The sequence below is a fragment of the Lithobates pipiens genome, unplaced genomic scaffold, assembly GCF_037356315.1.
Source record: "Lithobates pipiens isolate NorthernLeopardFrog02 unplaced genomic scaffold, aLitPip1_a1.2 Scaffold_28, whole genome shotgun sequence".
Lineage (NCBI taxonomy): Eukaryota > Metazoa > Chordata > Amphibia > Anura > Ranidae > Lithobates > Lithobates pipiens.
Genome location: NW_027507789.1, coordinates 80684817 through 80809344, shown reverse-complemented (window position 1 = coordinate 80809344; position 124528 = coordinate 80684817). Strand labels below are relative to the sequence as shown.

At 46.6% G+C, this 124528-nt stretch overlaps 25 pseudogenes; 7 read left to right on the top strand and 18 right to left on the bottom strand.

Annotated features, from left to right (window-relative positions):
• Positions 1-10087: 10087 nt before the first annotated feature.
• Positions 10088-10206, top strand: LOC143937462 (5S ribosomal RNA; annotated as a pseudogene).
• Positions 10207-10529: 323 nt separating this feature from the next.
• LOC143937289 (5S ribosomal RNA) lies at positions 10530-10648 on the top strand (annotated as a pseudogene).
• A 7042-nt stretch (positions 10649-17690) lies between these two features.
• Positions 17691-17809, top strand: LOC143937461 (5S ribosomal RNA; annotated as a pseudogene).
• A 321-nt stretch (positions 17810-18130) lies between these two features.
• LOC143937763 (5S ribosomal RNA) lies at positions 18131-18249 on the top strand (annotated as a pseudogene).
• A 12236-nt stretch (positions 18250-30485) lies between these two features.
• Positions 30486-30604, bottom strand: LOC143937517 (5S ribosomal RNA; annotated as a pseudogene).
• Positions 30605-30928: 324 nt separating this feature from the next.
• Positions 30929-31047, bottom strand: LOC143937708 (5S ribosomal RNA; annotated as a pseudogene).
• An 18385-nt stretch (positions 31048-49432) lies between these two features.
• On the bottom strand, positions 49433-49552 carry LOC143936903 (5S ribosomal RNA; annotated as a pseudogene).
• Positions 49553-49647: 95 nt separating this feature from the next.
• LOC143936465 (5S ribosomal RNA) lies at positions 49648-49766 on the bottom strand (annotated as a pseudogene).
• Positions 49767-53710: 3944 nt separating this feature from the next.
• Positions 53711-53829, bottom strand: LOC143937320 (5S ribosomal RNA; annotated as a pseudogene).
• A 3169-nt stretch (positions 53830-56998) lies between these two features.
• On the bottom strand, positions 56999-57117 carry LOC143937707 (5S ribosomal RNA; annotated as a pseudogene).
• A 3537-nt stretch (positions 57118-60654) lies between these two features.
• On the bottom strand, positions 60655-60773 carry LOC143937206 (5S ribosomal RNA; annotated as a pseudogene).
• Positions 60774-75376: 14603 nt separating this feature from the next.
• Positions 75377-75496, bottom strand: LOC143936736 (5S ribosomal RNA; annotated as a pseudogene).
• A 1443-nt stretch (positions 75497-76939) lies between these two features.
• On the bottom strand, positions 76940-77059 carry LOC143936735 (5S ribosomal RNA; annotated as a pseudogene).
• Positions 77060-77154: 95 nt separating this feature from the next.
• LOC143936463 (5S ribosomal RNA) lies at positions 77155-77273 on the bottom strand (annotated as a pseudogene).
• A 3946-nt stretch (positions 77274-81219) lies between these two features.
• On the bottom strand, positions 81220-81338 carry LOC143937319 (5S ribosomal RNA; annotated as a pseudogene).
• A 2749-nt stretch (positions 81339-84087) lies between these two features.
• LOC143936548 (5S ribosomal RNA) lies at positions 84088-84206 on the bottom strand (annotated as a pseudogene).
• A 101-nt stretch (positions 84207-84307) lies between these two features.
• On the bottom strand, positions 84308-84426 carry LOC143937732 (5S ribosomal RNA; annotated as a pseudogene).
• Positions 84427-84748: 322 nt separating this feature from the next.
• LOC143937460 (5S ribosomal RNA) lies at positions 84749-84867 on the bottom strand (annotated as a pseudogene).
• A 9779-nt stretch (positions 84868-94646) lies between these two features.
• Positions 94647-94765, top strand: LOC143937136 (5S ribosomal RNA; annotated as a pseudogene).
• A 4159-nt stretch (positions 94766-98924) lies between these two features.
• LOC143937516 (5S ribosomal RNA) lies at positions 98925-99043 on the top strand (annotated as a pseudogene).
• A 323-nt stretch (positions 99044-99366) lies between these two features.
• On the top strand, positions 99367-99485 carry LOC143937288 (5S ribosomal RNA; annotated as a pseudogene).
• Positions 99486-113349: 13864 nt separating this feature from the next.
• Positions 113350-113468, bottom strand: LOC143936562 (5S ribosomal RNA; annotated as a pseudogene).
• A 103-nt stretch (positions 113469-113571) lies between these two features.
• On the bottom strand, positions 113572-113690 carry LOC143937515 (5S ribosomal RNA; annotated as a pseudogene).
• A 3397-nt stretch (positions 113691-117087) lies between these two features.
• Positions 117088-117206, bottom strand: LOC143936953 (5S ribosomal RNA; annotated as a pseudogene).
• Positions 117207-117822: 616 nt separating this feature from the next.
• Positions 117823-117941, bottom strand: LOC143936806 (5S ribosomal RNA; annotated as a pseudogene).
• Positions 117942-124528: the final 6587 nt, after the last annotated feature.

Here is a 124528-nt window from a genome sequence, read left to right as displayed (position 1 = left end):
AGGAAGCTAGTATATATAAGGCTAGTGAATACAGGCTAGTGAATGCAGATAGGCTTGAGTATACAGAGATGCTAGAGTAAACAATGAGGCTGGGGTACACAGAGAGGCTAATTTAAAGAGAGGCTAGTATATACAAAGATGTTAGTGTATATAGAGAGGTTAGTGTATAGAGAGAGTCGAGTGTATACAGATAGGACAGTGCATATAGAGAGACTAGTGTATACAGAAGACAGGCTTGGGTATACATCCAAGCTGACAGTGTATACAGAAGACTGGGTAGTGTATACAGAGATTCTAGTGGGTACAGAAGACAGGCTGGTGTATTCTAGCTAGTGTTTACAGTCTAGTGTATACAGAAGACAGGCTGTGGTATACAGAGGGTTTAGTGTATTACAGAGATGCAAGGGTGTACAGAGAAGCTAGTATATATAAAAGACTACAGCATACAGAAGAAAGGCTAGTGAATACAGAATAAAGGCTGGCTTCTACGGAGAGGCTACCACTACGGAGATGCAGAACACTATATATAGAGAGAGGGTATATAGAGAGGCTAGATTATACAGAGAGGCTAGTGCATAGAGTGAAGCTATTGTATATAGAAGCCTGGTTAGTGTATACAGAGAAGCTAGTGTGTACAGAAGAAAGGCTAGACAGGCTATAAAGAGAGACAAGTTTTTACAGAAGACAGTTTGGGGTATACAGAGATGCTAGTTTATACAGAGAGACTAATGTATACAGAAGACAGGCTAGGGCATACAGAAGACAGAAGACGGGCTAGTGTATTCAGAACATAGGCTAGTGTATATCGAAGACAGGCTATTGTATGCAGAAGACCGGCTAGTGTAAACATGCTGGTGTATATAGAGAGGCTAGTGAATTTAGAGGGTAGGCTAAGTGATAACAGAAGACAATCTGGGCTATACAGAGACATTTCATCATTTCATCTAGCTCACATCTCTAATGGAGTTTGTCTCATTGCCATGTTATGCCTTTTCATTCTTATGCTAAATATAGATCACTACACGATTTTAATCATCCACATCAAGCATGCAATAAAACTATCATATATCAAAATAAACCATGTACTCTTTTGCTCTATTTTGCATATTTGTTGTTAAAAAATGTGTTGCAAGTGTTATGTGTTACAAATGGTTATCAGTGTGACAGTTAATGTGGAGAAGAAGTAATACACAAAATAGAGTCAGAAAGAGAATCCTATTGCATAGAGGTAGCGAGATATGGTTGCATTAATCTTAATGTGCAGTGTGTAAAAGGTTTTAAAAAGATGGTTTTGTGTGACTTTTGCTTTAACGTAAAATTAGCTGTAGACATTATAACTTGTTACAATGATTTAGAGATAGTAATCTCTATAAAATAATAATAATAAGTATAGCAAAACAAATTAGGAAAATTCTGAGGCAGTATGTATAGGTCGAGATATAGTGAATACACAAAAGGGATCAAGGGATAGTAGCAAAGTCAAGGAATAAATGCAAAGGTACTCTATTTAACAGTAAATTGACGTAGCTTGCAAATTCCAACGTGTAAATCGTTCCATTCATTTTGCTGCTCAAGAAGACGGCTTACACTGACTGTTTTCCGTTTCCACTGGAAAGAGAATCCTATTGCATAGAGGTAGCGAGAGATGGTTGCATTACTCTTAATGTGTAAAGGTTTTAAAAAGATGGTTTTGTGTGAATTTTGCTTTAACGTAAAATTAGCTGTGGACATTATAACTATGGTTAGGTTTACAATGATTTAGAGTTAGTAATCTCTATGATATAATAATAATAAGTATAGCAAAACAAATTAGGAAAATATTGAGGCAGTATATATAGGTCGAGATAAAGTGAATACACAAAAGGGATCAAGGGATAGTTGCAAAGTCAAGGGATAAATGCAAAGGTACTCTATTTAATAGTAAATTGACGTAGCTTGCAAATTCTAACGTGTAAATCGTTCCATTAATTTTGTTACGCACGAAGACGGCTTACACTGACTGTTTTCCGTTTCCACTGGAAAGAGAATCCTATTGCATAGAGGTAGCGAGAGATGGTTGCATATGGCAGAAAGACGGCTTACACTGCTTTTCTCACATTTTGCTGCGGTAAAAAGAAATGTTTTGTCACTGTGTTTTAACTGTGACAGATAAGGTGGAGAAAAAGAAGTAATACAGAAAATAGAGTCAAAACGTGGAAACGTTTATTTGTCATGACAGCTGATACTGGTTGAGCAATAAAACTGTTTTATTAAGATGTAAGACTAGTTTTATTCTCTACGTGTAGGCTTTTAACCGAGTTGTATAATATAGGCGACCAATAGGACATTTAAATGGCTTAATATTGTAGGGAGGAAGTATCGCTGTTCAAAGGTAAGAGATTGAAAGCTTAGCTTGAAAATGGCCGAGAAATAGTTGCGTTAGTCTAAATTTAAAGGATATGCCGGTACCAATGAGAAAGCTTATTGATTGACTAGTTGATCTTTGCATTACACAATCCTATTATTATTATTATTATTAAGATCATAGTGCAGAGAGATACTCAGTTAATGTCAGAGATACTCGGTCAATGTCAGAAAAGCAATAAAACTGTTTACATCGTTAGAGAGCGATGGTTACATTACTCTTAGTATGTGCAGCATGTCTGGTAGCAAAAAGCGGTAGAAGTGAATAGATTTAAGCGGATTTTGAGATAGTACTCTCCATTTCTAATAAGAAATAAAGAAAAATAAGTCAGGATGGTGTGTCAGGACTGTCACATACTCAAGGTCCCGGTACAAATATGCAAAATAGAGCAAAAGAGTACATGGTTTATTTTGATATATGATAGTTTTATTGCATGCTTGATGTGGATGATTAAAATCGTGTAGTGATCTATATTTAGCATAAGAATGAAAAGGCATAACATGGCAATGAGACAAACTCCATTAGAGATGTGAGCTAGATGAAATGATGAAATGTCTCTGTATAGCCCAGATTGTCTTCTGTTATCACTTAGCCTACCCTCTAAATTCACTAGCCTCTCTATATACACCAGCATGTTTACACTAGCCGGTCTTCTGCATACAATAGCCTGTCTTCGATATACACTAGCCTATGTTCTGAATACACTAGCCCGTCTTCTGTCTTCTGTATGCCCTAGCCTGTCTTCTGTATACATTAGTCTCTCTGTATAAACTAGCATCTCTGTATACCCCAAACTGTCTTCTGTAAAAACTTGTCTCTCTTTATAGCCTGTCTAGCCTTTCTTCTGTACACACTAGCTTCTCTGTATACACTAACCAGGCTTCTATATACAATAGCTTCACTCTATGCACTAGCCTCTCTGTATAATCTAGCCTCTCTATATACCCTCTCTCTATATATAGTGTTCTGCATCTCCGTAGTGGTAGCCTCTCCGTAGAAGCCAGCCTTTATTCTGTATTCACTAGCCTTTCTTCTGTATGCTGTAGTCTTTTATATATACTAGCTTCTCTGTACACCCTTGCATCTCTGTAATACACTAAACCCTCTGTATACCACAGCCTGTCTTCTGTATACACTAGACTGTAAACACTAGCTAGAATACACCAGCCTGTCTTCTGTACCCACTAGAATCTCTGTATACACTACCCAGTCTTCTGTATACACTGTCAGCTTGGATGTATACCCAAGCCTGTCTTCTGTATACACTAGTCTCTCTATATGCACTGTCCTATCTGTATACACTCGACTCTCTCTATACACTAACCTCTCTATATACACTAACATCTTTGTATATACTAGCCTCTCTTTAAATTAGTCTCTCTGTGTACCCCAGCCTCATTGTTTACTCTAGCATCTCTGTATACTCAAGCCTATCTGCATTCACTAGCCTGTATTCACTAGCCTTATATATACTAGCTTCCTGCTTCTCTGTACACCCTTGCATCTCTGTACACTAGACTCTCTGAATACACTAAACCCTCAGTATACCACAGCCTGTCTTCTGTATACATTAGACTGTAAAAACTAGCTAGAATACACCAGCCTGTCTTCTTTACCCAATAGACTCTCTGTATGCACTACCCAGTCTTCTGTATACACTGTCAGTTTTGATGTATACCCAAGCCTGTCTTCTGTATACACTAGTTTCTCTATATGCACTGTCCTTTCTGTATACTCTCGACCCTCTCCTTTATACCCTCTCCTTTATACACTCTATATACACTAACATCTTTGTATATACTAGCCTCTCTTTAAATTAGCCTCACTGTTTACTCTAGCATCTCTGTATACTCAAGCCTATCTACATACACGAGTCTTCTGTATTGTGTATTAACTAGCCTTTCTTCTGTATGCTGTAGTCTTCTATATATACCAGCTTCTCTGTACACCCTTGCATCTCTGTAAACACTGTGTAAACTAGCCAGTCTTATGTATACACTCGCCGACTGTATACACTAGACTCTCTGAATACACTAAACTCTCTGTATACCACAGCCTGTCTTCTGTATACACTAGACTGTAAAAACTAGCTAGAATACACCAGCCTGTCTTCTGTACCCACTAGACTCTCTGTATACACTACCCAGTCTTCTGTATAGAATGTCAGCTTTCATGTATACCCTTTCTGTATACACTAGCTTCTCTATATGCACTGTCCTTTCTGTATACACTCGACTCTCTCTATACACTAACCTCTCTATATACACTAACATCTTTGTATTTGTCTTTAAACTAGCCTCTCTGTGTACCCCAGCCTCACTGTTTACTCTAGCATCTCTGTATACTCAAGCCTATCTACATACACGAAACCTGTATTCTGTATTCACTAGCCTTTCTTCTGTATGCTGTAGTCTTCTATATATACCAGCTTCTCTGTACACCCTAGCACTGTAACAGTACTAGGTTCCTGTATTACAGAAACAGAACACCAGCAATAAGGTGTATACTGTGCAGGAGGCACACAACACCGACTCTAACTTCTGCACTGCAGATGCATGTATTGCAGAAATTGAACACCAGTAATAAAGGGTAGCTTCAGGTGTGTACTGTGCAGGAGGCACATAACACCCATTGTAACAGTGCTAGGTTCCCAAGCAGTAAAGACACTGTCCCTGCCTATCGTCCTCTTTCCCTGACCACCGCAACACACTATACAAGGCCGCCATGCTGGCGGCCTTATATAGTGTGGGGTGTGTACTAAACCCCCCTGAGCTATAATTGGCCGCAGGAATCCTGCCTGTGGTGAATTGTGGCTCTCCTCACACAGGATGTCACATCTGTTCTTATTATATAGAACCTATTATGCTCCTCGTAAACTTTTTCAGTTTGGCCAAACGGCCGGACGCAAGTTGCCCCCGGTGCGGGAACATGGGGGGAGACATGATGCACATGTTTTGGAGATGCCCGAAGTTGATCCGCTACTGGACAGAGGTGACAGGAACCATTGATCGGGTGGTTGGAACCTCCACCATGATGGAGGCAAAGTATTGTCTCCTGGGATTAGTTGAAGGAGTTGGAAACCCGGGAAGTAGCCAGATGGCAGTTCTGAGATGCCTATTTCAGGCAAGGAAACTGATTGCCCAACCCTGCTTAGCCTCCAATGTTGGCAATGACTTGGTTTTTTTCGCTTGTTTCCCAAGATGACCATGTTGGCGTTTGTCAAGATGGTTGAGAGTGCCCGAAGAGATCGCCTATGGCCCCATCACCTTGAAAGTGCCTGATCTTGTCTGATCTCGGAGGCTAAGCATTGTCGGGCCTGATTAGTAACTGGATGGGAGACCAACTGGGAATACCAGGTGCCGTAGCATTCTTTTTATGTTGTTGGCGTTGACATGCTTTTTTTTTTCCGCTTGTTTCCCAAGGTGATCATCTTGGCATTTGTCAAGAGGGCTGAGAGAGCCCAAAGAAATCTCCTACGGCCACATCCCCCTGAAAGCGCCCGATCTCATCTGATCTCAGAGGCTAAGCAGGGTCCGGCCTGGATAGTACTTTGACCTGTTTTTCTTTCGCTTGTTTCCCAAGGTGACCATTTTAGCATCAGTCAAGAGTTTTGAGTATGTCCTAAAGCGTTCGCCTGAGGTCACATCACCCTGAAAGCGCCCGATCTCAGAGGCTAAGCAGGGTCTGGGTCAGATGGGAGACCGCTAGGGTCTATGTTGTTGGCGTTGACCTTTTTTTTTTCACTTGTTTCCCAAGATAACCATCTTGGTATTTGTCAAGAGGGTTGAGAGTGCCCAAAGAGATCACCTACGGCCCCATCACCCTGAAAGCGCCCAATCTCATCTGATCTCAGAGGCTAAACAGTGTCTAGCAGTGTACGGCCTGGTTAATACCTGTATGGGAGACCATCTGTGAATACCAGGTGCCGTAGGCTTCTTTTTATGTTGTTGGCATTTACCTGTTTATTTTCGCTTGTTTCCCAAGGTGACCATCTTGGTGTTTAACAAGAGGGTTGAGAGTGCCCAAAGAGATCACCTACGGCCCCATCACCCTGAAAGCGTCCAATCTCATCTGATCTCAGAGGCTAAACAGTGTCGGGCCTGGTTAGTACCTGAATGGGAGACCGCCTGGAAATACCAGGTGCCATAGACTTCTTTTTTTGTTGTTGGCTTTGAACTGTTTTTTTCGCTTGTTTCTCAAGGCGACCATCTTGGCGTTTGTCAAGAGGGTTGGCCGTGTCTTGAAGAGAACGCTTACGGCCACATCACACTGAAAGCACCCGATCTCGTCTGATTTCAGAGGCTTAGCAGCATCAGGCCTGGTTAGTACCTGGATGGGAGACTGCCTGGGAAGACCAGGTTACATAGAAGGATCTGGTCTGGTAGTGTCTTGATTGGGAGATCGCCTGGGAATACCGGATGCCGTAGGATTCTTTTTATGTTGTTGGCTTTGACCTGTTTTTTTTCCCTTTTTTCCCAAGGTGACCATCTTGGCATTTGTCAAGAGGGTTAAGAGTGCACAAAGAAATTGCCTACGGGCACAACACCCTGAAAGCGCCCAATCTCGTTTGGTCTCAGAGGCTAAGCAGGGTTGGGCCTGGTTTGTACCTGGATGGGAGACCGCCTGGGTTTTCCAAATGCTGCAGGCTTCTTTTTATGTTGTTGGCATTGACTTGTTTTTTTTTGTTTGTTTCCCAAGGTGACCATCTTGGCGTTTGTCAAGAGGGTTGAGCGTGCATTTGATCTCAGAGGCTAAGCAGGGTTGGGACCTGGTTAGTACCGGGATGGGAGACCGCCTGGGATTTCTCGATGCCATAGGCTTTTTTTTTAAGTTGTTGGCATTGACTTATTTATTTTTTTTGTTTTATTCTTTTATTAAGTATAAGTAGAACAATATAAATATAACAGTCAACCATACAGCATGACCCAGGGTCACAATTACATGCTAACAAAAAATAGGCAGCCAAATAACTCTGGGTTCTCAGAGGGGAGTCCTACAGTTTCATGCAGAAAATAGAGAAACCCCACCTCCGACATGTAGTACAGTATAACTAGTGCAGCTCCGTTCGGACAAATGTAATCATGGAGAACAACTGGGACCACAGCGAGCCAGCTTATCATGACCTACGTGAACCAGAGCAAAATATGAGCCGGTCATGTCCAGAACCCTGGGGTTCTTCTGGGTCCCGAAGGCTAGTAAGGAGACAAGGCATAGTCAAAAGGGAGGACGGGGGAAGAAGAGAGTGCAAAGACGGAGAGAGAGGAGGTGGGGGGATGGCGACGGGGAAAAAAAGAAAAATAAAGACAAAAAGGAGGGGGGGAATGCCACCCAGGGCAGACATGGCCTACGTAGGTAAACGTTAGATGTTCAGTCGTTTTCTGGGACGGAGGCACTGCTCACCTCCCGAATGTAGTCTCGAGTACCAGTAAAATACGTCCAGGGCCTCCATGTAACACTAAATGCCTCTTCAGTGTTGTGAAGGGTGGCGGTCAATTCTTCCATCCGGAGAATATGATTGACTTTGGAATACCACAGCACCTTGGATGGGGGCTGAGGCTGCCTCCACAGTGCGGGAATGCAGGCCCGGGCGGCATTCAGGAGTTGCATCGTGAGGGTTTTTTTGTATTTTCGAACAGGCTGTTCGGTCAAGTGTAGAAGGCACGCTACTGGGAACCCAAAAGTTCCTCAAGGTCGGGCATGACCAGAAAAGGTGTCCCATGGTCCCCATATCTGAATTTCACCTCCAACAAACATCCGGGATCGATCTATCCATTTTATTCAGAAGGTATGGGACTCTATACCAGCGTAAGACTATCTTGTATCTTGATATTGGTTTGCGATGGAAGCTTTATGTACTAAGGTCAGGATCTTCCCTATCTGTTGTGGGGTAAATGTGATGCCTAAGTCCCTCTCCCATTTGTGGATAAATGGTGGGGGTCGACTCCTCCTCCTGACTACTCAATAGGTTGTACAGGAGGGAGAGGGTGTGTCGCACAGGTTCCCTTTTGTGACAGATGGATTTATAGGGTGTCAGGTCTCTAGGAGTGTAGGGGGCCCTTTGTATGGCCAGAAGAAAGTGACGAAGTTGATAAGCACTAAACAAGTCAAGCGGAGGGTCAGAAAGCTCGGCGACAGTTTACGTGGTCGGGAGCCCTCCCGTGGGCCACACCTCTCCCAGACGCTGTTTCCCCACCACTGTCAACTGTCGCAGTTTCTTGTTGGTAAATCCCGATGGGAAGTCTGGATTACCTATAACCGGAGTCATTGGTGATGGCAGGGGAGCAATGTGTGTGCAGCGGAACAACCTCCGCACAACAGCCAACGTAGCTCCCACTACGGGGTGACCTCTGAGGTCTTTTGGTAGGGAGGACAGGAGCCACGGGGAGGTCAATAGGGGAATGGATCCATCCTCAATCTCCATCTCCACCCACTGCTTGTGTGGGCCATTACAATGCCAATCAACGACTCTCGCTAGCAGAGTCACTCTGTAGTATTGTCTGAGATCTGGGAGACCCAGACCCCCCTTGTCCTTTGGTCTGGCAAGCAATTGCAAACGGGCTCTGGGCGGTTTGCGCGCCCAAATAAAGTCCCGGAGCAGCACCTGCAGTTGTCTGAAAAAAATTGGGGGTAACCGGATCGGTAATGTCTGGAACATGTATAAGATCCGAGGGAGGGCCATCATTTTGAATGCATTACAGCGCCCGAACCAGGTCAGTGTTAAAGCATTCCAGTTTCCCAAATCAGATTTCAGTCTATCCAGGAGAGGGACAAAATTAAGCAGGTACAATTGCGCTAAATCCGCTGCGATGTCAACGCCCAGTTAACGTATAGATTTTTCAGCCCAGTAGAATGGAAAAGAGGAGCGGAGCCTCTTGGCCTCACCATCCGGAACCGATATATTCAATACATATAGGCTGTCGTGTCGCTGTAGAGACGCAAGTATTTTGGGAAGCAAAATGTGTGGATTGGAGACGGAAAAAATTAGATCGTCAGCGTACGCCGCAATTTTGTGGTGTGCCGAGGGTTTGGATATGCCAGTAATATTCGGGTCATTCCGAACGTGACACATAAGTGGTTCCAGTGTCAGAATTAAAATTAGGGGAGACAAAGGGCACCCCTGCCTCGTCCCATTAGTGATGGGGAAAGAGTCCGAGCACCACTCGGTCACCCGTACCGCTGCCGATGGCGTGGAGTAAAGCGACATTACCCAGCTCATCATGTTGGGGCCAAGACCTATATGTTCCAGGGTGGCCTGCATAAAGTGCCAGGCCACCCTGTCAAAGGCCTTCTCCGTGTCCGTTGACAACATAAGCAAGGGCCTTCCCTGTACATGCGCCGCATGGATTAAATTGAGGACTCGGGCCGTATTGTCTCTAGCTTCCGACTTATTTTTATTTTTTTGCTTGTTTCCCAAGGTGACTATCTTGGCGTTTGTCAAGAGGGTTGAAAGTGCCTGAAGAGATTGCCTACGGGCACATCACCCTGAAAGCACCCGATCTCGTTTGATGTTGGAGCCTAAGAAGAGTCGGGCCTTGTTAGTACCTGGATGGGAGACCGCCTGGGAATACCAGGTGTCGTAGACTTCTTTTTATGTTGTTGGCGTTGACCTGTTTTTTTTTCGCTTATTTCCCAAAGTGACCATCTTGGTGTTTGTCAAGAGGGTTGAGAGTGCCTGAAGAGATTGCCTATGGCCACATCACTCTGAAAGCACCCAATCTCGTCTGATCTTGGAGGCTAAGAAGAGTCGGGCCTGGTTAGTACCTGGATGGGAGACCACCTGGGATTACCAGTTATTGTAGGCTTCTTTTTATGTTGTTGGCGTTGATTCGTTTTTTTTTTTTTTGCTTGTTTCCCAAGGTGACCATCTTGGCATTTGTCAAGAGGGTCGAGAGTGCCCAAAGAGATCGCTTACAGCAGAATCACCCTGAAAGAGCCCTATCTCTTCTCTTTTCTGAGGCTAAGAAGGGTTGGGCCTAGTTAGTACCTGGATGGGAGATGGCGTTGGAATACCAGGTGCCGTATTCTTCTTTTTATGTTGTTGACATTGACCTGTTTTTTTTTCACTTGTTTCCCAAGGTGACCATCTTGGCATTTGTCAAGAGGGTTGAGAGTGCCCGAAGAGATCACCTACGGCCCCATCACCCTGAAAGCGCCCAATCTCGTCTGATCTCGGATGCTAAACAGTGTCGGGCCTGGTTAGTACCTGGATGGGAGACCGCCTGGGAATACCAGGTGCCATAGGCTTCTGTTTTTTTTGTTTTTTTATTTAGTAGTATGCGACATACAATGCAAAGGCAACTTCACAGAATGTGTGATACAAATAGTTATAAACAAACGATCATATTGCATGGATATCAGAGCCAATGGTAAGAAGTCTGAGGAGAATAGCACGTGTACAGCTTTACGGTCATATCAAGATGAGATTAAAGCTCCATCTCGTTGGGATCCTCTACCACTTAAAATATTATTGATACTAGCCCTGCTACCCTCGAAGAGTTTACATATCCATAGATAGGGGAAGAGTATTGTGTAGTAGTCAAATGGGGTCGGAACATACCATTTTCTTTTCCCTTTTTTGAGTTAAGAAGGGAAATAGTAGAACTGAAAGGAGGGAGAAGGGGAAAGAGAAGATTGGGGAAGGAAATGGCAGAAAAGGAAAAGAAGGGGTAAGGGGGTGTCGTGGGTAGAGTGGATAGTGTGGGGTCCCCTCCCAGGGAGCAAGAGACGCCCTCGGCTCACCAGTTCATCAGCTGTCCAACGTTTGGAACAGCGATCTCCAACGATCACCATGAGCTTACTATGTCTCGCGGAGGTATTCTTACGAAAAGCGAAACTGGGTCCAGTAGAACCATCTGTTCCCATGCTCCTCCGTTTTATCCCTCATTGTGGCAGTCAGGTCTTCCATTCGTTCAATATCATTTACCCTTGCGAACCACTGGGTCACCATTGGAGCAGATTGCTCTTTCCACTGACTTGGGATGCAGGCCCTAGCTGCATTGAGGAGATGTTTAAGTAAGGACTTATGATAACGCTTTCTCGACATAGGAGTTAGATTGAGAAGAACTGCTGCGGGATCATTGGCTAAGGAAATGTCTGTGAACTTGTGGATGAGTCTCAGGACAGGCTGCCAGAATGTTTGTAATTTAGGGCATTCCCAGAAAATGTGGAGAATGGTGCCAGTCTGTTGCCCACAGTGACAGCAGCGGTCAGATTGACCGGGGAATATTTTGGCCAACACCACCGGTGTACGATACCAGCGTGTGATCAGCTTATATGAGATCTCCTGATATTTACTGCAGAGTGACGACTTATGGGCGAAAAAGAGTATTCTGTCCTTCTGTGGTTTGGAGAATGTAGTTTGTAAGTCCCTTTTCCATTTAGCTAGGAAGGGTGGATCCGTTGAGGATTGTGCATCTGTCAGGATTTGGTAGGACCTAGAGAGGGAACCACGAATTGGGCCATCATCCAGGCAAAGTTCCTCGAAGGGGTGGAATTGTCTAGAGAAGAACGAATGGTTAGGTAGTGATCTGAGGAAATGGATTAGCTGTCTAGCTCTCCAGCTATCCAATGCAACAGGTACTTGCTCTAGCAGTATGGTCCCCACGGGAATCAAGCCCGTGGGTCCAAAAATAGGGCTGCTCTCAGAAGCCCTTTCGAGGCTTGCCTGGTAAAGGCCTGGTCAGACAGGCCCGGAGGGAATCTAGGATGTCCAATAATTGGGGTCATAGGAGAAGGGAAGTTAGTCAGGTGGGAAAGGTGAAAAAAACTATCCATCTCGGCGAGCGAGGGGCCAATTAACGGGTGAGTAGTCACACAGGGCTCCAATGGCCTCCCCGCCCAAGGCAGACCAGCCAGTGGAACCCGCGCCATCTCCTGCTCTAGCTTGACCCATAGCTTCAGTTCCCCATGCCGGTGTCTTATCACATATGGTCCCCCATCGGATAGTGTCCGCTGTGTACTGCGCATGCGCAGTACACAGCAACACAGATTCCGAAAATTGCCTAGCATGAACGGCGCCTGCGCACTGAGTCCAGGTTCTATCCCCACTATCCAAGTGGACATAGAGTAAGAATATAAAAGAGGCGAGCGCAGCGAGGCCGAGCCCGAAGCGTGGCGAGCAAAGCTCGCCTGCGAGGGACCCTCTAATATTCACAACCCTATGTCCGCTTGGATGGTGGGGCTACCACCTCCACTCACCGCGCAGGCGCCGTTCAGCTTCGGAGATTTTCCGAAGCTTCGTCTGCTCCGTACTGCGTATGCGCAGTACGGCGCGGACACTATATCATGGCCGGACAGTATATGGCAGAACACCGGCACCAGTCAACCACCGGTGTCATGTGCGTCGCTGTGTAATATAGAGCAGGGTCCGGGAAGCCATTACCTCCCCGCAATTTCGGTCGCAATAGCATTGTCCTACCAATACGCTTATGTTTTCCGCGCCAGAGGAACTTGATAAAGATTGAGCGAACCGCATGAAAGAAAGTCTGGGGTATTTTGATAGGTAAGGCTTGTAGTAGATACAGAAGTCGTGGCATCGCGTTCATCTTCAACACATTACAGCGTCCGAACCATGACAGAGCTAGTGGGTCCCATCTTTTAAGGTCCGCTGTAAGCCCATAGGCTTCTTTTTATGTTGTTTTTTGCTTGTTTCTCAAGGCGACCATCTTGGCGTTTGTCAAGAGGGTTGGGCGTGCCTTGAAGAGAACGCTTACGGCCACATCAACCTGAAAGCACCCGATGTCGTCTGATTTCAGAGGCTAAGCAGCGTCAGGCCTGGTTAGTACCTGGATGGGAGACTCCCTGGGAAGACCAGGTGCCATAGAAGGATCTGGTCTGGTCTGGTTAGTGTCTTTTTTTTTTTTTTATTCTTTATTTACGGATTGCAGGTAATACAGAGACAAACTTTAAAAGACATAGATCCCTCAGTTTTCCAGGTTAACAAAAATACATAGTTAATACTTCGTGGGGGACCGGGGGAAACCTAACAACTTATGTCAGCAGCAGCCCCAGCCGTGGCTAGGCCACCACATTATCCCACTCTAATGATCTGGCACCCCAGTGTCTACTTATAAACCAGGGCAGTCCGCGGGGCGATCCCCCTCAAGGCCCAGATTGAGGGGCCTCTAACATCGGTCACCTTCATTCTATTGGTCAAAGAGCTCAGCCGGGACCACCCCGAGGGCCGCCAACCCCTGGCTGGGAAATCGAGGGAACAAAACGAAAAGATCCTTGCAATCACCATGTATTTTAATTATACTTGGGAGTTAGGGGGTAGGGAAAGAGGGGGGAGCAAATGGGCAGGAGAAGGGGATGGGGGGCTCCAAGACAACCAACGACAACCAACGAGCAGTGTGCTCTTCCTCCCTGTCGCCTAACGCTGATGTGAGCTGTTCCATACGGTAGATGTCGCAAACTCTTGCAAACCAGTGAGACACCAGTGGAGCGGCCTGCTGTTTCCACATGCTAGGTATACATGCCCTGGCCCCACTCAGAAGATGTTTTAAGAGAGATTTATGGTACTTCTTGCTCGAGAGTGGGGTCAGATTGAGGAAGATCGCAGCTGGGTTGTTCTGGAGATCAATAGCCGTGAGGTCATAAATGATATTGAGAACCTGTCTCCAGAAATGGGCCAGTTGAGGGCATTCCCAGAAGATATGTAGTAACGTGCCGGCTTGTTCACCGCATCTCCAGCACAAAGGGCTGTGACCGGGAAACATAGCCGCCAGGACAGTGGGGGTCCTGTACCATCGGGTCAAAATTTTATAAGCTATTTCCTGGTATTTACTGCATAGGGATGACTTGTGCGCAAAAAGAAGCGCGCGGTTCTTCTGGTCTGGCGAGAGCCGGATATGCGGGTCTTGCTCCCATTTTTCCACGAACACCAGGTTACCCTGGGAGAGTTGGTCAAGTAGGATGCGATATGACAGGGAAAGAGACCCTCGGGTCGGTCCCTCTCCTGAGCATACCTCCTCAAACGATGTTAGGGGTCTGCGGAATTCGCCACTGTTTGGCAAAGATTTCAAGAAGTGGGAGAGTTGGGCAAGCTTCCACTGTCCCAGGGCAGTGGTTGCTAACGCCTCGTACATAGTGGAGACCGCTGTCCACGTCCTAGGGCCAAGAAAAGAAGAGGCCCGCACAAGGTCCCGGTCAGGGTCGAGGCGGAAAGACTTTTCCGTCATGCCGGGTTCAAAGCGTGGGTGTCCAATAATAGGAGTCATGGGCGAAGGGAAACTGGGCACGCCCATCAGGGTAAAATATCTGTCTAGCTCTTGTAACATTGGCTCAATGAGTGGGTGTGCCTGCGTCGCTCCGGACCAGCCCGGTCCACTCCAGGGCAAACCTGGAAATGGTACGGATTCACGCTCCAGACGAACCCACAGCTTATCCTTCAGGTGTCTGCACCAGTCAACTACTCTGTTCATGTGCACCGCCTGGTGCCTTGCCCTTGGGTGAGTCTCTTAACGCTGCCGACAATTCCTCCGGGGAGATAGGTTGCGAGAGAAGCTCTATCTCTTCCTGTGTCAGCGACGGGAGGTTTGCCGAAGCTAGGTACTCGTCAATGGCCGCTGTGCCGGCCTGGAGGGCGTCTCCTGAGTCCCGGGGGTGCAAGTTATAAAGGGCTTCATAGAAAGATCGGAAACACTCCGCTATCTCCCGTGAATCATGAAGCTTGGCACCCGAAGGGGAGGTTATGGTTGGAATGAAGGACGCGTTGCGTTGGGCACGCAGGGAGTTCGCTAGGGACCTACTACACCTGTCTCCATATTCATAATACGTCCTGCGAACCCACATGAGTCTGGTTCTAGCCTGAAAGAGAGAGAAATCTCTGATTTGTTCTCTAAGATCTCTCACCTCCACCTCCAGCGCAGCAGTCGGCTGGGATTTGTGTCGTTGTTCACACGCATGCAACTTGGCAATAAGTTTGGAGAGAGCCTCAGTTTTGGCCACTTTGAGTCTATGACCATGTTTAATAAGAATGCCCCTAATGTAGCATTTATGAGCCGCCCATAACATGAGGGGGTTGGAAACAGAATCACGGTTATGATCAAAGTAACTTTCTAATTCCCTAAGCAGGTCTGCGTGGGTCTCAGGGTCCTTCAGGAGAGACTCGTTCAGTCTCCACCAGGACTGCCCACGCGACTCCTGTTGTAGCTTCAGCATCAAAGAAATCGGGGCATGGTCAGACAGGGCTATGTGGCCTATCTGAGCGTCTGTGACCGCCGGGATAGCATTGTGGGTGACTAAAAACATATCTATATGTGAGTAAGAACCATGAGCGGTGAAAAAGAATGTATAGTCCCTATCCTGTGGGTGAAGCGTACGCCACACATCGATCAGTCGGTGGGAGTGTAGCAGGTCTCTTATGTGTGAACGCGTTCTCGCAGAAATCGCAGAGGTGCCCGATGATGAGTCTCTGCGGGGGTCCAAGGTGAGGTTAAAGTCCCCACAGCACCTTGGATGGGGGCTGAGGCTGCCTCCACAGTGTGGGAATGCAGGCCCGGGCGGCATTCAGGAGTTGCATCGTGAGGGTTTTTTTGTATTTTCGAACAGGCTGTTCGGTCAAGTGTAGAAGGCACGCTACTGGGAACCCAAAAGTTCCTCAAGGTCGGGCATGCCCAGAAAAGGTGTCCCATGGTCCCCATATCTGAATTTCACCTCCAACAAACATCCGGGATCGATCTATCCATTTTATTCAGAAGGTATGGGACTCTATACCAGCGTGAGACTATCTTGTATGTTGATATTGGTTTGCGATGGAAGCTTTATGTACTAAGGTCAGGATCTTCCCTATCTGTTGTGGGGTAAATGTGATGCCTAAGTCCCTCTCCCATTTGTGGATAAATGGTGGGGGTCGACTCCTCCTCCTGACTACTCAATAGGTTGTACAGGAGGGAGAGGGTGTGTCGCACAGGTTCCCTTTTGTGACAGATGGATTTATAGGGTGTCAGGTCTCTAGGAGTGTAGGGGGCCCTTTGTATGGCCAGAAGAAAGTGACGAAGTTGATAAGCACTAAACAAGTCAAGCGGAGGGTCAGAAAGCTCGGCGACAGTTTGCGTGGTCGGGAGCCCTCCCGTGGGCCACACCTCTCCCAGACGCTGTTTCCCCACCACTGTCAACTGTCGCAGTTTCTTGTTGGTAAATCCCGGTGGGAAGTCTGGATTACCTATAACCGGAGTCATTGGTGATGGCAGGGGAGCAATGTGTGTGCAGCGGAACAACCTCCGCACAACAGCCAACGTAGCTCCCACTACGGGGTGACCTCTGAGGTCTTTTGGTAGGGAGGACAGGAGCCACGGGGAGGTCAATAGGGGAATGGAACCATCCTCAATCTCCATCTCCACCCACTGCTTGTGTGGGCCATTACAATGCCAATCAACGACTCTCGCTAGCAGAGTCACTCTGTAGTATTGTCTGAGATCTGGGAGACCCAGACCCCCCTTGTCCTTTGGTCTGGCAAGCAATTGCAAACGGGCTCTGGGCGGTTTGCGCTCCCAAATAAAGTCCCGGAGCAGCACCTGCAGTTGTCTGAAAAAAATTGGGGGTAACCGGATCGGTAATGTCTGGAACATGTATAAGATCCGAGGGAGGGCCATCATTTTGAATGCATTACAGCGCCCGAACCAGGTCAGTGTTAAAGCATGCCAGTTTCCCAAATCAGATTTCAGTCTATCCAGGAGAGGGACAAAATTAAGCAGGTACAATTGCGCTAAATCCGCTGCGATGTCAACGCCCAGTTAACGTATAGATTTTTCAGCCCAGTAGAATGGAAAAGCGGACTGGAGCCTCTTGGCCTCACCATCCGGGACCGATATATTCAATACAGCCGACTTGGCGCAATTGTTTTTATAGTTTGATAGGCTGCCGTGTCGCTGTAGAGACGCAAGTATTTTGGGAAGCAAAATGTGTGGATTGGAGACGAAAAAATTAGATCGTCAGCGTACGCCGCAATTTTGTGGTGTGCCGAGGGTTTGGATATGCCAGTAATATTCGGGTCATTCCGAACGTGACACATAAGTGGTTCCAGTGTCAGAATTAAAATTAGGGGAGACAGAGGGCCTGAAGAGATTGCCTACGGGCACATCACCCTGAAATCACCCGATCTCGTTTGATGTTGGAGGCTAATAGAGTCGGGCCTTGTTAGTACCTGGATGGGAGACCGCCTGGGAATACCAGGTGTCGTAGACTTCTTTTTATGTTGTTGGCGTTGACCTGTTTTTTTTCCGCTTATTTCCCAAAGTGACCATCTTGGTGTTTGTCAAGAGGGTTGAGAGTGCCTGAAGAGATTGCCTATGGCCACATCACTCTGAAAGCACCCAATCTCGTCTGATCTTGGAGGCTAAGAAGAGTCGGGCCTGGTTAGTACCTGGATGGGAGACCACCTGGGATTACCAGTTATTGTAGGCTTCTTTTTATGTTGTTGGCGTTGATTCGTTTTTTTTTTTGCTTGTTTCCCAAGGTGACCATCTTGGCATTTGTCAAGAGGGATGAGAGTGCCCAAAGAGATCGCTTACAGCAGCATCATCCTGAAAGAGCCCTATCTCTTCTCTTCTCTGAGGCTAAGAAGGGTTGGGCCTAGTTAGTACCTGGATGGGAGATGGCGTTGGAATACCAGGTGCCGTATTCTTCTTTTTATGTTGTTGACATTGACCTGTTTTTTTTTTCACTTGTTTCCCAAGGTGACCATCTTGGCATTTGTCAAGAGGGTTGAGAGTGCCCGAAGAGATCACCTACGGCCCCATCACCCTGAAAGCGCCGAATCTCGTCTGATCTCGGATGCTAAACAGTGTCGGGCCTGGTTAGTACCTGGATGGGAGACCGCCTGGGAATACCAGGTGCCATAGGCTTCTGTTTTTTATTTTTTTTATTTAGTAGTATGCGACATACAATGCAAAGGCAACTTCACAGAATGTGTGATACAAATAGTTACAAACAAATGATCATATTGCATGGATATCAGAGCCAATGGTAAGAAGTCTGAGGAGAATAGCACGTGTACAGCTTTGCGGTCATATCAAGATGAGATTAAAGCTCCATCTCGTTGGGATCCTCTACCACTTAAAATATTATTGATACTAGCCCTGCTACCCTCGAAGAGTTTAGATATCCATAGATAGGGGAAGAGTATTGTGTAGTAGTCAAATGGGGTCGGAACATACCATTTTCTTTTCCCTTTTTTGAGTTAAGAAGGGAAATAGTAGAACTGAAAGGAGGGAGAAGGGGAAAGAGAAGATTGGGGAAGGAAATGGCAGAAAAGGAAAAGAAGGGGTAAGGGGGTGTCGTGGGTAGAGTGGATAGGGTGGGGTCCCCTCCCAGGGAGCAAGAGACGCCCTCGGCTCACCAGCTCATCAGCTGTCCAACGTTTGGAACAGCGATCTCCAACGATCACCATGAGCTTACTATGTCTCGCGGAGGTATTCTTCCGAAAAGCGAAACTGGGTCCAGTAGAACCATCTGTTCCCATGTTCCTCCGTTTTATCCCTCATTGTGGCAGTCAGGTCTTCCATTCGTTCAATATCATTTACCCTTGCGAACCACTGGGTCACCATTGGAGCAGATTGCTCTTTCCACTGACTTGGGATGCAGGCCCAAGCTGCATTGAGGAGATGTTTAAGTAAGGACTTATGATAACGCTTTCTCGACATAGGAGTTAGATTGAGAAGAACTGCTGCGGGATCATTGGCTAAGGAAATGTCTGTGAACTTGTGGATGAGTCTCAGGACAGGCTGCCAGAATGTCTGTAATTTAGGGCATTCCCAGAAAATGTGGAGAATGGTGCCACATTTGGTCCACAGCGACAGCAGCGGTCAGATTGACCGGGGAATATTTTGGCCAACACCACCGGTGTACGATACCAGCGTGTGATCAGCTTATATGAGATCTCCTGATATTTACTGCAGAGTGACGACTTATGAGCGAAAAAGAGTATTCTGTCCTTCTGTGGTTTGGAGAATGTAGTTTGTAAGTCCCTTTTCCATTTAGCTAGGAAGGGTGGATCCGTGGAGGATTGTGCGTCTGTCAGGATTTGGTAGGACCTAGAGAGGGAACCACGAATTGGGCCATCATCCAGGCAAAGTTCCTCGAAGGGGTGGAATTGTCTAGAGAAGAACGAATGGTTAGGTAGTGATCCGAGGAAATGGATTAGCTGTCTAGCTCTCCAGCTATCCAATGCAACAGGTACTTGCTCTAGCAGTATGGTCCCCGAGGGGATTAAGCCCGTGGGTCCAAGAAATAGGGCTGCTCTCAGAAGCCCTTTCGGGGCTTGCCTGGTAAAGGCCTGGTCAGACAGGCCCGGAGGGAATCTAGGATGTCCAATAATTGGGGTCATAGGAGAAGGGAAGTTAGTCAGGTGGGAAAGGTGAAAAAAACTATCCATCTCGGCGAGCGAGGGGCCAATTAACGGGTGAGTAGTCACACAGGGCTCCAATGGCCTCCCCGCCCAAGGCAGACGAGCCAGTGGAACCCGCGCCATCTCCTGCTCTAGCTTGACCCATAGCTTCAGTTCCCCATGCCGGTGTCTTATCACATATGGTCCCCCATCGGATAGTGTCCGCTGTGTACTGCGCATGCGCAGTACACAGCAACACAGATTCCAAAAATTGCCGAGCATGAACGGCGCCTGCGCACTGAGTCCAGGTTCTATCCCCACTATCCAAGTGGACATAGAGTAAGAATATAAAAGAGCCGAGCGCAGCGAGGCCGAGCCCGAAGCGTGGCGAGCGAAGCTATGTCCGCTTGGATGGTGGGGCTACCACCTCCACTCACCGCGCAGGCGCCGTTCAGCTTCGCAGTACGGCGCGGACACTATATCATGGCCGGACAGTATATGGCAGAACACCGGCACCAGTCAACCACCGGTGTCATGTGCGTCGCTGTGTAATATAGAGCAGGGTCCGGGAAGCCAATACCTCCCCGCAATTTCGGTCGCAATAGCATTGCCCTACCAATACGCATATGTTTTCCGCGCCAGAGGAACTTGATAAAGATTGAGCGAACCGCATGAAAGAAAGTCTGGGGTATTTTGATAGGTAAGGCTTGTAGTAGATACAGAAGTCATGGCATCGCGTTCATCTTCAACACATTACAGCGTCCGAACCATGACAGAGCTAGTGGGTCCCATCTTTTAAGGTCCGCTGTAAGCCCATAGGCTTCTTTTTATGTTGTTGGCTTTGACCTGTTTTTTTTTGCTTGTTTCTCAAGGTGAGCATCTTGGCGTTTGTCAAGAGGGTTGGGCGTGTCTTGAAGAGAACGCTTACGGCCACATCAACCTGAAAGCACCCGATCTCGTCTGATTTCAGAGGCTAAGCAGCGTCAGGCCTGGTTAGTACCTGGATGGGAGACTCCCTGGGAAGACCAGGTGCCATAGAAGGATCTGGTCTGGTTAGTGTCTTGATTGGGAGATCGCCTGGGAATACTGGATGCCGTAGGCTTCTTTTTATGTTGTTGGCTTTGACCTGTTTTTTTTAGCTTGTTTCCCAAGGTGACCATCTTGACCTTTGTCAAGAGGCTTCAGAGTGCCCAAAGAGAGTGCCTACGGCCAAATCACTATACTATATATCTATATCTATAATAATAAATAATATTTTTAGTTATTATATATAAGATACTATATAGGTGATTTGGCCGTAGGCACTCTCTTTGGGCACTCTGAAGCCTCTTGACAAAGGCCAAGATGGTCACCTTGGGAAACAAGCTAAAAAAACAGGTCAAAGCCAACAACATAAAAAGAAGCCTACGGCATCCAGTATTCCCAGGCGATCTCCCAATCAAGACACTAACCAGGGGGGGGCGTGGCCTAGGCATGAAGGAGTGAGGACGCTCTTTTCCGGAGCTCCTGGTCCGTGACCCCTCCGCACCCCTTTACCACAGTCTGGTCGCATATTTCGGCATTGCCGACATCCCCGCGCATCGGCGGAACACAGCCAGCCGAGCGGGGTCCGCCGCTGCTGCCATGGACAGGTACTTGGTCCCGCTGCAGCCTCCGGCCTCCACGCCGGATCCAGCCAAGATGGCGCCCGCGGCCTCCGGTGCTCCAGGACACGCGGCACAGAGGGAAGGTGAGCAGACTGCTATGTAGGGACACGACATGCCCCCGTTCTCCTCGCCTAGTGACTTGTCCCCGTGTCTCCCCCGCTCACTGTCCATGGCCTCGCTTGACAGCCCGGACCATAGCGGCCTGCCACCCTGGTTCCCTCACAACTCCCAACTGTCCCAGAGACCCTCCCGCAGTGGAAGCCTCATCCCAGGACCGAATGGCCAGGCTGCTCTCGCCTCAGACACACAGGGGGACCCACCGCTGCCACCAGCACCGGCATTATTGGGGGACAAGGCCATCCTAGCTTTACTCCAAAACCTTCCCACTAAAGCAGACTTTAGCTGTATGGCAGCCATGATTGAAACGACCTTGCGACATGAAATCGCAGGGGTCAAACGTGACGTGTCGGCTACGAACGAGCGGGTGACCACCCTGGCATCGGATGTGACCTCCCTGACCACTGATGTTTCTGGCCTGCAAGCCGCACATGATACCCTTGCTGACAGAGTGGCACAGTTGCAACTCCTAGTGGATGACCTTGAGAATCGCAACCGCAGACGCAACATCAGGATCAGAGACTTGCCCGAAGCCACTGGCCAGGCAGACCTCAAAGCCACAGTTACAGCTATATTTAACGCCTGTCTGGACCGCGCTGCTGACACAGTAATAGCTATTGATAGAGTCCACAGGACCCTGGGCCCCAGGAGCCCCACAGAGAACCGGCCATGTGACGTTTTATGCTGTCTCCACAATTACTCAATTAGGGAGGATGTCCTGCAAGCGTCGTGGCGCAAAGGCAGCATTGATTTTGACGGGGCCCAAGTCATCCTTCTGCCAGATGTATCCCGCAAGACCTTCCAGATGAGACGCTCTCTGCGACCCCTTCTGGAACACCTAACTGAACGGAGGATTCCATACAAGTGGGGCCATCCGTTTCACCTTATAGTGCGCAAAAATGGGAGGCCCCTTGCGCTACGACACCCTTCGGAGGTCCCGTCCTTTCTGGAGGCTTTGGGCCTGCCCTCGGTTCAGGTCCCCGACTGGTTGGCTCCTGTTGTCCCCCAGGGAGCAGTGGCCCCGACGAACAACCCCTCAACCAGGCCACAGAGAGTGAGACGCCACCGTCGATCCCAACGTCAGAGATCGCAGGCCCCTCAAGATCGTGAACCCTGAGAGAGTACAGTAATTTTCCGTTATTCCTGTGTTATACCCTTTTTTTTTTTGTTTTCTTTTTCTCTACCAACATAGATGGCTGGAGTATCCAGCTTTGTGTTGTTTACCATGCCACGGGCCATTGTTCCCAGCGCCCCCGCTAGGGGAGAGGAAGGACATTGGAAGAACAGAGTTGGACACTGCGCTTCCTGGACGAAGCCCTGAGTTATTGGCGGTACTGTTCACCATTCTCGTTACTGTTTATCTACAGGTGCCCTAGTCTCTGCGCTGTTTGTGTTTTTGGACTGCCTGGTGGTGCCCCCCGGGTGCCCCTGGGCGGCGTTCCCGCTCCCTCCCCCTCTCCCCCCCCCTTTTTTCCATTTTTTTTGGGGGGGGGGGGGCGGGTGCCTGGGTGGTATAAAGTTATCTATACTCTGTGTTGAAAAGTTTAATATGTTGGTTTAATTATGCACTGTTCTACTATTGTTAACTGCCCGATACCTGCTGCAGTGATGTTCTATAATGCGTTTGATGTCGTAGTTAAGATGCCAAAGAAGCTCCGTGCACGCCCGATTGCGACTGCATGGACCATGGGATGCTGGAGGGGTACTGCACCGACGAGTTCCTCCCTCTGCAGTGCCTTACCTCTTCCCCCACTAGGCCCCTCTGCCCTAACCAGCAGGTTCTCTCCGATAGGAGCTTTAGCAATTCCCCGATCTATCCCCACCCCTCCTACCCTCCTCCTCCCTACTAACTCCGGACCTTCTCCGCTTCATTACTGCTTTTCCTTTTTCTCCTCCTCTTCCTCTATGCTTGAACTCTATATCTACTACTGACTCTGGTGGGGACCGCCGGCCGGGTACCACTGCCGACATGGCCCTGAAGCTGGTTTCCTGGAATGTGAAAGGGCTGAATGTACCTGAAAAAAGGTCCAGCTGCCTAACAGAATTGTGGCGGATGAAGCCCCAAATAGTTTTCCTCCAGGAGACCCATTTCAGGACAGACCAAATACCACGGCTTTATAGTAAGCACTTCCCCCTGGCCCACCACAGCACGTCCCCTACTTCCAAATCGAGAGGAGTGTGTGTTCTTCTTGATAAAAACGCCTGTTAGCTGTCCAAGCCGATAGTGAAGGGAGATTACTCTTCATTAAGGGAACTCTCCACTCGCAAACTTTTACTCTTGCCAACCTATACATGCCGAATGTGGACCAGCTGCCGGCCTTAGAAGCATGCTTGGATGCCCTGGCTGCATTCTCGGAGGGTACTTTGATCGTTGGGGGGGACTTTAACCTCACCTTGGACCCCCGCAGAGACTCATCATCGGGCACCTCTGCGATTTCTGCGAGAACGCGTTCACACATAAGAGACCTGCTACACTCCCACCGACTGATCGATGTGTGGCGTACGCTTCACCCACAGGATAGGGACTATACGTTCTTTTCCACCGCTCATGGTTCTTACTCACGTATAGATATGTTTTTAGTCGCCCACAATGCTATCCCGGCGGTCACAGACGCTCAGATAGGCCACATAGCCCTGTCTGACCATGCCCCGATTTCTTTGATGCTGAAGCTACAACAGGAGTCGTGTGGTCAGTCCTGGTGGAGACTGAACGAGTCTCTCCTGAAGGACCCTGAGACCCACGCAGACCTGCTTAGGGAATTAGAAAGTTACTTTGATCATAACCGTGATTCTGTTTCCAACCCCCTCATGTTATGGGCGGCTCATAAATGCTACATTAGGGGCATTCTTATTTAACATGGTCATAGACTCAAAGTGGCCAAAATTGAGGCTCTCGCCAAACTTATTGCCAAGTTGCATGCGTGTGAACAACGACACAAATCCCAGCCGACTGCTGCGCTGAAGGTGGAGGTGAGAGATCTTAGAGAACAAATCAGAGATTTCTCTCTCTTTCAGGCTAGAACCAGACTCATGTGGGTCCACAGGACGTATTATGAATATGGAGACAAGTGTAGTAGGTCCCTAGCGAACTCCCTGCGTGCCCAACGCAAAGCGTCCTTCATTCCAACCATGACCTCCCCTTCGGGTGCCAAACTTCATGATTCACGGGAGATAGCGGAGTGTTTCCGATCTTTCTATGAAGCCCTTTATAACTTGCACCCCCGGGACTCAGGAGACGCCCTCCAGGCCGGCACAGCGGCCATTGACGAGTACCTAGCTTCGGCAAACCTCCCGTCGCTGACACAGGAAGAGATAGAGCTTCTCTCGCAACCTATCTCCCCGGAGGAATTGTCGGCAGCGTTAAGAGACTCACCCAAGGGCAAGGCACCAGGCCCAGATGGGTTTACGGTCCCTTATTATAAGGCCTTCCTCTCCCTGTTGTCCACGCCGTTTGTGTCAGCTTTTAACGCCCTATTGGAGGGCCAGACCTTTCCACCGGAGCTGTTGCAGGCAAGCATCTCGGTCATACCCAAGCCGGAGAAGGATCCGCTTCTCTGTGCGAACTACAGGCCCATCTCCTTAATACGCGACCTTAAGCTCTTCACTAAGATACTGGCGGAGCGGTTGGCGCCCATTCTCCAACGCCTGATACCTCTGGATCAGGTGGGGTTTATTCGTAACAGGGAAGCCCGAGACAACACTACCAGGACAATCAATGTTATAGAACGCCCCAGACGCCTTAAACTACCGATTATGTTGCTCTCTGTGGACGCAGAAAAAGCGTTTGACAGGGTGAGCTGGCCTTTTTTGCTAGCCACCCTGCGAAGCCTGGGGGTACCCCCCCCCATGCTTTCATGGGTTACAGCTCTTTACTCGTCACCGACGGCGATGGTTAGGGTCAATGGGTTTGCCTCGTCGCGTTTCACTATTGGCAATGGAACGAGGCAGGGATGCCCGTTGTCCCCCCTTTTGTTTGTCCTATCGCTTGAACCCTTGCTGCACCACATCAGGCAGAACATAGACATCAAGGGACTGGACACCCTCTCACACCACCATAAGGTCGCAGCCTTTGCAGATGACCTCTTGTTCTATGTCTCAGAGCCTCACATTACATTGCCGAATCTCTTAGCGGAAATAAGACGATATGGCACCCTGTCAAATTTTAAAATTAACTTAAAGAAATCGGAAGCACTCAACGTCTCCCTGTCTACCAACGCCCAGACGAGTCTAAGCACTAATTTTCCCTTTCGTTGGGCAACTGGGGCTATACAATATCTGGGTACCAAGGTTCACCCGGACCCACATCTGATTTTCCAATTGAATTTCCAGCCGCTTCTAAAAAATTTTGCCGTAGATCTAGAGAGGTGGTCAAAGTTGGCGACCTCTTGGTTTGGGAGATGCAATGTGCTCAAAATGAATGTAATGCCCAGACTCTTGTACCTATTACAAGCCTTACCGATAAAAATCCCCCAATCATTTTTTAAAGCCATGCGCTCCATCTTTATTCGATACGTATGGCAGGGCAGGCCTCCAAGACTCAGCCGAACATTACTGCTCAGACCAAAAGACAAGGGAGGGATTGGCCTCCCAGATCCGGCATGGTACTATACGGCGGTGCACATGAACAGAGTAGTTGACTGGTGCAGACACCTGAAGGATAAGCTGTGGGTTCGTCTGGAGCATGAATCCGTACCATTTCCACTTGAGGGTTTGCCCTGGAGTGGACCGGGCTGGTCGGGAGCGACGCGGGCACACCCACACATTGAGCCAACGTTACAAGAGCTAGACAGATATTTTACCCTGACGGGCGTGCCCAGTTTCCCTTCGCCCATGACTCCTATTATTGGACACCCACGCTTTGAACCCGGCATGACGGAAAAGTCTTTCCGCCTCGACCCTGACTGGGACCTTGTGCGGGCCTCTTCTTTTCTTGGCCCTAGGACGTGGACAGCGGTCTCCACTATGTACGAGGCGTTAGCAACCACGGCCCTGGGACAGTGGAAGCTTTCCCAACTCTCCCACTTCTTGAAATCTTTGCCAAACAGTGGCGAATTCCGCAGACCCCTAACATCGTTTGAGGAGGTATTCTCAGGAGAGGGACCGACCCGAAGGTCTCTTTCCCTGTCATATCGCATCCTACTGGACCAACTCTCCCAGGGTAACCTGGTGTTCGTGGAAAAATGGGAGCGAGACCTGCATGTCCGGCTCTCGCCAGACCAGAAGAACCGCGCGCTTCTTTTTGCGCACAAGTCATCCCTATGTAGTAAATACCAGGAAATAGCTTATAAAATTTTGACCCGATGGTACAGGACCCCCACTGTCCTGGCGGCTATGTTTCCCGGTCACAGCCCTTTGTGCTGGAGATGCGGTGAACAAGCCGGCACGTTACTACATATCTTCTGGGAATGCCCTCAACTGGCCCATTTCTGGAGACAGGTTCTCAATATCATTTATGACCTCACGGCTATTGATCTCCAGAACAACCCAGCTGCGATCTTCCTCAATCTGACCCCACTCTCGAGCAAGAAGTACCATAAATCTCTCTTAAAACATCTTCTGAGTGGGGCCAGGGCATGTATACCTAGCATGTGGAAACAGCAGGCCTCTCCACTGGTGTCTCACTGGTTTGCAAGAGTTTGCGACATCTACCGTATGGAACAGCTCACATCAGCGTTAGGCGACAGGGAGGAAGAGCACACTGCTTGTTGGTTGTCTTGGAGCCTGTTCAGGTTTTCCGACGCATACAGATCCTATCTGTAGGCTCTGGCACGTGTATAGAGGGAAGGGTCCGGCCGTGGGAACCCATCGGAGTCCTCTTTCTTTCTCTCCCTTCTCGTATACCACCCTGGTTCACTCTCTCCCCCGTCTGCCTCGTAGCACTGTTAGCCCCCTATAACTTTCATTCTTTCTACCCCATCCCCTTCTCCTGCCCATTTGCTCCCCCCTCTTTCCCTACCCCCTAACTCCCAAGTATAATTAAAATACATGGTGATTGCAAGGATCTTTTCGTTTTGTTCCCTCGATTTCCCAGCCAGGGGTTGGCGGCCCTCGGGGTGGTCCCGGCTGAGCTCTTTGACCAATAGAATGAAGGTGACCGATGTTAGAGGCCCCTCAGTCTGGGCCTTGAGGGGGATCGCCCCGCGGACTGCCCTGGTTTATAAGTAGACACTAGGGTGCCAGATCATTAGAGTGGGATAATGTGGTGGCCTAGCCACGGCTGGGGCTGCTGCTGACATAAGTTGTTAGGTTTCCCCCGGTCCCCCACGAAGTATTAACTATGTATTTTTGTTAACCTGGAAAACTGAGGGATCTATGTCTTTTACAGTTTGTCTCTGTATTACCTGCAATCCGTAAATAAAGAATAAAAAAAAAAAAAAGACACTAACCAGACCAGATCCTTCTATGGCACCTGGTCTTCCCAGGGAGTCTCCCATCCAGGTACTAACCAGGCCTGACGCTGCTTAGCCTCTGAAATCAGACGACATTGGGTGCTTTCAGGTTGATGTGGCCGTAAGCGTTCTCTTCAAGACACGCCCAACCCTCTTGACAAACGCCAAGATGGTCGCCTTGAGAAACAAGCAAAAAAAACAGGTCAAAGCCAACAACATAAAAAGAAGCCTATGGGCTTACAGCGGACCTTAAAAGATGGGACCCACTAGCTCTGTCATGGTTCGGACGCTGTAATGTGTTGAAGATGAACGCGATGCCACGACTTCTGTATCTACTACAAGCCTTACCTATCAAAATACCCCAGACTTTCTTTCATGCGGTTCGCTCAATCTTTATCAAGTTCCTCTGGCGCGGAAAACATATGCGTATTGGTAGGGCAATGCTATTGCGACCGAAATTGCGGGGAGGTATTGGCTTCCCGGACCCTGCTCTATATTACACAGCGACGCACATGAAACAGGTGGTTGACTGGTGCCGGTGTTCTGCCATATACTGTCCGGCCATGATATAGTGTCCGCGCCGTACTGCGCATGAGCAGTACGGAGCAGACGAAGCTTCGGAAAATCTCCGAAGCTGAACGGCGCCTGCGCGGTGAGTGGAGGTGGTAGCCCCACCATCCAAGCGGACATAGGGTTGTGAATATTAGAGGGTCCCTCGCAGGCGAGCTTCGCTCGCCACGCTTCGGGCTCGGCCTCGCTGCGCTCGGCTCTTTTATATTCTTACTCTATGTCCACTTGGATAGTGGGGATAGAACCTGGACTCAGTGCGCAGGCGCCGTTCATGCTCGGCAATTTTCGGAATCTGTGTTGCTGTGTACTGCGCATGCGCAGTACACAGCGGACACTATCCGATGGGGGACCATATGTGATAAGACACCGGCATGGGGAACTGAAGCTATGGGTCAAGCTAGAGCAGGAGAATGCGCGGGTTCCACTGGCTGGTCTGCCTTGGGCGGGGAGGCCATTGGAGCCCTGTGTGACTACTCACCCGTTAATTGGCCCCTCGCTCGCCGAGATGGATAGTTTTTTTCATCTTTCCCACCTGACTAACTTCCCTTCTCCTATGACCCCAATTATTGGACATCCTAGATTCCCTCCGGGCCTGTCTGACCAGGCCTTTACCAGGCAAGCCCCGAAAGGGCTTCTGAGAGCAGCCCTATTTCTTGGACCCACGGGCTTGATTCCCATGGGGACCATACTGCTAGAGCAAGTACCTGTTGCATTGGATAGCTGGAGAGTTAGACAGCTAATCCATTTCCTCGGATCACTACCTAACCATTCGTTCTTCTCTAAACAATTCCACCCCTTCGAGGAACTTTGCCTGGATGATGGCCCAATTCGTGGTTCCCTCTCTAGGTCCTACCAAATCCTGACAGACGCACAATCCTCCACGGATCCACCCTTCCTAGCTAAATGGAAAAGGGACTTACAAACTACATTCTCCAAACCACAGAAGGACAGAATACTCTTTTTCACCCATAAGTCGTCACTCTGCAGTAAATATCAGGAGATCTCATATAAGCTGATCACACGCTGGTATCGTACACCGGTGGTGTTGGCCAAAATATTCCCCGGTCAATCTGACCGCTGCTGTCGCTGTCGGCAACAGACTGGCACCATTCTCCACATTTTCTGGGAATGCCCTAAATTACAAACATTCTGGCAGCCTGTCCTGAGACTCATCCACAAGTTCACAGACATTTCCTTAGCCAATGATCCCGCAGCAGTTCTTCTCAATCTAACTCCTATGTCGAGAAAGCGTTATCATAAGTCCTTACTTAAACATCTCCTCAGTGCAGCTAGGGCCTGCATCCCAAATCAGTGGAAAGAGCAATCTGCTCCAATGGTGACCCAGTGGTTCGCAAGGGTAAATGATATTGAACGAATGGAAGACCTGACTGCCACAATGAGGGATAAAACGGAGGAGCATGGGAACAGATGGTTCTACTGGACCCAGTTTCGCTTTTCGGAAGAATACCTCCGCAAGACATAGTAAGCTCATGGTGATCGTTGGAGATCGCTGTTCCAAACGTTGGACAGCTGATGAGCTGGTGAGCCGAGGGCGTCTCTTGCTCCCTGGGAGGGGACCCCACCCTATCCACTCTACCCACGACACCCCCTTACCCCTTCTTTTCCTTTTCTGCCATTTCCTTCCCCAATCTTCTCTTTCCCCTTCTCCCTCCTTTCAGTTCTACTATTTCCCTTAACTCAAAAAAGGGAAAAGAAAATGGTATGTTCCGACCCCATTTGACTACTACACAATACTCTTCCCCTATCTATGGATATCTAAACTCTTCGAGGGTAGCAGGGCTAGTATCAATAATATTTTAAGTGGTAGAGGATCCCAACGAGATGGAGCTTTAATCTCATCTTAATATGACCGCAAAGCTGTACACGTACTATTCTCCTCAGACTTCTTACCATTGGCTCTGATATCCATGCAATATGATCGTTTGTTTATAACTATTTGTATCACACATTCTGTGAAGTTGCCTTTGCATTGTATGTCGCATACTACTAAATAAAAAAACAAAAAAAACAGAAGCCTATGGCACCTAGTATTCCCAGGCGGTCTCCCATCCAGGTACTAACCAGGCCCGACACTGTTTAGCATCCGAGATCAGACGAGATTGGGCGCTTTCAGGGTGATGGGGCCGTAGGTGATCTATTCGGGCACTCTTAACCCTCTTGACAAATGCCAAGATGGTCACCTTGGGAAACAAGTGAAAAAAAAAAACAGGTCAATGTCAACAACATAAAAAGAAGAATACGGCACCTGGTATTCCAACGCCATCTCCCATCCAGGTACTAACTAGGCCCAACCCTTCTTAGCCTCAGAAAAGAGAAGAGATAGGGCTCTTTCAGGGTGATGCTGCTGTAAGCGATCTCTTTGGGCACTCTCAACCCTCTTGACAAATGCCAAGATGGTCACCTTGGGAAACAAGCAAAAAAAAGAAAACGAATCAACGCCAACAACATAAAAAGAAGTCTACAATAACTGGTAATCCCAGGTGGTCTCCCATCCAGGTACTAACCAGGCCCGACTCTTCTTAGCCTCCAAGATCAGATGAGATTGGGTGCTTTCAGAGTGATGTGGCCATAGGCAATCTCTTCAGGCACTCTCAACCCTCTTGACAAACACCAAGATGGTCACTTTGGGAAATAAGCGAAAAAAAAACAGGTCAACGCCAACAACATAAAAAGAAGTCTACGACACCTGGTATTCCCAGGCGGTCTCCCATCCAGGTACTAACAAGGCCCGACTCTATTCGCCTCCAACATCAAACGAGATCGGGTGCTTTCAGGGTGATGTGCCCGTAGGCAATCTCTTCAGGCACTTTCAACCCTCTTGACAAATGCCAAGATGGTCACCTTAGGAAACAAGCAAAAAAATAAAAATAAGTCGGAAGCTAGAGACAATACGGCCCGAGTCCTCAATTTAATCCATGCGGCGCATGTACAGGGAGGGCCCTTGCTTATGCTGTCAACGGACGCGGAGGAGGCCTTTGACAGGGTGGCCTGGAACTTTATGCAGGCCACCCTGGAACATATAGGTCTTGGCCCCAACATGATGAGCTGGGTAATGTCGCTTTACTCCACGCCATCGGCAGCGGTACGGGTGACCGAGTGGTGCTCGGACTCTTTCCCCATCACTAATGGGACGAGGCAGGGGTGCCCTCTGTCTCCCCTAATTTTTATTCTGACACTGGAACCACTTATGTGTCACGTTCGGAATGACCCGAATATTACTGGCATATCCAAACCCTCGGCACAGCACAAAATTGCGGCGTACGCTGATGATCTAATTTTTTCCATCTCCAATCCACACATTTTGCTTCCCAAAATACTTGCGTCTCTACAGCGACACGGCAGCCTATCAAACTATAAAAACAATTGCGCCAAGTCGGCTGTATTGAATATATCGGTCCCGGATGGTGAGGCCAAGAGGCTCCGCTCCTCTTTTCCATTCTACTGGGCTGAAAAATCTATACGTTAACTGGGCGTTGACATCGCAGCCGATTTAGCGCAATTGTACCTGCTTGATTTTGTCCCTCTCCTGGATAGACTGAAATCTGATTTGGGAAACTGGCATGCTTTAACACTGACCTGGTTCGGGCGCTGTAATGCATTAAAAATGATGGCCCTCCCTCGGATCTTATACATGTTCCAGACATTACCGATCCGGTTACCCCCAATTTTTTTCAGACAACTGCAGGTGCTGCTCCGGGACTTTATTTTGGCACGCAAACCGCCCAGAGCCCGTTTGCAATTGCTTGCCAGACCAAAGGACAAGGGGGGTCTGGGTCTCCCAGATCTCAGACAATACTACAGAGTGACTCTGCTAGCGAGAGTCGTTGATTGGCATTGTAATGGCCCACACAAGCAGTGGGTGGAGATGGAGATTGAGGATGGATCCATTCCCCTATTGACCTCCCCGTGGCTCCTGTCCTCCCTACCAAAAGACCTCAGAGGTCACCCCGTAGTGGGAGCTACGTTGGCTGTTGTGCGGAGGTTGTTCCGCTGCACACACATTGCTCCCCTGCCATCACCAATGACTCCGGTTATAGGTAATCCAGACTTCCCATCGGGATTTACCAACAAGAAACTGCGACAGTTGACAGTGGTGGGGAAACAGCGTCTGGGAGAGGTGTGGCCCACGGGAAGGCTCCCGACCACGCAAACTGTCGCCGAGCTTTCTGACCCTCCGCTTGACTTGTTTAGTGCTTATCAACTTCGTCACTTTCTTCTGGCCATACAAAGGGCCCCCTACACTCCTAGAGACCTGACACCCTATAAATCCATCTGTCACAAAAGGGAACCTGTGCGACACACCCTCTCCCTTCTGTACAACCTATTGAGTAGTCAGGAGGAGGAGTCGACCCCCACCATTTATCCACAAATGGGAGAGGGACTTAGGCATCACATTTACCCCACAACAGATAGGGAAGATCCTGACCTTAGTACATAAAGCTTCCATCGCAAACCAATATCAAGATACAAGATAGTCTCACGCTGGTATAGAGTCCCATACCTTCTGAATAAAATGGATAGATCGATCCCGGATGTTTGTTGGAGGTGAAATTCAGATATGGGGACCATGGGACACCTTTTCTGGGCATGCCCGACCTTGAGGAACTTTTGGGTTCCCAGTAGCGTGCCTTCTACACTTGACCGAACAGCCTGTTCGAAAATACAAAAAAAACCCTCACGATGCAACTCCTGAATGCCGCCCGGGCCTGCATTCCCGCACTGTGGAGGCAGCCTCAGCCCCCATCCAAGGTGCTGTGGTATTCCAAAGTCAATCATATTCTCCGGATGGAAGAATTGACCGCCACCCTTCACAACACTGAAGAGGCATTTAGTGTTACATGAAGGCCCTGGAGGTATTTTACTGGTACTCGAGACTACATTCGGGAGGTGAGCAGTGCCTCCGTCCCAGAAAACGACTGAACATCTAACGTTTACCTACGTAGGCCATGTCTGCCCTGGGTGGCATTCCCCCCTCCTTTTTGTCTTTATTTTTCTTTTTTTCCCCGTCGCCATCCCCCCACCTCCTCTCTCTCCGTCTTTGCACTCTCTTCTTCCCCCGTCCTCCCTTTTGACTATGCCTTGTCTCCTTACTAGCCTTCGGGACCCAGAAGAACCCCAGGGTTCTGGACATGACCGGCTCATATTTTACTCTGGTTCACGTAGGTCATGATAAGCTGGCTCACTGTGGTCCCAGTTGTTCTCCATGATTACATTTGTCCGAACGGAGCTGCACTAGTTATACTGTACTACATGTCGGAGGTGGGGTTTCTCTATTTTCTGCATGAAACTGTAGGACTCCCCTCTGAGAACCCAGAGTTATTTGGCTGCCTATTTTTTGTTAGCATGTAATTGTGACCCTGGGTCATGCTGTATGGTTGACTGTTATATTTATGTTGTTCTACTTAATAAAAGAATAATAAAAATAAAGAAAATAAGTCAATGCCAACAACTTAAAACTAAAGCCTATGGCATCGAGAAATCCCAGGCGGTCTCCCATCCAGGTACTAACCATGTCCCAACCCTGCTTAGCCTCTGAGATCAAATGCACGCTCAACCCTCTTGACAAACGCCAAGATGGTCACCTTGGGAAACAAACAAAAAAAACAAGTCAACGCCAACAACATAAAAAGAAGCCTGCGGCATCTGGAAAACCCAGGCGGTCTCCCATCCAGGTACAAACCAGGCCCAACCCTGCTTAGCCTCTGAGACCAAACGAGATTGGGCGCTTTCAGGGTGTTGTGCCCGTAGGCAATTTCTTTGTGCACTCTCAACCCTCTTGACAAATGCCAAGATGGTCACCTTGGGAAACAAGGGAAAAAAAACAGGTCAAAGCCAACAACATAAAAAGAATCCTACGGCATCCGGTATTCCCAGGCGATCTCCCAATCAAGACACTAACCAGACCAGATCCTTCTATGTAACCTGGTCTTCCCAGGCAGTCTCCCACCCAGGTACTAACCAGTCCTGATGCTCCTAAGCCTCTGAAATCAGACGAGATCGGGTGCTTTCAGTGTGATGTGGCCGTAAGCGTTCTCTTCAAGACACGCCCAACCCTCTTGACAAACGCCAAGATGGTCGCCTTGAGAAACAAGCGAAAAAAACAGTTCAAAGCCAACAACAAAAAAAGAAGTCTATGGCACCTGGTATTTCCAGGCGGTCTCTTATCCAGGTACTAACCAGGACCGACACTGTTTAGCCTCTGAGATCAGATGAGATTGGGCGCTTTCAGGGTGATGGGGCCGTAGGTGATCTCTTTGGGCACTCTCAACCCTCTTGTTAAACACCAAGATGGTCACCTTGGGAAATAAGCGAAAATAAACAGGTAAAAGCCAACAACATAAAAAGAAGCCTACGGCACCTGGTATTCACAGATGGTCTCCCATACAGGTATTAACCAGGCTGTACACTGCTAGGCCTCCGAGATCAGATGAGATTGTGCACTTTCAGGGTGATGTGGCCATAGGTGTTCTATTTAGACACTCTCAACCCTCTTGACAAATACCAAGATGGTTATCTTGGGAAACAAGTGAAAAAAAAAAAGGTCAACGCCAACAACATAGACCCTGGCGGTCTCCCATCTGACCCAGACCCTGCTTAGCCTCTGAGATCGGGCGCTTTCAGGGTGATGTGACCTCAGGCGAACGCTTTGGGACATACTCAAAACTCTTGACTGATGCTAAAATGGTCACCTTGGGAAACAAGCGAAAGAAAAACAGGTCAAAGCCAACAATATAAAAAGATTCCTACGGCACCTTTAATTAGGTACTATCCAGGCCGGACCCTGCTTAGCCTCTGAGATCAGATAAGATCGGGCACTTTCAGGGGGATGTGGCCGTAGGAGATTTCTTTGGGCTCTCTCAGCCCTCTTGACAAATGCCAAGATGATCACCTTGGGAAACAAGCGGAAAAAAAAAAACATGTCAACGCCAACAACATAAAAAGAATGCTACGGCACCTGGTATTCCCAGTTGGTCTCCCATCCAGTTACTAATCAGGCCCGACAATGCTTAGCCTCCGAGATCAGACAAGATCAGGCACTTTCAAGGGGATGGGGCCATAGGCGATCTCTTCGGGCACTCTCAACCATCATGACAAACGCCAACATGGTCATCTTGGGAAACAAGCGAAAAAAAACAAGTCATTGCCAACATTGGAGGCTAAGCAGGGTTGGGCAATCAGTTTCCTTGCCTGAAATAGGCATCTCAGAACTGCCATCTGGCTACTTCCCGGGTTTCCAACTCCTTCAACTAATCCCAGGAGACAATACTTCGCCTCCATCCTGGTGGAGGTTCCAACCACCCGATCAATGGTTCCTGTCACCTCTGTCCAGTAGCGGATCAACTTCGGGCATCTCCTAAACATGTGCATCATGTCTCCCCCCATGTTCCCGCACCGGGGGCAACTTGCGTCCGGCCGTTCGGCCAAACTGAAAAAGTTTACGAGGAGCATAATAGGTTCTATATAATAAGAACAGATGTGACATCCTGTGTGAGGAGAGCCACAATTCACCACAGGCAGGATTCCTGTGGCCAATTATAGCTCAGGGGGGTTTAGTACACACCCCACACTATATAAGGCCGCCAGCATGGCGGCCTTGTATAGTGTGTTGCGGTGGTCAGGGAAAGAGGACGCTCTTTACTGCTTCGGAACCTAGCACTGTTACAGTGGGTGTTATGTGCCTCCTGCACAGTACACACCTGAAGCTACCCTTTATTACTGGTGTTCAATTTCTGCAATACATGCATCTGCAGTGCAGAAGTTAGAGTCGGTGTTGTGTGCCTCCTGCACAGTATACACCTTATTGCTGGTGTTCTGTTTCTGTAATACAGGAACCTAGTACTGTTACAGTGCTAGGGTGTACAGAGAAGCTGGTATATATAGAAGACTACAGCATACAGAAGAAAGGCTAGTGAATACAGAATACAGGTTTCGTGTATGTAGATAGGCTTGAGTATACAGAGATGCTAGAGTAAACAGTGAGGCTGGGGTACACAGAGAGGCTAGTTTAAAGACAAATACAAAGATGTTAGTGTATATAGAGAGGTTAGTGTATAGAGAGAGTCGAGTGTATACAGAAAGGACAGTGCATATAGAGAAGCTAGTGTATACAGAAAGGGTATACATGAAAGCTGACATTCTATACAGAAGACTGGGTAGTGTATACAGAGAGTCTAGTGGGTACAGAAGACAGGCTGGTGTATTCTAGCTAGTTTTTACAGTCTAGTGTATACAGAAGACAGGCTGTGGTATACAGAGAGTTTAGTGTATTCAGAGAGTCTAGTGTATACAGTCGGCGAGTGTATACATAAGACTGGCTAGTTTACACAGTGTTTACAGAGATGCAAGAGTGTACAGAGAAGCTGGTATATATAGAAGACTACAGCATACAGAAGAAAGGCTAGTTAATACACAATACAGAAGACTCGTGTATGTAGATAGGCTTGAGTATACAGAGATGCTAGAGTAAACAGTGAGGCTGGGGTACACAGAGAGGCTAATTTAAAGAGAGGCTAGTATATACAAAGATGTTAGTGTATATAGAGAGGTTAATGTATAGAGAGGGTCGAGAGTATACAGAAAGGACAGTGCATATAGAGAAACTAGTGTATACAGAAGACAGGCTTGGGTATACATCAAAGCTGACAGTGTATACAGAAGACTGAGTAGTGCATACAGAGAGTCTATTGGGTAAAGAAGACAGGCTGGTGTATTCTAGCTAGTTTTTACAGTCTAATGTATAAAGAAGACAGGCTGTGGTATACTGAGGGTTTAGTGTATTCAGAGAGTCTAGTGTACAGAGATGCAAGGGTGTACAGAGAAGCGAGAAGCTAGTATATATAAGGCTAGTGAATACAGGCTAGTGAATACAGAATACAGACTCGTGTAAGCAGATAGGCTTGAGTATACAGAGATGCTAGAGTAAACAATGAGGCTGGGGTACACAGAGAGGCTAATTTAAAGAGAGGCTAGTATATACAAAGATGTTAGTGTATATAGAGAGGTTAGTGTATAGAGAGAGTCGAGTGTATACAGATAGGACAGTGGATATAGAGAGACTAGTGTATACAGAAGACAGGCTTGGGTATACATGCAAGCTGACAGTGTATACAGAAGACTGGGTAGTGTATACAGAGATTCTAGTGGGTACAGAAGACAGGCTGGTGTATTCTAGCTAGTGTTTACAGTCTAATGTATACAGAAGACAGGCTGTGGTATACAGAGGGTTTAGTGTATTACAGAGATGCAAGGGTGTACAAAGAAGCTAGTATATATAAAAGACTACAGCATACAGAAGAAAGGCTAGTGAATACAGAATAAAGGCTGGCTTCTACGGAGAGGCTACCACTACGGAGATGCAGAACACTATATATAGAGAGAGGGTATATAGAGAGGCTAGATTATACAGAGAGGCTAGTGCATAGAGTGAAGCTATTGTATATAGAAGCCTGGTTAGTGTATACAGAGAAGCTAGTGTGTACAGAAGAAAGGCTAGACAGGCTATAAAGAGAGACAAGTTTTTACAGAAGACAGTTTGGGGTATACAGAGATGCTAGTTTATACAGAGAGACTAATGTATACAGAAGACAGGCTAGGGCATACAGAAGACAGAAGACGGGCTAGTGTATTCAGAACATAGGCTAGTGTATATCGAAGACAGGCTATTGTATGCAGAAGACCGGCTAGTGTAAACATGCTGGTGTATATAGAGAGGCTAGTGAATTTAGAGGGTAGGCTAAGTGATAACAGAAGACAATCTGGGCTATACAGAGACATCTCATCATTTTATCTAGCTCACATCTCTAATGGAGTTTGTCTCATTGCCAGGTTATGCCTTTTCATTCTTATGCTAAATATAGATCACTACACGATTTTAATCATCCACATCAAGCATGCAATAAAACTATCATACATCAAAATAAACCATGTACTCTTTTGCTCTATTTTGCATATTTGTACCGGAACTGTGAGTATGTGACAGTCCTGACACACCATCCTGACTTATTTTTCTTTATTTCTTATTAGAAATGGAGAGTACTATCTCAAAATCCGCTTAAATCTATTCACTTCCATGAGTTCTACCGCTAATTGTACCTTAATGCAAAATGTTCACAAAACCATCCATTTGCTACCAGACATGCTGCACATACTAAGAGTAATGTAACTATCGCTCTCTAACGATGTAAACAGTTTTATTGCTTTTCTGACATTGACCGAGTATCTCTGACATTAACTGAGTATCTCTCTGCACTATGATCTTAATAATAATAATAATAATAATAATAGGATTGCGTAATGCAAAGATCAACTAGTCTAATATAAGCTTTCTCATTGGTACCGGCATATCCTTTAAATTTAGACTAACGCAACTATTTCTCGGCCATTTTCAAGCTAAGCTTTCAATCTCTTACCTTTGAACTGCGATACTTCCTCCCTACAATATTAAGCCATTTAAATGTCCTATTGGTCGCCTATATTATACAACTCTCTGAAAAGCCTATATGTAGAGAATAAAACTAGTCTTACATCTTAATAAAACAGTTTTATTACTCAACCAGTATCAGCTGTCATGTACTGTATTACTTCTTTTTCTCCACCTTATCTGTCACAGTTAGAACACAGTGACAAAACATTTCTTTTTACCGCAGCAAAATGTGAGAAAAGCAGTGTAAGCCGTCTTTCTGCCATATGCAACCATCTCTCGCTACCTCTATGCAATAGGATTCTCTTTCCAGAAAACAGTCAGTGTAAGCCGTCTTCGTGCGTAACAAAATTAATGGAACGATTTACACGTTAGAATTTGCAAGCTACGTCAATTTACTATTAAATAGAGTACCTTTGCAATTATCCCTTGACTTTGCAACTATCCCTTGATCCCTTTTGTGTATTCACTTTATCTCGACCAATATATGCTGCCTCAATATTTTCCTAATTTGTTTTGCTATACTTATTATTATTATATTATAGAGATTACTAACTCTAAATCTTTGTAAACCTAACCATAGTTATAATGTCTACAGCTAATTTTACGTTAAAGCAAAATTCACACAAAACCATCTTTTTAAAACCTTTTACACACTGCACATTAAGATTAATGCAACCATCTCTCGCTACCTCTATGCAATAGGATTCTCTTTCCAGTGGAAACGGAAAACAGTCAGTGTAAGCCGTCTTCGTGCGCAGCAAAATTAATGGAACGATTTACACGTTGAAATTTGCAAGCTAAGTCAATTTACTGTTAAATAGAGTACCTTTGCATTTATCCCTTGACTTTGCTACTATCCCTTGATCCCTTTTGTGTATTCACTATATCTCGACCTATACATACTGCCTCAAAATTTTCCTAATTTGTTTTGCTATACTTATTATTATTATTTTATAGAGATTACTATCTCTAAATCATTGTAACAAGTTATAATGTCTACAGCTAATTTTACGTTAAAGCAAAAGTCACACAAAACCATCTTTTTAAAACCTTTTACACACTGCACATTAAGATTAATGCAACCATCTCTCGCTACCTCTATGCAATAGGATTCTCTTTCTGACTCTATTTTGTGTATTACTTCTTCTCCACATTAACTGTCACACTGATAACCATTTGTAACACATAACACTTGCAACACATTTTTTAACAGCGGCAAAATGTGAGAAAAGCAGTGGGACGGTTTACTTGATTGAGAAGTGGTTGCAGTAGCAAAGCAAAGCAATACAGTTTGATTACATTAATAACACATAATGCAACTATTTTACATTCATTTTACATTCACATCATGCATACATCCTAATGTAAGCTGTCTATCACTATTAATGTTCATGGTTACTGATACATTATGCCGATGACCAGTTTCCACGGAAAACAGTCAGTGTAAGCCGTCTTCGTGCGTAGCATAATTAATGGAACGATTTACACGTTGGAATTTTCAAGCTACGTCAATTTACTCTTAAATACCCTTTAGCTGCTTAGCTCACACTTTGCTGTATGTAGCCGCGTTTACATGTAAGTAACCAATGGGGATTGACATTTCATGTCCATCTCACATCTCTAATGCAATTTGTCTCTTTGCCATGTCATACTTTGCCAGTTATTATACTTTCTCATCCGATAGAAACCTAGTCGTTGCTGATATTTCATGATTACAGCAATCATCTCATCTAATTGCTATTCCGACATTTTGCCTTGGTATTACTTTGCAACGCTCTATTGAACAATGTAAAGGTAAGCTAGATATTTTGTGTATTTCCACTTAAACTCTACCTGTATATACTGTCTCAATATTATCCTTTCTAATTTTGCTAAATTAGATTATAGAGTTTGCTATGTCTAAATCCAGGTTACCTACTCACCTTTATTACGTATACTGCTAATTTTAGGATAATACAAAACCATCTTATTGCTTCTTTACACGCTGCACATGTTAAGAGTGTGAACAGTTTAATTACTCGTCTCACAGCAACTGGTATCTCTCTGCTATAGGAAACTGAATTTGTACTAGAACGATCACTCATCTAATATCAGTCCACTCAGTGCTACCGGGATAACTTTTAAATTTAGAGTAATGAAATGATTTCTCAGTCATTTTGGAGCTACTGCAACTAACGCTTCCGATCGCATTTCGACTGCAATACTTAATCTCTGCTATTGCAGAATATTTAGCTGTTGACACGTAATTAACTTGATTGATAAAAACCTACACACGTTGTTGCTGTTATTTCGTGTATTTCCACTTAAACCCGTTATAGTTATTTTGCTATATTTATTACTAGTATAAACAGATTACTATCTCTAAATCCTGGTAAACCAGCTCACACTAAACCATCTAATTTCTACCTTACACGCAGCACATATTAACATATTAACATTTAGCCGGTATAGTGAAATAGTAAACGAAATGTGTAGATCACTCATCTAATATCGTCTTTTCAGTGCTACCGGAACAACTTTTAAATTTAGAGTAATGCAACGATATCTCAGTTTTATGAAGCTACTGCAACTAACGCTTTGGATCTCTTTCCTGATAAATTACGCTCTGCAATATTAAGCCATGTAAATTGTCCTATTGGTCTGCTAACAATGCTATGTATAATAATACAAATCTTTTAAAAGCAATATCGTCTCACTGCAATACTTACACTCTGCATAATATATATGAATAATGCGAATAATGCTAATAATAAAGTCGTCTAAAACTCGGCTATAAGTAGAGAATAAAACTATCTTACATCAAAATAAACCATGTACTGCCAAACCAATAATGGCCAATTACTTAACGTCTATCAGTCAATGACTTAACAAAATAAACTTTAGCACTCTTTTGCTCTATTTTGAATAGTTGTAGTTCTCCACATTAACTGTCACATTGATATCACCACTGACAACACACCACTTTTTAACAGCACCAAAATATGAAAAAAGCACTTTATATGTTTCAAAGGTAGTTGCATCCATCTCTACATACCCAGGACGTTCTTCTGTATAATCTAGCCTATCTGTATACACTAGCCTGTCTTTTGTACACATTAGCCTCTCTGTATAAACTAGCCGGTCCTCTGTATACACTAGTCCGTCTGTATACACTAGGAAGTCTGTGGAACCAAGCCTCTCTCTCTGCATACCCTAGCCTCCATCTCTTACATAAACCAGGACCTTCTTCTGTATAATCTAGCCTATCTGTATACACTAGCCTGTCTTTTGTACACATTAGCCTCTCTGTGTAAACTAGCCGGTCTACTGTATACACTAGTCCATCTGTATACACTAGCAAGTCTGCATACTCCTGCCTCTCTGTGTAACCCAGCCTCGCTCTCTCTCTCTGTATACCCTAGCCTCCATCTCTGCATACCCAGGACGTTCTTCTGTATAATCTAGCCTATCTGTATAAACTATCCTGTCTTTTGTACACATTAACCTCTCTGTATAAACTAGCCGGTCCTCTGTATACACTAGTCCGTCGGTATACACTAGCATCTCTTTATACATTAGCTCTCTGTATACCCAAGCCTCTCTGTATACACTAGTCCACCGGTATACACTAGCAAGTCTGCATACACTAGCCTCTCTTTGTAACCCAACTTCTCTCTCTGCATACCCAGGACGTTCTTCTCTATAATCTAGCCTATTTGTATACACTAGCCTGTCTTTTGTACACATTAGCCTCTCTGTATAAACTAGCCGGTCCTCTGTATACACTAGTCCATCTGTATACACTAGCAAGTATGCGTACTCTAGCCTCTCTCTCTGTATACCTTAGCCTCCATCTCTGCATACCCAGGACGTTCTTCTGTATAATCTAGCCTATCTGTATAATCTAGCCTATCTGTATACACTAGCCATCCATCTCTGCATACCCAGGACGTTCTTCTCTATAATCTAGCCTATTTGTATACACTAGCCTGTCTTTTGTACACATTTGCCTCTCTGTTTAAACTAACCGGTCTTCTGTATACACTAGTCCGCCTGTATACAATAGCAAGTATGCATACTCTAGCCTCTCTCTCTGTATACCCTAGCAAGTCTGCATACTCCTGCCTCTCTGTGTAACCCAGCCTCACTCTCTCTCTGTATACCCTAGCCTCCATCTCTGCATACCCAGGACGTTCTTTTGTATAATCTAGCCTATCTGTATAAACTAGCCTGTCTTTTGTACACATTAGCCTCTCTGGTTAAACTAGCCGGTCTACTGTATACACTAGTCCATCTGTATACACTAGCAAGTCTGCATACTCCTGCCTCTCTGTGTAACACAGTCTCTCTCTCTGTATACCCTAGCCTCCATCTCTGCATACCCAGGACATTCTTCTGTATAATCTAGCCTGTGTTTTGTACACTTTAGCCTCTCTGTATAAACTAGCCGGTCTTCTGCATACACGAGTCTCTCTGTATACCCTTGGATGTCTTTTGTAGCTAGCAAGTCTATGTAACCAAGCCTCTCTCTCTGCATACCCTAGCCTCCATCTCTTGCATAAACCAGGACCTTCTTCTGCATAATCTAGCCTATCTGTATACACTAGCCTGTCTTTTGTACACATTAGCCTCTCTGTGTAAACTAGCCGGTCTACTGTATACACTAGTCCGTCTGTATACACTAGCAAGTCTGCATACAGCAGCCTCTCTGTGTAACCCAGCCTCTCTCTCTGCATACCCAAGATGTTCTTCTCTATAATCTAGCCTATTTGTATACACTAGCCTGTCTTTTGCACACATTAGCCTCCCTATATAAACTAGCCGGTCTTCTGTATACACTAGTCCGTCTGTATACACTAGCAAGTATGCATACTCTAGCCTCTCTCTCTGTATACCCTAGCCTCCATCTCTTTATACCCAGGACGTTCTTCTGTATAATCTAGCCTATCTATATACACTAGTGTATATATGACAGACTAGTGTATACAGAGGACCGACTAATGTGTACAGATAGGCTAGATTATACAGAAGAACGTCCTGGGTATGCAGAGCGCTCAGCTTTGAGGTATGGCCAACGTGAGTAATATGAGGGACACTCCTCACCCCCGCCCCCACCTACCAGATATGACTTTCATCCCCTTGCCCTCTCTGCCCCGGTCATCTGGTGGCAGTTTTATGCACTCCCTGGCCCCCACCCATTCATAATCCTTACCGACCTTTCTTTCCGCTGCTCACAGAAACACACTGGATGACTTGTCTAATTAACCAACTTGTACAAGACACCGCTATCCTCCTGTCTGACACCGGTCCCCCTTGGAGGCTTTACCCCTCACTGTTTGGGTGGTCCCTGCCTCTCCCTGGATGCTCCACATATACCACAACGACATTGTCAGAGGGGCACCACTTGACAGGACACGGGGCTGTCATGCCGGTGGCATCTCCCATTGGAGGAAGGGATGATGGCCCCAACCCCTTGGCAGCAGGTTCTTTCATGTACAGACCAGGGCGGCTCATCTTCCCTTCTGGAGTCTTGACCTTAGATGGGGGATTTGCACTTTGGGGGGTCTGAGTGATACCTAATGCGCTGTACTGGAAGGGCTTGACATTCCCGCATATGTGTCCCCTCCCCCTGGCTCCCACCTACTCTTTGCCGACATTGCCTTCTGCAGCTTTCGGGGACCCTGGATGACTTATTTATTGAGCCTATTGGTACGAGACACTGCTTCCCTCCAGGGTGACTCTGGACCCCCCTGGAGGATTTACCCCTTACTGTTTGGGCGGTCCCAGCCTCCCTCTGGATGCTTTACACAGCCCCCGATGGCGATGCAGGAGAGACACTAATTGGCGGGCCCTAGGACTGCTGCTCGGGTGAAGTCTCCCATTGGATGGAGGGATGGTGGCCCCAGCCCCTTGCCTGCCGGATTTTCCATGCACTGACCAGGGCTGCTCCTCTTTCATCTTGATGTGGTGACCATGGAGGGGAGGAGTTGAAATTTATGGGGTCCGGGTGTTTGCTGGTGGGAGTGCGCTAAAGGACTTGACATTTCTGCATGTTTGCCCCCTCTCCCCTGTTTCCCCCCTCCCTTCCCCCCCTTCCCACCCTTCCCTTCCCTCCTTTCCCTCCCCCTTTCCCCCTTCCACTCCCCCTTTCCCCCCTTCCACTCCCCCTTTCCCCCCTTCCCTGCCCCTTTTCCCCCCGGGGCGTGGACAGGGGAGAGGGGGTAAGGAGAGGACAATCTGCCAAAGGGAGAAATGCATTTGTTCGGGGACTGCATGTACTTTAGGGGTATGGGATGGGGGGTGGTGGATCCCATTCTGTGATGCCTTTTCTGTTGTGACGGGCTCCCTCGTGCATGCCTATGTTTAGGGCGAGCCGAGGAGACCCCTCAGTGCTGACAGTTATATGCTCTACCTCTGTTTTGGTTATACTATTGTTTTTTGTTTCTTTGATGTTACTGATTGTCTTTTATTTGCATAGCGGTATCAGACGTGACATTTACCACTGCCGGGACTGGGGGGACTAGGATTCGGGGGCTCCCTCTCCGACCTGTCTACCCAATAACCCAAGTAGGACAGCGCTTTAAACCCAGTGTACATCTGGTAAGCGCTATAGCATAATTGTGCTGTTTTAGTATACCCTTCCTGTACTGTTGAGTGCGGACAACCCTTAATTTCCCTCTCCCCCTGGGGTTGGGGTGCCCGGCCTCTTTTTCCCTTTACCTTTCCTTCCATTTGCCCTTCCTTTCTCCCCCTTAGTTCCCGCCATGCATTACCTACACAAAACCTACCTTGGTTCAACTTTCTTTGCTTTTCTCTGACGTCCCCCTCCCCCTCCCCGAGGAGCGATGGGAGACTCAGTCAAGGTCACCTCTCTAAACGTTAAGGGACTGAACTCCCCTGAAAAACGGTGGATCCTCCTGTGAGAACTGAACACATCCTGTACTGATGTGGCCTTTATACAAGAAACACATTTTAAAAATACTAGCCTCCCCTTTCTATGGTCGAGATCCTTCCCTAAGGTCTACCACTCTACTAACCCCTCCTCTCCATTCTGATCTCTAGCAGGCTCCCCTGGGTTCTCCAGGATTCTCTGGTGGACCCTGGGGGCCAATATCTTTTTCTTAGGGGCCACATTGGAGAGCGCCTTTTTACATTTGCCACTGTGTACGCTCCCAATGATCACCAAGACACGTTATGTGACTTTCGGGAGGGCCAATTGATATTAGGTGGGGACTTTAATGTCCCCTTTCGCCATCGGTTGACACTTCTGCCTCTTGCTCCTCGCTCCCTACCCCTCACCTAGGTCTCTATTCTGGCACCTTAATGAGAGCCTCCTCCAGATACCGGAAGTTTTAGCAGATGTGACCAGGGAATTGGACCTTTATTTCCAAGAAAACTAAAGCAGGACTGTGACCCGGGGATAATTTGGGAGGCTCACAAGTCAGTACTCCGCAGGGTACTTATCAGGCACGGGGCGCGCATCAAACGAACACGGAAGGAACAGCTTGCTAATCTGTTTCGTGAACTTGCCTCTGTGGAAGCGAAACATAAACATACCCCCTTACGGACCTTAGAGATTGAATTGGGGACACTCCATACCCATATTGCTGTCCTACTCCATTATAAAGCGAAAGCGGCACTCCAGTTTTGTCGTAAACTGACGTAGGAGTCAGAGGACAAATGCAGAAAAATCTTAGCCAGGTGGGTAAAGGAGTTGAAATCTGGCTCTTACATACCACAGTTGATAGATGAGAATGGCCAGAGGGCCTCTACCCCAACCCAAATAGTCGAAGTCTTTGAAAAATGTTACTCTGATCTCTACAACCTGCCCGATTCAGGGTCTGGACAGGACAATATAGACAGATATGTAACCGGTTCTGGTCTACCAACCCTCTCATCGGAATCACGGGAGTACTTGGAGGACCCGATCACACTGGAAGAAGTCCAGACGGCCGTGGGACCTCCGAAGGTGGGTAAGGCTCCGGGCCCTGACGGATATACCGCACAATACTTTAAGACCTTCCTCCCTATTCTCGGCCCGCGCTTGGTGAATTTATTTAATACTCTGAGCTCGAATGGGGATTTTCCTGAGGATACCCTTAGAGCCCACATCTCGTTGATACCTAAGGAGGGCAAAGACCCGGGCCTATGTGGGAGCTACAGACCCATTTCCCTCCAATATTCGGTCCTAAAACTATTCTCTAACTCCTCGCCACGTGATTGGCACATCACTTGTAGTCCCTTATACATATTGACCAGTTAGGTTTTATTCCCACCAGGGAAGATAGGGACAACACCACTAAGGTGCTTACCCTGATCCGTAAAGCAAAGTCATCTGGGACCCCTTGTCTTTTCATGAGTACTGATGCCGAGAAGGCTTTTGATCGGGTCAAATGGACATTAATGTTCTCGGTCCTTCGCCATATAGGTCTGAGTGAACGGATGCTGGCATGGATAAGTAAGATATACTCACGTACTTACATTCCACCGGACATCGCGCGTACGTTTATGTTGAACTTCCCCCCACCCCTTGTCACTAAGATCCGCAGTTTGCTTCACGGGTGGCATTCTGGCCTCCATTCCTGGTTCAGCAGATGCAATCTCATTAAATTGAACATACTCCCTAAATTTACTTATCTTTTCCAAGCTCTCCTGATCCAGATTCCAGTCCTGTTTTTTAAGCAAGCTCAATCCTTGCTCACTCAATTTAACTGGGCCCACAAAAATCCCAGACTTAAGCGGTCACAGCTGACATTGTCTAAACAACAGGGAGGGTTGGTTCTCCCTAACTTGCGACGCTACTACCTGGCCTCCCATCTGGGGCGTGTATTGGACTGGAATCGAAACAAATTTTCTAAGCTCACTCCCGAATCCCGAATAAGAAGCGCCATGTGGTGCTATAAGTATTTACCCACAGAATTTATGTCACATCCCACTATAGGGGCTTAGTTGAAAGTCAGTCACCTGATCGCTACCCAAAACACACTCACGTCTTTGACTTCCCCCCTATTCCCTATACGTGGCCATCCAACCTTTGAACTGGGGACCCACTTAGAAATTCCAACCTAGACAATGCGTCTAAATTCGTCATTGATGGAAAATGGCCTTCTTTCTCAACCCTAACAGATCCGACAGGGCTTTCCAACTGCCTTTTTGGAGAGCGGCGCAACGACATCATTTTCTCCATTCCATCCCCAATCCTCAAACGTTCGCCCGCCCTCAGACGGAGTTCGAGACTCTATGCAGGAGCGAAGGCCCTTTGGCCCACATTCTCTCTCAAACAGATTACCCACACTTAACCTGTCTGGCCAACTGGGAAAAGGACCTTAATTGCTAATTTTCCCCAGCACAGAGACAACGCATTATCACTTTGGCTCTCAAAATGTCGCTGTGCACGAAAATACAGGAGACGAATTTTAAACTTCTCACCAGGTGGTATTTGACACCATCAAAGCTGCAGAAATGTTTCCCCTCTTCCTCGAACATATGCTGGAGGTGTGGAGAAGAAGAGGGCACGTTGCTGCACATTTTTTGGTCCTGCCTCAGCTTGGTGGACTTCTGGACAGAGATCCGATGCATGACACAAAAATTCACAGACTTCTCCATCCAGGAAGAGGCTGCATTCTTTCTCTTGTACCATTCACAGATTCCCATTAAGAAGTACAAAAAAATCTATTTTATGGCATGTGATAAATGCGGCGAAATCCTGCATCCCTCTCTATTGGAAAAAATGTTCCCCCCCTTTCGTAAGGGGGGGGAACTTTCGTAAGGGGGGGAACTGGCTTAGGAAAATAGAGAACATTAAAAAAAATGGAGGACTTGATCCTCACATCACAAGGTAAACAAGAATTTTTTAAACAAACCTGAGACATCTGGAATACCTTTATATTCTCGCTGGAAGGATGTCGCCTGCTATCGCCTTAGTGCTCTGAGCTTTCCTTGACTGGCCCCTTGGACAGTGGCTGCCATCGTGTCTTGTCCCCTCTTCTCCTTTTCTGATCTTTCAACCCTTCTCTTTTCGGCCTTCCTCCCCTATCTCTCACCCCCTCCACCCCCTCTCTCTTTTGGAAAGAGTGGAAAATTGGGAATGACGGCCCCACACCCCCCTCTGGATGGATTATGCCGGAGGGACCTGGGGTTTGTGTGACCCTGGATCTTGGTACAGTACTTTATCCGTGCCTCGAATCATTGTGATTGATGGAAGGCAGACTCACAGTTGCGAATATACCTGTATCAAGTATTGTTCAGCTGCTTTTTGCTCTGTATTTCTCTGTTGCATTATGTACTCGGGGGACCGTCTTCCCCTATTTGGAGAAAAAATTATATTTGAAAAAAAAAGAAGCCTACGACACCTGGTATTCCCAGGCAGTCTCCCATCCAGGCATTAACCAGGCCGGACCCTGCTTAGCCTCCAAGATCAGATGAGATGGAACAGATTCAGGGTGATGTGACCGTAGCCAATATCTTCAGGCACTCTCAACTCTCTTGACAAACACCAAGATGGTCACCTTGGAAACAAGTGGAAAAAAATAGGTCAATGGCCACAACATAAAAAGAAGCCTACGGCATCTGGAAATTCCAGGCGGTCTCCCATCCAGGTACTAAACTGGTCCCAACCCTGCTTAGCCTCTGAGATCAGATGAGATTGGGCTCTTTCAGGGTGGTGTGGCCGTAGGAGATTTCTTCAGGCACTCTCAACCTTGACTAACGCCAATATGGTCACCTTGGGAAACAAACAAAAAAATCAAGTCAACGCCAACAACATGAGAAGAAGTCTACAGCACCTAGTATTCCCAGGTGGTCTCCCATCCAGGTATTAACAAGGCCCGACCCTGTTTAGTCTCTGAGATCAGACGAGATCTGGTGCTTTCAGGGTTATGTGGCCATAGGCGAGCTCTTCAAGCACTCTCAACCCTCTTGACAAACACCAAGATGGTCACCTTGGTAAACAAAAAAACAAAAAAACAAATCAACGCCAACAACATAAAAATAAGCCTCCAGCACCTAGTATTCCCAGGTGGTCTCCAATCCAGGTACTAGCAAGGCCCGACCCTGTTTAGCCTCTGAGATCAGAGGAGATCGGGCGCTTTCAGGCTTATGTGCCCATAGGCAATCTCTTTGGGCACTCTCAACCCTCTTGACAAATGCCAAGATAGTCACCTTGGGAAACAAGCGAAAAAAAAACAGGTCAATGTCAACAACATAAAAAGAAGACTACGGCACCTGGTATTCCAAAGCCATCTCCCATCCAGGGACTAACTAGGCCCAACCCTTCTTAGCCTCAGAGATGAGAAGAGATAGGGCTCTTTCAGGGTGATGCTGCTGTAAGCGAACTCTTTGGGCACTCTCAACCCTCTTGACAAATGCCAAGATGGTCACCTTGGGAAACAAGCGAAAAAAAAACAAAACGAATCAAGGCCAACAACATAAAAAGAAGCCAACAATAACTGGTATTCCCAGGTGGTCTCCCATCCAGGTACTAACCAGGCCTGACTCTTCTTAGCCTCCAAGATCAGACGAGATTGGGTGCTTTCAGAGTGCTCGGACTCTTTCCCCATCACTAATGGGACGAGGCAGGGGTGCCCTCTGTCTCCCCTAATTTTTATTCTGACACTGCAACCACTTATGTGTCACGTTCGGAATGACCCGAATATTACTGGCATATCCAAACCCTCGGCACACCACAAAATTGCGGCGTACGCTAACGATCTAATTTCTTTCGTCTCCAATCCACACATTTCGGTTCCCAATATACTCGCGGCTCTCCGGCGATACGGCAGCCTATCAAACTATAAAATCAATTGCACCTTTGGCTGTATTGAATATATCGGTCCCGGATGGTGAGGCCAAGAGGCTACGCTCCGCTTTTCCATTCTACTGAGCTGAAAAATCTATACGTTACCTGGGCGTTGACATCGCAGCGGATTTGGCGCAATTGTACCCGCTTAATTTTGTCCCTCTCCTGAATAGACTGAAATCTGATTCGGGAAACTGGCATGCTTTAACACTGACCTGGTTCAGGCGCTGTAATGCATTCAAAATGACGGCCCTCCCGCGGATTTTATACTTGTTCCAGACATTACCGATCCGGTTACCCCCAATTTTTTTCAGACAACTGCAGATGCTGCTCCGGGACTTTATTTGGCCGCGCAAACCGCCCAGAGCCCGTTTGCAATTGCTTGCCAGACCAAAGGACAAGGGGGGTCTGGGTCTCCCAGATCTGAGACAATACTACAGAGTGACTCTGCTAGTGAGAGTCGTTGATTGGCATTGTAATGGCCCACACAAGCAGTGGGTGGAGATGGAGATTGAGGATGGATCCATTCCCCTATTGACCTCCCCGTGGCTCCTGTCCTCCCTACCAAAAGACCTCAGAGATCACCCCGTAGTGGGAGCTACGTTGGCTGTTGTGCGGAGGTTGTTCCGCTGCACACACATTGCTCCCTTGCCGTCACCAATGACTCCGGTTATAGGTAATCCAGACTTCCCACCGGGATTTACCAACAAGAAACTGCGACAGTTGACAGTGGTGGGGAAACAGCGTCTGGGAGAGGTGTGGCCCTTGGGAGGGCTCCCGACCACGCAAACTGTCGCCAAGCTTTCTGACCCTCCGCTTGACTTGTTTAGTGCTTATCAACTTCATCACTTTCTTCTGGCCATACAAAGGTCCCCCTACACTCCTAGAGACCTGACACCCTATGAATCCATCTGTCACAAAAAGGAACCTGTGCGACACACCCTCTCCCTCCTGTACAACCTATTAAGTAGTCAGGAGGAGGAGTCGACCCCACCATTTATCCACAAATGGGAGAGGGACTTTGGCATCACATTTACCCCACAACAGATAGGCAAGATCCTGACATTAGTACATAAAGCTTCCATCGCAAACCAATATCAAGAATCAGGATACAAGATAGTCTCACGCTGGTATAGAGTCCCATACCTTCTGAATAAAATGAATAGATCGATCCCGGATGTTTGTTGGAGGTGCAATTCAGATATGGGGACCATGGGACACATTTTCTGGGCATGCCCGGCCTTGAGGAACTTTTGGGTGGAGGTGACCGAGACGATAAAAACTCTCAGAAATGTAGATATCGCAGACAACCCAGCAGCGTGCCTTCTACACTTGACCGAACAGCCTGTTCGAAAATACAAAAAAACCCTCCCGATGCAACTCCTGAACGCCGCCCGGGCCTGCATTCCCACACTGTGGAGGCAGCCTCAGCCCCCCATCCAAGGTGCTGTGGTATTCCAAAGTCAATCATATTCTCTGGATGGAAGAATTGACCGCCACCCTTCACAACACTGAAGAGGCATTTAGTGTTACATGGAGGCCCTGGAGGTATTTTTCTGGTACTTGAGACTACATTCGGGAGGTGAGCAGCGCCCCTGTCCCAGAAAAAGACTGAACATCTAACGTTTACCTACGTAGGCCATGTCTGCCCTCGGTGGCATCCCCCCCCCTCCCTTTTTGTCTTTATTTTTCTATTTTTCCCCGCCGCCATCCCCCCCCCCTCCTCTCTCTCCGTCTTTGCACTCTCTTCTTCCCCCGTCCTCCCTTTTGACTGTGCCTTGTCTCCTTACTAGCCTTTGGGACCCAGAAGAGCCCCAGGGTTCTGGACACGACCGGCTCATATTTTACTCTGGTTCACATAGGTCATGATAAGCTGGCTCGCTGTGGTCCCAGTTGCTCTCCATGATTACATTTGTCCGAACAGGGCTGCATTAGTTATACTGTACTACATGTCCGAGGTGGGGTTTCTCTCATTTCTGCATGAAACTCTAGGACTCCCCTCTGAGAACCCAGAGTTATTTGGCTGCCTATTTTTTGTTACCATGTAATTGTGACCCTGGGTCATGCTGTATGGTTGACTGTTATATTTATGTTGTTCTACTTATACTTAATAAAAGTATAAAACAAAAAAATAAAAAATAAGTCAATGCCAACAACTTAAAAAAAGCCTATGGCATCGAGAAATCCCAGGTGTTCTCCCATCCAGGTACTAACCAGGTCCCAACCCTGCTTAGCCTCTGAGATCAAATGAGATTTGGCTCTTTCAGGGTGATGCAGCCATAGTAGATTTTTTCAGGCACGCTCAACCCTCTTGACAAACGCCAAGATGGTCACCTTGGGAAACAAACAAAAAAAAACAAGTCAACGCCAACAACATAAAAAGAAGCCTACCGCACCTAGTATTTCCAGACGGTCTCCCATCCAGGTATTAACAAGGCGCGACCCTTTCTAGCCTCTGATATCAGCGGAGATTGGGCGCTTTCAGGGTGATGTGCCCATAGGCAATCTCTTTGGGCACTCTCATCCCTCTTGAAAAATGCCAAGATAGTCACCCTGGGAAACAAGCGAAAAAAAACAGGTCAACGCCAACAACATAAAAAGAAGACTACGGCACCTAGTATTCCAAGGCCGTCTCCCATTCAAGTACTAACTAGGCCCAACCCTTCTTAGCCTCTGAGATCAGAAGAGATAGGGTGCTTTCAGGGTGATGCGGCTGTAAGCGATCTCTTTAGGCACTCTCAACCCTCTTGACAAATGCCAAGATGATCACTTTGGGAAACAAGCGAAAAAAACAGGTCAACACCAACAACATAAAAATAAGCCTGCGGCATCTGGAAAACCCAGGCGGTCTCCCATCCAGGTACAAACCAGGCCCAACCCTGCTCAGCTTCTGAGACCAAACGAGATTGGGCGCTTTCAGGGTGTTGTGCTCGTAGGCAATTTCTTTGTGCACTCTCAACCCTCTTGACACATGCCAAGATGGTCACCTTGGGAAACAAGGGAAAATAAAACAGGTCAACGCCGACAACATAATGAGAAGCCTACGGCACCTGGTATTCCCAAGCTGTCTCCCATCCAGGTACTAACCAGGCCCATCGCTGCTTAGCCTCCGAGATCAGATGAGATTGGGCTCTTTCAGGGTGATTTGGCCGTAGGCACTCTCTTTGGGCACTCTGAAGCCTCTTGACAAAGGCCAAGATGGTCACCTTGGGAAACAAGCTAAAAAAACAGGTCAAAGCCAACAACATAAAAAGAAGCCTACGGCATCCAGTATTCCCAGGCGATCTCCCAATCAAGACACTAACCAGACCAGATCCTTCTATGGCACCTGGTCTTCCCAGGCAGTCTCCCATCCAGGTACAAACCAGGCCTGACGCTGCTTAGCCTCTGAAATCAGATGAGATCGGGTGCTTTCAGGTTGATGTGGCCGTAAGCATTCTCTTCAAGACACGCCCAACCCTCTTGACAAACGCCAAGATGGTCGCCTTGAGAAACAAGCAAAAAAAACAGGTCAAAGCCAACAACATAAAAAGAAGCCTATGGGCTTACAGCGGACCCTAAGAGATGGGACCCACTAGCTCTGTCATGGTTCGGACACTGTAATATGAACGCAATGCCACGACTTCTGTATCTACTACAAGCCTTACCTATCAAAATACCCCAGACTTTCTTTCATGCGGTTCGCTCAACCTTTATCAAGTTCCTCTGGCGCGGAAAACATATGCGTATTGGTAGGGCAATGCTGTTGCGACCGAAATTGCGGGGAGGTATTGGCTTCCCGGACCCTGCTCTATATTACACAGCGACGCACATGACACCGGTGGTTGACTGGTGCTGGTGTTCTGCCATATACTGTCCGGCCATGATATAGTGTCTGCGCCGTACTGCGCATGCCCAGTACGGAGCAGACGAAGCTTCGGAAAATCTCCGAAGCCGAACGGTAGCCCCACCATCCAAGCGGACATAGGGTTGTGAATATTAGAGGGCCCCTCGCAGGCGAGCTTCGCTCGCCACGCTTCGGGCTCGGCCTCACTGCGCTCGGCTCTTTTATATTCTTACTCTATGTCCACTTGGATAGTGGGGATAGAACCTGGACTCAGTGCGCAGGCGCCGTTCATGCTCGGCAATTTTCGGAATCTGTGTTGCTGTGTACTGCGCATGCGCAGCACACAGCGGACACTATCCGATGGGGGACCATATGTGATAGGACACCGGCATGGGGAACTGAAGCTATGGGTCAAGCTAGAGCAGGAGATGGTGCGGGTTCCACTGACTGGTCTGCCTTGGGCGGGGAGGCCATTGGAGCCCTGTGTGACTACTCACCCGTTAATTGGCCCCTCGCTCGCCGAGATGGATAGTTTTTTTCACCTTTCCCACCTGACTAACTTCCCTTCTCCTATGACCCCAATTATTGGACATCCTAGATTCCCTCCGGGCCTGTCTGACCAGGCCTTTACCAGGCAAGCCCCGAAAGGGCTTCTGAGAGCAGCCCTATTTCTTGGACCCACGGGCTTGATTCCCATGGGGACCATACTGCTAGAGCAAGTACCTGTTGCATTGGATAGCTGGAGAGCTAGACAGCTAATCCATTTCCTCGGATCACTACCTAACCATTCGTTCTTCTCTAGACAATTCCACCCCTTTGAGGAACTTTGCCTGGATGATGGCCACGTTCGTGGTTTCCTCTCTAGGTCCTACCAAATCCTTACAGACGCACAATCCTCCACGGATCCACCCTTCCTAGCTAAATGGAAAAGGGACTTACAAACTACATTCTCCAAACCACAGAAGGACAGAATACTCTTTTTCGCCCATAAGTCGTCACTCTGCAGTAAATATCAGGAGATCTCATATAAGCTGATCACACGCTGGTATCGTACACCGGTGGTGTTGGCCAAAATATTCCCCGGTCAATCTGACCGCTGCTGTCGCTGTCGGCAACAGACTGGCACCATTCTCCACATTTTCTGGGAATGCCCTAAATTACAAACATTCTGGCAGCCTGTCCTGAGACTCATCCACAAGTTCACAGACATTTCCTTAGCCAATGATCCCGCAGCAGTTCTTCTCAATCTAACTCCTATGTCGAGAAAGCGTTATCATAAGTCCTTACTTAAACATCTCCTCAATGCAGCTAGGGCCTTCATCCCAAGTCAGTGGAAAGAGCAATCTGCTCCAATGGTGACCCAGTGGTTCGCAAGGGTAAATGATATTGAACGAATGGAAGACCTGACTGCCACAATGAGGGATAAAACGGAGGAGCATGGGAACAGATGGTTCTACTGGACCCAGTTTCGCTTTTTGGAAGAATACCTCCGCAAGACATAGTAAGCTCATGGTGATCGTTGGAGATCGCTGTTCCAAACGTTGGACAGCTGATGAGCTGGTGAGCTGAGGGCGTCTCTTGCTCCCTGGGAGGGGACCCCACCCTATCCACTCTACCCACGACACCCCCTTACCCCTTCTTTTCCTTTTCTGCCATTTCCTTCCCCAATCTTCTCTTTCCCCTTCTCCCTCCTTTCAGTTCTACTATTTCCCTTAACTCAAAAAAGGGAAAAAAGGGAAAAGAAAATGGTATGTTCCGACCCCATTTGACTACTACACAATACTCTTCCCCTATCTATGGATATCTAAACTCTTCGAGGGTAGCAGGGCTAGTATCAATAATATTTTAAGTGGTAGAGGATCCCAACGAGATGGAGCTTTAATCTCATCTTAATATGACCGCAAAGCTGTACACGTACTATTCTCCTCAGACTTCTTACCATTGGTTCTGATATCCATGCAATATGATCGTTTGATTATAACTATTTGTATCACACATTCTGTGAAGTTGCCTTTGCATTGTATGTCGCATACTACTAAATAAAAAAACAAAAAAAAACAGAAGCCTATGGCACCTAGTATTCCCAGGCGGTCTCCCATCCAGGTACTAACCAGGCCCGACACTGTTTAGCATCCGAGATCAGACGAGACGCTTTCAGGGTGATGGGGCCGTAGGTGATCTATTCGGGCACTCTTAACCCTCTTGACAAATGCCAAGATGGTCACCTTGGGAAACAAGTGAAAAAAAAAAACAGGTCAATGTCAACAACATAAAAAGAAGAATACGGCACCTGGTATTCCAACGCCATCTCCCATCCAGGTACTAACTAGGCCCAACCCTTCTTAGCCTCAGAAAAGAGAAGAGATAGGGCTCTTTCAGGGTGATGCTGCTGTAAGCGATCTCTTTGGGCACTCTCAACCCTCTTGACAAATGCCAAGATGGTCACCTTGGGAAACAAGCAAAAAAAAGAAAACGAATCAACGCCAACAACATAAAAAGAAGTCTACAATAACTGGTAATCCCAGGTGGTCTCCCATCCAGGTACTAACCAGGCCCGACTCTTCTTAGCCTCCAAGATCAGATGAGATTGGGTGCTTTCAGAGTGATGTGGCCATAGGCAATCTCTTCAGGCACTCTCAACCCTCTTGACAAACACCAAGATGGTCACTTTGGGAAATAAGCGAACAAAAAACAGGTCAACGCCAACAACATAAAAAGAAGTCTATGACACCTGGTATTCCCAGGCGGTCTCCCATCCAGGTACTAACAAGGCCCGACTCTATTCGCCTCCAACATCAAACGAGATCGGGTGCTTTCAGGGTGATGTGCCCGTAGGCAATCTCTTCAGGCACTTTCAACCCTCTTGACAAATGCCAAGATGGTCACCTTAGGAAACAAGCAAAAAAATAAAAATAAGTCGGAAGCTAGAGACAATACGGCCCGAGTCCTCAATTTAATCCATGCGGCGCATGTACAGGGAGCGCCCTTGCTTATGCTGTCAACGGACGCGGAGGAGGCCTTTGACAGGGTGGCCTGGAACTTTATGCAGGCCACCCTGGAACATATAGGTCTTGGCCCCAACATGATGAGCTGGGTAATGTCGCTTTACTCCACGCCATCGGCAGCGGTACGGGTGACCGAGTGGTGCTCGGACTCTTTCCCCATCACTAATGGGACGAGGCAGGGGTGCCCTCTGTCTCCCCTAATTTTTATTCTGACACTGGAACCACTTAGGTGTCACGTTCGGAATGACCCGAATATTACTGGCATATCCAAACCCTCGGCACAGCACAAAATTGCGGCGTACGCTGATGATCTAATTTTTTCCATCTCCAATCCACACATTTTGCTTCCCAAAATACTTGCGTCTCTACAGCGACACGGCAGCCTATCAAACTATAAAAACAATTGCGCCAAGTCGGCTGTATTGAATATATCGGTCCCAGATGGTGAGGCCAAGAGGCTCCGCTCCTCTTTTCCATTCTACTGGGCTGAAAAATCTATACGTTAACTGGGCGTTGACATCGCAGCCGATTTAGCGCAATTGTACCTGCTTGATTTTGTCCCTCTCCTGGATAGACTGAAATCTGATTTGGGAAACTGGCATGCTTTAACACTGAGCTGGTTCGGGCGCTGTAATGCATTCAAAATGATGGCCCTCCCTCGGATCTTATACATGTTCCAGACATTACCGATCCGGTTACCCCCAATTTTTTTCAGACAACTGCAGGTGCTGCTCCGGGACTTTATTTTGGCACGCAAACCGCCCAGAGCCCGTTTGCAATTGCTTGCCAGACCAAAGGACAAGGGGGGTCTGGGTCTCCCAGATCTCAGACAATACTACAGAGTGACTCTGCTAGCGAGAGTCGTTGATTGGCATTGTAATGGCCCACACAAGCAGTGGGTGGAGATGGAGATTGAGGATGGATCCATTCCCCTATTGACCTCCCCGTGGCTCCTGTCCTCCCTACAAAAAGACCTCAGAGGTCACCCCGTAGTGGGAGCTACGTTGGCTGTTGTGCGGAGGTTGTTCCGCTGCACACACATTGCTCCCCTGCCATCACCAATGACTCCGGTTATAGGTAATCCAGACTTCCCATCGGGATTTACCAACAAGAAACTGCGACAGTTGACAGTGGTGGGGAAACAGCGTCTGGGAGAGGTGTGGCCCACGGGAAGGCTCCCGACCACGCAAACTGTCGCCGAGCTTTCTGACCCTCCGCTTGACTTGTTTAGTGCTTATCAACTTCGTCACTTTCTTCTGGCCATACAAAGGGCCCCCTACACTCCTAGAGACCTGACACCCTATAAATCCATCTGTCACAAAAGGGAACCTGTGCGACACACCCTCTCCCTTCTGTACAACCTATTGAGTAGTCAGGAGGAGGAGTCGACCCCCACCATTTATCCACAAATGGGAGAGGGACTTAGGCATCACATTTACCCCACAACAGATAGGGAAGATCCTGACCTTAGTACATAAAGCTTCCATCGCAAACCAATATCAAGATACAAGATAGTCTCACGCTGGTATAGAGTCCCATACCTTCTGAATAAAATGGATAGATCGATCCCGGATGTTTGTTGGAGGTGAAATTCAGATATGGGGACCATGGGACACCTTTTCTGGGCATGCCCGACCTTGAGGAACTTTCCTCCAACACTTGACCGAACAGCCTGTTCGAAAATACAAAAAAACCCCTCACGATGCAACTCCTGAATGCCGCCTGGGCCTGCATTCCCGCACTGTGGAGGCAGCCTCAGCCCCCATCCAAGGTGCTGTGGTATTCCAAAGTCAATCATATTCTCCGGATAGAAGAATTGACCGCCACCCTTCACAACACTGAAGAGGCATTTAGTGTTACATGAAGGCCCTGGAGGTATTTTACTGGTACTCGAGACTACATTCGGGAGGTGAGCAGTGCCTCCGTCCCAGAAAACGACTGAACATCTAACGTTTACCTACGTAGGCCATGTCTGCCCTGGGTGGCATTCCCCCCCTCCTTTTTGTCTTTATTTTTCTTTTTTTCCCCGTCGCCATCCCCCCACCTCCTCTCTCTCCGTCTTTGCACTCTCTTCTTCCCCCGTCCTCCCTTTTGACTATGCCTTGTCTCCTTACTAGCCTTCGGGACCCAGAAGAACCCCAGGGTTCTGGACATGACCGGCTCATATTTTACTCTGGTTCACGTAGGTCATGATAAGCTGGCTCACTGTGGTCCCAGTTGTTCTCCATGATTACATTTGTCCGAACGGAGCTGCACTAGTTATACTGTACTACATGTCGGAGGTGGGGTTTCTCTATTTTCTGCATGAAACTGTAGGACTCCCCTCTGAGAACCCAGAGTTATTTGGCTGCCTATTTTTTGTTGGCATGTAATTGTGACCCTGGGTCATGCTGTATGGTTGACTGTTATATTTATGTTGTTCTACTTAATAAAAGAATAATAAAAATAAAGAAAATAAGTCAATGCCAACAACTTAAAACTAAAGCCTATGGCATCGAGAAATCCCAGGCGGTCTCCCATCCAGGTACTAACCATGTCCCAACCCTGCTTAGCCTCTGAGATCAAATGCACGCTCAACCCTCTTGACAAACGCCAAGATGGTCACCTTGGGAAACAAACAAAAAAAACAAGTCAACGCCAACAACATAAAAAGAAGCCTGCGGCATCTGGAAAACCCAGGCGGTCTCCCATCCAGGTACAAACCAGGCCCAACCCTGCTTAGCCTCTGAGACCAAACGAGATTGGGCGCTTTCAGGGTGTTGTGCCCGTAGGCAATTTCTTTGTGCACTCTCAACCCTCTTGACAAATGCCAAGATGGTCACCTTGGGAAACAAGGGAAAAAAAACAGGTCAAAGCCAACAACATAAAAATAATCCTACGGCATCCGGTATTCCCAGGCGATCTCCCAATCAAGACACTAACCAGACCAGATCCTTCTATGTCACCTGGTCTTTCCAGGCAGTCTCCCACCCAGGTACTAACCAGTCCTGATGCTCCTAAGCCTCTGAAATCAGACGAGATCGGGTGCTTTCAGTGTGATGTGGCCGTAAGCGTTCTCTTCAAGACACGCCCAACCCTCTTGACAAACGCCAAGATGGTCGCCTTGAGAAACAAGCGAAAAAAACAGTTCAAAGCCAACAACAAAAAAAGAAGTCTATGGCACCTGGTATTTCCAGGCGGTCTCCCATCCAGGTACTAACCAGGACCGACACTGTTTAGCCTCTGAGATCAGATGAGATTGGGCGCTTTCAGGGTGATGGGGCCGTAGGTGATCTCTTTGGGCACTCTCAACCCTCTTGTTAAACACCAAGATGGTCACCTTGGGAAATAAGCGAAAATAAACAGGTAAAAGCCAACAACATAAAAAGAAGCCTACGGCACCTGGTATTCACAGATGGTCTCCCATACAGGTATTAACCAGGCTGTACACTGCTAGGCCTCCGAGATCAGATGAGATTGTGCACTTTCAGGGTGATGTGGCCATAGGTGTTCTATTTAGACACTCTCAACCCTCTTGACAAATACCAAGATGGTTATCTTGGGAAACAAGTGAAAAAAAAAAAGGTCAACCCCAACAACATAGACCCTGGCGGTCTCCCATCTGACCCAGACCCTGCTTAGCCTCTGAGATCGGGCGCTTTCAGGGTGATGTGACCTCAGGCGAACGCTTTGGGACATACTCAAAACTCTTGACTGATGCTAAAATGGTCACCTTGGGAAACAAGCGAAAGAAAAACAGGTCAAAGCCAACAATATAAAAAGATTCCTACGGCACCTTTAATTAGGTACTATCCAGGCCGGACCCTGCTTAGCCTCTGAGATCAGATAAGATCGGGCACTTTCAGGGGGATGTGGCCGTAGGAGATTTCTTTGGGCTCTCTCAGCCCTCTTGACAAATGCCAAGATGATCACCTTGGGAAACAAGCGGAAAAAAAAAACCATGTCAACGCCAACAACATAAAAAGAATGCTACGGCACCTGGTATTCCCAGTTGGTCTCCCATCCAGTTACTAATCAGGCCCGACAATGCTTAGCCTCCGAGATCAGACAAGATCAGGCACTTTCAAGGGGATGGGGCCATAGGCGATCTCTTCGGGCACTCTCAACCATCATGACAAACGCCAACATGGTCATCTTGGGAAACAAGCGAAAAAAAAAACAAGTCATTGCCAAAATTGGAGGCTAAGCAGGGTTGGGCAATCAGTTTCCTTGCCTGAAATAGGCATCTCAGAACTGCCATCTGGCTACTTCCCGGGTTTCCAACTCCTTCAACTAATCCCAGGAGACAATACTTCGCCTCCATCCTGGTGGAGGTTCCAACGACCCGATCAATGGTTCCTGTCACCTCTGTCCAGTAGCGGATCAACTTCGGGCATCTCCAAAACATGTGCATCATGTCTCCCCCCATGTTCCCGCACCGGGGGCAACTTGCGTCCGGCCGTTCGGCCAAACTGAAAAAGTTTACGAGGAGCATAATAGGTTCTATATAATAAGAACAGATGTGACATCCTGTGTGAGGAGAGCCACAATTCACCACAGGCAGGATTCCTGTGGCCAATTATAGCTCAGGGGGGTTTAGTACACACCCCACACTATATAAGGCCGCCAGCATGGCGGCCTTGTATAGTGTGTTGCGGTGGTCAGGGAAAGAGGACGCTCTTTACTGCTTGGGAACCTAGCACTGTTACAGTGGGTGTTATGTGCCTCCTGCACAGTACACACCTGAAGCTACCCTTTATTACTGGTGTTCAATTTCTGCAATACATGCATCTGCAGTGCAGAAGTTAGAGTCGGTGTTGTGTGCCTCCTGCACAGTATACACCTTATTGCTGGTGTTCTGTTTCTGTAATACAGGAACCTAGTACTGTTACAGTGCTAGGGTGTACAGAGAAGCTGGTATATATAGAAGACTACAGCATACAGAAGAAAGGCTAGTGAATACAGAATACAGGTTTCGTGTATGTAGATAGGCTTGAGTATACAGAGATGCTAGAGTAAACAGTGAGGCTGGGGTACACAGAGAGGCTAGTTTAAAGACAAATACAAAGATGTTAGTGTATATAGAGAGGTTAGTGTATAGAGAGAGTCGAGTGTATACAGAAAGGACAGTGCATATAGAGAAGCTAGTGTATACAGAAAGGGTATACATGAAAGCTGACATTCTATACAGAAGACTGGGTAGTGTATACAGAGAGTCTAGTGGGTACAGAAGACAGGCTGGTGTATTCTAGCTAGTTTTTACAGTCTAGTGTATACAGAAGACAGGCTGTGGTATACAGAGAGTTTAGTGTATTCAGAGAGTCTAGTGTATACAGTCGGCGAGTGTATACATAAGACTGGCTAGTTTACACAGTGTTTACAGAGATGCAAGAGTGTACAGAGAAGCTGGTATATATAGAAGACTACAGCATACAGAAGAAAGGCTAGTTAATACACAATACAGAAGACTCGTGTATGTAGATAGGCTTGAGTATACAGAGATGCTAGAGTAAACAGTGAGGCTGGGGTACACAGAGAGGCTAATTTAAAGAGAGGCTAGTATATACAAAGATGTTAGTGTATATAGAGAGGTTAATGTATAGAGAGGGTCGAGAGTATACAGAAAGGACAGTGCATATAGAGAAACTAGTGTATACAGAAGACAGGCTTGGGTATACATCAAAGCTGACAGTGTATACAGAAGACTGAGTAGTGCATACAGAGAGTCTATTGGGTAAAGAAGACAGGCTGGTGTATTCTAGCTAGTTTTTACAGTCTAATGTATAAAGAAGACAGGCTGTGGTATACTGAGGGTTTAGTGTATTCAGAGAGTCTAGTGTACAGAGATGCAAGGGTGTACAGAGAAGCGAGAAGCTAGTATATATAAGGCTAGTGAATACAGGCTAGTGAATACAGAATACAGACTCGTGTAAGCAGATAGGCTTGAGTATACAGAGATGCTAGAGTAAACAATGAGGCTGGGGTACACAGAGAGGCTAATTTAAAGAGAGGCTAGTATATACAAAGATGTTAGTGTATATAGAGAGGTTAGTGTATAGAGAGAGTCGAGTGTATACAGATAGGACAGTGGATATAGAGAGACTAGTGTATACAGAAGACAGGCTTGGGTATACATGCAAGCTGACAGTGTATACAGAAGACTGGGTAGTGTATACAGAGATTCTAGTGGGTACAGAAGACAGGCTGGTGTATTCTAGCTAGTGTTTACAGTCTAGTGTATACAGAAGACAGGCTGTGGTATACAGAGGGTTTAGTGTATTACAGAGATGCAAGGGTGTACAGAGAAGCTAGTATATATAAAAGACTACAGCATACAGAAGAAAGGCTAGTGAATACAGAATAAAGGCTGGCTTCTACGGAGAGGCTACCACTACGGAGATGCAGAACACTATATATAGAGAGAGGGTATATAGAGAGGCTAGATTATACAGAGAGGCTAGTGCATAGAGTGAAGCTATTGTATATAGAAGCCTGGTTAGTGTATACAGAGAAGCTAGTGTGTACAGAAGAAAGGCTAGACAGGCTATAAAGAGAGACAAGTTTTTACAGAAGACAGTTTGGGGTATACAGAGATGCTAGTTTATACAGAGAGACTAATGTATACAGAAGACAGGCTAGGGCATACAGAAGACAGAAGACGGGCCAGTGTATTCAGAACATAGGCTAGTGTATATCGAAGACAGGCTATTGTATGCAGAAGACCGGCTAGTGTAAACATGCTGGTGTATATAGAGAGGCTAGTGAATTTAGAGGGTAGGCTAAGTGATAACAGAAGACAATCTGGGCTATACAGAGACATCTCATCATTTCATCTAGCTCACATCTCTAATGGAGTTTGTCTCATTGCCAGGTTATGCCTTTTCATTCTTATGCTAAATATAGATCACTACACGATTTTAATCATCCACATCAAGCATGCAATGAAACTATCATACATCAAAATAAACCATGTACTCTTTTGCTCTATTTTGCATATTTGTACCGGAACTGTGAGTATGTGACAGTCCTGACACACCATCCTGACTTATTTTTCTTTATTTCTTATTAGAAATGGAGAGTACTATCTCAAAATCCGCTTAAATCTATTCACTTCCATGAGTTCTACCGCTAATTGTACCTTAATGCAAAATGTTCACAAAACCATCCATTTGCTACCAGACATGCTGCACATACTAAGAGTAATGTAACTATCGCTCTCTAACGATGTAAACAGTTTTATTGCTTTTCTGACATTGACCGAGTATCTCTGACATTAACTGAGTATCTCTCTGCACTATGATCTTAATAATAATAATAATAATAATAATAATAATAGGATTGCGTAATGCAAAGATCAACTAGTCTAATATAAGCTTTCTCATTGGTACCGGCATATCCTTTAAATTTAGACTAACGCAACTATTTCTCGGCCATTTTCAAGCTAAGCTTTCAATCTCTTACCTTTGAACTGCGATACTTCCTCCCTACAATATTAAGCCATTTAAATGTCCTATTGGTCGCCTATATTATACAACTCTCTGAAAAGCCTATATGTAGAGAATAAAACTAGTCTTACATCTTAATAAAACAGTTTTATTACTCAACCAGTATCAGCTGTCATGTACTGTATTACTTCTTTTTCTCCACCTTATCTGTCACAGTTAGAACACAGTGACAAAACATTTCTTTTTACCGCAGCAAAATGTGAGAAAAGCAGTGTAAGCCGTCTTTCTGCCATATGCAACCATCTCTCGCTACCTCTATGCAATAGGATTCTCTTTCCAGAAAACAGTCAGTGTAAGCCGTCTTCGTGCGTAACAAAATTAATGGAACGATTTACACGTTAGAATTTGCAAGCTACGTCAATTTACTATTAAATAGAGTACCTTTGCATTTATCCCTTGACTTTGCAACTATCCCTTGATCCCTTTTGTGTATTCACTTTATCTCGACCTATATATGCTGCCTCAATATTTTCCTAATTTGTTTTGCTATACTTATTATTATTATATTATAGAGATTACTAACTCTAAATCTTTGTAAACCTAACCATAGTTATAATGTCTACAGCTAATTTTACGTTAAAGCAAAATTCACACAAAACCATCTTTTTAAAACCTTTTACACACTGCACATTAAGAGTAATGCAATCATCTCTCGCTACCTCTATGCAATAGGATTCTCTTTCCAGTGGAAACGGAAAACAGTCAGTGTAAGCCGTCTTCTTGAGCATCAAAATTAATGGAACGATTTACACGTTGGAATTTGCAAGCTACGTCAATTTACTGTTAAATAGAGTACCTTTGCATTTATCCCTTGACTTTGCTACTATCCCTTGATCCCTTTTGTGTATTCACTATATCTCGACCTATACATACTGCCTCAAAATTTTCCTAATTTGTTTTGCTATACTTATTATTATTATTTTATAGAGATTACTATCTCTAAATCATTGTATCAAGTTATAAAGTCTACAGCTAATTTTACGTTAAAGCAAAAGTCACACAAAACCATCTTTTTAAAACCTTTTACACACTGCACATTAAGATTAATGCAACCATCTCTCGCTACCTCTATGCAATAGGATTCTCTTTCTGACTCTATTTTGTGTATTACTTCTTCTCCACATTAACTGTCACACTGATAACCATTTGTAACACATAACACTTGCAACACATTTTTTAACAGCGGCAAAATGTGAGAAAAGCAGTGGGACGGTTTACTTGATTGAGAAGTGGTTGCAGTAGCAAAGCAAAGCAATACAGTTTGATTACATTAATAACACATAATGCAACTATTTTACATTCATTTTACATTCACATCATGCATACATCCTAATGTAAGCTGTCTATCACTATTAATGTTCATGATTACTGATACATTATGCCGATGACCAGTTTCCACGGAAAACAGTCAGTGTAAGCCGTCTTCGTGCGTAGCATAATTAATGGAACGATTTACACGTTGGAATTTTCAAGCTACGTCAATTTACTCTTAAATACCCTTTAGCTGCTTAGCTCACACTTTGCTGTATGTAGCCGCGTTTACATGTAAGTAACCAATGGGGATTGACATTTCATGTCCATCTCACATCTCTAATGCAATTTGTCTCTTTGCCATGTCATACTTTGCCAGTTATTATACTTTCTCATCCGATAGAAACCTAGTCGTTGCTGATATTTCATGATTACAGCAATCATCTCATCTAATTGCTATTCCGACATTTTGCCTTGGTATTACTTTGCAACGCTCTATTGAACAATGTAAAGGTAAGCTAGATATTTTGTGTATTTCCACTTAAACTCTACCTGTATATACTGTCTCAATATTATCCTTTCTAATTTTGCTAAATTAGATTATAGAGTTTGCTATGTCTAAATCCAGGTTACCTACTCACCTTTATTACGTATACTGCTAATTTTAGGATAATACAAAACCATCTTATTGCTTCTTTACACGCTGCACATGTTAAGAGTAATGCAATGCTACCGTGAACAGTTTAATTACTCGTCTCACAGTAACTGGTATCTCTCTGCTATAGGAAACTGAATTTGTACTAGAACGATCACTCATCTAATATCAGTCCACTCAGTGCTACCGGGATAACTTTTAAATTTAGAGTAATGAAATGATTTCTCAGTCATTTTGGAGCTACTGCAACTAACGCTTCCGATCGCATTGCGACTGCAATACTTAATCTCTGCTATTGCAGAATATTTAGCTGTTGACACGTAATTAACTTGATTGATAAAAACCTACACACGTTGTTGCTGTTATTTCGTGTATTTCCACTTAAACCCGTTATAGTTATTTTGCTATATTTATTACTAGTATAAACAGATTACTATCTCTAAATCCTGGTAAACCAGCTCACACTAAACCATCTAATTTCTACCTTACACGCAGCACATATTAACATATTAACATTTAGCCGGTATAGTGAAATAGTAAACGAAATGTGTAGATCACTCATCTAATATCGTCTTTTCAGTGCTACCGGAACAACTTTTAAATTTAGAGTAATGCAACGATATCTCAGTTTTATGAAGCTACTGCAACTAACGCTTTGGATCTCTTTCCTGATAAATTACGCTCTGCAATATTAAGCCATGTAAATTGTCCTATTGGTCTGCTAACAATGCTATGTATAATAATACAAATCTTTTAAAAGCAATATCGTCTCACTGCAATACTTACACTCTGCATAATATATATGAATAATGCGAATAATGCTAATAATAAAGTCGTCTAAAACTCGGCTATAAGTAGAGAATAAAACTATCTTACATCAAAATAAACCATGTACTGCCAAACCAATAACGGCCAATTACTTAACGTCTATCAGTCAATGACTTAACAAAATAAACTTTAGCACTCTTTTGCTCTATTTTGAATAGTTGTAGTTCTCCACATTAACTGTCACATTGATATCACCACTGACAACACACCACTTTTTAACAGCACCAAAATATGAAAAAAGCACTTTATATGTTTCAAAGGTAGTTGCATCCATCTCTACATACCCAGGACGTTCTTCTGTATAATCTAGCCTATCTGTATACACTAGCCTGTCTTTTCTACACATTAGCCTCTCTGTATAAACTAGCCGGTCCTCTGTATACACTAGTCCGTCTGTATACACTAGGAAGTCTGTGGAACCAAGCCTCTCTCTCTGCATACCCTAGCCTCCATCTCTTACATAAACCAGGACCTTCTTCTGTATAATCTAGCCTATCTGTATACACTAGCCTGTCTTTTGTACACATTAGCCTCTCTGTGTAAACTAGCCGGTCTACTGTATACACTAGTCCATCTGTATACACTAGCAAGTCTGCATACTCCTGCCTCTCTGTGTAACCCAGCCTCGCTCTCTCTCTCTGTATACCCTAGCCTCCATCTCTGCATACCCAGGACGTTCTTCTGTATAATCTAGCCTATCTGTATAAACTATCCTGTCTTTTGTACACATTAACCTCTCTGTATAAACTAGCCGGTCCTCTGTATACACTAGTCCGTCGGTATACACTAGCATCTCTTTATACATTAGCTCTCTGTATACCCAAGCCTCTCTGTATACACTAGTCCACCGGTATACACTAGCAAGTCTGCATACACTAGCCTCTCTTTGTAACCCAACTTCTCTCTCTGCATACCCAGGACGTTCTTCTCTATAATCTAGCCTATTTGTATACACTAGCCTGTCTTTTGTACACATTAGCCTCTCTGTATAAACTAGCCGGTCCTCTGTATACACTAGTCCATCTGTATACACTAGCAAGTATGCGTACTCTAGCCTCTCTCTCTGTATACCTTAGCCTCCATCTCTGCATACCCAGGACGTTCTTCTGTATAATCTAGCCTATCTGTATAATCTAGCCTATCTGTATACACTAGCCATCCATCTCTGCATACCCAGGACGTTCTTCTCTATAATCTAGCCTATTTGTATACACTAGCCTGTCTTTTGTACACATTTGCCTCTCTGTTTAAACTAACCGGTCTTCTGTATACACTAGTCCGCCTGTATACACTAGCAAGTATGCATACTCTAGCCTCTCTCTCTGTATACCCTAGCAAGTCTGCATACTCCTGCCTCTCTGTGTAACCCAGCCTCACTCTCTCTCTGTATACCCTAGCCTCCATCTCTGCATACCCAGGACGTTCTTTTGTATAATCTAGCCTATCTGTATAAACTAGCCTGTCTTTTGTACACATTAGCCTCTCTGTATAAACTAGCCGGTCTACTGTATACACTAGTCCATCTGTATACACTAGCAAGTCTGCATACTCCTGCCTCTCTGTGTAACACAGTCTCTCTCTCTGTATACCCTAGCCTCCATCTCTGCATACCCAGGACATTCTTCTGTATAATCTAGCCTGTGTTTTGTACACTTTAGCCTCTCTGTATAAACTAGCCGGTCTTCTGCATACACGAGTCTCTCTGTATACCCTTGGATGTCTTTTGTATACACTAGCTGCTCTTTATACATTAGCTCTCTGTATACCCAAGCCTCTCTGTATACACTAGTCCGTCTGTATACACTAGCAAGTCTGCATACACATGCCTCTCTGTGTAACCCAGCCTCTCTCTCTGCATACCCAAGATGTTCTTCTCTATAATCTAGCCTATTTGTATACACTAGCCTGTCTTTTGCACACATTAGCCTCCCTATATAAACTAGCCGGTCTTCTGTATACACTAGTCCGTCTGTATACACTAGCAAGTATGCATACTCTAGCCTCTCTCTCTGTATACCCTAGCCTCCATCTCTGCATACCCAGGACGTTCTTCTGTATAATCTAGCCTATCTATATACACTAGTGTATATATGACAGACTAGTGTATACAGAGGACCGACTAATGTGTACAGATAGGCTAGATTATACAGAAGAACGTCCTGGGTATGCAGAGCGCTCAGCTTTGAGGTATGGCCAACGTGAGTAATATGAGGGACACTCCTCACCCCCGCCCCCACCTACCAGATATGACTTTCATCCCCTTGCCCTCTCTGCCCCGGTCATCTGGTGGCAGTTTTATGCACTCCCTGGCCCCCACCCATTCATAATCCTTACCGACCTTTCTTTCCGCTGCTCACAGAAACACACTGGATGACTTGTCTAATTAACCAACTTGTACAAGACACCGCTATCCTCCTGTCTGACACCGGTCCCCCTTGGAGGCTTTACCCCTCACTGTTTGGGTGGTCCCTGCCTCTCCCTGGATGCTCCACATATACCACAACGACATTGTCAGAGGGGCACCACTTGACAGGACACGGGGCTGTCATGCCGGTGGCATCTCCCATTGGAGGAAGGGATGATGGCCCCAACCCCTTGGCAGCAGGTTCTTTCATGTACAGACCAGGGCGGCTCATCTTCCCTTCTGGAGTCTTGACCTTAGATGGGGGATTTGCACTTTGGGGGGTCTGAGTGATACCTAATGCGCTGTACTGGAAGGGCTTGACATTCCCGCATATGTGTCCCCTCCCCCTGGCTCCCACCTACTCTTTGCCGACATTGCCTTCTGCAGCTTTCGGGGACCCTGGATGACTTATTTATTGAGCCTATTGGTACGAGACACTGCTTCCCTCCAGGGTGACTCTGGACCCCCCTGGAGGATTTACCCCTTACTGTTTGGGCAGTCCCAGCCTCCCTCTGGAGATGCAGGAGAGACACTAATTGGCGGGCCCCAGGACTGCTGCTCGGGTGAAGTCTCCCATTGGATGGAGGGATGGTGGCCCCAGCCCCTGGCCTGCCGGATTTTCCATGCACCGACCAGGGCTGCTTCTCTTTCATCTTGATGTGGTGACCATGGAGGGGAGGAGTTGAAATTTATGGGGTCCGGGTGTTTGCTGGTGGGAGTGCGCTAAAGGACTTGACATTTCTGCATGTTTGTCCCCTCTCCCCTGTTTCCCCCCTCCCTTCCCCCCCTTCCCACCCTTCCCTTCCCTCCTTTCCCTCCCCCTTTCCCCCTTCCACTCCCCCTTTCCCCCCTTCCACTCCCTCTTTCCCCCCTTCCCTGCCCCTTTTCCCCCCGGGGCGTGGACGGGGGAGAGGGGGTAAGGAGAGGACAATCTGCCAAAGGGAGAAATGCATTTGTTCGGGGACTGCATGTACTTTAGGGGTATGGGACGGGGGGTGGTGGATCCCATTCTGTGATGCCTTTTCTGTTGTGACGGGCTCCCTCGTGCATGCCTACGTTTAGGGCGAGCCGAGGAGACCCCTCAGTGCTAACAGTTATATGCTCTACCTCTGTTTTGGTTATACTATTGTTTTTTGTTTCTTTAATGTTACTGATTGTCTTTTATTTGCATACCGGTATCAGACGTGACATTTACCACTGCCGGGGCTGGGGGGACTAGGATTCGGGGGCTCCCTCTCCAACCTGTCTACCCAATTACCCAAGTAGGACAGCGCGTTAAACCCAGTGTACATCTGGTAAGCGCTATAGCATAATTGTGCTGTTTTAGTATACCCTTCCTGTACTGTTGAGTGCGGACAACCTTTAATTTCCCTCTCCCCCTGGGGTTGAGGTGCCCGGCCTCTTTTTCCCTTTACCTTTCCTTGCATTTGCCCTTCCTTTCTCCCCCTTAGTTCCCGCCATGCATTACCTACCCAAAACCTACCTTGGTTCAACTTTCTTTGCTTTTCTCTGATGTCCCCCTCCCCCTCCCCGAGGAGCGATGGCAGACTCAGTCAAGGTCACCTCTCTAAACGTTAAGGGACTAAACTCCCCTGAAAAACGGTGGATCCTCCTGTGAGAACTGAACACATCCTGTACTGATGTGGCCTTTATACAAGAAACACATTTTAAAAATACTAGCCTCCCCTTTCTATGGTCGAGATCCTTCCCTAAGGTCTACCACTCTACTAACCCCTCCTCTCCATTCTGATCTCTAGCAGGCTCCCCTGGGTTCTCCAGGATTCTCTGGTGGACCCTGGGGGCCAATATCTTTTTCTTAGGGGCCACATTGGAGAGCGCCTTTTTACATTTGCCACTGTGTACGCTCCCAATGATCACCAAGACACGTTATGTGACTTTCGGGAGGGCCAATTGATATTAGGTGGGGACTTTAATGTCCCCTTTCGCCATCGGTTGACACTTCTGCCTCTTGCTCCTCGCTCCCTACCCCTCACCTAGGTCTCTATTCTGGCACCTTAATGAGAGCCTCCTCCAGATACCGGAAGTTTTAGCAGATGTGACCAGGGAATTGGACCTTTATTTCCAAGAAAACTAAAGCAGGACTGTGACCCGGGGATAATTTGGGAGGCTCACAAGTCAGTACTCCGCAGGGTACTTATCAGGCACGGGGCGCGCATCAAACGAACACGGAAGGAACAGCTTGCTAATCTGTTTCGTGAACTTGCCTCTGTGGAAGCGAAACATAAACATACCCCCTTACGGACCTTAGAGATTGAATTGGGGACACTCCATACCCATATTGCTGTCCTACTCCATTATAAAGCGAAAGCGGCACTCCAGTTTTGTCGTAAACTGACGTAGGAGTCAGAGGACAAATGCAGAAAAATCTTAGCCAGGTGGGTAAAGGAGTTGAAATCTGGCTCTTACATACCACAGTTGATAGATGAGAATGGCCAGAGGGCCTCTACCCCAACCCAAATAGTCGAAGTCTTTGAAAAATGTTACTCTGATCTCTACAACCTGCCCGATTCAGGGTCTGGACAGGACAATATAGACAGATATGTAACCGGTTCTGGTCTACCAACCCTCTCATCGGAATCACGGGAGTACTTGGAGGACCCGATCACACTGGAAGAAGTCCAGACGGCCGTGGGACCTCCGAAGGTGGGTAAGGCTCCGGGCCCTGACGGATATACCGCACAATACTTTAAGACCTTCCTCCCTATTCTCGGCCCGCGCTTGGTGAATTTATTTAATACTCTGAGCTCGAATGGGGATTTTCCTGAGGATACCCTTAGAGCCCACATCTCGTTGATACCTAAGGAGGGCAAAGACCCGGGCCTATGTGGGAGCTACAGACCCATTTCCCTCCAATATTCGGTCCTAAAACTATTCTCTAACTCCTCGCCACGTGATTGGCACATCACTTGTAGTCCCTTATACATATTGACCAGTTAGGTTTTATTCCCACCAGGGAAGATAGGGACAACACCACTAAGGTGCTTACCCTGATCCGTAAAGCAAAGTCATCTGGGACCCCTTGTCTTTTCATGAGTACTGATGCCGAGAAGGCTTTTGATCGGGTCAAATGGACATTAATGTTCTCGGTCCTTCGCCATATAGGTCTGAGTGAACGGATGCTGGCATGGATAAGTAAGATATACTCACGTACTTACATTCCACCGGACATCGCGCGTACGTTTATGTTGAACTTCCCCCCACCCCTTGTCACTAAGATCCGCAGTTTGCTTCACGGGTGGCATTCTGGCCTCCATTCCTGGTTCAGCAGATGCAATCTCATTAAAATGAACATACTCCCTAAATTTACTTATCTTTTCCAAGCTCTCCCGATCCAGATTCCAGTCCTGTTTTTTAAGCAAGCTCAATCCTTGCTCACTCAATTTAACTGGGCCCACAAAAATCCCAGACCTAAGCGGTCACAGCTGACATTGTCTAAACAACAGGGAGGGTTGGTTCTCCCTAACTTGCGACGCTACTACCTGGCCTCCCATCTGGGGCGTGTATTGGACTGGAATCGAAACAAATTTTCTAAGCTCACTCCCGAATCCCGAATAAGAAGCGCCATGTGGTGCTATAAGTATTTACCCACAGAATTTATGTCACATCCCACTATAGGGGCTTAGTTGAAAGTCAGTCACCTGATCGCTACCCAAAACACACTCACGTCTTTGACTTCCCCCCTATTCCCTATACGTGGCCATCCAACCTTTGAACTGGGGACCCACTTAGAAATTCCAACCTAGACAATGCATCTAAATTCGTCATTGATGGAAAATGGCCTTCTTTCTCAACCCTAACAGATCCGACAGGGCTTTCCAACTGCCTTTTTGGAGAGCGGCGCAACGACATCATTTTCTCCATTCCATCCCCAATCCTCAAACGTTCGCCCGCCCTCAGACGGAGTTCGAGACTCTATGCAGGAGCGAAGGCCCTTTGGCCCACATTCTCTCTCAAACAGATTACCCACACTTAACCTGTCTGGCCAACTGGGAAAAGGACCTTAATTGCTAATTTTCCCCAGCACAGAGACAACGCATTATCACTTTGGCTCTCAAAATGTCGCTGTGCACGAAGATACAGGAGACGAATTTTAAACTTCTCACCAGGTGGTATTTGACACCATCAAAGCTGCAGAAATGTTTCCCCTCTTCCTCGAACATATGCTGGAGGTGTGGAGAAGAAGAGGGCACGTTGCTGCACATTTTTTGGTCCTGCCTCAGCTTGGTGGACTTCTGGACAGAGATCCGATGCATGACACAAAAATTCACAGACTTCTCCATCCAGGAAGAGGCTGCATTCTTTCTCTTGTACCATTCACAGATTCCCATTAAGAAGTACAAAAAAATCTATTTTATGGCATGTGATAAATGCGGCGAAATCCTGCATCCCTCTCTATTGGAAAAAATGTTCCCCCCCTTTCGTAAGGGGGGGAACTTTCGTAAGGGGGGGAACTGGCTTAGGAAAATAGAGAACATTAAAAAAAATGGAGGACTTGATCCTCACATCACAAGGTAAACAAGAATTTTTTAAACAAACCTGAGACATCTGGAATACCTTTATATTCTCGCTGGAAGGATGTCGCCTGCTATCGCCTTAGTGCTCTGAGCTTTCCTTGACTGGCCCCTTGGACAGTGGCTGCCATCGTGTCTTGTCCCCTCTTCTCCTTTTCTGATCTTTCAACCCTTCTCTTTTCGGCCTTCCTCCCCTATCTCTCACCCCCTCCACCCCCTCTCTCTTTTGGAAAGAGTGGAAAATTGGGAATGACGGCCCCACACCCCCCTCTGGATGGATTATGCCGGAGGGACCTGGGGTTTGTGTGACCCTGGATCTTGGTACAGTACTTTATCCGTGCCTCGAATCATTGTGATTGATGGAAGGCAGACTCACAGTTGCGAATATACCTGTATCAAGTATTGTTCAGCTGCTTTTTGCTCTGTATTTCTCTGTTGCATTATGTACTCGGGGGACCGTCTTCCCCTATTTGGAGAAAAAATTATATTTGAAAAAAAAAGAAGCCTACGACACCTGGTATTCCCAGGCGGTCTCCCATCCAGGCATTAACCAGGCCGGACCCTGCTTAGCCTCCAAGATCAGATGAGATGGAACAGATTCAGGGTGATGTGACCGTAGCCAATATCTTCAGGCACTCTCAACTCTCTTGACAAACACCAAGATGGTCACCTTGGAAACAAGTGGAAAAAAATAGGTCAATGGCCACAACATAAAAAGAAGCCTACGGCATCTGGAAATCCCAGGCGGTCTCCCATCCAGGTACTAAACTGGTCCCAACCCTGCTTAGCCTCTGAGATCAGATGAGATTGGGCTCTTTCAGGGTGGTGTGGCCATAGGAGATTTCTTCAGGCACTCTCAACCTTGACTAACGCCAATATGGTCACCTTGGGAAACAAACAAAAAAATCAAGTTGGCAATACTTGATACAGGTATATTCGCAACTGTGAGTCTGCCTTCCATCAATCACAATGATTCGAGGCATGGATAAAGTACTGTACCAAGATCCAGGGTCACACAAACCCCAGGTCCCTCCGGCATAATCCATCCAGAGGGGGGTGTGGGGCCGTCATTCCCAATTTTCCACTCTTTCCAAAAGAGAGAGGGGGTGGAGGGGGTGAGAGATAGGGGAGGAAGGCCGAAAAGAGAAGGGTTGAAAGATCAGAAAAGGAGAAGAGGGGACAAGACACGATGGCAGCCACTGTCCAAGGGGCCAGTCAAGGAAAGCTCAGAGCACTAAGGCGATAGCAGGCGACATCCTTCCAGCGAGAATATAAAGGTATTCCAGATGTCTCAGGTTTGTTTAAAAAATTCTTGTTTACCTTGTGATGTGAGGATCAAGTCCTCCATCAAGTCCTCCAAGAGGGGACAAGACACGATGGCAGCCACTGTCCAAGGGGCCAGTCAAGGAAAGCTCAGAGCACTAAGGCGATAGCAGGCGACATCCTTCCAGCGAGAATATAAAGGTATTCCAGATGTCTCAGGTTTGTTTAAAAAATTCTTGTTTACCTTGTGATGTGAGGATCAAGTCCTCCATTTGGAGGACTTGATCCTCACATCACAAGGTAAACAAGAATTTTTTAAACAAACCTGAGACATCTGGAATACCTTTATATTCTCGCTGGAAGGATGTCGCCTGCTATCGCCTTAGTGCTCTGAGCTTTCCTTGACTGGCCCCTTGGACAGTGGCTGCCATCGTGTCTTGTCCCCTCTTCTCCTTTTCTGATCTTTCAACCCTTCTCTTTTCGGCCTTCCTCCCCTATCTCTCACCCCCTCCACCCCCTCTCTCTTTTGGAAAGAGTGGAAAATTGGGAATGACGGCCCCACACCCCCCTCTGGATGGATTATGCCGGAGGGACCTGGGGTTTGTGTGACCCTGGATCTTGGTACAGTACTTTATCCGTGCCTCGAATCATTGTGATTGATGGAAGGCAGACTCACAGTTGCGAATATACCTGTATCAAGTATTGTTCAGCTGCTTTTTGCTCTGTATTTCTCTGTTGCATTATGTACTCGGGGGACCGTCTTCCCCTATTTGGAGAAAAAATTATATTTGAAAAAAAAAGAAGCCTACGACACCTGGTATTCCCAGGCGGTCTCCCATCCAGGCATTAACCAGGCCGGACCCTGCTTAGCCTCCAAGATCAGATGAGATGGAACAGATTCAGGGTGATGTGACCGTAGCCAATATCTTCAGGCACTCTCAACTCTCTTGACAAACACCAAGATGGTCACCTTGGAAACAAGTGGAAAAAAATAGGTCAATGGCCACAACATAAAAAGAAGCCTACGGCATCTGGAAATCCCAGGCGGTCTCCCATCCAGGTACTAAACTGGTCCCAACCCTGCTTAGCCTCTGAGATCAGATGAGATTGGGCTCTTTCAGGGTGGTGTGGCCATAGGAGATTCCTTCAGGCACTCTCAACCTTGACTAACGCCAATATGGTCACCTTGGGAAACAAACAAAAAAATCAAGTCAACGCCAACAACATGAGAAGAAGTCTACAGCACCTAGTATTCCCAGGTGGTCTCCCATCCAGGTATTAACAAGGCCCGACCCTGTTTAGTCTCTGAGATCAGACGAGATCTGGTGCTTTCAGGGTTATGTGGCCATAGGCGAGCTCTTCAAGCACTCTCAACCCTCTTGACAAACACCAAGATGGTCACCTTGGTAAACAAAAAAACAAAAAAACAAATCAACGCCAACAACATAAAAATAAGCCTCCAGCACCTAGTATTCCCAGGTGGTCTCCAATCCAGGTACTAGCAAGGCCCGACCCTGTTTAGCCTCTGAGATCAGAGGAGATCGGGCGCTTTCAGGCTTATGTGCCCATAGGCAATCTCTTTGGGCACTCTCAACCCTCTTGACAAATGCCAAGATAGTCACCTTGGGAAACAAGCGAAAAAAAAACAGGTCAATGTCAACAACATAAAAAGAAGACTACGGCACCTGGTATTCCAAAGCCATCTCCCATCCAGGGACTAACTAGGCCCAACCCTTCTTAGCCTCAGAGATGAGAAGAGATAGGGCTCTTTCAGGGTGATGCTGCTGTAAGCGAACTCTTTGGGCACTCTCAACCCTCTTGACAAATGCCAAGATGGTCACCTTGGGAAACAAGCGAAAAAAAAACCAAACGAATCAAGGCCAACAACATAAAAAGAAGCCTACAATAACTGGTATTCCCAGGTGGTCTCCCATCCAGGTACTAACCAGGCCTGACTCTTCTTAGCCTCCAAGATCAGACGAGATTGGGTGCTTTCAGAGTGCTCGGACTCTTTCCCCATCACTAATGGGACGAGACAGGGGTGCCCTCTGTCTCCCCTAATTTTTATTCTGACACTGCAACCACTTATGTGTCACGTTCGGAATGACCCGAATATTACTGGCATATCCAAACCCTCGGCACACCACAAAATTGCGGCGTACGCTAACGATCTAATTTCTTTCGTCTCCAATCCACACATTTCGGTTCCCAATATACTCGCGGCTCTCCGGCGATACGGCAGCCTATCAAACTATAAAATCAATTGCACCTTTGGCTGTATTGAATATATCGGTCCCGGATGGTGAGGCCAAGAGGCTACGCTCCGCTTTTCCATTCTACTGAGCTGAAAAATCTATACGTTACCTGGGCGTTGACATCGCAGCGGATTTGGCGCAATTGTACCCGCTTAATTTTGTCCCTCTCCTGAATAGACTGAAATCTGATTCGGGAAACTGGCATGCTTTAACACTGACCTGGTTCAGGCGCTGTAATGCATTCAAAATGACGGCCCTCCCGCAGATTTTATACTTGTTCCAGACATTACCGATCCGGTTACCCCCAATTTTTTTCAGACAACTGCAGGTGCTGCTCCGGGACTTTATTTGGCCGCGCAAACCGCCCAGAGCCCGTTTGCAATTGCTTGCCAGACCAAAGGACAAGGGGGGTCTGGGTCTCCCAGATCTGAGACAATACTACAGAGTGACTCTGCTAGTGAGAGTCGTTGATTGGCATTGTAATGGCCCACACAAGCAGTGGGTGGAGATGGAGATTGAGGATGGATCCATTCCCCTATTGACCTCCCCGTGGCTCCTGTCCTCCCTACCAAAAGACCTCAGAGATCACCCCGTAGTGGGAGCTACGTTGGCTGTTGTGCGGAGGTTGTTCCGCTGCACACACATTGCTCCCTTGCCATCACCAATGACTCCGGTTATAGGTAATCCAGACTTCCCACCGGGATTTACCAACAAGAAACTGCGACAGTTGACAGTGGTGGGGAAACAGCGTCTGGGAGAGGTGTGGCCCTTGGGAGGGCTCCCGACCACGCAAACTGTCGCCAAGCTTTCTGACCCTCCGCTTGACTTGTTTAGTGCTTATCAACTTCATCACTTTCTTCTGGCCATACAAAGGTCCCCCTACACTCCTAGAGACCTGACACCCTATGAATCCATCTGTCACAAAAAGGAACCTGTGCGACACACCCTCTCCCTCCTGTACAACCTATTAAGTAGTCAGGAGGAGGAGTCGACCCCACCATTTATCCACAAATGGGAGAGGGACTTTGGCATCACATTTACCCCACAACAGATAGGCAAGATCCTGACATTAGTACATAAAGCTTCCATCGCAAACCAATATCAAGAATCAGGATACAAGATAGTCTCACGCTGGTATAGAGTCCCATACCTTCTGAATAAAATGAATAGATCGATCCCGGATGTTTGTTGGAGGTGCAATTCAGATACGGGGACCATGGGACACATTTTCTGGGCATGCCCGGCCTTGAGGAACTTTTGGGTGGAGGTGACCGAGACGATAAAAACTCTCAGAAATGTAGATATCGCAGACAACCCAGCAGCGTGCCTTCTACACTTGACCGAACAGCCTGTTCGAAAATACAAAAAAACCCTCCCGATGCAACTCCTGAACGCCGCCCGGGCCTGCATTCCCGCACTGTGGAGGCAGCCTCAGCCCCCCATCCAAGGTGCTGTGGTATTCCAAAGTCAATCATATTCTCTGGATGGAAGAATTGACCGCCACCCTTCACAACACTGAAGAGGCATTTAGTGTTACATGGAGGCCCTGGAGGTATTTTTCTGGTACTTGAGACTACATTCGGGAGGTGAGCAGCGCCCCTGTCCCAGAAAAAGACTGAACATCTAACGTTTACCTACGTAGGCCATGTCTGCCCTCGGTGGCATCCCCCCCCCCCCTCCCTTTTTGTCTTTATTTTTCTATTTTTCCCCGCCGCCATCCCCCCCCCTCCTCTCTCTCCGTCTTTGCACTCTCTTCTTCCCCCGTCCTCCCTTTTGACTGTGCCTTGTCTCCTTACTAGCCTTTGGGACCCAGAAGAGCCCCAGGGTTCTGGACACGACCGGCTCATATTTTACTCTGGTTCACATAGGTCATGATAAGCTGGCTCGCTGTGGTCCCAGTTGCTCTCCATGATTACATTTGTCCGAACAGGGCTGCATTAGTTATACTGTACTACATGTCCGAGGTGGGGTTTCTCTCATTTCTGCATGAAACTCTAGGACTCCCCTCTGAGAACCCAGAGTTATTTGGCTGCCTATTTTTTGTTACCATGTAATTGTGACCCTGGGTCATGCTGTATGGTTGACTGTTATATTTATGTTGTTCTACTTATACTTAATAAAAGAATAAAACAAAAAAATAAAAAATAAGTCAATGCCAACAACTTAAAAAAAGCCTATGGCATCGAGAAATCCCAGGTGTTCTCCCATCCAGGTACTAACCAGGTCCCAACCCTGCTTAGCCTCTGAGATCAAATGAGATTTGGCTCTTTCAGGGTGATGCAGCCATAGTAGATTTTTTCAGGCACGCTCAACCCTCTTGACAAACGCCAAGATGGTCACCTTGGGAAACAAACAAAAAAAAACAAGTCAACGCCAACAACATAAAAAGAAGCCTACCGCACCTAGTATTTCCAGACGGTCTCCCATCCAGGTATTAATAAGGCGCGACCCTTTCTAGCCTCTGAGATCAGCGGAGATTGGGCGCTTTCAGGGTGATGTGCCCATAGGCAATCTCTTTGGGCACTCTCATCCCTCTTGAAAAATGCCAAGATAGTCACCCTGGGAAACAAGCGAAAAAAAACAGGTCAACGCCAACAACATAAAAAGAAGACTACGGCACCTAGTATTCCAAGGCCGTCTCCCATTCAAGTACTAACTAGGCCCAACCCTTCTTAGCCTCTGAGATCAGAAGAGATAGGGTGCTTTCAGGGTGATGCGGCTGTAAGCGATCTCTTTAGGCACTCTCAACCCTCTTGACAAATGCCAAGATGATCACTTTGGGAAACAAGCGAAAAAAACAGGTCAACACCAACAACATAAAAATAAGCCTGCGGCATCTGGAAAACCCAGGCGGTCTCCCATCCAGGTACAAACCAGGCCCAACCCTGCTCAGCTTCTGAGACCAAACGAGATTGGGGGCTTTCAGGGTGTTGTGCTCGTAGGCAATTTCTTTGTGCACTCTCAACCCTCTTGACACATGCCAAGATGGTCACCTTGGGAAACAAGGGAAAATAAAACAGGTCAACGCCGACAACATAATGAGAAGCCTACGGCACCTGGTATTCCCAAGCTGTCTCCCATCCAGGTACTAACCAGGCCCATCGCTGCTTAGCCTCCGAGATCAGATGAGATTGGGCTCTTTCAGGGTGATTTGGCCGTAGGCACTCTCTTTGGGCACTCTGAAGCCTCTTGACAAAGGCCAAGATGGTCACCTTGGGAAACAAGCTAAAAAAACAGGTCAAAGCCAACAACATAAAAAGAAGCCTACGGCATCCAGTATTCCCAGGCGATCTCCCAATCAAGACACTAACCAGACCAGATCCTTCTATGGCACCTGGTCTTCCCAGGCAGTCTCCCATCCAGGTACAAACCAGGCCTGACGCTGCTTAGCCTCTGAAATCAGATGAGATCGGGTGCTTTCAGGTTGATGTGGCCGTAAGCATTCTCTTCAAGACACGCCCAACCCTCTTGACAAACGCCAAGATGGTCGCCTTGAGAAACAAGCAAAAAAAACAGGTCAAAGCCAACAACATAAAAAGAAGCCTATGGGCTTACAGCGGACCCTAAGAGATGGGACCCACTAGCTCTGTCATGGTTCGGACGCTGTAATATGAACGCAATGCCACGACTTCTGTATCTACTACAAGCCTTACCTATCAAAATACCCCAGACTTTCTTTCATGCGGTTCGCTCAACCTTTATCAAGTTCCTCTGGCGCGGAAAACATATGCGTATTGGTAGGGCAATGCTGTTGCGACCGAAATTGCGGGGAGGTATTGGCTTCCCGGACCCTGCTCTATATTACACAGCGACGCACATGACACCGGTGGTTGACTGGTGCTGGTGTTCTGCCATATACTGTCCGGCCATGATATAGTGTCTGCGCCGTACTGCGCATGCGCAGTACGGAGCAGACGAAGCTTCGGAAAATCTCCGAAGCCGAACGGCGCCTGCGCGGTGAGTGGAGGTGGTAGCCCCACCATCCAAGCGGACATAGGGTTGTGAATATTAGAGGGCCCCTCGCAGGCGAGCTTCGCTCGCCACGCTTCGGGCTCGGCCTCGCTGTGCTCGGCTCTTTTATATTCTTACTCTATGTCCACTTGGATAGTGGGGATAGAACCTGGACTCAGTGCGCAGGCGCCGTTCATGCTCGGCAATTTTCGGAATCTGTGTTGCTGTGTACTGCGCATGCGCAGCACACAGCGGACACTATCCGATGGGGGACCATATGTGATAGGACACCGGCATGGGGAACTGAAGCTATGGGTCAAGCTAGAGCAGGAGATGGTGCGGGTTCCACTGACTGGTCTGCCTTGGGTGGGGAGGCCATTGGAGCCCTGTGTGACTACTCACCCGTTAATTGGCCCCTCGCTCGCCGAGATGGATAGTTTTTTTCACCTTTCCCACCTGACTAACTTCCCTTCTCCTATGACCCCAATTATTGGACATCCTAGATTCCCTCCGGGCCTGTCTGACCAGGCCTTTACCAGGCAAGCCCCGAAAGGGCTTCTGAGAGCAGCCCTATTTCTTGGACCCACGGGCTTGATTCCCATGGGGACCATACTGCTAGAGCAAGTACCTGTTGCATTGGATAGCTGGAGAGCTAGACAGCTAATCCATTTCCTCGGATCACTACCTAACCATTCGTTCTTCTCTAGACAATTCCACCCCTTTGAGGAACTTTGCCTGGATGATGGCCCAGTTCGTGGTTTCCTCTCTAGGTCCTACCAAATCCTTACAGACGCACAATCCTCCACGGATCCACCCTTCCTAGCTAAATGGAAAAGGGACTTACAAACTACATTCTCCAAACCACAGAAGGACAGAATACTCTTTTTCGCCCATAAGTCGTCACTCTGCAGTAAATATCAGGAGATCTCATATAAGCTGATCACACGCTGGTATCGTACACCGGTGGTGTTGGCCAAAATATTCCCCGGTCAATCTGACCGCTGCTGTCGCTGCGGGCAACAGGCTGGCACCATTCTCCACATTTTCTGGGAATGCCCTAAATTACAAACATTCTGGCAGCCTGTCCTGAGACTCATCCACAAGTTCACAGACATTTCCTTAGCCAATGATCCCACAGCAGTTCTTCTCAATCTAACTCCTATGTCGAGAAAGCGTTATCATAAGTCCTTACTTAAACATCTCCTCAATGCAGCTAGGGCCTGTATCCCAAGTCAGTGGAAAGAGCAATCTGCTCCAATGGTGACCCAGTGGTTCGCAAGGGTAAATGATATTGAACGAATGGAAGACCTGACTGCCACAATGAGGGATAAAACGGAGGAGCATGGGAACAGATGGTTCTACTGGACCTAGTTTCGCTTTTCGGAAGAATACCTCCGCGAGACATAGTAAGCTCATGGTGATCGTTGGAGATCGCTGTTCCAAACGTTGGACAGCTGATGAGCTGGTGAGCCGAGGGCGTCTCTTGCTCCCTGGGAGGGGACCCCATCCTATCCACTCTACCCACGACACCCCCTTACCCCTTCTTTTCCGTTTCTGCCATTTCCTTCCCCAATCTTCTCTTTCCCCTTCTCCCTCCTTTCAGTTCTACTATTTCCCTTCTTAACTCAAAAAAGGGAAAAGAAAATGGTATGTTCCGACCCCATTTGACTACTACACAATACTCTTCCCCTATCTATGGATATCTAAACTCTTCGAGGATAGCAGGGCTAGTATCAATAATATTTTACGTGGTAGAGGATCCCAACGAGATGGAGCTTTAATCTCATCTTGATATGACCGCAAAGCTGTACACATGCTATTCTCCTCGGACTTCTTACCATTGGCTCTGATATCCATGCAATATGATCGTTTGTTTGTAACTATTTGTATCACACATTCTGTGAAGTTGCCTTTGCATTGTATGTTGCATACTACTAAATAAAAAAAAAATAAAAAAAAGAAGCCTATGGCACCTGGTATTCCCAGGCGGTCTCCCATCCAGGTACTAACCAGGCCCGACACTGTTTAGCATCCGAGATCAGACGAGATTGGGTGCTTTCAGGGTGATGGGGCCGTAGGTAATCTCTTCGGGCACTCTCAACCCTCTTGACATACGCCAAGATGGTCACCTTGGGAAACAAGTGAAAAAAAAAACAGGTCAAGGCCAACAACATAACAAGAAGCCTACAGCACCTAGTATTCCCAGGTGGTCTCCAATCCAGGTACTAGCAAGGCCCAACCCTGTTTAGCTTCTGAGATCAGAGGAGATCGGGTGCTTTCAGGGTTATGTGCCCATAGGCAATCTCTTTGGGCATTCTCAACCCTCTTGACAAATGCCAAGATAGTCACCTTGAGATACAAGCGATAAAAAACAGGTCAATGTCAACAACATAAAAAGAAGAATACGGCACCTGGTATTCCAACGCCATCTCCCATCCAGGTACTAACTAGGCCCAACCCTTCTTAGCCTCAGAAAAGAGAATAGATAGGGCTCTTTCAGGGTGATGCTGCTGTAAGCGATCTCTTTGGGCACTCTCAACCCTCTTGACAAATGCCAAGATGGTCACCTTGGGAAACAAGCAAAAAAAAAGAAAACGAATCAACGCCAACAACATAAAAAGAAGCCTACAATAACTGGTAATCCCAGGTGGTCTCCCATCCAGGTACTAACCAGGCCCGACTCTTCTTAGCCTCCAAGATCAGACGAGATTGGGTGCTTTCAGAGTGATGTGGCCATAGGCAATCTCTTCAGGCACTCTCAACCCTCTTGACAAACACCAAGATGGTCACTTTGGGAAATAAGCGAAAAAAAAACAGGTCAACGCCAACAACATAAAAAAAAGTCTACGACACCTGGTATTCCCAGGCGGTCTCCCATCCAGGTACTAACAAGGCCCGACTCTATTAGCCTCCAACATCAAACGAGATCGGGTGCTTTCAGGGTGATGTGCCCGTAGGCAATCTCTTCAGGCACTTTCAACCCTCTTGACAAACGCCAAGATGGTCACCTTGGGAAACAAGCAAAAAAATAAAAATAAGTCGGAAGCTAGAGACAATACGGCCCGAGTCCTCAATTTAATCCATGCGGCGCATGTACAGGGAGCGCCCTTGCTTATGCTGTCAACGGACGCGGAGGAGGCCTTTGACAGGGTGGCCTGGAACTTTATGCAGGCCACCCTGGAACATATAGGTCTTGGCCCCAACATGATGAGCTGGGTAATGTCGCTTTACTCCACGCCATCGGCAGCGGTACGGGTGACCGAGTGGTGCTCGGACTCTTTCCCCATCACTAATGGGACGAGGCAAGGGTGCTCTCTGTCTCCCCTAATTTTAATTCTGACACTGGAACCACTTATGTGTCACGTTCGGAATGACCCGAATATTACTGGCATATCCAAACCCTCGGCACACCACAAAATTGCGGCGTACGCTGACGATCTAATTTTTTCCGTCTCCAATCCACACATTTTGCTTCCCAAAATACTTGCGTCTCTACAGCGACACGGCAGCCTATCAAACTATAAAAACAATTGCGCCAAGTCGGCTGTATTGAATATATCGGTCCCGGATGGTGAGGCCAAGAGGCTCCGCTCCTCTTTTCCATTCTACTGGGCTGAAAAATCTATACGTTAACTGGGCGTTGACATCGCAGCCGATTTATCGCAATTGTACCTGCTTAATTTTGTCCCTCTCCTGGATAGACTGAAATCTAATTTGGGAAACTGGCATGCTTTAACACTGACCTGGTTTGGGCGCTGTAATGCATTCAAAATGATGGCCCTCCGACACCCTATAAATCCATCTGTCACAAAAGGGAACCTGTTGTTCCAGACATTACCGATCCGGTTACCCCCAATTTTTTTCAGACAACTGCAGGTGCTGCTCCGGGACTTTATTTGGGAGCGCAAACCGCCCAGAGCCCGTTTGCAATTGCTTGCCAGACCAAAGGACAAGGGGGGTCTGGGTCTCCCAGATCTCAGACAATACTACAGAGTGACTCTGCTAGCGAGAGTCGTTGATTGGCATTGTAATGGCCCACACAAGCAGTGGGTGGAGATGGAGATTGAGGATGGTTCCATTCCCCTATTGACCTCCCCGTGGCTCCTGTCCTCCCTACCAAAAGACCTCAGAGGTCACCCCGTAGTGGGAGCTACGTTGGCTGTTGTGCGGAGGTTGTTCCGCTGCACACACATTGCTCCCCTGCCATCACCAATGACTCCGGTTATAGGTAATCCAGACTTCCCACCGGGATTTACCAACAAGAAACTGCGACAGTTGACAGTGGTGGGGAAACAGCGTCTGGGAGAGGTGTGGAACACGGGAGGGCTCCCGACCACGTAAACTGTCGCCGAGCTTTCTGACCCTCCGCTTGACTTGTTTAGTACTTATCAACTTCGTCACTTTCTTCTGGCCATACAAAGGGCCCCCTACACTCCTAGAGACCTGACACCCTATAAATCCATCTGTCACAAAAGGGAACCTGTGCGACACACCCTCTCCCTCCTGTACAACCTATTGAGTATTCAGGAGGAGGAGTCGACCCCCACCATTTATCCACAAATGGGAGAGGGACTTAGGCATCACATTTACCCCACAACAGATAGGGAAGATCCTGACCTTAGTACATAAAGCTTCCATCGCAAACCAATATCAAGATACAAGATAGTCTCACGCTGGTATAGAGTCCCATACCTTCTGAATAAAATGGATAGATCGATCCCAGATGTTTGTTGGAGGTGAAATTCAGATATGGGGACCATGGGACACCTTTTCTGGGCATGCCCGACCTTGAGGAACTTTTGGGTTCCCAGTAGCGTGCCTTCTACACTTGACCGAACAGCCTGTTCGAAAATACAAAAAAACCCTCACGATGCAACTCCTGAATGCCGCCCGGGCCTGCATTCCCGCACTGTGGAGGCAGCCTCAGCCCCCATCCAAGGTGCTGTGGTATTCCAAAGTCAATCATATTCTCCGGATGGAAGAATTGACCGCCACCCTTCACAACACTGAAGAGGCATTTAGTGTTACATGAAGGCCCTGGAGGTATTTTACTGGTACTCGAGACTACATTCGGGAGGTGAGCAGTGCCTCCGTCCCAGAAAACGACTGAACATCTAACGTTTACCTACGTAGGCCATGTCTGCCCTGGGTGGCATTCCCCCCTCCTTTTTGTCTTTATTTTTCTTTTTTTCCCCGTCGCCATCCCCCCACCTCCTCTCTCTCCGTCTTTGCACTCTCTTCTTCCCCCGTCCTCCCTTTTGACTATGCCTTGTCTCCTTACTAGCCTTCGGGACCCAGAAGAACCCCAGAGGCCGGCTAGTTTATACAGAGAGGCTAATATGTACAAAAGACAGGCTAGTGTATACAAATAGGCTAGATTATAGAGAAGAACGTCCTGGGTATGCAGAGATGGAGGCTGGGTTACACAGAGAGGCTAGTGTATGCAAGCTTGCTAGTGTATACAGACGGACTAGTGTATACAGTAGACCAGCTAGTTTATACAGGGAGGCTAATGTCTACAGAAGACCGGCTAGTGTATACACATAGGCTAGATTATAGAGAAGAACGTCCTGGGTATGCAGAGATGGAGGCTAAGGTATACAGAGAGAGAAGTTGAGTTACAAAGAGAGGCTAGTGTATGCAGACTTGCTAGTGTATACCGGTGGACTAGTGTATACAGAGAGGCTTGGGTATACAGAGAGCTAATGTATAAAGAGATGCTAGTGTATACAAAAGACAACCAAGAGTAGACAGTGAGGCTCGTGTATACAGAAGACCGGCTACAGAGAAGCTAATTTGTACAAAAGACAGGCTAGTGTATACAGATAGGCTAGATTATACAGAGGAAGGTCCTGGGTATGCAGAGATGTAGGCTAGGGAATCCAGAGAGAGACTGTGTTACACAGAGAGGCTAGAGTATGCAGAAGAACGGCTATTTTTTTTTACAGATAGGCTTGTGTATACAGAAGACAGTCTGGGGAATTCAGTGAGGCTAGTGTATGCAGAGAGGCTGGGACACCGAGACTATTGTAAAAAGAAGGCAGGCTAGTGTATATAGATTACGGGCACCTGTATACAGAAGACAGAGAGGCTAGTCTATATTGAGTGGCTCGTGTACACAGAGAGATTAATGTATACAGAAAAGCTAGCGTGTAAAGAAGACAGGACTTTATTTTTTGCTAATGCAACTACTTTTGAAACATATAAAGTGCTTTTTTCATATTTTGGTGCTGTTAAAAAGTGGTGTGTTGTCAGTGGTGATATCAATGTGACAGTTAATGTGGAGAACTACAACTATTCAAAATAGAGCAAAAGAGTGCTAAGTTTATTTTGTTAAGTCATTGACTGATAGACGTTAAGTAATTGGCCGTTATTGGTTTGGCAGTACATGGTTTATTTTGATGTAAGATAGTTTTATTCTCTACTTATAGCCGTGTTTTAGACGACTTTATTATTAGCATTATTCGCATTATTCATATATATTATGCAGAGTGTAAGTATTGCAGTGAGACGATATTGCTTTTAAAAGATTTGTATTATTATACATAGCATTGTTAGCAGACCAATAGGACAATTTACATGGCTTAATATTGCAGAGCGTAATTTATCAGGAAAGAGATTCAAAGCGTTAGTTGCAGTAGCTTCATAAAACTGAGAAATCGTTGCATTACTCTAAATTTAAAATATGTTCCGGCAGCACTGAAAAGACGATATTAGATGAGTGATCTACGCATTTCGTTTACTATTTCACTATACCGGCTAAATGTTAATATGTTAATATGTGCTGCGTGTAAGGTAGAAATTAGATGGTTTAGTGTGAGCTGGTTTACCAGGATTTAGAGATAGTAATCTGTTTATACTAGTAATAAATTTAGCAAAATAACTATAACGGGTTTAAGTGAAAATACACGAAATAACAGCAACAACGTGTGTAGGTTTTTATCAATCAAGTTCATTACGTGTCTTTAATCATGCAGTGAATATACCCCAATATTGGAGCACAAGGATGAGAAAGCATAATAACTAACAGAGGATGACATGGCAAAAAGACAAACTGCATTAGAAATGTGAATATGAATTAGAGTTGAAATGCCAATCGCCACGGCTACGTACAGCAAAGTGTGAGCTAAGCAACTAAATATTCTGCAATAGCAGAGATTAAGTATTGCAGTCGAAATGAGATCGGAAGCGTTAGTTGCAGTAGCTCCAAAATGACTGAGAAATCATTTCATTACTCTAAATGTAAAAGTTATCCCAGTAGCACTGAGTGGACTGATATTAGATGAGTGATCGTTCTAGTACAAATTCAGTTTCCTATAGCAGAGAGATACCAGCTAAATGTGAGACGAGCAATTAAACTGTTCACGGTAGCATTGCATTACTCTTAATATGTGCAGCGTGTAAAGAAGCAATAAGATGGTTTTGTATTATCCTAAAATTAGCAGTATACGTAATAAAGGTGAGTAGGTAACCTGGATTTAGACATAGCAAACTCTATAATCTAATTTAGCAAAATTAGAAAAGATAATATTGAGACAGTATATACAGGTCGAGTTTAAGTGGAAATACACAAAATATCTAGCTTACCTTTACATTGTTCAATAGAGTAAATTGACGTAGCTTGAAAATTCCAACGTGTAAATCGTTCCATTAATTATGTTACGCACGAAGACGGCTTACACTGACTGTTTTCCGTTTCCACTGGTCATCGGCATAATGTATCAGTAACCATGAACATTAATAGTGATAGACAGCTTACATTAGGATGTATGCATGATGTGAATGTAAAATGAATGTAAAATAGTTGCATTATGTGTTATTAATGTAATCAAACTGTATTGTTATGCTTTGCTACTGCAACCACTTCTCAATCAAGTAAACCGTCCCACTGATTTTCTCACATTTTGCCGCTGTTAAAAAATGTGTTGCAAGTGTTATGTGTTACAAATGGTTATCAGTGTGACAGTTAATGTGGAGAAGAAGTAATACACAAAATAGAGTCAGAAAGAGAATCCAATTGCATAGAGGTAGCGAGAGATGGTTGCATTAATCTTAATGTGCAGTGTGTAAAAGGTTTTAAAAAGATGGTTTTGTGTGACTTTTGCTTTAACGTAAAATTAGCTGTAGACATTATAACTTGTTACAATGATTTAGAGATAGTAATCTCTATAAAATAATAATAATAAGTATAGCAAAACAAATTAGGAATATTTTGAGGCAGTATGTATAGGTCGAGATATAGTGAATACACAAAAGGGATCAAGGGATAGTAGCAAAGTCAAGGGATAAATGCAAAGGTACTCTATTTAACAGTAAATTGACGTAGCTTGCAAATTCCAACGTGTAAATCGTTCCATTAATTTTGATGCTCAAGAAGACGGCTTACACTGACTGTTTTCCGTTTCCACTGGAAAGAGAATCCTATTGCATAGAGGTAGCGAGAGATGGTTGCATTACTCTTAATGTGTAAAGGTTTTAAAAAGATGGTTTTGTGTGAATTTTTCTTTAACGTAAAATTAGCTGTGGACATTATATTACATTATAACTATGGTTAGGTTTACAATGATTTAGAATTAGTAATCTCTATAATATAATAATAATAATAATTATAGCAAAACAAATTAGGAAAATATTGAGGCAGTATATATAGGTCGAGATAACGTGAATACACAAAAGGGATCATGGATAGTTGCAAAGTCAAGGGATAAATGCAAAGGTACATTATTTAAGAGTAAATTGACGTAGCTTGCAAATTCCAACGTGTAAATCGTTCCATTAATTTTGTTACGCACGAAGACGGCTTACACTGACTGTTTTCCGTTTCCACTGGAAAGAGAAACCTATTGTATAGAGGTAGCGAGAGATGGTTGCATATGGCAGAAAGACGGTTTACACTGCTTTTCTCACATTTTGCTGCGGTAAAAAGAAATGTTTTGTCACTGTGTTTTAACTGTGACAGATAAGGTGGAGAAAAAGAAGTAATACAGAAAATAGAGTCAAACAGTGGAAACGTTAAAAAATACAATTGGTATACGATTTTGGTATAACTGAGGTACAGGGCAATTACTGTAGTATGACTTGCCAATGTTTATGATGTCTTGTTTATATCACACAAAGATGTATACAGTCTGACTAATTATATATATGTCTGTGCCAACTATTGTTAATAAAAAACGGTGTTTAAAAAAAAAAAACAGTGGAAACGTTTATTTGTCATGACAGCTGATACTGGTTGAGCAATAAAACTGTTTTATTAAGATGTAAGACTAGTTTTATTCTCTACATATTGTTGTATAATATAGGCGACCAATAGGACATTTAAATGGCTTAGTATTGTAGGGAGGAAGTATCGCTGTTCAAAGGTAAGAGATTGAAAGCTTAGCTTGAAAATGGCCGAGAAACAGTTGCGTTAGTCTAAATTTAAAGGATATGCCGGTACCAATGAGAAAGCTTATTGATTGACTAGTTGATCTTTGCATTACACAATTCTATTATTATTATTATTATTATTATTAATAAGATCATAGTGCAGAGAGATACTCAGTTAATGTCAGAGATACTCGGTCAATGTCAGAAAAGCAATAAAACTGTTTACATCGTTAGAGAGCGATGGTTACATTACTCTTAGTATGTGCAGCATGTCTGGTAGCAAATGGATGGTTTTGTGAACATTTTGCATTAAGGTACAATTAGCGGTAGAAGTGAATAGATTTAAGCGGATTTTGAGATAGTACTCTCCATTTCTAATAAGAAATAAAGAAAAATAAGTCAGGATGGTGTGTCAGGACTGTCACATACTCACAGTCCCGGTACAAATATGCAAAATAGAGCAAAAGAGTACATGGTTTATTTTGATTTATGATAGTTTTATTGCATGCTTGATGTGGATGATTAAAATCGTGTAGTGATCTATATTTAGCACAAGAATGTAAAGGCATAACATGGCAATGAGACAAACTCCATTAGAGATGTGAGCTAGATGAAATGTCTCTGTATAGCCCAGATTGCCTTCTGTTATCACTTAGCCTACCCTCTAAATTCACTAGCCTCTCTATATACACCAGCATGTTTACACTAGCCGGTCTTCTGCATACAATAGCCTGTCTTCGATATACACTAGCCTATGTTCTGAATACACTAGCCCGTCTTCTGTCTTCTGTATGCCCTAGCCTGTCTTCTGTATACATTAGTCTCTCTGTATAAACTAGCATCTCTGTATACCCCAAACTGTCTTCTGTAAAAACTTGTCTCTCTTTATAGCCTGTCTAGCCTTTCTTCTGTACACACTAGCTTCTCTGTATACACTAACCAGGCTTCTATATACAATAGCTTCACTCTATGCACTAGCCTCTCTGTATAATCTAGCCTCTCTATATACCCTCTCTCTATATATAGTGTTCTGCATCTCCGTAGTGGTAGCCTCTCCGTAGAAGCCAGCCTTTATTCTGTATTCACTAGCCTTTCTTCTGTATGCTGTAGTCTTTTATATATACTAGCTTCTCTGTACACCCTTGCATCTCTGTAATACACTAAATCCTCTGTATACCACAGCCTGTCTACTGTATACACTACCCAGTCTTCTGTATACACTGTCAGCTTGGATGTATACCCAAGCCTGTCTTCTGTATACACTAGTCTCTCTATATCCACTGTCCTATCTGTGTACCCCAGCCTCATTGTTTACTCTAGCATCTCTGTATACTCAAGCCTATCTGCATTCACTAGCCTGTATTCACTAGCCTTATATATACTAGCTTCCTGCTTCTCTGTACACCCTTGCATCTCTGTACACTAGACTCTCTGAATACACTAAACCCTCAGTATACCACAGCCTGTCTTCTGTATACATTAGACTGTAAAAACTAGCTAGAATACACCAGCCGGTCTTCTTTACCCAATAGACTCTCTGTATGCACTACCCAGTCTTCTGTATACACTGTCAGCTTTGATGTATACCCAAGCCTGTCTTCTGTATACACTAGTTTCTCTATATGCACTGTCCTTTCTGTATACTCTCGACCTTCTCTATACATTAACCTCTCTATATACACTAACATCTTTGTATATACTAGCCTCTCTTTAAATTAGCCTCTCTGTGTACCCCAGCCTCACTGTTTACTCTAGCATCTCTGTATACTCAAGCCTATCTACATACACGAGTCTTCTGTATTGTGTATTAACTAGCCTTTCTTCTGTATGCTGTAGTCTTCTATATATACCAGCTTCTCTGTACACCCTTGCATCTCTGTAAACACTGTGTAAACTAGCCAGTCTTATGTATACACTCGCCAGCTGTATACACTAGACTCTCTGAATACACTAAACTCTCTGTATACCACAGCCTGTCTTCTGTATACACTAGACTGTAAAAACTAGCTAGAATACACCAGCCTGTCTTCTGTACCCACTAGACTCTCTGTATACACTACCCAGTCTTCTGTATAGAATGTCAGCTTTCATGTATACCCTTTCTGTATACACTAGCTTCTCTATATGCACTGTCCTTTCTGTATACACTCGACTCTCTCTATACACTAACCTCTCTATATACACTAACATCTTTGTATTTGTCTTTAAACTAGCCTCTCTGTGTACCCCAGCCTCACTGTTTACTCTAGCATCTCTGTATACTCAAGCCTATCTACATACACGAAACCTGTATTCTGTATTCACTAGCCTTTCTTCTGTATGCTGTAGTCTTCTATATATACCAGCTTCTCTGTACACCCTAGCACTGTAACAGTACTAGGTTCCTGTATTACAGAAACAGAACACCAGCAATAAGGTGTATACTGTGCAGGAGGCACACAACACCGACTCTAACTTCTGCACTGCAGATGCATGTATTGCAGAAATTGAACACCAGTAATAAAGGGTAGCTTCAGGTGTGTACTGTGCAGGAGGCACATAACACCCACTGTAACAGTGCTAGGTTCCCAAGCAGTAAAGAGCGTCCTCTTTCCCTGACCACCGCAACACACTATACAAGGCCGCCATGCTGGCGGCCTTATATAGTGTGGGGTGTGTACTAAACCCCCCTGAGCTATAATTGGCCACAGGAATCCTGCCTGTGGTGAATTGTGGCTCTCCTCACACAGGATGTCACATCTGTTCTTATTATATAGAACCTATTATGCTCCTCGTAAACTTTTTCAGTTTGGCCGAACGGCCGGACGCAAGTTGCCCCCGGTGCGGGAACATGGGGGGAGACATGATGCACATGCTTTGGAGATGCCCGAAGTTGATCCGCTACTGGACAGAGGTGACAGGAACCATTGATCGGGTGGTTGGAACCTCCACCAGGATGGAGGCGAAGTATTGTCTCCTGGGATTAGTTGAAGGAGTTGGAAACCCGGAAAGTAGCCAGATGGCAGTTCTGAGATGCCTATTTCAGGCAAGGAAACTGATTGCCCAACCCTGCTTAGCCTCCAATGTTGGCAATGACTTGGTTTTTTTCGCTTGTTTCCGAAGATGACCATGTTGGCGTTTGTCAAGATGGTTGAGAGTGCCCGAAGAGATCGCCTATGGCCCCATCACCTTGAAAGTGCCTGATCTTGTCTGATCTCAGAGGCTAAGCATTGTCGGGCCTGATTAGTAACTGGATGGGAGACCAACTGGGAATACCAGGTGCCGTAGCATTCTTTTTATGTTGTTGGCGTTGACATGTTTTTTTTTTTCCGCTTGTTTCCCAAGGTGATCATCTTGGCATTTGTCAAGAGGGCTGAGAGAGCCCAAAGAAATCTCCTACGGCCACATCCCCCTGAAAGCGCCCGATCTCATCTGATCTCAGAGGCTAAGCAGGGTCCGGCCTGGATAGTACCTAATTAAAGGTGCCGTAGGAATCTTTTTATATTGTTGGCTTTGACCTGTTTTTCTTTCGCTTGTTTCCCAAGGTGACCATTTTAGCATCAGTCAAGAGTTTTGAGTATGTCCCAAAGCGTTCGCCTGAGGTCACATCACCCTGAAAGCGCCCGATCTCAGAGGCTAAGCAGGGTCTGGGTCAGATGGGAGACCGCCAGGGTCTATGTTGTTGGCGTTGACCTTTTTTTTTTCACTTGTTTCCCAAGATAACCATCTTGGTATTTGTCAAGAGGGTTGAGAGTGTCTAAATAGAACACCTATGGCCACATCACCCTGAAAGTGCAGAATCTCATCTGATCTCGGAGGCCTAGCAGTGTACGGCCTGGTTAATACCTGTATGGGAGACCATCTGTGAATACCAGGTGCCGTAGGCTTCTTTTTATGTTGTTGGCTTTGAACTGTTTTTTTCGCTTGTTTCTCAAGGCGACCATCTTGGCGTTTGTCAAGAGGGTTGGCCGTGTCTTGAAGAGAACGCTTAACGGCCACATCACACTGAAAGCACCCGATCTCGTCTGATTTCAGAGGCTTAGCAGCATCAGGCCTGGTTAGTACCTGGATGGGAGACTGCCTGGGAAGACCAGGTGACATAGAAGGATCTGGTCTGGTTAGTGTCTTGATTGGGAGATCGCCTGGGAATACCGGATGCCGTAGGATTCTTTTTATGTTGTTGGCTTTGACCTGTTTTTTTTCCCTTGTTTCCCAAGGTGACCATCTTGGCATTTGTCAAGAGGGTTAAGAGTGCACAAAGAAATTGCCTACGGGCACAACACCCTGAAAACGCCCAATCTCGTTTGGTCTCAGAGGCTAAGCAGGATTGGGCCTGGTTTGTACCTGGATCGGAGACCGCCTGGGTTTTCCAAATGCTGCAGGCTTCTTTTTATGTTGTTGGCGTTGACTTGTTTTTTTTGTTTGTTTCCCAAGGTGACCATCTTGGCGTTTGTCAAGAGGGTTGAGCGTGCATTTGATCTCAGAGGCTAAGCAGGGTTGGGACCTGGTTAGTACCGGGATGGGAAACCGCCTGGGATTTCTCGATGCCATAGGCTTTTTTTTTAAGTTGTTGGCATTGACTTATTTTTTTTTTTTGTTTTATTCTTTTATTAAGCATAAGTAGAACAATATAAATATAACAGTCAACCATACAGCATGACCCAGGGTCACAATTACATGCTAACAAAAAATAGGCAGCCAAATAACTCTGGGTTCTCAGAGGGGAGTCCTACAGTTTCATGCAGAAAATAGAGAAACCCCACCTCCGACATGTAGTACAGTATAACTAGTGCAGCTCCGTTCGGACAAATGTAATCATGGAGAACAACTGGGACCACAGCGAGCCAGCTTATCATGACCTACGTGAACCAGAGCAAAATATGAGCCGGTCATGTCCAGAACCCTGGGGTTCTTCTGGGTCCCGAAGGCTAGTAAGGAGACAAGGCATAGTCAAAAGGGAGGACGGGGGAAGAAGAGAGTGCAAAGACGGAGAGAGAGGAGGTGGGGGGATGGCGACGGGGAAAAAAAGAAAAATAAAGACAAAAAGGAGGGGGGGAATGCCACCCAGGGCAGACATGGCCTACGTAGGTAAACGTTAGATGTTCAGTCGTTTTCTGGGACGGAGGCACTGCTCACCTCCCGAATGTAGTCTCGAGTACCAGTAAAATACCTCCAGGGCCTCCATGTAACACTAAATGCCTCTTCAGTGTTGTGAAGGGTGGCGGTCAATTCTTCCATCCGGAGAATATGATTGACTTTGGAATACCACAGCACCTTGGATGGGGGCTGAGGCTGCCTCCACAGTGCGGGAATGCAGGCCCGGGCGGCATTCAGGAGTTGCATCGTGAGGGTTTTTTTGTATTTTCGAACAGGCTGTTCGGTCAAGTGTAGAAGGCACGCTACTGGGAACCCAAAAGTTCCTCAAGGTCGGGCATGCCCAGAAAAGGTGTCCCATGGTCCCCATATCTGAATTTCACCTCCAACAAACATCCGGGATCGATCTATCCATTTTATTCAGAAGGTATGGGACTCTATACCAGCGTGAGACTATCTTGTATCTTGATATTGGTTTGCGATGGAAGCTTTATGTACGAAGGTCAGGATCTTCCCTATCTGTTGTGGGGTAAATGTGATGCCTAAGTCCCTCTCCCATTTGTGGATAAATGGTGGGGGTCGACTCCTCCTCCTGACTACTCAATAGGTTGTACAGGAGGGAGAGGGTGTGTCGCACAGGTTCCCTTTTGTGACAGATGGATTTATAGGGTGTCAGGTCTCTAGGAGTGTAGGGGGCCCTTTGTATGGCCAGAAGAAAGTGACGAAGTTGATAAGCACTAAACAAGTCAAGCGGAGGGTCAGAAAGCTCGGCGACAGTTTACGTGGTCGGGAGCCCTCCCGTGGGCCACACCTCTCCCAGACGCTGTTTCCCCACCACTGTCAACTGTCGCAGTTTCTTGTTGGTAAATCCCGATGAAAAGTCTGGATTACCTATAACCGGAGTCATTGGTGATGGCAGGGGAGCAATGTGTGTGCAGCGGAACAACCTCCACACAACAGCCAACGTAGCTCCCACTACGGGGTGACCTCTGAGGTCTTTTGGTAGGGAGGACAGGAGCCACGGGGAGGTCAATAGGGGAATGGATCCATCCTCAATCTCCATCTCCACCCACTGCTTGTGTGGGCCATTACAATGCCAATCAACGACTCTCGCTAGCAGAGTCACTCTGTAGTATTGTCTGAGATCTGGGAGACCCAGACCCCCCTTGTCCTTTGGTCTGGCAAGCAATTGCAAACGGGCTCTGGGCGGTTTGCGCGCCCAAATAAAGTCCCGGAGCAGCACCTACAGTTGTCTGAAAAAAATTGGGGGTAACCGGATCGGTAATGTCTGGAACATGTATAAGATCCGAGGGAGGGCCATCATTTTGAATGCATTACAGCGCCCAACCCAGGTCAGTGTTAAAGCATGCCAGTTTCCCAAATCAGATTTCAGTCTATCCAGGAGAGGGACAAAATCAAGCAGGTACAATTGCGCTAAATCCGCTGCGATGTCAACGCCCAGTTAACGTATAGATTTTTCAGCCCAGTAGAATGGAAAAGAGGAGCGGAGCCTCTTGGCCTCACCATCCGGGACCGATATATTCAATACAGCCGACTTGGCGCAATTGTTTTGATAGTTTGATAGGCTGCCGTGTCGCTGTAGAGACGCAAGTATTTTGGGAAGCAAAATGTGTGGATTGGAGACGGAAAAAATTAGATCATCAGCGTACGCCGCAATTTTGTGGTGTGCCGAGGGTTTGGATATGCCAGTAATATTCGGGTCATTCCGAACGTGACACATAAGTGGTTCCAGTGTCAGAATTAAAATTAGGGGAGACAGAGGGCACCCCTGCCTCGTCCCATTAGTGATGGGGAAAGAGTCCGAGCACCACTCGGTCACCCGTACCGCTGCCGATGGCGTGGAGTAAAGCGACATTACCCAGCTCATCATGTTGGGGCCAAGACCTATATGTTCCAGGGTGGCCTGCATAAAGTGCCAGGCCACCCTGTCAAAGGCCTTCTCCGCGTCCGTTGACAACATAAGCAAGGGCCTTCCCTGTACATGCGCCGCATGGATTAAATTGAGGACTCGGGCCGTATTGTCTCTAGCTTCCGACTTATTTTTATGTTTTTGCTTGTTTCCTAAGGTGACCATCTTGGCATTTGTCAAGAGGGTTGAAAGTGCCTGAAGAGATTGCCTACGGGCACATCACCCTGAAAGCACCCGATCTCGTTTGATGTTGGAGGCTAATAGAGTCGGGCCTTGTTAGTACCTGGATGGGAGACCGCCTGGGAATACCAGGTGTCGTAGACTTCTTTTTATGTTGTTGGCATTGACCTGTTTTTTTTTTTCGCTTATTTCCCAAAGTGACCATCTTGGTGTTTGTCAAGAGGGTTGAGAGTGCCTGAAGAGATTGTCTATGGCCACATCACTCTGAAAGCACCCAATCTCATCTGATCTTGGAGGCTAAGAAGAGTCGGGCCTGGTTAGTACCTGGATGGGAGACCACCTGGGATTACCAGTTATTGTAGGCTTCTTTTTATGTTGTTGGCGTTAATTCGTTTTCTTTTTTTTGCTTGTTTCCCAAGGCGACCATCTTGGCATTTGTCAAGAGGGTTGAGAGTGCCCAAAGAGATCGCTTACAGCAGCATCACCCTGAAAGAGCCCTATCTCTTCTCTTTTCTGAGGCTAAGAAGGGTTGGGCCTAGTTAGTACCTGGATGGGAGATGGAGTTGGAATACCAGGTGCCGTATTCTTCTTTTTATGTTGTTGACATTGACCTGTTTTTTTTTTCACTTGTTTCCCAAGGTGACCATCTTGGCATTTGTCAAGAGGGTTGAGAGTGCCCGAAGAGATCACCTACGGCCCCATCACCCTGAAAGCGCCCAATCTCGTCTGATCTCGGATGCTAAACAGTGTCGGGCCTGGTTAGTACCTGGATGGGAGACCGCCTGGGAATACCAGGTGCCATAGGCTTCTGTTTTTTTTGTTTTTTTATTTAGTAGTATGCGACATACAATGCAAAGGCAACTTCACAGAATGTGTGATACAAATAGTTATAAACAAACGATCATATTGCATGGATATCAGAGCCAATGGTAAGAAGTCTGAGGAGAATAGCACGTGTACAGCTTTGCGGTCATATCAAGATGAGATTAAAGCTCCATCTCGTTGGGATCCTCTACCACTTAAAATATTATTGATACTAGCCCTGCTACCCTCGAAGAGTTTAGATATCCATAGATAGGGGAAGAGTATTGTGTAGTAGTCAAATGGGGTCGGAACATACCATTTTCTTTTCCCTTTTTTGAGTTAAGAAGGGAAATAGTAGAACTGAAAGGAGGGAGAAGGGGAAAGAGAAGATTGGGGAAGGAAATGGCAGAAAAGGAAAAGAAGGGGTAAGGGTGGGCAGAGTGGATAGGGTGGGGTCGGGTGGGGTCCCCTCCCAGGGAGCAAGAGACGCCCTCGGCTCACCAGCTCATCAGCTGTCCAACGTTTGGAACAGCGATCTCCAACGATCACCATGAGCTTACTATGTCTCGTGGAGGTATTCTTCCGAAAAGCGAAACTGGGTCCAGTAGAACCATCTGTTCCCATGCTCCTCCGTTTTATCCCTCATTGTGGCAGTCAGGTCTGCAATTCGTTCAATATCATTTACCCTTGCGAACCACTGGGTCACCATTGGAGCAGATTGCTCTTTCCACTGACTTGGGATGCAGGCCCTAGCTGCATTGAGGAGATGTTTAAGTAAGGACTTATGATAACGCTTTCTCGACATAGGAGTTAGATTGAGAAGAACTGCTGCGGGATCATTGGCTAAGGAAATGTCTGTGAACTTGTGGATGAGTCTCAGGACAGGCTGCCCGAATGTTTGTAATTTAGGGCATTCCCTGAAAATGTGAAGAATGGTGCCAATCTGTTGCCCACAGCGACAGCAGCGGTCAGATTGACCGGGGAATATTTTGGCCAACACCACCGGTGTACGATACCAGCGTGTGATCAGCTTATATGAGATCTCCTGATATTTACTGCAGAGTGACGACTTATGGGCGAAAAAGAGTATTCTGTCCTTCTGTGGTTTGGAGAATGTAGTTTGTTAGTCCCTTTTCCATTTAGCTAGGAAGGGTGGATCCGTGGAGGATTGTGCGTCTGTCAGGATTTGGTAGGACCTAGAGAGGGAACCACGAATTGGGCCATCATCCAGGCAAAGTTCCTCGAAGGGGTGGAATTGGCTAGAGAAGAACGAATGGTTAGGTAGTGATCTGAGGAAATGGATTAGCTGTCTAGCTCTCCAGCTATCCAATGCAACAGGTACTTGCTCTAGCAGTATGGTCCCCATGGGAATCAAGCCCGTGGGTCCAAGAAATAGGGCTGCTCTCAGAAGCCCTTTCGGGGCTTGCCTGGTAAAGGCCTGGTCAGACAGGCCTGGAGGGAATCTAGGATGTCCAATAATTGGGGTCATAGGAGAAGGGAAGTTAGTCAGGTGGGAAAGATGAAAAAAACTATCCATCTCGGCGAGCGAGGGGCCAATTAACGGGTGAGTAGTCACACAGGGCTCCAATGGCCTCCCCGCCCAAGGCAGACCAGCCAGTGGAACCCGCGCCTTCTCCTGCTCTAGCTTGACCCATAGCTTCAGTTCCCCATGCCGGTGTCTTATCACATATGGTCCCCCATCGGATAGTGTCCGCTGTGTACTGCGCATGCGCAGTACACAGCAACACAGATTCCGAAAATTGCCGAGCATGAACGGCGCCTGCGCACTGAGTCCAGGTTCTATCCCCACTATCCAAGTGGACATAGAGTAAGAATATAAAAGAGCCGAGCGCAGCGAGGCCGAGCCCGAAGCGTGGCGAGCGAAGCTCGCCTGCGAGGGGCCCTCTAATATTCACAACCCTATGTCCGCTTGGATGGTGGGGCTACCACCTCCACTCACCGCGCAGGCGCCGTTCAGCTTCGGAGATTTTCCGAAGCTTCGTCTGCTCCGTACTGCGCATGCGCAGTACGGTGCGGACACTATATCATGGCCGGACAGTATATGGCAGAACACCGGCACCAGTCAACCACCGGTGTCATGTGCGTTGCTGTGTAATATAGAGCAGGGTCCGGGCAGCCAATACCTCCCCGCAATTTCGGTCGCAATAGCATTGCCCTACCAATACGCATATGTTTCCCGCGCCAGAGGAACTTGATAAAGATTGAGCGAACCGCATGAAAGAAAGTCTGGGGTATTTTGATAGGTAAGGCTTGTAGTAGATACAGAAGTCGTGGCATCGCGTTCATCTTCAACACATTACAGCGTCCGAACCATGACAGAGCTAGTGGGTCCCATCTTTTAAGGTCCGCTGTAAGCCCATAGGCTTCTTTTTATGTTGTTGGCTTTGACCAGTTTTTTTTGCTTGTTTCTCAAGGCGACCATCTTGGCGTTTGTCAAGAGGGTTGGGCGTGTCTTGAAGAGAACGCTTACGGCCACATCAACCTGAAAGCACCCAATGTCGTCTGATTTCAGAGGCTAAGCAGCGTCAGGCCTGGTTAGTACCTGGATGGGAGACTCCCTGGGAAGACCAGGTGCCATAGAAGGATCTGGTCTGGTTAGTGTCTTTTTTTTTTTTTTATTCTTTATTTACGGATTGCAGGTAATACAGAGACAAACTGTAAAAGACATAGATCCCTCAGTTTTCCAGGTTAACAAAAATACTTAGTTAATACTTCGTGGGGGACCGGGGGAAACCTAACAACTTATGTCAGCAGCAGCCCCAGCCGTGGCTAGGCCACCACATTATCCCACTCTAATGATCTGGCACCCTAGTGTCTACTTATAAACCAGGGCAGTCCGCGGGGCGATCCCCCTCAAGGCCCAGACTGAGGGGCCTCTAACATCGGTCACCTTCATTCTATTGGTCAAAGAGCTCAGCCGGGACCACCCCGAGGGCCGCCAACCCCTGGCTGGGAAATCGAGGGAGCAAAACGAAAAGATCCTTGCAATCACCATGTATTTTAATTATACTTGGGAGTTAGGGGGTAGGGAAAGAGGGGGGAGCAAATGGGCAGGAGAAGGGGATGGGGTAGAAAGAATGAAAGTTATAGGGGGCTAACAGTGCTACGAGGCAGACGGGGGAGAGAGTGAACCAGGGTGGTATACGAGAAGGGAGAGAAAGAAAGAGGACTCCGATGGGTTCCCACGGCCGGACCCTTCCCTCTATACACGTGCCAGAGCCTACAGATAGGATCTGTATGCGTCGGAAAACCTGAACAGGCTCCAAGACAACCAACAAGCAGTGTGCTCTTCCTCCCTGTCGCCTAACGCTGATGTGAGCTGTTCCATACGGTAGATGTCGCAAACTCTTGCAAACCAGTGAGACACCAGTGGAGCGGCCTGCTGTTTCCACATGCTAGGTATACATGCCCTGGCCCCACTCAGAAGATGTTTTAAGAGAGATTTATGGTACTTCTTGCTCGAGAGTGGGGTCAGATTGAGGAAGATCGCAGCTGGGTTGTTCTGGAGATCAATAGCCGTGAGGTCATAAATGATATTGAGAACCTGTCTCCAGAAATGGGCCAGTTGAGGGCATTCCCAGAAGATATGTAGTAACGTGCCGGCTTGTTCACCGCATCTCCAGCACAAAGGGCTGTGACCGGGAAACATAGCCGCCAGGACAGTGGGGGTCCTGTACCATCGGGTCAAAATTTTATAAGCTATTTCCTGGTATTTACTACATAGGGATGACTTGTGCGCAAAAAGAAGCGCGCGGTTCTTCTGGTCTGGCGAGAGCCGGACATGCAGGTCTCGCTCCCATTTTTCCACGAACACCAGGTTACCCTGGGAGAGTTGGTCCAGTAGGATGCGATATGACAGGGAAAGAGACCTTCGGGTCGAGAATACCTCCTCAAACGATGTTAGGGGTCTGCGGAATTCGCCACTGTTTGGCAAAGATTTCAAGAAGTGGGAGAGTTGGGAAAGCTTCCACTGTCCCAGGGCCGTGGTTGCTAACGCCTCGTACATAGTGGAGACCGCTGTCCACGTCCTAGGGCCAAGAAAAGAAGAGGCCCGCACAAGGTCCCAGTCAGGGTCGAGGCGGAAAGACTTTTCCGTCATGCCGGGTTCAAAGCGTGGGTGTCCAATAATAGGAGTCATGGGCGAAGGGAAACTGGGCACGCCCGTCAGGGTAAAATATCTGTCTAGCTCTTGTAACGTTGGCTCAATGTGTGGGTGTGCCCGCGTCGCTCCCGACCAGCCCGGTCCACTCCAGGGCAAACCCTCAAGTGGAAATGGTACGGATTCATGCTCCAGACGAACCCACAGCTTATCCTTCAGGTGTCTGCACCAGTCAACTACTCTGTTCATGTGCACCGCCGTATAGTACCATGCCGGATCTGGGAGGCCAATCCCTCCCTTGTCTTTTGGTCTGAGCAGTAATGTTCGGCTGAGTCTTGGAGGCCTGCCCTGCCATACGTATCGAATAAAGATGGAGCGCATGGCTTTAAAAAATGATTGGGGGATTTTTATCGGTAAGGCTTGTAATAGGTACAAGAGTCTGGGCATTACATTCATTTTGAGCACATTGCATCTCCCAAACCAAGAGGTCGCCAACTTTGACCACCTCTCTAGATCTACGGCAATTTTTTTTAGAAGCGGCTGGAAATTCAATTGGAAAATCAGATGTGGGTCCGGGGGAACCTTGGTACCCAGATATTGTATAGCCCCAGTTGTCCAACGAAAGGGAAAATTAGTGCTTAGACTCGTCTGGGCATTGGTAGACAGGGAGACGTTGAGTGCTTCCGATTTCTGTAAGTTAATTTTAAAATTTGACAGGGTGCCATATCGTCTTATTTCCGCTAAGAGATTCGGCAATGTAATGTGAGGCTCTGAGACATAGAACAAGAGGTCATCTGCAAAGGCTGCGACCTTATGGTGGTGTGAGGGGGTGTCCAGTCCCTTGATGTCTATGTTCTGCCTGATGTGGTGCAGCAAGGGTTCAAGCGATAGGACAAACAAAAGGGGGGACAACGGGCATCCCTGCCTCGTTCCATTGCCAATAGTGAAACGCGACGAGGCAAACCCATTGACCCTAACCATCGCCGTCGGTGACGAGTAAAGAGCTGTAACCCATGAAAGCATGGGGGGGGTACACCCAGGATTCGCAGGGTGGCTAGCAAAAAAGGCCAGCTCACCCTGTCAAACGCTTTTTCTGTGTCCACAGAGAGCAACATAATCGGTAGTTTAAGGCATCTGGCGCGTTCTATAACATTGATTGTCCTGGTAGTGTTGTCTCGGGCTTCCCTGTTACGAATAAACCCCACCTGATCCAGAGGTATCAGGCGTTGGAGAATGGGCACCAACCGCTCCGCCAGTATCTTAGTGAAGAGCTTAAGGTCGCTGTTTAATAAGGAGATGGGCCTGTAGTTCGCACAGAGAAGCGGATCCTTCTCCGGCTTGGGTATGACCGAGATGCTTGCCTGCAACAGCTCCGGTGGAAAGGTCTGGCCCTCCAATAGGGCGTTAAAAGCTGACACAAACGGCGTGGACAACAGGGAGAGGAAGGCCTTATAATAAGGGACCGTAAACCCATCTGGGCCTGGTGCCTTGCCCTTGGGTGAGTCTCTTAACGCTGCCGACAATTCCTCCGGGGAGATAGGTTGCGAGAGAAGCTCTATCTCTTCCTGTGTAAGCGACGGGAGGTTTGCCGAAGCTAGGTACTCATCAATGGCTGCTGTGCCGGCCTGGAGGGCATCTCCTGAGTCCCGGGGGTGCAAGTTATAAAGGGCTTCATAGAAAGATCGGAAACACTCCGCTATCTCCCGTGAATCATGAAGCTTGGCACCCGAAGGGGAGGTTATGGTTGGAATGAAGGACGCGTTGCGTTGGGCACGCAGGGAGTTCGCTAGGGACCTACTACACTTGTCTCCATATTCATAATACATCCTGCGGACCCACATGAGTCTGGTTCTAGCCTGAAAGAGAGAGAAATCTCTGATTTGTTCTCTAAGATCTCTCACCTCCAGCGCAGCAGTCGGCTGGGATTTGTGTCGTTGTTCACACGCATGCAACTTGGCAATACGTTTGGAGAGAGCCTCAGTTTTGGCCACTTTGAGTCTATGACCATGTTTAATAAGAATGCCCCTAATGTAGCATTTATGAGCCGCCCATAACATGAGGGGGTTGGAAACAGAATCACGGTTATGATCAAAGTAACTTTCTAATTCCCTAAGCAGGTCTGCGTGGGTCTCAGGGTCCTTCAGGAGAGACTCGTTCAGTCTCCACCAGGACTGACCACGCGACTCCTGTTGTAGCTTCAGCATCAAAGAAATCGGGGCATGGTCAGACAGGGCTATGTGGCCTATCTGAGTGTCTGTGACCGCCGGGATAGCATTGTGGGTCGACTAAAAACATATCTATACGTGAGTAAGAACCATGAGCGGTGGAAAAGAACGTATAGTCCCTATCCTGTGGGTGAAGCGTACGCCACACATCGATCAGTCGGTGGGAGTGTAGCAGGTCTCTTATGTGTGAACGCGTTCTCGCAGAAATCGCAGAGGTGCCCGATGATGAGTCTCTGCGGGGGTCCAAGGTGAGGTTAAAGTCCCCCCCAACGATCAAAGTACCCTCCGAGAATGCAGCCAGGGCATCCAAGCATGCTTCTAAGGCCGGCAGCTGGTCCACATTCGGCATGTATAGGTTGGCAAGAGTAAAAGTTTGCGAGTGGAGAGTTCCCTTAATGAAGAGATATCTCCCTTCACTATCGGCTTGGACAGCTAACAGGCGCCACGGCAAGTTTTTAGCAAGAAGAACACACACTCCTCTCGATTTGGAAGTAGGGGACGTGCTGTGGTGGGCCAGGGGGAAGTGCTTACTATAAAGCCGTGGTATTTGGTCTGTCCTGAAATGGGTCTCCTGGAGGAAAACTATTTGGGGCTTCATCCGCCACAATTCTGTTAGGCAGCTGGACCTTTTTTCAGGTACATTCAGCCCTTTCACATTCCAGGAAACCAGCTTCAGGGCCATGACGGCAGTGGTACCCGGCCGGCGGTCCCCACCAGAGTCAGTAGTAGATATAGAGTTCAAGCACAGAGGAAGAGGAGGAGAAAAAGGAAAAGCAGTAACGAAGCGGAGAAGGTCCGGAGTTAGTAGGGAGGAGGAGGGTAGGAGGGGTGGGGATAGATCGGGGAATTGCTAAAGCTCCTATCGGAGAGAACCTGCCGGTTAGGGCAGAGGGGCCTAGTGGGGGAAGAGGTAAGGCACTGCAGAGGGAGGAACTCGTCGGTGCAGTACCCCTCCAGCATCCCATGGTCCATGCAGTCGCAATCGGGCGTGCACGGAGCTTCTTTGGCATCTTAACTACGACATCAAACGCATTATAGAACATCACTGCAGCAGGTATCGGGCAGTTAACAACAGTAGAACAGTGCATAATTAGACCAACATATTAAACTTTTCAACACAGAGTATAGATAAATTTATACCACCCAGGCACCCGCCCCTCCCCCCATCCCAAAAAAAAATGGAAAAAAGGGGGGGGGGAGGAGAGGGGGAGGGAGCGGGAACGCCGCCCAGGGGCACCCGGGGGGCACCACCAGGCAGTCCAAAAACACAAAGAGCGCCGAGACTAGGGCACCTGTAGATAAACAGTAACGAGAATGGTGAACAGTACCGCCAATGACTCAGGGCTTCGTCCAGGAAGCGCAGTGTCCAACTCTGTTCTTCCAATGTCCTTCCTCTCCCCTAGCGGGGGCACTGGGAACAATGGCCCGTGGCATGGTAAACAACACAAAGCTGGATACTCCAGCCGTCTATGTTGGTAGAGAAAAGGAAAACAAAAAAAAAAGGGTATAACACAGGAATAACGGAAAATTACTGTACTCTCTCAGGGTTCACGATCTTGGGGGGCCTGCGATCTCTGACGTTGGGATCGACGGTGGCGTCTCACTCTCTGTGGCCTGGTTGAGGGGTTGTTCGTCGGGGCCACTGCTCCCTGGGGGACAACAGGAGCCAACCAGTCGGGGACCTGAACCGAGGGCAGGCCCAAAGCCTCCAGAAAGGACGGGACCTCCGAAGGGTGTCGTAGCGCAAGGGGCCTCCCATTTTTGCGCACTATAAGGTGAAACGGATGGCCCCACTTGTATGGAATCCTCCGTTCAGTTAGGTGTTCCAGAAGGGGTCGCAGACAGCGTCTCATCTGGAAGGTCTTGCGGGATACATCTGGCAGAAGGGTGACTTGGGCCCCGTCAAAATCAATGCTGCCTTTGCGCCACGACGCTTGCAGGACATCCTCCCTAACTGAGTAATTGTGGAGACAGCATAAAACGTCACGTGGCCGGTTCTCTGTGGGGCTCCTGGGGCCCAGGGTCCTGTGGACTCTATCAATGGCTGTGTCAGCAGCGCAGTCCAGACAGGCATTAAATATAGCTGTAACTGTGGCTTTGAGGTCTGCCTGGCCAGTGGCTTCGGGCAAGTCTCTGATCCTGATGTTGCATCTGCGGTTGCGATTCTCAAGGTCATCCACTAGGAGTTGCAACTGTGCCACTCTGTCAGCAAGGGTATCATGTGCGGCTTGCAGGCCAGAAACATCAGTGGTCAGGGAGGTCACATCCGATGCCAGGGTGGTCACCCGCTCGTTCGTAGCCGACACGTCACGTTTGACCCCTGCGATTTCATGTCACAAGGTCGTTTCAATCCTGGCTGCCATACAGCTAAAGTCTGCTATAGTGGGAAGGTTTTGGAGTAAAGCTAGGATGGCCTTGTCCCCCAATAATGCTGGTGCTGGTGGCAGCGGTGGGTCCCCCTGTGTGTCTGAGGCGAGAGCAGCCTGGCCATTCGGTCCTGGGATGAGGCTTCCACTGCGGGAGGGTCTCTGGGACAGTTGGGAGTTGTGAGGGAACCAGGGTGGCAGGCCGCTATGGTCCGGGCTGTCAAGCGAGGCCATGGACAGTGAGCGGGGGAGACACGGGGACAAGTCACTAGGCAGGGAGAACGGGGGCATGTCGTGTCCCTGCATAGCAGTCTGCTCACCTTCCCTCTGTGCCGCGTGTCCTGGAGCGCCGGAGGCCGCGGGCGCCATCTTGGCTGGATCCGGCGTGGAGGCCGGAGGCTGCAGCGGGACCAAGTACCTGTCCATGGCAGCAGCGGCGGACCCCGCTCGGCTGGCTGTGTTCCGCCGAAGCGCGGAGATGTCGGCGATGCCGAAATATGCGACCAAACTGTGGTAAAGGGGTGCGGAGGGGTCACGGACCGGGAGCTCCGGAAAAGAGCGTCCTCACTCCTTCATGCCTAGGCCACGCCCCCCCTGGTTAGTGTCTTGATTGGGAGATCGCCTGGGAATACTGGATGCCGTAGGCTTCTTTTTATGTTGTTGGCTTTGACCTGTTTTTTTTAGCTTGTTTCCCAAGGTGACCATCTTGGCCTTTGTCAAGAGGCTTCAGAGTGCCCAAAGAGAGTGCCTACGGCCAAATCCCCTATATAGTATCTTATATATAATAACTAAAAATATTATTTATTATTATAGATATAGATATATAGTATAGTGATTTGGCCGTAGGCACTCTCTTTGGGCACTCTGAAGCCTCTTGACAAAGGCCAAGATGGTCACCTTGGGAAACAAGCTAAAAAAAACAGGTCAAAGCCAACAACATAAAAAGAAGCCTACGGCATCCAGTATTCCCAGGCGATCTCCCAATCAAGACACTAACCAGACCAGATCCTTCTATGGCACCTGGTCTTCCCAAGGAGTCTCCCATCCAGGTACTAACCAGGCCTGACGCTGCTTAGCCTCTGAAATCAGACGAGATCGGGTTCTTTCAGGTTGATGTGGCCGTAAGCGTTCTCTTCAAGACACGCCCAACCCTCTTGACAAACGCCAAGATGCTCACCTTGAGAAACAAGCAAAAAAAAACAGGTCAAAGCCAACAACATAAAAAGAAGCCTATGGGCTTACAGCGGACCTTAAAAGATGGGACCCACTAGCTCTGTCATGGTTCGGACGCTGTAATGTGTTGAAGATGAACGCGATGCCACGACTTCTGTATCTACTACAAGCCTTACCTATCAAAATACCCCAGACTTTCTTTCATGCGGTTCACTCAATCTTTATCAAGTTCCTCTGGCGCGGAAAACATATGCGTATTGGTAGGGCAATGCTATTGCGACCGAAATTGCGGGGAGGTATTGGCTTCCCGGACCCTGCTCTATATTACACAGCGACGCACATGACACCGGTGGTTGACTGGTGCCGGTGTTCTGCCATATACTGTCCGGCCATGATATAGTGTCCGCGCCGTACTGCGCATGCGCAGTACGGAGCAGACGAAGCTTCGGAAAATCTCCGAAGCTGAACGGCGCCTGCGCGGTGAGTGGAGGTGGTAGCCCCACCATCCAAGCGGACATAGGGTTGTGAATATTAGAGGGCCCCTCGCAGGCGAGCTTCGCTCGCCACGCTTCGGGCTCGGCCTCGCTGCGCTCGGCTCTTTTATATTCTTACTCTGTGTCCACTTGGATAGTGGGGATAGAACCTGGACTCGACATCTACCGTATGGAACAGCTCACATCAGCGTTAGGCGACAGGGAGGAAGAGCACACTGCTCGTTGGTTGTCTTGGAGCCTGTTCAGGTTTTCCGACGCATACAGATCCTATCTGTAGGCTCTGGCACGTGTATAGAGGGAAGGGTCCGGCCGTGGGAACCCATCGGAGTCCTCTTTCTTTCTCTCCCTTCTCGTATACCACCCTGGTTCACTCTCTCCCCCGTCTGCCTCGTAGCAATGTTAGCCCCCTATAACTTTCATTCTTTCTACCCCCATCCCCTTCTCCTGCCCATTTGCTCCCCCCTCTTTCCCTACCCCCTAACTCCCAAGTATAATTAAAATACATGGTGATTGCAAGGATCTTTTCGTTTTGTTCCCTCGATTTCCCAGCCAGGGGTTGGCGGCCCTCGGGGTGGTCCCGGCTGAGCTCTTTGACCAATAGAATGAAGGTGACCGATGTTAGAGGCCCCTCAGTCTGGGCCTTGAGGGGGATCGCCCCGGGGACTGCCCTGGTTTATAAGTAGACACTGGGGTGCCAGATCATTAGAGTGGGATAATGTGGTGGCCTAGCCACGGCTGGGGCTGCTGCTGACATAAGTTGTTAGGTTTCCCCCGGTCCCCCACGAAGTATTAACTATGTATTTTTGTTAACCTGGAAAACTGAGGGATCTATGTCTTTTACAGTTTGTCTCTGTATTACCTGCAATCCATAAATAAAGAATAAAAAAAAAAAAAAGACACTAACCAGACCAGATCCTTCTATGGCACCTGGTCTTCCCAGGGAGTCTCCCATCCAGGTACTAACCAGGCCTGACGCTGCTTAGCCTCTGAAATCAGACGACATCGGGTGCTTTCAGGTTGATGTGGCCGTAAGCGTTCTCTTCAAGACACGCCCAACCCTCTTGACAAACGCCAAGATGGTCGCCTTGAGAAACAAGCAAAAAAAACAGGTCAAAGCCAACAACATAAAAAGAAGCCTATGGGCTTACAGCGGACCTTAAAAGATGGGACCCACTAGCTCTGTCATGGTTCGGACGCTGTAATGTGTTGAAGATGAACGCGATGCCACGACTTCTGTATCTACTACAAGCCTTACCTATCAAAATACCCCAGACTTTCTTTCATGTGGTTCGCTCAATCTTTATCAAGTTCCTCTGGTGCGGAAAACATATGCGTATTGGTAGGGCAATGCTATTGCGACCGAAATTGCGGGGAGGTATTGGCTTCCCGGACCCTGCTCTATATTACACAGCGACGCACATGACACCGGTGGTTGACTGGTGCCGGTGTTCTGCCATATACTGTCCGGTCATGATATAGTGTCCGCGCCGTACTGCGCATGCACAGTACGGAGCAGACGAAGCTTCGGAAAATCTCCAAAGCTGAACGCCGCCTGCGCGGTGAGTGGAGGTGGTAGCCCCACCATCCAAGCGGACATAGGGTTGTGAATATTAGAGGGTCCCTTGCAGGCGAGCTTCGCTCGCCACGCTTCGGGCTTTGCCTCGCTGCGCTCGGCTCTTTTATATTCTTACTCTATGTCCACTTGGATAGTGGGGATAGAACCTGGACTCAGTGCGCAGGCGCCGTTCATGCTCGGCAATTTTCGGAATGCGCAGTACACAGCGGACACTATCCGATGGGGGACCATATGTGATAAGACACCGGCATGGGGAACTGAAGCTATGGGTCAAGCTAGAGCAGGAGATGGCGCGGGTTCCACTGGCTGGTCTGCCTTGGGCGGGGAGGCCATTGGAGCCCTGTGTGACTACTCACCCGTTAATTGGCCCCTCGCTCGCCGAGATGGATAGTTTTTTTCACCTTTCCCACCTGACTAACTTCCCTTCTCCTATGACCCCAATTATTGGACATCCTAGATTCCCTCCGGGCCTGTCTGACCAGGCCTTTACCAGGCAAGCCCCGAAAGGGCTTCTGAGAGCAGCCCTATTTCTTGGACCCACGGGCTTGATTCCCATGGGGACCATACTGCTAGAGCAAGTACCTGTTGCATTGGATAGCTGGAGAGCTAGACAGCTAATCCATTTCCTCGGATCACTACCTAACCATTCGTTCTTCTCTAGACAATTCCACCCCTTCGAGGAACTTTGCCTGGATGATGGCCCAGTTCGTGGTTCCCTCTCTAGGTCCTACCAAATCCTGACAGATGCACAATCCTCCACGGATCCACCCTTCCTAGCTAAATGGAAAAGGGACTTACAAACTACATTCTCCAAACCACAGAAGGACAGAATACTCTTTTTCGCCCAAAAGTCGTCACTCTGCAGTAAATGTCAGGAGATCTCATATAAGCTGATCACACGCTGGTATCGTACACCGGTGGTGTTGGCCAAAATATTCCCCGGTCAATCTGACCGCTGCTGTCGCTGTGGACCAAATGTGGCACCATTCTCCACATTTTCTGGGAAAGCCCTAAATTACAAACATTCTGGCAGCCTGTCCTGAGACTCATCCACAAGTTCACAGACATTTCCTTAGCCAATGATCCCGCAGCAGTTCTTCTCAATCTAACTCCTATGTCGAGAAAGCGTTATCATAAGTCCTTACTTAAACATCTCCTCAATGCAGCTAGGGCCTGCATCCCAAGTCAGTGGAAAGAGCAATCTGCTCCAATGGTGACCCAGTGGTTCACAAGGGTAAATGATATTGAACGAATGGAAGACCTGACTGCCACAATGAGGGATAAAACGGAGGAGCATGGGAACAGATGGTTCTACTGGACCCAGTTTCGCTTTTCGGAAGAATACCTCCGCGAGACATAGTAAGCTCATGGTGATCGTTGGAGATCGCTGTTCCAAACGTTGGACAGCTGATGAGCTGGTGAGCCGAGGGCGTCTCTTGCTCCCTGGGAGGGGACCCCATCCTATCCACTCTACCCACGACACCCCCTTACCCCTTCTTTTCCTTTTCTGCCATTTCCTTCCCCAATCTTCTCTTTCCCCTTCTCCCTCCTTTCAGTTCTACTATTTCCCTTCTTAACTCAAAAAAGGGAAAAGAAAATGGTATGTTCCGACCCCATTTGACTACTACACAATACTCTTCCCCTATCTATGGATATCTAAACTCTTCGAGGGTAGCAGGGCTAGTATCAATAATATTTTAAGTGGTAGAGGATCCCAACGAGATGGAGCTTTAATCTCATCTTGATATGACCGCAAAGCTGTACACGTGCTATTTTCCTCAGACGTCTTACCATTGGCTCTGATATCCATGCAATATGATCATTTGTTTGTAACTATTTGTATCACACATTCTGTGAAGTTGCCTTTGCATTGTATGTCGCATACTACTAAATAAAAAAACAAAAAAAACAGAAGCCTATGGCACCTGGTATTCCCAGGCGGTCTCCCATCCAGGTACTAACCAGGCCCGACACTGTTTAGCATCCGAGATCAGATGAGATTGGGCTCTTTCAGGGTGATGCTGCTGTAAGCGATCTCTTTGGGCACTCTCAACCCTCTTGACAAATGCCAAGATGGTCACCTTGGGAAACAAGCAAAAAAAAGAAAATGAATCAACGCCAACAACATAAAAAGAAGCCTACAATAACTGGTAATCCCAGGTGGTCTCCCATCCAGGTACTAACCAGGCCCGACTCTTCTTAGCCTCCAAGATCAGATGAGATTGGGTGCTTTCAGAGTGATGTGGCCATAGACAATCTCTTCAGGCACTCTCAACCCTCTTGACAAACACCAAGATGGTCACTTTGGGAAATAAGCGAAAAAAAAACAGGTCAACGCCAACAACATAAAAAGAAGTCTACGACACCTGGTATTCCCAGGCGGTCTCCCATCCAGGTACTAACAAGGCCCGACTCTATTAGCCTCCAACATCAAACGAGATCGGGTGCTTTCAGGGTGATGTGCCCGTAGGCAATCTCTTCAGGCACGTTCAACCCTCTTGACAAACGCCAAGATGGTCACCTTGGCACTTTATGCAGGCCACCCTGGAACATATAGGTCTTGGCCCCAACATGATGAGCTGGGTAATGTCGCTTTACTCCACGCCATCGGCAGCGGTATGGGTGACCGAGTGGTGCTCGGACTCTTTCCCCATCACTAATGGGACGAGGCAGGGGTGGTCTCTGTCTCCCCTCATTTTAATTCTGACACTGGAACCACTTATGTGTCACGTTTGGAATGACCCGAATATTACTGGCATATCCAAACCCTCGGCACACCACAAAATTGCGGCGTACGCTGACGATCTAATTTTTTCCATCTCCAATCCACACATTTTGCTTCCCAAAATACTTGCGTCTCTACAGCGACACGGCAGCCTATCAAACTATAAAAACAATTGCGCCAAGTCGGCTGTATTGAATATATCGGTCCCGGATGGTGAGGCCAAGAGGCTCCGCACCTCTTTTCCATTCTACTGGGCTGAAAAATCTATACGTTAACATCGCAGCGGATTTAGCGCAATTGTACCTGCTTAATTTTGTCCCTCTCCTGGATAGACTGAAATCTGATTTGGGAAACTGGCATGCTTTAACACTGACCTGGTTCGGGCGCTGTAATGCATTCAAAATGATGGCCCTCCCTCGGATCTTATACATGTTCCAGACATTACCGATCCGGTTACCCCCAATTTTTTTCAGACAACTGCAGGTGCTGCTCCGGGACTTTATTTGGGCGCGCAAACTGCCCAAAGCCCGTTTGCAATTGCTTGCCAGACCAAAGGACAAGGGGGGTCTGGGTCTCCCAGATCTCAGACAATACTACAGAGTGACTCTGCTAGAGAGAGTCGTTGATTGGCATTGTAATGGCCCACACAAGCAGTGGGTGGAGATGGAGATTGAGGATGGATCCATTCCCCTATTGACCTCCCCGTGGCTCCTGTCCTCCCTACCAAAAGACCTCAGAGGTCACCCCGTAGTGGGAGCTAGGTTGGCTGTTGTGCGGAGGTTGTTCCGCTGCACACACATTGCTCCCCTGCCATCACCAATGACTCCGGTTATAGGTAATCCAGACTTCCCACCGGGATTTACCAACAAGAAACTGCGACAGTTGACAGTGGTGGGGAAACAGCATCTGGGAGAGGTGTGGCCCACGGGAGGGCTCCCGACCACGCAAACTGTCGCCGAGCTTTCTGACCCTCCGCTTGACTTGTTTAGTGCTTATAAACTTTGTCACTTTCTTCTGGCCATACAAAGGGCCCCCTACACTCCTAGAGACCTGACACCCTATGAATCCATCTGTCACAAAAGGGAACCTGTGCGACACACCCTCTCCCTCCTGTACAAACTATTGAGTAGTCAGGAGGAGGAGTCAACCCCCACCATTTATCCACAAATGGGAGAGGGACTTAGGCATCACATTTACCCCACAACAGATAGGGAAGATCCTGACCTTAGTACATAAAGCTTCCATCGCAAACCAATATCAAGATACAAGATAGTCTCACGCTGGTATAGAGTCCCATACCTTCTGAATAAAATGGATAGATCGATCCCGGATGTTTGTTGGAGGTGAAATTCAGATATGGGGACCATGGGACACCTTTTCTGGGCATGCCCGACCTTGAGGAACTTTTGGGTTCCCAGTAGCGTGCCTTCTACACTTGACCGAACAGCCTGTTCGAAAATACAAAAAAACCCTCACAATGCAACTCCTGAATGCCGCCCGGGCCTGCATTCCCGCACTGTGGAGGCAGCCTCAGCCCCCATCCAAGGTGCTGTGGTATTCCAAAGTCAATCATATTCTCCGGATGGAAGAATTGACCGCCACCCTTCACAACACTGAAGAGGCATTTAGTGTTACATGGAGGCCCTGGAGGTATTTCACTGGTACTCGAGACTACATTCGAGAGGTGAGCAGTGCCTCCGTCCCAGAAAACGACTGAACATCTAACGTTTACCTACGTAGGCCATGTCTGCCCTGGGTGGCATTCCCCCCCTCCCTTTTTGTCTTTATTTTTCTTTTTTTCCCCGTCGCCATCCCCCCACCTCCTCTCTCTCCGTCTTTGCACTCTCTTCTTCCCCCGTCCTCCCTTTTGACTATGCCTTGTCTCCTTACTAGCCTTCGGGACCCAGAAGAACCCCAGGGTTCTGGACATGACCGGCTCATATTTTACTCTAGTTCACGTAGGTCATGATAAGCTGGCTCGCTGTGGTCCCAGTTGTTCTCCATGATTACATTTGTCCGAACGGAGCTGCACTAGTTATACTGTACTACATGTCGGAGGTGGGGTTTCTCTATTTTCTGCATGAAACTGTAGGACTCCCCTCTGAGAACCCAGAAATATTTGGCTGCCTATTTTTTGTTAGCATGTAATTGTGACCCTGGGTCATGCTGTATGGTTGACTGTTATATTTATGTTGTTCTACTTAATAAAAGAATAATAAAAATAAAAAAATAAGTCAATGCCAACAACTTAAAACTAAAGCCTATGGCATCGAGAAATCCCAAGCGGTCTCCCATCCAGGTACTAACCATGTCCCAACCCTGCTTAGCCTCTGAGATCAAATGCACGCTCAACCCTCTTGACAAACGCCAAGATGGCCACTTTGGGAAACAAACAAAAAAAACAAGTCAACGCCAACAACATAAAAAGAAGCCTGCGGCATCTGGAAAACCCAGGAGGTCTCTCATCCAGGTACAAACCAGGCCCAACCCTGCTTAGCCTCTGAGACCAAACGAGATTGGGCGCTTTCAGGGTGTTGTGCCCGTAGGCAATTTCTTTGTGCACTCTCAACCCTCTTGACAAATGCCAAGATGGTCACCTTGGGAAACAAGGGAAAAAAAACAGGTCAAAGCCAACAACATAAAAAGAATCCTACGGCATCCGGAATTCCCAGGCGATCTCCCAATCAAGACACTAACCAGGCCAGATCCTTCTATGTCACCTGGTCTTCCCAGGCAGTCTCCCGTCCAGGTACTAACCAGGCCTGATGCTGCTAAGCCTCTGAAATCAGACAAGATCGGGTGCTTTTAGGGTGATGTGGCCGTAAGCGTTCTCTTCAAGACACGCCCAACCCTCTTGACAAACGCCAAGATGGTCGCCTTGAGAAACAAGCGAAAAAAACAGTTCAAAGCCAACAACAAAAAAAGAAGCCTATGGCACCTGGTATTTCCAGGCAGTCTCCCATCCAGGTACTAACCAGGCCCGACACTGTTTAGCCTCTGAGATCAGATGAGATTGGGCGCTTTCAGGGTGATGGGGCCGTAGATGATCTCTTTGGGCACTCTCAACCCTCTTGTTGGGCACCTGGTATTCACAGATGGTCTCCCATACAGGTATTAACCAGGCCGTACACTGCTAGGCCTCCGAGATCAGATGAGATTGTGCGCTTTCAGGGTGATGTGGCCATAGGTGTTCTATTTAGACACTCTCAACCCTCTTGACAAATACCAAGATGGTTATCTTGGGAAACAAGTGAAAAAAAAAAGGTCAACGCCAACAACATAGACCCTGGCGGTCTCCCATCTGACCCAGACCCTGCTTAGCCTCTGAGATCGGGCGCTTTCAGGGTGATGTGACCTCAGGCGAACGCTTTGGGACTTACTCAAAACTCTTGACTGATGCTAAAATGGTCACCTTGGGAAACAAGCGAAAGAAAAACAGGTCAAAGCCAACAATATAAAAAGATTCCTACAGCACCTTTAATACTATCTAGGCCGGAACCTGCTTAGCCTCTGAGATCAGATGAGAATGGGCGCTTTCAGGGGGATGTGGCCGTAGGAGATTTCTTTGGGCTCTCTCAGCCCTCTTGACAAATGCCAAGATGATCACCTTGGGAAACAAGCGGAAAAAAAACCCCATGTCAACGCCAACAACATAAAAAGAATCCTACGGCACCTGGTATTCCCAGTTGGTCTCCCATCCAGTTACTAATCAGGCCCGACAATGCTTAGCCTCCGAGATCAGACAAGATCAGGCACTTTCAAGGTGATGGGGCCATAGGCGATCTCTTCGGGCACTCTCAACCATCTTGACAAACGCCAACATGGTCATCTTGGGAAACAAGCGAAAAAAAACAAGTCATTGCCAACATTGGAGGCTAAGCAGGGTTGGGCAATCAGTTTCCTTGCCTGAAATAGGCATCTCAGAACTGCCATCTGGCTACTTCCCGAGTTTCCAACTCCTTCAACTAATCCCAGGAGACAATACTTCGCCCCCATCCTGGTGGAGGTTCCAACCACCCGATCAATGGTTCCTGTCACCTCTGTCCAGTAGCGGATCAACTTCGGGCATCTCCAAAACATGTGCATCATGTCTCCCCCCATGTTCCCGCACCGGGGGCAACTTGCGTCCGGCCGTTCGGCCAAACTGAAAAAGTTTACGAGGAGCATAATAGGTTCTATATAATAAGAACAGATGTGACATCCTGTGTGAGGAGAGCCACAATTCACCACAGGCAGGATTCCTGTGGCCAATTATAGCTCAGGGGGGTTTAGTACACACCCCACACTATATAAGGCTGCCAGCACGGCGGCCTTGTATAGTGTGTTGCGGTGGTCAGGGAAAGAGGACGATAGGCAGGGACAGTGTCTTTACTGCTTGGGAACCTAGCACTGTTACAGTGGGTGTTATGTGCCTCCTGCACAGTACACACCTGAAGCTACCCTTTATTACTGGTGTTCAATTTCTGCAATACATGCATCTGCAGTGCAGAAGTTAGAGTCGGTGTTGTGTGCCTCCTGCACAGTATACACCTTATTGCTGGTGTTCTGTTTCTGTAATACAGGAACCTAGCATTGTTACAGTGCTAGGGTGTACAGAGAAGCTGGTATATATAGAAGACTACAGCATACAGAAGAAAGGCTAGTGAATACAGAATACAGGTTTCGTGTATGTAGATAGGCTTGAGTATACAGAGATGCTAGAGTAAACAGTGAGGCTGGGGTACACAGAGAGGCTAGTTTAAAGACAAATACAAAGATGTTAGTGTATATAGAGAGGTTAGTGTATAGAGAGAGTCGAGTGTATACAGAAAGGACAGTGCATATAGAGAAGCTAGTGTATACAGAAAGGGTATACATGAAAGCTGACATTCTATACAGAAGACTGGGTAGTGTATACAGAGAGTCTAGTGGGTACAGAAGACAGGCTGGTGTATTCTAGCTAGATTTTACAGTCTAGTGTATACAGAAGACAGGCTGTGGTATACAGAGAGTTTAGTGTATTCAGAGAGTCTAGTGTATACATAAGACTGGCTAGTTTACACAGTGTTTACAGAGATGCAAGGGTGTACAGAGAAGCTGGTATATATAGAAGACTACAGCATACAGAAGAAAGGCTAGTTAATACACAATACAGAAGACTCGTGTATGTAGATAGGCTTGAGTATACAGAGATGCTAGAGTAAACAGTGAGGCTGGGGTACACAGAGAGGCTAATTTAAAGAGAGATATACAAAGATGTTAGTGTATATAGAGAGGTTAATGTATAGAGAGGGTCGAGAGTAGACAGTAAGGACAGTGCATATAGAGAAACTAGTGTATACAGAAGACAGGCTTGGGTATACATCAAATCTGACAGTGTATACAGAAGACTGGGTAGTGCATACAGAGAGTCTATTGGGTAAAGAAGACAGGCTGGTGTATTCTAGCTAGTTTTTACAGTCTAATGTATACAGAAGACAGGCTGTGGTATACTGAGGGTTTAGTGTATTCAGAGAGTCTAGTGTACAGAGATGCAAGGGTGTACAGAGAAGCGAGAAGCTAGTATATATAAGGCTAGTGAATACAGGCTAGTGAATACAGAATACAGACTCGTGTACGCAGATAGGCTTGAGTATACAGAGATGCTAGAGTAAACAATGAGGCTGGGGTACACAGAGAGGCTAATTTAAAGAGAGGCTAGTATATACAAAGATGTTAGTGTATATAGAGAGGTTAGTGTATAGAGAGAGTCGAGTGTATACAGATAGGACAGTGCATATAGAGAGACTAGTGTATACAGAAGACAGGCTTGGGTATACATCCAAGCTGACAGTGTATACAGAAGACTGGGTAGTGTATACAGAGATTCTAGTGGGTACAGAAGACAGGCTGGTGTATTCTAGCTAGTGTTTACAGTCTAGTGTATACAGAAGACAGGCTGTGGTATACAGAGGGTTTAGTGTATTACAGAGATGCAAGGGTGTACAGAGAAGCTAGTATATATAGAAGACTACAGCATACAGAAGAAAGGCTAGTGAATACAGAATAAAGGCTGGCTTCTACGGAGAGGCTACCACTACGGAGATGCAGAACACTATCTAGGGTATATAGAGAGGCTAGATTATACAGAGAGGCTAGTGCATAGAGTGAAGCTATTGTATATAGAAGCCTGGTTAGTGTATACAGAGAAGCTAGTGTGTACAGAAGAAAGGCTAGACAGGTTATAAAGAGAGACAAGTTTTTACAGAAGACAGTTTGGGGTATACAGAGATGCTAGTTTATACAGAGAGACTAATGTATACAGAAGACGGGCTAGTGTATTCAGAACATAGGCTAGTGTATATCGAAGACAGGCTATTGTATGCAGAAGACCGGCTAGTGTAAACATGCTGGTGTATATAGAGAAGGCTAGTGAATTTAGAGGGTATGCTAAGTGATAACAGAAGACAATCTGGGCTATACAGAGACATTTCATCATTTCATCTAGCTCATATCTCTAATGGAGTTTGTCTCATTGCCATGTTATGCCTTTTCATTCTTATGCTAAATATAGATCACTACACGATTTTAATCATCCACATCAAGCATGCAATAAAACTATCATACATCAAAATAAACCATGTACTCTTTTGCTCTATTTTGCATATTTGTAACGGGACTGTGAGTATGTGACAGTCCTGACACACCATCCTGACTTATTTTTCTATATTTCTTATTAGAAATGGAGAGTACTATCTCAAAATCCGCTTAAATCTATTCACTTCGATGAGTTCTACCGCTAATTGTACCTTAATGCAAAATGTTCACAAAACCATCCATTTGCTACCAGACATGCTGCACATACTAAGAGTAATGTAAATATCGCTCTCTAACGATGTAAACAGTTTTATTGCTTTTCTGACATTGACCGAGTATCTCTGACATTAACTGAGTATCTCTCTGCACTTGGATCTTAATAATAATAATAATAATAATAATAATAGGATTGTGTAATGCAAACATCAACTAGTCTAATATAAGCTTTCTCATTGGTACCGGCATATCCTTTAAATTTAGACTAACGCAACTATTTCTCGGCCATTTTCAAGCTAAGCTTTCAATCTCTTACCTTTGAACAGCGATACTTCCTCCCTACAATATTAAGCCATTTAAATGTCCTATTGGTCGCCTATATTATACAACTCTCTGAAAACCCTATATGTAGAGAATAAAACTAGTCTTACATCTAAATAAAACAGTTTTATTGCTCAACCAAGTATCAGCTGTCATGACAAATAAAGTTTCCACTGTTTGACTCTATTTTCTGTATTACTTCTTTTTCTCCACCTTATCTGTCACAGTTAAAACACAGTGACAAAACATTTCTTTTTACCGCAGCAAAATGTGAGAAAAGCAGTGTAAGCCGTCTTTCTGCCATATGCAACCATCTCTCGCTACCTCTATGCAATAGGATTCTCTTTCCAGTGGAAACGGAAAACAGTCAGTGTAAGCCGTCTTCTTGAGCATCAAAATTAATGGAACGATTTACACGTTGGAATTTGCAAGCTACGTCAATTTACTGTTAAATAGAGTACCTTTGCATTTATCCTTGACTTTGCTACTATCCCTTGATCTTTTGTGTATTCACTATATCTCGACCTATACATACTGCCTCAAAATTTTCCTAATTTGTTTTGCTATACTTATTATTATTATTTTATAGAGATTACTATCTCTAAATCATTGTAACAAATTATAATGTCTACAGCTAATTTTACGTTAAAGCAAAAGTCACACAAAACCATCTTTTTAAAACCTTTTACACACTGCACATTAAGATTAATGCAACCATCTCTCGCTACCTGTATGCAATAGGATTCTCTTTCTGACTCTATTTTGTGTATTACTTTTTCTCCACATTAACTGTCACACTGATAACCATTTGTAACACATAACACTTGCAACACATTTTTTAACAGCGGCAAAAAGTGAGAAAAGCAGTGGGACTTGATTGAGAAGTGGTTGCAGTAGCAAAGCATAGCAATACAGTTTGATTACATTAATAACACATAATGCAACTATTTTACATTCATTTTACATTCACATCATGCATACATCCTAATGTAAGCTGTCTATCACTATTAATGTTCATGGTTACTGATACATTATGCCGATGACCAATGGAAACGGAAAACAGTCAGTGTAAGCCGTCTTCGTGCGTAACATATTTAATGGAACGATTTACACGTTGGAATTTTCAAGCTACGTCAATTTACTCTTAAATACCCTTTAGCTGCTTAGCTCACACTTTGCTGTATGTAGCCGCGTTTACATGTAAGTAACCAATGGGGATTGACATTTCATGTCCATCTCACATCTCTAATGCAATTTGTCTCTTTGCCATGTCATACTTTGCCAGTTATTATACTTTCTCATCCGATAGAAACCTAGTCATTGCTGATATTTCATGATTACAGCAATCATCTCATCTAATTGCTATTCCGACATTCTGCCTTGGTATTACTTTGCAACGCTCTATTGAACAATGTAAAGGTAAGCTAGATATTTTGTGTATTTCCAGTTAAACTCGACCTGTATATACTGTCTCAATATTATCTTTTCTAATTTTGCTAAATTAGATTATAGAGTTTGCTATGTCTAAATCCAGGTTACCTACTCACCTTTATTACGTATACTGCTAATTTTCGGATAATACAAAACCATCTTATTGCTTCTTTACACGCTGCACATATTAAGAGTAATGCAAAGCTACCGTGAACAGTTTAATTGCTCGTCTCACATTTAGCTGGTATCTCTCTGCTATAGGAAACTGAATTTGTACTAGAACGATCACTCATCTAATATCAGTCCACTCAGTGCTACCGGGATAACTTTTACATTTAGAGTAATGAAATGATTTCTCAGTCATTTTGGAGCTACTGCAACTAACGCTTCCGATCTCATTTCGACTGCAATACTTAATCTCTGCTATTGCAGAATATTTAGCTGCTTAGCTCACACCTTGCTGTACGTAGCCCTGGAGATTGGCATTTCAACTCTAATTCATATTCACATTTCTAATGCAGTTTGTCTTTTTGCCATGCCATCCTCTGTTAGTTATTATGCTTTCTCATCCTTGTGCTCCAATATTGGGGTATATTCACTACATGATTAAAGACACGTAATGAACTTGATTGATAAAAACCTACACACGTTGTTGCTGTTATTTCGTGTATTTCCACTTAAACCCGTTATAGTTATTTTGCTATATTTATTACTAGTATAAACAGATTACTATCTCTAAATCCTGGTAAACCAGCTCACACTAAACCATCAAATTTCTACCTTACACGCAGCACATATTAACATATTAACATTTAGCCGGTATAGTGAAATAGTAAACGAAATGTGTAGATCACTCATCTAATATCGTCTTTTCAGTGCTGCCGGAACATATTTTAAATTTAGAGTAATGCAACGATTTCTCAGTTTTATGAAGCTACTGCAACTAACGCTTTGAATCTCTTTCCTGATAAATTACGCTCTGCAATATTAAGCCATGTAAATTGTCCTATTGGTCTGCTAACAATGCTATGTATAATAATACAAATCTTTTAAAAGCAATATCGTCTCACTGCAATACTTACACTCTGCATAATATATATGAATAATGCGAATAATGCTAATAATAAAGTCGTCTAAAACTCGGCTATAAGTAGAGAATAAAACTATCTTACATCAAAATAAACCATGTACTGCCAAACCAATAACGGCCAATTACTTAACGTCTATCAGTCAATGACTTAACAAAATAAACTTAGCACTCTTTTGCTCTATTTTGAATAGTTGTAGTTCTCCACATTAACTGTCACATTGATATCACCACTGACAATACACCACTTTTTAACAGCACCAAAATATGAAAAAAGCACTTTATATGTTTCAAAAGTAGTTGCATTAGCAAAAAATAAAGTCCTGTCTTCTTTACACGCTAGCTTTTCTGTATACATTAATCTCTCTGTGTACACCAGCCACTCAATATAGACTAGCCTCTCTGTCTTCTGTATACAGGTGCCCGTAATCTATATACACTAGCCTGCCTTCTTTTTACAATAGTCTCGGTGTCCCAGCCTCTCTGCATACACTAGCCTCACTGAATTCCCCAGACTGTCTTCTGTATACACAAGCCTATCTGTAAAAAAAAATAGCCGTTCTTCTGCATACTCTAGCCTCTCTGTGTAACACAGTCTCTCTCTGGATTCCCTAGCCTACATCTCTGCATACCCAGGACCTTCCTCTGTATAATCTAGCCTATCTGTATACACTAGCCTGTCTTTTGTACAAATTAGCTTCTCTGTAGCCGGTCTTCTGTATACACGATCCTCACTGTCTACTCTTGGTTGTCTTTT